The 144,179-nt window shown below is 34.5% G+C and overlaps 6 protein-coding genes and 1 non-coding gene across 10 annotated transcripts; 4 read left to right on the top strand and 3 right to left on the bottom strand.

Annotated features, from left to right (window-relative positions):
* Nucleotides 1-81,382: 81,382 nt before the first annotated feature.
* On the top strand, nt 81,383-84,973 carry LOC141671950 (uncharacterized). 4 transcript variants are annotated; one of them, XR_012555313.1, is made up of 3 exons: nt 81,383-82,003; nt 82,924-84,132; nt 84,617-84,973. XR_012555313.1 is itself a non-coding variant. In XM_074478413.1 (2 exons), the coding sequence occupies exons 1-2, from the start codon at nt 81,896-81,898 to the stop codon at nt 84,022-84,024; spliced, it is 1,209 nt and encodes a 402-aa protein (XP_074334514.1). In that variant the 5' UTR covers nt 81,383-81,895; the 3' UTR covers nt 84,025-84,973. The 4 variants fall into 4 exon arrangements, 2 of the variants coding, with proteins under 2 accessions (XP_074334514.1, XP_074334529.1); XR_012555310.1 differs by having other exon boundaries at nt 82,924-84,196; XM_074478413.1 differs by having other exon boundaries at nt 82,924-84,973.
* Nucleotides 84,974-86,514: 1,541 nt separating this feature from the next.
* Nucleotides 86,515-87,213, top strand: LOC141671941 (uncharacterized). The gene has a single exon (XM_074478400.1). The coding sequence runs from the start codon at nt 86,547-86,549 to the stop codon at nt 87,045-87,047; it is 501 nt and encodes a 166-aa protein (XP_074334501.1). The 5' UTR covers nt 86,515-86,546; the 3' UTR covers nt 87,048-87,213.
* A 1,634-nt stretch (nt 87,214-88,847) lies between these two features.
* On the bottom strand, nt 88,848-93,521 carry LOC141711980 (uncharacterized). The gene is made up of 15 exons (XM_074514726.1): nt 93,481-93,521; nt 93,177-93,245; nt 92,743-92,860; nt 92,532-92,588; nt 91,726-91,830; nt 91,324-91,407; nt 90,978-91,093; nt 90,785-90,886; nt 90,591-90,704; nt 90,417-90,473; nt 90,270-90,336; nt 90,107-90,160; nt 89,921-89,995; nt 89,737-89,775; nt 88,848-89,589 (listed from the first exon to the last, which is right to left on the bottom strand). Exons 1-15 carry the CDS (start codon nt 93,519-93,521, stop codon nt 89,443-89,445), a joined length of 1,245 nt encoding a protein of 414 aa, XP_074370827.1. The 3' UTR covers nt 88,848-89,442.
* A 13,900-nt stretch (nt 93,522-107,421) lies between these two features.
* LOC141671935 (chloroplast sensor kinase, chloroplastic) lies at nt 107,422-114,399 on the bottom strand. The gene is given in 10 exon segments (XM_074478388.1): nt 107,422-108,029; nt 108,032-108,089; nt 108,544-108,817; nt 109,099-109,301; nt 111,764-111,856; nt 111,965-112,033; nt 112,113-112,178; nt 112,586-112,879; nt 112,991-113,155; nt 113,905-114,399. Coding segments are annotated over 10 exon segments (1,791 nt in total). The 5' UTR covers nt 114,307-114,399; the 3' UTR covers nt 107,422-107,862.
* Nucleotides 114,400-116,652: 2,253 nt separating this feature from the next.
* On the top strand, nt 116,653-119,941 carry LOC141671926 (putative protein phosphatase 2C 14). Its single transcript, XM_074478376.1, has 5 exons — nt 116,653-117,124; nt 117,856-118,026; nt 118,295-118,465; nt 118,556-118,735; nt 118,919-119,941. Exons 1-5 carry the CDS (start codon nt 116,816-116,818, stop codon nt 119,762-119,764), a joined length of 1,677 nt encoding a protein of 558 aa, XP_074334477.1. The 5' UTR covers nt 116,653-116,815; the 3' UTR covers nt 119,765-119,941.
* A 484-nt stretch (nt 119,942-120,425) lies between these two features.
* On the top strand, nt 120,426-120,498 carry TRNAR-ACG (transfer RNA arginine (anticodon ACG)). Its single transcript has one exon. It is a non-coding gene; the product is annotated as a tRNA-Arg (tRNA).
* Nucleotides 120,499-120,548: 50 nt separating this feature from the next.
* LOC141671919 (GDSL esterase/lipase At5g14450-like) lies at nt 120,549-125,529 on the bottom strand. The gene is made up of 5 exons (XM_074478366.1): nt 124,917-125,529; nt 122,234-122,443; nt 121,699-121,871; nt 121,236-121,506; nt 120,549-121,000 (listed from the first exon to the last, which is right to left on the bottom strand). Exons 1-5 carry the CDS (start codon nt 125,227-125,229, stop codon nt 120,753-120,755), a joined length of 1,215 nt encoding a protein of 404 aa, XP_074334467.1. The 5' UTR covers nt 125,230-125,529; the 3' UTR covers nt 120,549-120,752.
* Between the last annotated feature and the right edge of the window lie 18,650 nt (nt 125,530-144,179).

Genomic DNA, 144,179 nt, shown 5'->3' with positions numbered 1-144,179 from the left:
TTGCAACTGCTCCTTCAATTCTTGCAACTCAAGTGGTGCCATTCGATAAGGCGCCTTAGAAATAGGCTCGGCACCTGGAACAAGTTCAATAGTAAACTCCACCTCTCTATGTGGTGGCAAACCTGGTAGCTCATCAGGGAACACATCTTCATACTCCCTCACAACTGGATAATCCTCGATGCGAGGTTCATCCTTCGAAGTATCCTTCACGAAAGCAAGGTAGTCATCACAGCCCTTAGACAACAATTTACTCGCCTTTAGAGTAGAAATTAACTTAACATCCCCCTTCGGCTGAGACCCTTGGTATACAAATTCTGGTTTATCTGCATCCCCAAAGATCACCCTTTTTCCTTGACAATCAATTGTGGCACGATGTTCACTCAACCAATCCATACCCAAGATAACATCAAAGTCATGCATCTCCATCGGAAGCAAGTTAACCTTATAATTTCTATCTCCAACAGCTATCGGACACTCTCGATACACATCAGAAATAACAACAGAATTCCCCATCGGGGTAGAAATAGACATATGAGGATATAATAATGAAGGTGCAACGTCAAGATGACGAACAAACGATAAAGACACAACAGAATGGGTCGAACCAGTATCAAATAATACATAAGCATCACGTCTACCAACAAGAAGTGTTCCTGAAACGGTACCTGAATTAGCTGATGCCTGATTTGCCATCAATGCAAACACTCTGGCTGTAGGATTCTGCTGACTTCCACTGCCACTACCACCGCCAGCTCCTCCTTCACCAAGGTTGCGTGACACTGTGCAATCCTTTGCCCTATTGGACATGCTACCACACAAGAAACAAGCCCCAGTCTGTCTGTAACAAGATCTACCTGGATGATATCCACCACATGTAGCACAAGAAGCCACTCGAATCATATTGGGGTTTCCCCCATATACTGAGTAACGGCTCTGCCCCTGCTGACGATTCTGCCACTGCCTAGGCTGCTTCTGTCGCTGAAACTGCTGATTCTGATTCTGACCTACATACTGATTCCGGCCGTGGAATGACTGACCACCCCTATTCTGATTTTGTCCGCGCCACTGTCCCTGCTGACCATTCTGACCTCCATACCATTGTCTACCCTATGCAAAACCCTGATCATCCCTAGTCCTCTTACTACCATTGTTAGACCCGAAAGTCCTGAAATCTATGCGCTCCTTCTCAACATCCTTTGCTGCATCAGCCGCCTCTGCCACATTATCAAATTTAAAAGAAATTATGGAACCCCTCAGATGAGACTTCAACCCCCATTTAAATTTATCAGACTGCTGCGTAGCAGTCCCTGCAACTGTCCCAGCAAATCCAGCCAACCTTATAAACCTCGCCATATAATCAGTAATGCTCTCATCCTGGTGCTGCATAATAGAATGAAACTCCCTCAAATAAGCCTCCCTATCAGCATTAGAGAAGTACTGCTCATAGAATACTTCCTTGAATCCCTGCCATTCCAAAGCCTCTGCATATTGCTCCCCTTTAGTAGCTTTCACTCCTCTCCACCACCTTTGAGCATCCCCCTCCAACTTATACACAGCTAACCTGACCTTCTGAATCTCATCACAACCCAGTGCATCAAAAATCTTCTCGAGATGAACAATCCAATTTTCAGCATCAATGGGAGTCGGTGCTGCACTAAAAGAGTCTGGTTTCTGCTTCACAAACCTCTCCAACCATACAAACGGCTCCAGCTAATTGCCCTGACCATTCTGATTCTGATTCCCATTGCCATTCTGATTTCGGTGTCCATTTTAATTTCCCTCTCCATTCTGATTTCCTTCTCCATTCTGATTTCCCTCTCCATTCTGATTTCCTTCTCCATTCTGATTTCCCTCTCCATTCTGATTTCCTTGGTTTGCCAAAGCCTGTTGTACAGCCTGAGCCACTGCTTGCCCTATCATCTCAGTAAGCTGAGCGGGGTCAATATGAAAAGGATCACGTCTAGGAGGCATCTACAATATAAGATAACGAACGAATGAAGATTACGAGAATAAATATGATGAAGCAATTACAAACAGATTTCAAAATGATGAAGCAGAATGAAACGATAAAGAGCATAATGAAACGAAATTAAATGGAATACCCATCCTATCGTCTACCCAAACTCACAGGTCAACCTAAGTAGGCTTTCTACAAGAAAGAACCTAAGCTCTGATGCCATCTCTGTAACACCCCTTTTTTATAATAAAAGGGAGATATTACTTAAAATACAAAAAACCTGCAAACAGAGCACTAATATATTTCTAACAATAACTTAACAAACTAAAATCTCCAAAATAATATTAAATCTCCAAAATGTCTAAACCAATAATATCGATTCTGAATTCTCCAAATAAATAATTAAGTCTAAATACTGATAAAGTCTGAAATATTAATCAATAAAAAGGGTAGCTCTCCATCGCACAGTCCCAGATCCCCCTAAGCACCTGCCAGAAAAAGAATACGGCATGAGCCAAACGCCCAGTACGGATTTGGAATACAATTTATAAAATAAAGAGATCAGAAATAAATAATCAACAATTTATAATAAAAGAACAATTTTAAAAATAAGTAAGGCTGAAGCAACGAGGGGTTAGGATATTTCATACCGAGATCAGAACAGATACAAATACACACATCATAGGGTACCTAATGTGTGCAACAGAATGGATAACGTGTACGGCATATACAACGTCACCATAACTCAAATCACAAATCAAACTCTGGGTGCACCCACGTATCCTGAACAAATATCAAATGCGCAAAAGCTCCTCCCAAGAGCTGACAGAAGGATACGCCGTGACCAATCACACTGTCACGGAAGTGTCATGTCACTGGTGCCGTAATGACATGGCTCTAGTACCCCTACAGCTGGTTAACTCGGTATACCCTAAATCACACTAAGGGTTCAAAATAAAATATTCTCGCAAAAATTAAAATCACCTGAGACAAGTAATTCAGATTTTCAAGACAGAGGGTGTCATAAATAATTTTTGAAAACTGCATAAACAGATATTTAAGATTTTTCAAATCATTTTTAAAACAATTTTCGAAGTTGAAACGGTCAAAGCAAATATCAACGGAACAAATAGAAAGTAGAACGGAACGAATCAAACAAATATAACGAGGAAAGAGAGTAGCGCTAAATAAAAAGGGGACAGAATCCGTACCACGAATATCGCCACTAAAACACTAACTAAATCTGCAATTAAGTCGCTAAATTCCCGGCCCACGATATAAATACAAAATTATAATTTGAGATTAATATATAAAATTAATAATCATTTATTAATTATTACTACCTATAATTTATTTATATATATATATATATATTTTTAAACCCACTGATTGGTCTCGGTGGACTTTGCTACAGACTACTATGGCCACGGTTTTTATACATGCTACATAACCAGGTTGATCTAAGTAAAGTGGAGTGCATATATTATTTTACTAGTCTACAGGGCAGATGACCATGCTATTAAAATAATATATATACTAACACATACACCTCTGAACACATGACTGCCATGAATTCAGAAGTCATGTACTACCAACTAATACATGATATTTTAATAAGAAATTCAACAAAGTCAAAACAAAAACAAAGGTAAGAAATTAAAGTATACTTGAGTCACCAAATAACCTCTATTTTGTCAAACATGAACATATACAACCTAACACAGAAATATATTCATATTTCAAATATATAGTAAACTAGCCTAGTTTTAACCATTCAAAATATATTTATAATTTAAATATTCAAGATACAGATAAAGTAGTAAAAACAAGGTATAAGATAGTATATATAACTGCACAGCATACTTGTATCTAAATGATGTTAGGGAAGCTTAGAAATTGTACCAAAAACAGAAAAGCAAAAATATTTTTATATGGAGTAAACAAGAATATTACCATAAAAATTTTAATAACAATATTGCTAAAATAAAGGCACAAATCCAATTACATAGTTAACCAATTAAAACATTAACTTAAATAAATAATAAAATATGTAATCATACAATTTAATTCTCATTCAACTAATCCAAATAGTTAACTAGCGACGTGGCATCTAGTTAGAAATCAAAATTATTAGGATGCAGTAGCTAGCTATTATATATAATCAGTTCTCACGTTTACTACTAACAATTTGTATATGTACTCGACCAGTCTAATCAACTGAAATTTCTAAAGTTACCAGATGCTAACTTCCAATTAATGTCTTATGGACATAAAGTTGTCATACATAGATAAATACATGAGCACCTATAAGCAAACACTCGGATAAATCACGTGAAAACCTTTGAATTTTGCGGCTCTATTTCTCGTTCCCGTCTCTCTCCACAGCCTCGTGGTACTAGGGTTTTGATACTAATAATGCGTGTTGTTTAGATTTTTCAGCTATATATAAATCTTTTGATATAACTCCTTTTCCTAATCTAATTGTTATTAACTCAAAAATAAATTCTTTTAGAATTATTATTCTAACTTAAATCAAATTCTTCAATTATTATTATTATTATTATTAAAATATCTTAAATTCCAATATATTACAGAATTTCAATAATTGAATTAATGTAGACGAAGAAAAACACGATATGAGTTGGAAATTCATTGACAGGGCCATGTATGTGCGTGTGTTTGTGGTTACGGGGGGAATCCCTATCTTTATGTGCCCACTATTTGCGTATCTTGCTTTTGATAATAACCAGTGTTGAATGTTTTGTAAGTATTATCTAGGGTGCACGCATGGACAGATGCATCCAAATAGATAGATCAATTTCACTCACACATGCATGCACAAGTGCATTATATATCGTAAAGAAGGTGGATATTTTGATGCTATAGATATTGTTTCCCTGTGATTTGGAGGCTTTCATATTGCTATTATTCATTTCACAATTCATTATAGCTTTTGGGTCCTCTTCATATTTGGCATTAACTAGCAATTGCTCATGACAAGTCACTCTCTCCTTTAAATTCCTGTTTTCTGTCACAACACACACTCAGACCAAGTTTTCTTAATTTGCATGGACATGTCTTTATATCTAACTTATTATCTAACTAAGAGGGGGAATATGTATGAATTGTAAAAAGACCCACCCGGCCGGTTACACTACTGCATGACATGAGGATATACTCTAGCTGGGAGATACATAAACACAGCAGACACGTCAAGTAACTGGTTTGCGTGAATTGAAGAGCGGTTGTCGATGGACATGGACTGGACAAACAAAAACAACGAGTGCCCAGCCAGCTGATATTGTACTACTACAGTAGTACTAGCTAGTTCATGTTTTTTTCGCTAAATTTGGCTAGTTCATGTTCATCACTACTAACTACTTATATTACATGTAAGTTGATTTCATAAATCAAACACTGCCACTCTTCGTCCTCTAAATTCTTTCCACTTTCATGTTCGTGCAATGAGTACGTATAATTTGTTTCAAACAAGACCACACATGGCAATACCAACAATCAATCAGTGTTATAAAAATTGGTACCCGGTGAAAATACCGAGAAATGATTACTGTGAGTACTAGGCTAAAAATTGAAATAAAATAAAATTATAATTTTTAATTTTGAATTTTGTTTAACGTAAAATATATTATAAATGACATGCAAGATAATTAATTATGTTTACAAGTATCTCGAAATAGTACTTGATATAAAACCAGTGTTGTAAAAAGCGCAAATCGGACCTAAGCGGTGAGGTCACCTTCTAGCGCTTAAGAGCTAAAACGGACGCTTAAACGGTTTTAAAAGCGAGTCATTAATCGGATTATAAGTAAATAAATATATGTATATATATTAAAAATACTGAATATTTTTTTGAATAAGGAGATAACATCCACATATTATAATAAACTAATAAAATGATATTTCACAAAATCATAATTAACTAAAAAAATACAAGTAATATTTAAAAATATCAAATTACACCTCTTTAAAAAATATTATTTTTCTTTTCGTAATTATTTTTTAATCCCCATTTAATTTGGTCAAAAACCGCTTAAACAGTCAAAATCCGCTTAATTCCGCTTAAAGACGCTTAAACCCGCTTAAATTTTACTAAACGCTTAACTACCCGATTTTGCACTAATTCAGACGCTTTTACCTCCGATTACGCTTAAGCCCCCGCATAAGCGTCCGCTTAATGCGCTTTTCACAACACTGTATAAAACTCAAAAATTTTAAATTACCGATAACTTTTAATTTAGTATATTTTTAACTTATAATTTTATAAATAATATGCGACATATTTTTTTTTCATTTTGGCTAGCCATTTAAAATCATTTTAAATATTAAAAAGTTTTTTTTGTTAGAAACAACTACCCACGTATTAGTTTTTTTCTTTGAATTATTACTCATTTTTTCAAATTTTTTATTCTAAAACCAGATTTTTTACGAGTAATCTGAATTTTGTCCGATATACCAAAACCGGATCGAAAATGAATCACTACATAAAAATAAGGTTAAATACAACTGATTTAAATTCGACCGGTGTTAATTCGACCTCATCCGGTCGAATCCTTTAGACACGGCTAAATTCGACCAGCCTCGGTCGAATTCAAATGGTCGTATTTACAACTATGTTAGATATATTTGATAATGTCATGGCTAATATGTGTTATGTTTAGCTTTCAGATCTTACGTGAACAGGATAAATCAGTACTTAACTGTTGATCAGTACTTATACTGGAAGTCAGGACTTAAGGATATCAGTACTTATATTATCAGGAGATAATCATCAGAAGATAGATATCAGAACTTAAGTGCTGAAGGACAATCAGATAAGGAAAGTAGCTGATTAAAGGAAAGAAGATCGAGATAAACATAAGAAGAGATATGCATGAAGAAGGAATTCCGTGAAGAATGGAATACTTGGAAGAAAAGATATCTGATTGATATATTTTAGGAAACAGAATTATATTCCATATCAATTAGCGATTATCTTGTAACTGTGTAGTATATAAACACAGACTTAGGGATTACACTATAAGTGTTATCATTATTAGAAAAGATTATTCATTGTAACCCTTGCAGCTCTCGTGATATTTGTTCATCACTGAGAGGTAACAGTTCCATACTGTAACAGAGTTTATTGTTTCAATAAAGTTTGTTTTCTGTTACTTAAGTTCTTAAAGTTCGATTTGAGTGTACTATACACTGTATTCACCCCCTCTACAGTGTGTGTGTGACCTAACAATTGGTATCAGAGCCTATCTGTTAACATACATACAGTTAAAGATCCAAACACAATCATGTCGGACACAGAAACTCCAACTAAGCCTACCACAACTGAGGAACCACCAAAGACACAAATTCAGAGTCGGTATGAGACCATCAGAGTCCCCATACTGAGACCATCTGAATATCACATATGGAAGGTAAGGATGACCATGTTCCTGGAAGCAACAGATCCAGAATACCTTGATAGAATCAAGGAAGGTCCTCACAAACCAACCAAACTCGTTGTTGTAGTTGCAGGTGAAGCAGCAAAGATCGTACCAAAGGAGAAGAGTGATTATACTGCTGAGGACATAGCATCAATTGCTAAGGATGCTAAGGTACGACACTTACTGCATAGTGCCATTGATAATGTAATGTCAAACAGGGTAATCAACTGCAAGACTGCTAAGGAGATATGGGATGCTCTGGAAACAAGGTGTCAGGGAACTGACACAATTAAGAAGAACAGGAAGACAATACTCACTCAAGAGTATGAATAGTTTGACTCAAAGACTAATGAGTCATTGAATGATTTATATGATAGATTTGTCAAACTTTTGAATGATTTGTCATTGGTTGATAAAGAGTATGATCTTGAAGATTCAAACCTTAAGTTCCTGTTAGCTCTTCCTGAATGCTGGGATTTGAAGGCAACGACAATAAGAGACAACTACAATCTTGATGAAACAACTCTTGACGAAATTTATGGAATGCTCAAGACTCATGAGCTGGAGATGGAACAAAGAAGCAAGAGGAAAGGAGGAAAGTCAAGGACAGTTGCTCTTAAGGCTGAAGAAGAATTCCCCAAAGCAGCTTCCTCAAAGAAAGACAAGGGTAAAGCTCTTTTCATAAAGTCTGATACTGAGTCATCAAGTTCTGAGAGTGATGATGACTCAGATTCTGAAAGCTTGCCTGAGACTGATGCTGATGAGGAGATGATGAAGCTGTGTGCTCTTATGGTGAAAGGAATCACAAAGATTGCATACAGGAAGTTCAGGAAGGGAAAGAAGTTTTCCAGGAAAAGCATAAGTTCTGATAAGAAGAATTTCAGAAGATCTGAAGGCAGAGGAGGAAAGTCTGACAGAGGAGATTACACCAATGTTAAATGCTATAACTGTGGTGAGAAAGGCCACATATCTCCTGACTGCAAGAAGGTAAAGGGTGACAAAGGCAAGGCTCTTGTCACAAAGCAGAAAAGCTGGACAGACACCTCAGATTCTGAAAATGAGGAGAACTATGCATTGATGGCAAATGCTGATAAAGAAAGTGCTGAGAACAGTTCTGAAGCTGCTGAAACAAAGGTACCTCAGACTACTTATGCTTTTCATACTGATGATATTAACGAGTTGAGAAGATATCTTAAAACCATGTGTGTTAGCTATAGAGATCAAACTTTAACATGTGAAAGATTAACTTCTGAAAATCTTGCATTTAAGAAAAGGAATGATTTCTTAGAAAAAGAGTTAGTCATGTTCCATCAAACTCAGAAGGATAGAGATGATGCTTTTTATGTTAGGAATGAAGTGCTAAAATTAAATGAATCTCTAAAAACTGAGTTAGAAAAGGAAAGAGAGATTATCAGGACTTGGACTAACTCTGGCAAAACAACTCAAAATTTGCTAAGTAGTGGAAACTGGAAAGAGGGCTTAGGTTATGGAGAAGATAAGAATGATAAAGGAACTGAAGAAATTAAGCCTGTTGTTAAGCAAAAGCCAAAGTTTAAACCTGTTAAGTTTGTAACTGTAAAGTCTGAAAATGAGAAATCAGAAGTGAAAGAGGAATTAACTTCTGACAAACTAAAACAGGAAAAGACAGTTGAAGTGAACATAGGCTTAATGACAAAGAAGCAGCTTAAGCATAAGCTGAAAGATGTCAAGAATGCAAACAAGGTAAAATCACCTAGGAAAAATAGGAATGGAAAGGAAGGTGTGAATAAAAGCAATGATTATAAACCTGTTCCTGATGCTCCTAGGAAAACATGTCATAACTGTGGAAGTTCTAACCATCTGGCTTCTTTTTGCAGGAAAAATAAGAATATTAACTCCTTACCTTCAAAATCAGGAGTTAAGAGTCAGTCTGTTAGATACAAACCACAAAATCCTTGTTTTCATTGTGGTAGTTTATGGCATTCCATTTATACTTGTAAGGAATATCATAGTTTGTACTATGATTATTATCAAATAAAACCTTCTTTGAAGAAAGTTTCCATTGTTCCTTCTAGTATAAATTCTGATTCAAAGTCTGATAGTGTAAGTTCTGATAAGAAAAATGTTAACATAAACTCTGATGCTAAATCCGCTGCAAATGTTAACAAACTTAATAAGGCCAAAGGATCCAAGCAAGTCCGGGTCCTTAAAACTAATAATTAGTGGTCTTTGTGATTGCAGGGCAACAGGAAAAATATTCTAGTTCTGGACAGTGGATGTTCAGGACATATGACTGGAAATAAGACCCTGCTATCAGACTTTGTGGAGAAAGCTGGCCCAAGTGTTTCTTATGGAGATGGCAACATTGGAAAAACATTGGGATATGGCAATATCAATCTTGGAAATGTCATAATTAAACAAGTAGCTCTGGTCTCAGGACTTAAACACAACCTACTGAGTATAAGTCAAATCTGTGACAGAGGTTATCATGTTGATTTCTTTGAAGAACACTGTGAAATTGTGAGTAAATCTAAAGGCAAAGTTGTTCTGAAAGGATACAGACGTGGTAACATTTATGAAGCTAAGCTTTCAACAAGTACTGATGGTTCTGCAATCTGTCTGTTAAGTAGAGCATCAATTGAAGAAAGCTAGAATTGGCATAAGAAACTCTCTCATTTAAATTTTAACAATATAAATGAACTGGTCAAGAAAGATCTTGTGAGAGGATTGCCAAACACAGTATTTGCTCCTGATGGTCTTTGTGATTCATGTCAGAAAGCCAAACAAAGAAAATCTTCATTCAAGAGCAAGACTGAATCATCAATTCTTGAGCCTTATCATCTTATACATGTTGATCTATTTGGTCCAGTAAATGTCATGTCTATTGCAAGGAAGAAGTATGCGTTGGTCATAGTGGATGAGTTCACCAGATACACATGGGTGTATTTCTTGCACACAAAAAGTGAAACTGCATCTATCCTGATTGATCATGTCAAACAGCTGGATAAAATGGTCAAAGATTATGTGAAAATCTTAAGAAGTGATAATGGCACTGAGTTCAAGAATTTGATAATGGAAGAGTTCTGCAAAAGCCATGGAATAAAGCAGGAATTTTCTGCTCCTGGAAATCCACAGCAAAATGGAGTTGTTGAAAGGAAGAATAGAACTCTCATTGAAGTTGCACGTACAATGCTTGAAGAAGCAAAGCTTCCAACCTATTTCTGGGCTGAAGCTGTGCAGACTGCTTGTTTTACCCAAAATGCAACACTCATTAACAAGCATGGAAAAACACCATATGAGATGGTGAAGAAAAAGAAGTCAAATCTGAAATATTTTCATGTATTTGGATGCAAGTGTTTTGTTCTCAAGACTCATCCTGAACAGCTATCAAAGTTTGATCTAAAAGTTGATGAAGGAATCTTTGTTGGATATCCACTTTCCACAAAAGCCTTCAGAGTCTATAATTTGAGAACAAAAGTGGTCATGGAATCTATCAATGTCTCTTTTGATGACAAGAAAATCACAGGTCTTAAAGATTTCATTGACCATGATCAGCTGAGATTTGAAAATGAAGACTCATATTCTGATACTGAAAATCCTGACAGTCTAAGTCCTGATACTGTAAACTTTGATGGATTAAACTCTGATGTTATTGAAATTGTGGTGACTACGTTAAAGGAAGATGCACCTATGCAGGGGGAGCATACTCAAGATTCTACCACATCTCAAGAAACATCAGAACATGCATCTGGCTCTTCAAGTTCTGATTCGTCAAGTTCTGATAAGCCAAGTTCTGATAGTGCTGAAAATCTAAATACTGAAGAATCCAACTCAGAGAGCATAGTTTCAGGGGGAGCATCAGAAAATGAAAATGAAGATAGCATGGATCATGGGGAGCATCCAGTTCTTGAGAAAACCTTCCATCTGCAAGGAAGTGGACAAAATCACATACACCTAATTTGATAATTGGAAATCCTGATGCAGGTGTCAGAACTAGAACAGGTACTTCAAATGAGTGTCTTTACAATTCTTTTCTCTCTCAGACTGAGCCAAAGAAAGTGGAAGAAGCTCTTCAAGATGCTGATTGGGTGCAAGCAATGCAGGAAGAGTTGAATGAATTTGAAAGAAACAAAGTCTGGACCCTAGTGCCAAGACCAAAGAATAGATCTGTTGTTGGTACAAAGTGGGTATTCAGAAACAAAACTGACAGTGATGGCATAATTACAAGGAATAAGGCAAGGCTGGTTACAAAAGGATATTCTCAACAGGAGGGAATTGATTATGATGAAACATTTGCACCAGTTGCTAGGTTAGAAGCCATAAGGATATTTTTGGCTTATGCTGCTCACAAAAAGTTTACTGTCTTTCAAATGGATGTGAAAAGTGCTTTTCTCAATGGAGAATTGGAGGAAGAGGTATATGTTGAACAACCTCCAGGTTTTGTAGATACCAAACATCCAGATTATGTCTACAGGCTTGATAAATCACTTTATGGACTTAAGCAAGCTCCTAGTGCATGGTATGGGACTTTAGCTCAGTTTCTTCTGAAAAGTGGATTCAACAGAGGGACAATAGACAAAACACTGTTCTATCTCAACCATGGAAAGGACTTACTTCTGGTCCAGATTTATGTTGATGATATCATTTTTGGATCTACAAATGACAAACTTTGCAAGAAGTTTTCCAAACTAATGCAGTCAAGATTTCAGATGAGTATGATGGGGGAACTTAGCTATTTTCTGGGCCTTCAAGTCAAGCAGAATGAGGAAGGCACTTTTATTTGTCAAACCAAGTACACCAGAAACTTGCTAAAGAAATTTGGAATGCAAGATTGTTCAAGTGCATCCACTCCAATGGCCACTGCGACAAAACTGGATAAGGATACCGGTAAATCAGTAGATATTACTGACTACAGAGGTATGATTGACTCTCTACTCTATCTAACTGCTAGTAGACCTGATATCATGTATGCTACCTGTCTTTGTGCAAGATTTCAAGCAGATCCAAGAGAACCTCACTTAACAGCTGTAAAAAGAATCTTTAAGTATCTTAAAGGAATAGCTGCTCTGGGACTATGGTATCCTAGAGAATCAGATTTTAAACTAATAGGTTACTCAGATGCAGATTTTGCAGGTTACAAAATTGACAGGAAAAGCACAAGTGGAAGCTGCCAATTTCTTGGAGGCAGATTGGTTTCTTGGTACAGCAAGAAACAAAAGTCAATTTCCACATCAACTGCAGAAGTAGAGTATATTGTTGCAGGAAGCTGTTGTGCACAGATTCTTTGGATGAAGAATCAGTTACTGGATTATGGGTTAACATATTTCAAAATCCCTATTTACTGTGATAATCAAAGTGCTATTGCTATGACAGGTAATCCAGTTCAACACTCAATGACAAAGCACATCAACATCAGGTACCACTTCATCAGGGAACATATGGATGAAGGTACAGTGGAATTGCATTTTGTTCCCACAGATCAACAATTAGCAGATATCTTCACAAAACCATTATGTGAAGCTACTTTTACAAGATTGGTAAATGAACTTGGAATGGTTTCAGGTTCTTTCTCTAAATCTGCTTAGACTTGTTCTGTGTTATCAGACTTTATGCTCAGTATTTACAGAATTAATCTCATTATATATTCTGTGCTTAATTGATAAATGTCTTTAAGTACTGACTGTTGTCTGATATATGTTTCTAAACTCTGATAAGCGATATGTTTGTTCTAGTACCTATTCAATCCTATGAGGATAACTGTGCTAGATACTGACCTAGTAGTCTTCAATAAACAAATGATTCCATGGAAGAAGTAATTATTTCAGTGGAAATCTTACGACACTAGCAAATTCTGATGATTGAGCTTAGTTAAGTTTACTTTGTTTATCTTATTACTAAGTCACAAATTAGAATAATGCTACTCATCTGTTAAGTTCTGATACTAGTAAAACTGCTGAATGTACTAAGTGCTGATAAATCTCACTTATCAAAAGAAAAAGCAAAAAGATCAAAGCATAAAATCAGGTACTCCTTTGAGATCTAGAGTAAAAATATGGAAGGGACGACCCAAGTGCATTGCTGGTATTAAGTAAATATGCATTAGAAAAGCAAAATATTTTCTTGGTGACTTTTCACACTCTATGATTACTGGAGAAATACTCTGAAAATAGCATAAATTCTGATAAACAGTCGTGACTCACTTACACTGAGAAGCCACTGTAAAATAGAATTGCAAAAGATGCATAAAATTAGCACAAAACAGTTGAGATGGACTCAAGCATGAACTCATTCATCAGTAGGTTTCAGGACAATGACAGATCTTTAGCAAAATTTTAGTTATGCCTTATTTCTAAGATGTACTAAAGTGAATCAGACTTTACTCTTTGTTTGTTTTTAGCTTAATGCACACACTAATCACTCCATCTGAATGATGAAAATTTCTGTGGTGGTCTATGTTATTTTAGATAAACAGTCATTGTGTCATTATTACACAAATTCTGAGGACAAGTTCTAAGTTACACGTTCTGATGATTAAGTTCTGACGTCCATAACTCAGAACTTGTATGAGTATTTACTAAGATGGGCATTCCTTTTTCGAGTTAAGAAATTATGTTCTGATGACTGTTAAGTTCTGGTATAGGTCTAAGTTCTGATTTCTCAGTCTAATCCTTTACTTGGCTTATCTGTGAATAAAATTTGATAACAGTCTCAGTTCGAATTAGAACATGTTGAAGTGGAAGATTAATAGTCACTATGATTAGGATTAATGGTATTTGTACTTGAACAGTCCACTGTCTCTTGTGTCTTGTGCGGTCTAGACCATGATTCCTCTTTCCAATGACTGTTATTCTTTTTCAAAGTCTAGGGAGACGAGGTAGAATTAATTCTACCTGTCAGCATTAAATATCTTTGCGTCTCTTGGCATTCTCTTGCCTATATAAGCAACCACTTCACATCAGTCTTTTCATCACATTCTTCTCACACACTTATCCTCCTTCTTCTGTAAAAAACATAATGGTTTGATACAACATGTTTTTAAACAATCAAACCTTCACTATGGAGCTAAGTTGTGCCGAGTGGTAGCAGGAGTGGCATGTAACAGCCATTCCTGAGGAGATCTGGGATTCTGTCCCACAGGAGGTGCTGACTCACCTTCTATTCTTCTATATGGATTACCATCGCCATCTGGAGCGATTGGAGGAGGAACGGCGGGAAGCTATCCGTCAGCAAGAGCGAATCATACGACTCGCCATCTTGTTCGTCGAAGATAGGAAGAGGAAGATGACTTAATCTTGTCTTCTTCCTGTTCTTCTTCATCCTCAGCTTTGTCAGGCTTCTTAGCTAGGACTAAAGCTGTTGATGTTAGGATTAGGAGCTTAGGGAAAATCTTGTATAAGTATTGATGTAATTTTCATTTCATAAATGTATTGTCTTGATATATTAATGAAAGTTATTTTTACTTCAAGATTTTGTCTCTGAGTTATTTCATCTTGTGTTGATAAATCCTGATTGATGTTCTGATGACCATATATATTGTGTTTCATATTAAGTTCTGATTCTTTTCAGCACTTACTCCTTTAATTTATCTTGGTCATTTTCATGTGATGTATTTTCAGAATATCAATGATACAGTGAAAAATAATTCAATAAGTACTAATGGTTTAAATTTTGAATTAAAACTGTTTCTCTTGATTAATGGAACGGTTTTTCCTTGAAACAAGGCAACTGGGTAAGTAATGATTCCTATTTTCTCGAGCCCAGTAACTGACCGTTATTACTGCATGTCTGACAGGTGTCCAACGGTAATATTTTTTTCAGAGTATAAGTACAACAGAGAGAAGATTTCTTTAATCTTTTATTTTCTTTATACTTTATCTCTCTCCTTACTTTTACTCTCTTTCTCCTTCTTTCTCACGTTGGTTTTTCATACAGACATTATCTCAAACACCTAACAGACATACTTGAATCTCGATATTTTTTCACATGGCACCAAAGGATTTAATCATTGATGGAGCAAAGTTTGTTCCAAACAACTATGCTGCAATTCTTAATCATACTGAAGCTCCATCTGAATTGCACTTTGTGCAAGATCTTCTTGCACATAGTGAGGTTGGGTACGCCTTAACTCAGCCTGAATTATTTTCAAGTCAACAAGTTCTGAGGTTCTGGAGGACTGGAGTTTTTGATGATGGTGGTAACCGTGGAACTCCCAGTATTATCTTCCAAGTGGGTGATTCATCCTTTGTAGTCACTCCTGGTACAGTACGCAGGGCTTTACATCTTCCAGAAGATTGTACTTTCTCAATTCCAGAGGACTCAGCCCTTCGGGAGTTAATGGCTGAATTGGGATATGAAAAGAGTCTGACGAAACTTGGACAGTTGAAACGGGCTAATATCAGAAGAGAATGGAGTTTCTTCTTTGATTGCATCACCAAAGCTTTTGGGAACAAATGTTCAAATTTTGATGCTATCCCAATTCTGAGTCAGCACATAGGGTATGCTATTATCCATCAAACTCATTTTGATTTTGCAACTGGAATAATTGGTTTTATTGGGGATAGGATGACAGAGGATCGAGATGTTGTTTATTTTGCTAGATTCTGTCAACTTATTTACACTTACTGTACTGATGAACCTCATTTAGTCATCACTCAAACCCCACCTTTTAAGGTTGCAAAACGATACTTTAATGACCTGGTAAATGCTGATACTAAGAAGAAAGTGATTAGACCATTACAGATTCCTAAGTCTGTAAAACAGATCCTGGTAAATGCTGATCCTGATACTTATAGATCTGTTTACTCTGATGTCCAACCACCTCCAACCACCCAAAATCCATCAACCTCAGTACCTACCTCTCATTCTACTCAACCTACCCTCAGAACTTATCTCAAATCCTATCTCTCCACTTCACAGACTGCTCAACCTTCTTCTTCAGCACCTACTGTGAAGCCTACATCCTCTAAGCCAAAGAGAACAAAGACTGTTCCTCAAACACCTCAAAAGAGGAGGAGAATTACTTTGCGAGATGAATCAGATTCTGAGGATCAGATTCCTTCTTCAGAACCTGTGGTATATGAAGCTGAGAAAGCAACTTCTCAGAAGGATTCTGCAATTGGGGGTTCTAGGCTTCTCAAGAGGCTTAGACGAATGGTAGTTCCTGAAACTCCCAAGGAATCCAAATCAACAAGGAAGTACAAGAAACAGAGGGCACAAAGGCCAGTTTCAGATGATGAGGAGGAAGCAGCTAAGGAAGGGGATCAGGAATCTCTGATCTCACAAGACAAGGAATTTGCTCCAGTCACTTCTTCTCCATCAACTCCATCTCAGGATGCTGTATCTGACAAGGCTAACTCACCATCTGTGTCTCTTGTTGATCCAGGCACAAGTGCTGAAATTGATATTCAGAACCTGGTTGTGCCTGAAATACTTTTCTTAGAAGCTCCAACAGCAAATAATCCTTCCACAACACCTATTACTGATGTTGTTCAAACTCCAGAGTTATCAACAACACCTTCTCTGCATCAAGATGCTGATGATCAGATTTTAGGTGAACATCAGAATATGGCTGTTGATCAGAACTTAGTATCAGATCAGCAATTAGAGGATTCTGAAGCCTCCATTGCTACTCACACTGTTGTCTTATCAGAAGATACTGATTCTTTAAGTTCTGATGCTGCAAATGTTGGAGATACTGGTGAAGCTGCTCCAACTGTCGATGCTGATAAAGCAGGTCCTTCAGGACATACTCCACCACCGACTCTTCCTAAGTCTGAACTGGTAAAGGAGTTTGTTATCAGGGATGCACCAGTGCCTTGGAGTGAAACTCCTGCAGGTCAGGAGTGGACTAAGGAATGGAACTCAGTTTCATGTGTTCCAAATGCTTTACATCTTGCTGAGCACTTGACTAAAGCTGATGAAATGTTAAATTCTGATGATTTTAAAACCCAGCTTAGAGTCACTGCATTGAGTACTAAACATCTACAAGGTCTTCATTCAACTACTCATGCAGAGCTATACAAGATTCAGGAGAACTTTATCAAACAGGAACAAGTTTGGAAAATTGATAAGAAAAAGTTCTTTCAACCTACCATTGACAGGATTGCTTATATTGAGAAAACTCAAGAGAAACAACAAGCTCAGATTGATCAAATTCTGACAAATCAAGCTTCTCAGCAATCGCAACTTACTGAAATCCAGACCTCAGTGGAACTACTTATCTCTCTTTTACTACCTGCTGATGCCAAAAAGGGGGAGAAGGTAATTAAGTCCAAATACAAAATCAACAAGACACTGCAAGGAAAGGATGATGGAAAAGATGACCAAGGAAACTCTGGAATGGGTAGTGGTCATAGTCAAGGTAGAAGGTTTACATCAAGACAAGCTAGTCACAGAACAAGTTCTGATACTGAGAAAAGAATAAGTTCTGCTGCTGGTAAAAGGATAAGTTCTGATGAACTTCTAGATCTTGATGAGGAAATGTCAAGACAGTTATTTCTTCAAGAAAATCCAGGAATGGACTTGGAAAGTTTAAAGGAAGAAGAAGCCAGACTTAAATCAGAGAAAGTCATATCTATATCTGAAGCTTCTGGTAAAAAGTCACTTCCAAAGCTTAAAGGCATTGTGATCAAAGAAATGACACATACTGAAGCAACATTGGCTAGATCACAACCACAGATAGATCCAAGATCCAAGGGTAAAGAAAAGGTTGGTGAACCTATCAAGGCTTATGTACCTCCTGAGGAAGAAGAAATTACTGATGGAAAAGATGATCTTGCTCTGACTTCAAGAAAAGTTCTTAAAACAACCTCTGACATGGCTCAAGTTGTTCAGAGTCAAGAAATTGTAAGTTCTGATATTCAGAAGAAGCAAGTAACCTCTGACAGAGCTCAAGTTAACTTGATATCAGAAAATAGATCAAAGACACTCCTACCAGGATTCACTAAAGCAAAACAGACTCAATCTTTGAAGACTACTGCAAGTGGTTTTGAAGCAAGAGTAGTTACTGGAAAGGAAGCTAGAGATAAAACTGGATTGGGAAGTGCTGATGAAAGAAGAGTACACAACACTACCAATGATCCAACTTCCTTGAGTGAACCAGGTATTGGAGCAACTCTTGAGAGATTGAATCAACTGGAATCTGTACAGATGGTTTACCATACCTACTTGAAAGAATACATCATGTTGTATTTCATGACAGATAGTAGGGTTTATCATATAAGACAAAATGTCATTCCTTTGAAGTATTTTGAAGAATTGGAGCATGTACTTTTCTTACTTCAAGTGGATGACAGAATAACAGAGACTGCTGCAAACTACTTAAAAGAACAGATTCAGAGACAGAAAAGGCTTTATTCTGTTAAGTATGACAGCATATATGTTCCAAAGTACAGAGATCACAATGGTGATATTGTTGATATGAAGCCTAATACTGCACAGATCAGAACGTATCTTGGTATTAAGGGACTTGAATTCAATCTTGAGTCTGACAAAGCTTATGTCATAAGACTAGATCAGGAGTTGAGAAAAGCAAAGATTAATGATCTCAGAGCTGCAATCTTTCAAACTGGTGAAGATACTGCAGAGCTTAAAGATGTTAAAAGGAGAATGATTGATGAACTAAGATATGCTGAGAAATGTTTGTTGAAGAACTATCTCAGAACAACTCCTGACATCAGAGAGATCAGAAAATGAAGAAGCCAAGTCGAAGATCTACAACTGCTTAAATTCTGATATTTATACAGATTGAAGTTGTTATCAGAAGTTGAATTTGGTAAAAACTTTAAGGACTGTAAGTTGTAGTTATCTAGTCTATTTCTCATGCATTTGTACTTAATGTTTTTGACATCATCAAATATCTGTTAAACTTGTATATTTTATTAATTTACAAGTTGGGGGAGATTGTTAGATATATTTGATAATGTCATGGCTAATATGTGTTATGTTTAGCTTTCAGATCTTACGTGAACAGGATAAATCAGTATTTAACTGTTGATCAGTACTTATACTGGAAGTCAGGACTTAAGGATATCAGTACTTATATTATCAGGAGATAATCATCAGAAGATAGATATCAGAACTTAAGTGCTGAAGGACAATCAGATAAGGAAAGTAGCTGATTAAAGGAAAGAAGATCGAGATAAACATAAGAAGAGATATGCATGAAGAAGGAATTCCGTGAAGAATGGAATACTTGGAAGAAAAGATATCTGATTGATATATTTTAGGAAGCAGAATTATATTCCATATCAATTAGCGATTATCTTGTAACTGTGTAGTATATAAACACAGACATAGGGTTTACACTATAAGTGTTATCATTATTAGAAAAGATTATTCATTGTAACCCTTACAGCTCTCGTGATATTTGTTCATCACTGAGAGGTAACAGTTCCATACTGTAACAGAGTTTATTGTTTCAATAAAGTTTGTTTTATGTTACTTAAGTTCTTAAAGTTCGATTTGAGTGTACCATACACTGTATTCACCCCCTCTACAGTGTGTGTGACCTAACAAACTAATTTTAGCCAAAAATGGTCGAAATTAAAACAGTCGAAATTAAAACGGTCGAATTTAACCCCTAAATTCAACCAAAAAAAAATTCGGTCAAATTTAGCCCCAATAAAAATTGGAGGGAATTTTCCCGCAAAGTAATTTATTTGGGGCTCCTAAATTCAACCGATTTCGGTCAAATTTTTAACTTAAATTTGCGGGAAATTTTTAAAATTTTTAAAATAAAAGTGAGAGAAAATGGAACTCGATTGTATTTAGAATTTTACAGAATTTTAATTTTTTATAAAAAAAATTATTTAAATGTTAGTGAATATTTTGAAATTATGAATATGGGAGAAAATAAAAGTTATCCAAATAAAAAAAATTAGTTCTTGAAAAAATAAATTATGCGCTTTAAGAATTTTCAAATTTCTTTATTTGTTAAAAAAATAAAATTGATGTTAGTTAGTTACACTAGTCAAATTGATGTTTGACTTTTAAAATGACAAACCAAATAAAATTATTTTGATCTGAAACTTTTGTTGTAACACTAATATATATATCTATTGACATCCATACGGTTGGATCGATGAAAAATATTTTTTAAAAAATTAAAACACCAATTCAGGACTAAACACTATGTAGTTACACTAGTCAAATTGTTGTTTGACTGTTAAAATGGCAAACTAAATAAAATTATTTTGACCTGAAACTTTGGTTATATCACTAATATATTTATTTATTGACATCCATACGGTTGGATCGATGAAAAATATTTTTAAAAAAATCGAAACACCAATTCAGGATTAAACACTATGTAGTTGTACTAGTCAAATTGATGTTTGACTGTTAAAATGACAAACCAAATAAAATTATTTTAATCTGAAACTTTTGTTGTAATACTAATATATATATCTATTGACATACATACGGTTGGATCGATGAAAAATATTTTTAAAAAAATCAAAACACCAATTCAAGACTAAACATTATGTAGTTGTACTAGTCAAATTGATGTTTGACTGTTAAAATGGTAAATCAAATAAAATTATTTTGATCTGAAACTTTTGTTGTAACACTAATATATATATCTACTGACATTCATACAGTTGGATCGATGAAAAATATTTTTAAAAAAATTTAAACACCAATTCAGGACTAAACACTATGTAGTTGCACTAGTCAAATTGATGTTTGACTGTTAAAATGGCAAACTAAATAAAATTATTTTGACCTGAAACTCTGGTTATATCACTAATATATCTATTTATTAACATCCATACGGTTGGATCGATGAAAAATATTTTAAAAAAAATTGAAACACCAATTCAGGACTAAACACTATGTAATTGTACTAGTCAAATTGATATTTGACTGTTAAAATGGCAAACCGAATAAAATTATTTTGATCTGAAACTTTTGTTGTAACACTAATATATATATCTATTGACATCCATACAGTTGGATCGATGAAAAATATTTTTTAAAAAATCAAAACACCAATTCAAGACTAAACACTATGTAGTTGTACCAGTCAAATTGATGTTTGACTGTTAAAATGACAAACCAAATAAAATTATTTTGATCTGAAACTTTTGTTGTAACACTAATATAATAAACTCAATACTAATACCTTCCAACAATTATATTGACTTGATGAGAACATTTGGCACACACATTATGGTCCTTGGCACAAGCTACAAACACAAACATTAAAAAATTCAATTACGCCTTAACTCAATACTATAAAAATAGAAGCACAATGATCAATTTGAAGTAAAAAAAGGAGGAGCATACCAGTACATAAATTATGATAAGCCTGACGAACAACACGTTTGGAACATTTTTGACTAGAAATCAAAAAATAAAAAACAGAGAAATTAACACCCTTTTTGCATAAAAGAAAATAAATAAAATATAATAAAGATGAGGGGGTACCATTTAGCGGATTGGGATGTGTATTTTTTATATTTACGCTTCCATTCAATTTGATCTTTATAACGTGGGCGCACGCCGGTAATCTCAGAGTAAGGATGATGACAAAAAAAAAAGAAAAAGAATGATGAAAAAAATTTAAGTATGAAAACTACAGGGTATAATAAACTCAATTATGACGTATAATCTTGAGCAACTATTTTTTGACTATATTGTGCATGCAAATTGGATTAAAGGAAAAGTCTCATATTTTATTTCTCAAAATCCAAGACATTATTCTTAACTATAATGTTTAGTATAAGTACATGCTTGTCCTCCAGGTTCTTCTCAGGCTCCTCTTATTCCTTCACACATCTCATTATTCCTTCGCACATCTCTTCTCCGCTCATTCATAATAGAAAGGAAAAGCATTATGCAAAATTTTCTTTTAATATCACAAGACGCTGTCAAGATTTTAAATAGCAGTTATCTTAATATTTATTTTGAGGAGTTTGTTAAACCTAACTTGGATTGGAACTTCATGTTATTGATGATTTTTGTGTCAAGGACATTCCGGAGATGACCATAAATATTGACATTCTTATTTTTTTTAACCTGATTACCAAACTTAACAAAAAGAGATATAAGAATGAAGCAACAATTTATATTATCGGGGTTGACAGGTTGACTGCATTGAGTTATTATGACTACGTTAATCAAAATTGTGGATGCTGAAGAACTGGATTGGCCAAACACAAATGCTTAAGTCAGCTAGAGATGTTTTAAAACCTTTTTTCCTCTTTAGGTTGGCAATATTATCTTATGTTCGAGTTTTAATGTCTCGGTTGAACTCTCAGTCTTGACCTTGTTTCTAACTGTATTTCTTGCTCATAAAAAACGAGTGGGCAGAAGGAGAAAAAATGACAAAAATAGTCAATTTTTAAAAAATTGAACTAAAATAGTCATTCTGAAAAAAGTGTCCAATTTTAGACGATTGAATCCAATGCCAGTTGGTTATCGCAATTTATATAAGATACTTCGCGAATAGTCTCCATGCACAGTTGGATATCTCAGTTGAGTATCCCATCTGTTAAAATTGGCCAACATTTCAGAAATTTGTCATTTTTGTTAATTTTATATAAAAATAGACTACATTTGTCCTTCATGTGTGCCGTCACTATCAAAACATTTTTTATACTCTTTATTGTTTTTTGCTTTCTTTTATTTTAACTTTGCAAACTGAAAATGAAATAAGCATAAATTTAGATTCCTATAAATTATTTTTAGTTTTTAGTGTGGAAACTAACTTGTTATTCACCTTCTCCATGACACTACATGAATGAATAAAATGCATTTTATATATTTTAATTCTAATGCAATAGTTGTTATTAAAATTTGTGAGGGACAAATCTCTACTGTTTTTTATACTAATAAAATTTATTTTTTTAATTTTTCGGATGTGAAAATATAAATTTAATATTTAATCAATGTTGGATCATGTTGCTACAAATCAATAATTCAAGAGTTTAATAGTAAGAAATCAAATAGAACAAAAAAAAATTCAAATACCGCATTATGATTATAGCAAATAGTATATTTCACCTACTAATATTTATATGTTGTTGTCCATGTAAAATTCTTACATGTTTATATTTTTAATGGAGTAAAATATTAATGTATTTTTAAAATTAATGTATGCGATAATTAATATTTGATTGAGCTTTACCATTTAAATTCACAAGCTTGCCATAAGATTTTTTTTGGAAGCATTTATTTAATCTTTTCAAATTGTAGAAATTAAGTTCCCATTCTAGAATTTGAGAAAATAATATTTTTTTAAAAAATTTATATGTAAGTTTATTTGTGACATATATTATTTCTTTTCTTACTAAATTTTGTTATTACTTAATAATTTAGGGAAGGAAATGTGGTGTAATATTAAGATATAGGACTATTTTATTGCAAATTGTAATCTCAGGATAGGAAAACATAGTGAGATAAATTTCATGATTCTTATTCTCAATAAAATAGATATTTTTAATGTAATAAGATGTGGAATACATCAACAAATATAAAATATAAAAAGGGTTCCAAATAAGCCTCAAATTTAACTTATATAATGTCAAACCTTGCTAACTTTACATTTTTTCTTTTGATGGTAAATACGTTAGCATAAAATATAAAATTTATATAAAAATATTTTTTTAATAAGCGACACTACTTATATATGGACTGATATTGTAATTTTGGTGTTGAAATACGCTTAATATTGCTACAGGCTAATAGTAAAACATAAAGATCATTCTTAACCACGTATGGATATTTTATTTTTAATTTGTACATATTTTAAAATTAAAAATATTTGCTATTCAAAATATCCATCTCCGTGATTTGAAAATAAATGTGATAATAAAATTTAACTTAGTATTGTATATGAAAGAAAATTCCGGTGTCGAGCACTCGAGATTTTCTACATTTTAACCTCTCTTTTTTAATTAAACAATTAAATTGTTTTTTTTAATTTAATGAGTTAACTGTAACTATTATTTTTAGTGATTCTCGAATTTTTGTTAAAACTATATTTATATATTTTTAACTTATATTTTACCAGTATATGGTAATATGATATATCGATTTATGCATTTTAGCTAATATTATAAATTTGAAATTTAAATTTAATAATACTTTTCCAAATTAATTTTTCATATTAGCAGAGAGATTTTCATGTGCCCCATATTACTATTTTTTTAAAATAGGGTAAAATATTAAAATATTTTGGTATGAGTGATTTTAAAGAATAAAATGTCATTTTGACTCCTCAAAAAATGTCATTTTGAAGAGAGGAAAGGGTTTTCTGGAGTTTATTTTGCTTTAAACTTTAAAGCATGCCAAAAGCTATCATTTGGCTTAGGGATGAGCGCGATGCGGGCGGTGCGGCTTTTTCCTCAAACCGCAAACCAAACCGCACATGCGGTTTGATCAAATTTCCAAACCGTAACCGCATCGCGTATCCTCAAAAACCGCATAAACCGCACCATAAAAATGGGGTGTGGTATGGTGCGGTTTACTGCGGTTTATAAGTTACAAGTTCGAAATTTTAAAATAAATACAAAACTTAAATTTAATTAAATTTCCGAATAATATAACAAAGTCGCCAATATTTTTCAATAATATAAATTATAAATTATAAATTCCACACTGTAAAGTTTAACGTAGAAGCTTGACTCGGCAATTAAATGAGTTCACTATTAAATAGGTGGTTTTGTACCATGTGTTTTATTATTTTTGAAAAAACACATATAGGATGATCAGCACACAAGCACTCCTAATATGTTAAATATGTTAAATGGGATTAGACTTAATAAATGGAATCATGAAATATAAGTATTATATATATATATTAAATATTGCGGTGCGGTGCGGTTTGAACCGCATTTCAGAAATTTAAAATCACAACCCGCACCGCACTGCGCAGTTTATTAAAAATTCAAACCACAACCGTATAACGAAAATTTAAAACCGCGTTTTGCGGTGCGGATTGGCGCGGGCGGTTTTTCCGGTTTGTACGGTTTTTTGCTCGCCCCTACTTTGGCCTGCTAAAACCCGAAACTGAACTCAACAATGTTCAACTGTTTTATATTTTATCCCCAAAAATTAGCGTAAAATGTTTTCTAAAACAATACCTGTGTGATATTAAAAACATATACATGGACCTTGACAAAAAGTACAACATACGTATGGCTCATAAAGACATCAATCATTAGTGTTATTTCCAAATATGGGCCTAATCCAGTTAGTAATTAGGCCTATTATTATTACTTGAACACCAATGACAATTTTGGGTTGCATCTTATTCAACTAAGCAAATTGCAGGTGCAACTTGTCGAAATTTAAAATACGACTCCTAAGCTGTCGATTAATCTCAATTTATTGATTAACCCCTAATTGATATCTAAATTGATAAGTTTTGATCACTGATTTTTAACCATGCTCGTAGCCTCGTAAGTCGGACTTCATTTTTATTTTTTTATGCTAAGCAATTCGAACTTAATTTGATTATTATATAATCACATAATTTATTTTTATCATATAAATATTATATGCATAATTTCTAATTTCAAAATAGTCTTTACACTTTGATCATATTATAGAACGTACATTCTATCGTCATTTCAACCCCAATTTATGTACATAGTAGTGTTAGATGTCCAAAATTAGGTATAAAAAATAGTTTTAAAATGGTATAATATGGATGATGTGTTATTTTGAACTATTTTAATTGGTGATTTTGATGAGATTAATATGAATGTATGGGAAATCCATATTATGAATTACCAATATGGATTATAGACAAGACATGAAGTAACATTTTTAAACTATTTTAAGATCCAATTTTAGATACTTAGCATTTCTATAATTCATAATATCACGTTCAATTGTCCAATTTAATACGTTGAACGCATCACAAAATGATTAGACACTAACACAAAAATTAAGCAATATAAACGAAATTAGATTGGACCTTTTACGAGATTAAATTATTATTTGAAATCGGATCACGCAATGTTACTAAATAAATTTTGTTGCTCGTGATATTTCAGCTTGATTAATGTTTGTCGAACAGAAAAGCGTCATCTAAAAGCATTCATATCCCATCCCATATCCCCAATACCTATAATTTAGGAAATTTATCTCAAATATTATTCTTATATCCGGTTTCTCATTTTAGGAAAAATTTTAAGGACAAACATTTGAGTCCTCATATTTTGGGGACTTATTTTTCATTCCCCATTTTATATTTTATACAAGTTTAAGGGTAGATTTGGAGTAAGAAATAATAAAATAATAGTTATTGGTTGAAGTTGTGAAAAGAGGTGGGAGAAATAATTAATAAAAAAAAATATATAAATGGGGATTGAGATGTAGGAAATTTTTTGAAGGTAAATAAAATATGAGAATTTTTTTAAGGACTCACTGTTTATTGTATATTTTTAGGGATAAGGATAAAAATTTCATTATGAATGCTCTAAGCAGTATGAATAGGGATAGCCAGTTTAAACTTAAGGATTTAGACAAAATAAAATTATATCTAACCAACAAGGAAAAAACATGGTCTTGTATGTACACCCATCACACTTCACACCATAAAAATCCAAAACTAGAATTTGGGTCGGTACAGCTCAATATCTACCAAAAAACGCCCCCCTCATTTTCTTCTTAGTTCTTACCCAATAATACAATCCAAAAATACAACCTTTCACATTAATTATCATCTTAACTAATAAGAACTCCCCTAGATTAGTAATCAAATCTAAATTTTACGGTTAAAGACGTTACATTACAATCACTCCTCCGCGTTTATTCTTTAATCTACGGTGTTTAGAGACAGGCCACATACACCTAGCATGCTGGCACCACGTGATTTTTCTACGCGAACGCTTAGCCATCTTTATTTTGCAAAAAACAATGGTATAACCCCGCTTTGAAATAAAAAAATACATAAAGTTCTCCATCCTAGAAAAATAACACACGTAGTATTAATGTAACATATTATTTGATCATACAAGTCATATCCCCAGGAGTGGCCGGAGTAATTCTAAGGTTAGGGGGAAATTTATACGTGGCATTAAGACTCTCTATCCTACCATCAAGTTCATGAAACATATTACCGCGATTATAAGAATCTAGATCAGACAACGAGGGATATTCATCCCCTCTAGAATTTATCATGTCTATGAGGGAAGTATAAGGACATTGGATATGGATAGCAGTACCTCTTTTAGATGAATTCATTTTTTCCAGGCGAGCAAGATCACGAACCGCCATTAGAGTTCTTAGGATGAAGGCTTGAAATGCAGAAAAAGGAGGAAGGAAGTGGACTAACGGTGGAGCTGCGGCTGAAGAACTCGCCGGAAATCACATTTCCTAAGGAAGAACTAGAGAGATTTTTGAGAGGATTTGAGAAGTGAGAAGTGAAATGAGGATTCTCACTTCTCACATCACTTATATAGCCGAAAATTCAGGAAAGTGAATCGACTAAAGCCCATCCCATAGAGGCAATGCCCAATCTAAGAAAGCCCAATAAAAAGGAAACTTCAGGGGCATTTTAGAAAGAGAAAAGGAAACTGAAACGTCAAAAATCGACCATAATTTCAATTAAAATAATCGATCAGAGTCCTGATTGATGGTGAATGAAACCCTGGTCGAATTTTTATTCGATTAAAGGGGTAAAAAATCACTTAATTGGATCAGAGTCCTGATCGAAAAAGATAAAATTCTGATCGAATTTTCATTCGATTAGAGAGATAGAAATTCCCTTAATTCGATCAGAGTCCTGATCGATAAAGAGAATAATTCTGATCGAATTTCAGATAGACCACAGTTTCAAAAGCAAGTCCAAATCGATCAGGATCCTGATTAAATCGATCAGGAATCCTGGTCGATTTTCCCTTAGATCTCAGTGTCAAAAATAAGTCTAAGTCGATCAGAATCCTGATCAAATCGATCAGGATTCCTGGTCGATTTTACCTAATCTTGATCAAATCGATCAGGATTCCTGGTCGATTTTACCTTAGAACACAACAACAAAAATCCAAGTTAATTCGATCAGGATCCTGATCGATTTCGATCAAAAATCCTGATCGAAACCTTGTCGACTAGGATGGCAAGTTAGCTGATAAATCGATCAAGATCCTGATCGATTTCGATCAGGAATGCTGGTCAATTTTGCATGTTTCCTGGTCGATTTTGCATATTTTCTGGTCGATTTAAACCAGAAAATTAAGGAAAAATTCCAGAAAATAGGGAAAATTCCAGAAAATTAGGAAACAATTCCTGTAAATTAGAAAAAATACCAGAAAATTCCTAAATAATGGGAATAAGGTAAATAAAGTGATAGGGAGATTCCAAAACAACCCTGAAGCCACGTGCAAGGCAAATCATTGTAAATGTGTAGGTCGCTCCACACTTTACGCAAAAATGATACCCTGTAAGGGAACAAATGAACTTAACTTCTGCGAAACCTTTTATGGTTTCCCAGAAGTTGGGGGGGAAATGATATGGAGTAAAGTAAACCCTCATTACGTCATTAATGTTGCATTTATTACATTTGACTTGGGTTACGAATAAAGGCCCATTAAAGAAGGCCATATGTATGACATTAGGCCCAAGAAGGTCAACACATTAATCAGGCCTGATGGGACAAAGAAAGCCCAATAACCCTGAATATTAATTAATTTCATTATTAATTAATAATGGATAAATCAACTGATAAATACAGTCCAAATGAAAACACAATTCCTTGGAGATTGGCCTCCAATAAATCTCATGGGATAAGGAATCAGTTTCCTACTTCCTAGGACTCCAAAGTCCATTCTAATTCAGAGACTTGCTCACCAAGTCTCCCAACTCTAATCCAATTCAAGGACTCCCAACATCTATATAAGGGGACTCATCCCACAAATCAGAACTACATTTTTTGACTTGATCCTTGACAATCAGCAAGGTACGTAGGCATCTTGTTAAGGAAGATCGAGTCACGAGACACAAGAGCAGTCAAATCGAGTCTCGAAACTCACGAACCCTAGTAGTAAATACAGTAATTAATACACCCTAGTTTTGTATCCATAACATGTTTAAAAAATATTTTTATTTTATAAATTAAAAAAAGATTATTGGATGAACACTAAGTAAAAAGAAAATAAAATTTACAAAGAATAGAAGTCAGAGTTGTGTTAAAAACAAAGTTGATAGTGAATAGAAATCAACTTATGTCAGGTAAGTACCAAAATTTGATACTTTGGTACTTTTAGCACCAAATTATACATGATTTCGCTTATTAATAAAGAGTATAGATTCGGAATTTTGAATGAATTTCAGGTTATCAGATGGGTTATAAATGTATTAACATGATCAATATATTTTGCAGAAAAATCTTCAGACATAATGCAAAACTGCAAATCCTAAAGATTATCCTCAAGTACCTTGAAATTAAAATAATTTATCATACATTACATTCTATGGAATTTTTTTACATCTCCTTTTTTTGACGAATTTTACATCTCATTTAATTATGAAATTCCACCTTTTTGTTTGTATTTATAACATTTTAATTTATTTCAATGGTTAAGGAAGATTGGTATTATAAATAAAATAAATTGTTACAAAAATGATAAGAATATTTAACAATATATTTCTTATGACTAAACTACCATAAAAACAAAATTTCTGAGATTAAGGAGTTGTTTGTCTATCAACTTATAATGATCAAGGGTCTTGATTTGTTATGGATAAAAAAAACTAAAGTGTATTCAATGATAGGTTTCGTGATATTCAAGACACTATTTGACTACTCTCGTGTTTCGTGACTCAGTCTGCCTTCACAAGATGTCTACGCACATTGTTGTATGCTAAGGATCAAGTCAAAAAATGTAGTTCTTGGATTGTGGGGGTGAGACCCCTTACATAGGCATGGGTTGCCTTTGAATTGGATTAGGGTTAGAAGACTTGGTGGACAAGTCTCAGATTTAGAGTGGACTTTGGAATCCTATAATGCAGGAAATTGATTCCTTATCCCATGGGGTTTCTTGGAGGTCAATCTCCAAGGAATTGTCCCTACTTGGATTTCACTTATCAGCTGACTTTACCCATATTAATTAATTTTCAGGGTCTCGGGATTTTAAAATGGGTTTTATTGACAACCTAAACCGGGCATAATTAATGCGATATTAGTTACGCAATCAGGGTTTATTTTACTCCCTATCATTGGCCCCCAACTTCTGGGAAATCGTACAAGATTTCGCTAAAGTTAAGTTCATTTATTCCCTTACGGGGTATCATTTTTTAACATAAAGTGTGGAGCAATCTACACTTGTACAATGATTTGCCTTATCCGAGGCTTCAAGATATTTTTAGGAATTTTATAATTTTCCATGCCAGTTTTCTTACCTTATCATTATTTTTAGGAATTGTCTGGTACTTTCTATGATTTTTCCTTACTTTTTCAGGAATATTTTGCCCAAAAATATTTTTTTCAAAATTATCTTATAATTTTCCTGAATTTTTTGGGATTTTACCTTATTTTTCATAATAATTTCGACCAGGGTTCATAGCTTGATCGACCAGGATCCAGCTCGATATCGACCATGATTTTGGTCGACATTTCGCTAGTGTAGCCACTCTGGTCGAGTTGCAAATTGACTAGGATCCTGCTCGAAATTGACCAGGATTCTTGTATATCTTTGGCTTGTTTGCTTATCCCCGTCTAGAAATAATTCGACGAGAGTTCTGCCCTGAATTGACTAGGATTCTGGTCGAATTTTGGGCTTTTTGTCCACCCTTGTCGAGTGAACATTCGACGAGAGTTTTGCCCTAAATCGACCAGGACTTTGGTCGACATTTGGGCTTTTTGTCCACCCTTGTTGAGTGAACATTCGACGAGAGTTCTGCCCTAAATCGACCAAGACTCTGGTCGATCTTTGGGCTTTTTCACTATCCATGTCGAATAAAAATTCGACCAGGATTTCTACCTTAATCGATCAGGACTCTGATCGATCTTTAGTCTTTTTCACCATCCATGTCGAATGAAAATTCGACCAGGATTTCTCCTTTAATCGATATGGACTCTGGTCGATCTTTAGTCTTTTTCACCATCCATGTCGAATAAAAATTCGACCAGGATCTCTCTCTTAACCAATCATGACTCTGATCGATCTTTAGTCTTTTTCATCATCCATGTCGAATAAAAATTCGACCAAGATGTAAGTCATATGTCAGAGACCTATTTGTATATTCGAGGATTCAACTCAACTCAAATAAGAATGTAATAAGTAAATAGTGGATCGATCGTCAGAGAGATCTCGCAAAGTAATATCTGTCAATGGATTCAGAAACAAGGTTCATCTACAGACTTGAGGAATTAATTCACTGGAAGAAGTTCAAGAAATTGATCATGCCTCAGTGATATAAATCAAGAGTGTGGATTTAATCAAGTGACAGAGATCTCGTCAGAGTATCATTAATTACAAGGATTTAATCTGAAGAAAATCAAAGTATCAAAGTCAAGACATGAAGAAACGTCACGGAAGTTAGTCACTCATGAACCAGACAGTACATCGAGTGTCAACATTGAAGTGGTGGAATTGATTCATAATTGACTGTGATTATCAGAAGATTTTCAGAAGAATGGTTGCTGCTCAAGATTAGTATTAATTCTCTATTGATTAATTAAGTCATATAATTTAATTAAGAAAATAAATTAAATCTGCAAAGATTAATTTATTTATTAATTGAATTAATTGATTAATTAATTCTGAATTAATAGTAAGATTTTTCAGAATTGTTTTTTGAATTAAAATCAGTTTAAATCAGCAAGACAATTGAAAATAAACTAGCATGACAATCTGGATTGTCATACCGATTGTCATGCCAAGTCATTTCAATTGTCATACCGAAAGTTACACTGGGAGGAGGATTGTCTTGCCAGTTCATTCTGATTGTCTTGCTAGTTCAAACAATAGTTTCACCGAAAGTCTTGCTAGCTCAATGGATTGTCTTGCTGAGCTAAAAGGATTGTCTTGCCAACAAATCAGGTGGTTGTTTTATTATTTAAACAACAGAAGCAACAGAAGTCATTCATTCATCCAAAAAACAGTTCAAGAACAAAGAAAAGCAGAAGTTGAAAAATATATCATCTCTTCTCTGCTAAAATCAAGATCACAATTTCTAGCTAGTAAAGTTAAATCCAAACCACTAGAAATCATTATCTTGTTCTTGTGTAACTATCTAGCGGATCAAAATCCCTAGAACTTAATCTCAAATCGCGTTTAGCATTTGATTCTAATTATTGCAAAAATAGAAAAAGTTCATGTCGAATTTATTCTAAATTTGTGATAATTAATTTGAGATTAATTCCTTGTAATTGATACAGTTGTTGTAACACCTTTCAAGTTTAATAATATTTTTATTTAACTTGAATTTTGTTTCACATTTTGTATTCCGCATTTAATTCGATTATTCGGTACTGTTTGTATTCAACCCCCCCTTCTACAAACACATTGGGACCTAACACAAGATCTCTCCCTTAATCGATCAGGACTCTGATCGATCTTTAAGGTTTATTTTTGTTTCGTTTGTCCTTTGAACTTCTAGAATGTTCCAAGGTCTTCCAGCTTATGGGCTTCCCTTGTTGGGCCTCTCCTTATTGGGATTTTTTGTCGATTCATCTCCCCTTTGTTGCTATATAAGGGTAGAGGCAGTGGGATTCCTCATTTCACTCTCACTCAAAAAATTTCTCTCAACTCTCTCTTTACTAAGGCGATTTTCGGTGCTCCTTTCCACCGTTGCTCCATCATCTTCAACCTTTTTCTGCATTTTAAGCCTCCTTCCCAAGCACTTCAATGCGGATCGCGACCTTACTAGGCTGGCCAAGATGAACACTTCCAAACGAGGTACCCTCATTCAAATCCGTTCTTCGTATACATCTTTAATTGACATGATTAACACTACGGGGGATGAATATCCTTCACTTGCTGAGTTAGATTCTTATAACCACGACAACACCTTTCATGAACTATACGGTATAATAGCTAGTTATAATACTTTGTATAAACTTCCTCCTTACCTTAAGATTACTCCAGCCACCCCGGGTGATAGAACTTGCACCTGGGAAGGGGACACTATTTTTATTTATCGGGGAGCCCTAGTTGCTGGCCTTAGGTTCCCCTTTCACAAATTTATCCCCCGCCTCCTTGCGGATGTCCAAATAAATCCATGTCAACTCCCTCCAAATGTGTGGAGGAATATTCTTTGTTTTATGGTTTTATGTCTTAGAAATAACTTCCCCCTCTCAGTTTCCCTTTCTAGGAAAATATTTCAATTCTATAACAGTCATTTAACCCAACCGGGCTGAGTTTTATCCGCCAAAGGCCCAGGTGTCCACACATTTTTTATGGTAACTCCATTGTCGAAAACAACCCAAAATGGAGAGATGAGTTCGTTAGGTTAACTTGGGTTGGAAGTGATTGGGCCAATTTATTTTGTAGGCCCTTTTGCAAGGTAGTCGGTAGCCCAACTAGTAAAGGCTAACCTATAAGGAGGAGGCCTCTTATCAAGCCCTTACTGCGAATAACGGCCAAACAGATACTTGTACTCTTTTAGAGGAGTTTTCTTTGAAGCAAGTTGGTTTTTCTCAGGCCACTGATAAGGGTAACTTTCCCTGTATTTTCTTCATTTTTTGTACTCTGTTATATCTTAATCACTCATGGGTTTCAATATTTATTTTTCAGCTTGCGAGGCCATTAATAACATTAACAGGCCCTAGGAAGGCGAATCGGGCCGCCAAAAGAGGGCTGAACTCAACAAGGATCCAAGGGGCAAACCTGACGGGCCTTCATTTTTAAAGCCTCATGTTCCTGAGGTTTCCCTAAAAGATGACATGGATCCCCCAATCAAGGGGCATGCTTACAGGCCCAACTTGGGCTTTAGAAGAAGTGATATGGTGGTTGGGTCCACCAAACACGCGAAGGACTGGTATTTCCACTCTATCACTACACATAAATTGTTACGAGGAGTGATATTGAGTCAATTGAGAACTTGGGTTCTTAGGCCCAAGCTTCGGTAAACCTTATCTCCTTTTCTTTCTCCTTTATATTTTCTTTTTTGTGGTTGCCCTTTACTGAATTCTCCTCTTTCTTCTGTAGAGCAATGCCTACTTCCAGGCTGCACTTCACCAGGCCAAGTCCTGGAAAGGTAACTCTAATGAGTTTGAGAAAGAGATGAACAAATGGAAGGAGAGGGCTGAGACTCTTGATTATAAGCTGAAGAACAAGGGCGAGGAGTTGTCCAAGGCCCATGCTGAGCTGGTTAAGCTTCAGAGTGATAAGGAGACTCTCATCGATGAGTATATGGACTCTCAGAAATTTAAGGAATTAATGGAGATTCATGATGAGGGTCTCTATCCCATTCAGTTCACGCAAGGATGGGATGCTGCGATGAAGGCAGTGATGGAGAAGCATCATGGCTTAATAGAGGCCAAGGATTTTATCAGCCCTGAGCAGCCAGAGACTGAAGATAGTTTGGACGCTCTCTTTTACTCTCCCATGCAGGAAGATCGCATCCTTGACCCTAGCACTACTTCTCCTCCATCCACTCCAGCAAAACATGCAGAGACTTCAGCTGATGCAGATGAAGGGGGCTACGAGGGGAGGGGGATAAGGATGACTCTACCAGGGATGAGTAGAGCTTTTACTTAGCCTTTCATGGCTTTATGTATTATCTTGTTGTATTTTAAACTTAATACCCTTCGGGGTTTATTTATGTTACTTTCCTCGCTTTATTTGCTTGCTTTACATAGCCTTCCCTTTAAAAATTTTAAATACTTTTGTATTTTTAGGGAGATTGATTAGCAACCTGAATCACACAGTTCTAAGAGTCATGCATTGAATAATGGAAACTAAACTGAAAAATAGACTGATATGAGAGACTTGCAAATGCTGCCCAAGGCATTCCTAGAATAGAAGAATTTCTAAATTTCTCTTTCGTTTATTATTAATTACTCTGTCCATCAAAATATAAATTTTGCTAAGTAAACAGAGCATTAATATAACTTGATACTTCAAAGTTTAAAATAACTTCAACTCAAGAATATAACATGGTTTTTCAAAGTTTAAAATAACTTCAACTCAAGAATATAACTTGGTTTTTCAAAACCTTATATAAGATGGGTTCGACCCTGACAGTAACAAGCTAAAATACAAATCCTATTAAAACTGAGATATAAAATCCTAAACAAGCAAAGTTTTATGGTACTTTTGAACCTCGTTACTACTTTTATAAGTACGAACTATATGTAATAAATCTTCAGGTTCTGAGCATGCCAAGTCCTAGGTACTTCTTCTTCGTCCATAGTTTCCAATTTGTAAGATCCTCTTCCTTGAACGCTCTTAAACTTGTATGGCCCTTCCCAATTTGAGGCGAGCTTTAATTTTTGCCCTACTCCAGAGGCTTCCACCTTCCTTAGGACCAGATCTCCTTGCTTAAAGAATCTCTCTTTCACCATCAGGTTGTAGTAAAAAGAAGCTTTCTTTTGATATTCCACAATCTTTGCATGTGCTTCATCCCCCGCTTTATCTATTAAATCCAAGGCTAACCTTTGGACTTCCTCATTGTCTTCAGCATTATATGCTTGGATCCTTGGGGACGAATATGATATCTTTACTGGAACAACTGCTTCTGCCCAAAGTATTGCTCCCGTCATGACTCTACATGTGGTCATGTAAGCCCAAAGTATTGGAAGTATTTCATCCACCCAACTATTCCTAGACTTCTCAATCCTCTTCTTTAATCCATCTAAAATAACCCGATTCACAACCTATGCCTGCCCGTTGGCTTGAGGGTGAGCAACAGAAGTGAATCGCAGCTCGATTTCATTCTCTTTACAATATTTTTTTGAACTCTTCGTTATTAAACTGTGTTCCATTATCGGTCACTAAGATTCGGGGAATCCCATATTTGCACATGTTATTTTCCCACAGAAATTGGGCAACTTGTTTAGTTGTAATCTTGACCAAAGGCTTGGCTTCGAGTAAAAAATTAATTGCTACAATCAAGAACTTACTTTGAGCAGTAGCCATCCGGAAAGGCCCAAGAATATCCATTCCTCATATAGAAAACGGGATTGGGAATTTTATGTAAATAAGCATTTTGGGAGGCTGCCTTATTGCAGGGGCATGTGTCTGACAGCAATTACATATCTTCACATATTCTTGGGCATCAGCCATTATTTCTGGCCAATAGAAACCTAAACGGGTAATTTTGTTGGCTAAAGCCCTTACCCCTAAGTGTTGGCCACATATACCCTCATGTACTTCCTCCAAAGCAAGTCGAGCCTCATCCGGCCTGAGACATCTTAAATAAGGAATCACGAAAGACCTTTTATAGAGAATCCCATTAATTAAATAATATCCTAGGGCTCATACATATAACTTTCTTGCTTCCACCTTATCACTAGGAATCCATCCAGTTTGTAGATGAGCCTTAATAAGATCTATGCATGACCCTCAAAGCCCTATGGGGGAAACTAGCTTGATGTCTATGCTCCGTGTTTTCAAAACACAAAAGTACACGCTCCCAGAGCTTTCTTCTATTTCTGACGAGGCAAATTTGGATAATGCATCGGCCTTAGCATTTTATTCTCTTGGAATATGCTCAACATGGCATTCATCGAACTGATTTATCATGGCTCTTACTAAGATACATACTTCACCATGGTTGCATCCCTTGCTTCGCACTCTCACTTGACCTGGGATACCACAAGTTTTGAGTCCCAACAAACTTTCAAGTTTTTAACTCTCAATGTCCCTGCTAGGCCAAGGCCAAATATTAGAGCTTCATACTCAGCTTCATTATTTGTAGTTTGAAAATCTAACTTCGTAGCATATTCAATCAAGAATCTATCGCGGCTTTGTAAAACTAACCCTACTCCACTCGAATTTATTTTTGATGCTCCATCAAAATAGAGAACCCATAATTCCTTATCCTTGTTTTGTCCTCCTTCATTATCCTCTTTTCCCTCCATGCCCTGAGGTTCAGTATCTTCCCACCCCCCGACTTATGGTTAGGGGTGGTACATTCAACCACGAAGTCAGCCAATGCCTGGGCTTTTATTATCGTTCGTGGCTTATACTTTATGTTGAATTCTCCCAGCTCTTTGGCCCATTTAATCAGCCTCCCACTGGATTTAGGACTATGTATAATGTTTCTTAAAGGTTGATTTGTTAGTACCTCAATCTTATGAGCTTGGAAGTAAGGACGCAACTTCCTTAAGGCCATCACCAAGGCTAAAACAAACTTTTCAATGGTCGAATAATTCAACTCAGCCCCATGTAGGATTTTACTGACATAATATATAGGTTTCTGGACTTTAAGTTCCTCCTTAACAAACACCGCACTCAAGGAATTTTCTGAAACGGCCAGATATAAGTATAAAGTTTCATTAAGAATTGGTTTGGCCAATAGCGGTGCTTGAACTATATATTTCTTCAGTTCGTCAAATGCCACATGGTTTTCTTCTGTCCATGCAAAATCTTTCACCTTTTTCAAAGCCTTGAAGAAGGGAAAACACTTGTCGCCGGACTTAGATATGAATCGTCCCAAAGCTGCAACTCTTCTATTGAGTTTCTGCACATCCTTTACGAAATGTGGAGGTTTCATGTCTAAAAATGGCCTTTATCTTGTCCGGATTGGCCTCAATTCCCCTTTTGGAGACCATCAATCCTAGAAATTTCCCCGATACCACTCCGAAAGCACACTTTGCAGGATTTAACATCATTTTGTGGTAGCTCAGGACCTCAAAAGCTTCCCTCAAGTGGGTTATGTGATCAGTATTCACAAGACTCTTGACTAACATGTCATCTACATATACTTCCATAGTTTTTCCAATAAGATCTTTAAAAATCTTATTCACCAACCTCTAATAGGTGGCTCCTGCATTCTTGAGACCAAATGCCATAACAAGGTAACAAAAAACTCCAGAGTCAGTGATGAATGATACCTTTGGGATGTCATCCTTATGCATCTTGATCTGATTGTAGCCACTAAATCCATCCATAAAGCTTAACATCTCATGATCCGCAGTTGCATCTATCAGAGTGTCTATCCTTGGCAGCTGGAAACAATCCTTTGGGCATGCATCATTTAGATCAGTGAAATCCACACACATTCTTCATTTTTCATTAGCCTTATTTACCATTACAGGATTTGCTAGCCATTCAGGAAATTGTATCTCTTCAATAAAACCAGCCTCTAAGAGCTTCTCCATTTCTTGCTTGATGGCTTTCTACCTTTCAGGGGAAAAACTCTTTTTCTTCTGCTTCACGGTCTTCCGATTAGGGTCCACGTTCAACTTATGAGTGATCAATTTCGGGTTTATGTTGGGCATATCTGCTGCCGACCACGCAAATACACCATTATTCTCTTGCAAAAATTTTACTAGCTTCCCTCTAAGGTGTTCATCCAATGATGCTCCAACGAAAGTGAAAGAATATCTTCGATATATTATTTATTTTGGTATTTTTACGATTAAACATAAAATTAAGAACACATAGATCCTCTCCATAAGGACATGAATTTAATTGATCTAATTCAAAGTCAAAAAGTCAAACTAGCAAAATCATGTCTTTTAAACAGATAAAAGAGATATTCCATTCTTGCAAAATATGAAAACTATATCTTTATGGAATATATCTCTAAGGCAATATGATCAAAGAAGAAACATCAAGATATGATATTTCTTAGATCTGTGTTGCAACAGGAATATAGCAACAAGCTCGAATAAGGAATATTGCAGAAATATTCTTTAGAGGTCTCGTGCTATATCAAAAATATTTAACTCTTCACTCCAAAATATATCTCTACATATATCAAAAGAGTTTTTATTTAAAGTTTATTAATATTCAAGGTTGGAATATTAATATCCAGTTCTGCAACTAATTATGAATACTTACAATAATTTTCTCCCGTTTCGTAAAATCAGCATTTCTCGGAGAAAATTATTCAAAAATACTCAAACATATTTTCTTTCATCCAAATATATTTATATATTAGGAAATATATTTTAAGTATTTATCCAAGTCAAAACTTTGGTCAAAAGATCCATCTCCTTTATTTCAAGACCAACGATATTTTTATTCGGAAGAAATGTTGATAGAACAGTTTCATTTTTAGATAAAATACTTACACATGCTAGAATGACTTTAAATTTGTTATGTATCATTTAAATGGTATTTTATAAGTATGGTAAAAATTTCGTAGCATTCAGAGAATTTTTGTCCCGACACGAAAATCGAGGCAGTTGGTCCCACAGTTGACCACGTTTGACCTAGTTACCTTTGACTAAAGTTGACCAAAACTTGCAGAACATCATTTTATCATATTTAGGTAATTATCATATTTTTTATGATATTTATTTAAGAGTTTTTGGGGTGGTCATAATTAATGGTGCTTAATCCTTAATTAAAGTAATTAAAGAATGATTAAAAGAAAAGGAAAATATATATTTAATATATATATATCAGCTGAGATTTTAATGAATACTAGCTTGTGCTTCCTTCCCACTTTCAAATAAACACAACCTAGTTGCCATGTCAGCAATCCATGTGATACACTCCATCCACCATTCATTATTTCTCAAATCTCAACCATTCAATCCACCCAACTTCTCCTATAAATAAACCCCCACCCCAACCCATTTTCTTATAGCTAAAGAGCCACAAAGTTGATGGGATTTTTTCAAGAAGTGCTTCTCTTCATCTCTTTCAAATTCTATACACACACTTCTTCTCAAAAACCTTCTCTCTCTTCTATATACTTACATATATACAAGGTTTTTGAAACTCAAGCTTAGCTTCACCCAACCAAGATTTATCCCACCAAATGAGCTCATCCACTACCACTTTCCGGCCTCCCGAAGAGCTGCCCAAGTTCGACCAAAGTGCCAAAATCCGGCCGAACCTCCGGCGAACTTTTCCGACCGTTTTTCAAAAGTGGTTAGTTTTGGCTTCTTATTTGAGTTCTTTTTATTTGAGCTTTGTACTTAATTTCTCTACTTCATCTTAAGCTCTAATACAAGATCTCTTATAAATAAAGTTCTCAAGAGAACTAAGATTCGAACTCAGAATTCGAATAAGTACTTGATCTTCACATAAATCATCTCAAAAAGAAGATCTATAAACAAAAGTACTTTATCTCCAAAGGGGAGATTATATTTGACCCAAGTTCACGAGTTAGCCAATTGTTTTTATTATTGGATGTTGGCTAACATTATTCGTGCACATAAAATATTACGAAGTAAAGTTTTAATCCCTTCTAACATCTCTAGTGTTTCGGGGGATTATAACTCGATCTATAAACACTTCATAATTTGTCAAATATCAAAATGGATTAAGTTCACGAGTTAGCCAATTACTTGCACTTTATTTAATTGGATCTTGGCTAACCATTTCGTGCCCATAAATTATTACGAAGTAAAGTTTTAATCCCTTCTAACATCTTTAGTGTTCCGGGGGATTATAACTCGATCTATAAACACATCGTAATCATCCGTTAAAATTAAGGACGAATCAAATCCACGAGTTAGCCAATTAATTTACGCTATTTAATTGGATCTTGGCTAACACATATCGTGTATATAAATAATTACGAGTCATATCGTATAAGCCCCTTCTAACATCTTTCAGTGTTCCGTGGGGTTATACTACGATATCTATAAAATACTCGTAATTATTCGTCCAAACTTCGAAAGCACAATCTTAAGCCAATTACTTGCACTTATTTAATTGGATCTTGTCTAAGACTCATAAATCTTATAAACGTTCTTGAAGTTAAAAGAGTATACTTTGACCTTATAATCGTCAATATACAAGTATACCTTAAACCTTAAGTTGATATACTTAAAGGTAAAATTACAACTCTGAGGTTGTAATTAAAGTATTCTTCGATCCATAAATACTTAATCGAAAGAAGAAGAATACTAAAGAAGTCATAAGCCATAAGTGCTTAATATAAAAAGGGACTTCTCGTATTACTCCACAACTTTATTAAATCTATAAAGGAGTAAATATAAATATACTTGGCCATATTGTATTATTCTAAGTCAAGTATAACTAATTAGTTTTAATATTCTTATTTGGATATTATACTACTTGTGGGCTAGTACAGTAACGTACTAGTTCAAAACAAATCTTTTCCTACTTGTTTTGTTTCGTGAATTGTCTTATTGGTTTTAAAGTGAGGTGAAGTGACGTGAGGTGATTCTCGTTTTAAGACCCAAGTCCTAGACGTACTAACAGGGAGTTAGTAGTCTTCGCACCGTGAAGAAGAGGAAAGACCCAAGACCGGATCACTAAGATCCAAGACCGGCAAAAGCTAAGGAAGCCAAGTCCACACAAAGGCTCTACAATAACTTTGAAGAAATAGCGGGGAGTTATTGTCTAAGATAAGTTTTGTAGGTAATATATTTATTTTGAGGTGGTGACCCTTGTGTTACGCACCAAGATAAATACTTGTAAAGGGTGTAAAGGCTTCTCCGCCTACTAAAGGAGCGAGTTTATTATAAGGGAAAATCCTGAGTCCGGGAGAGGAGCTCGGGGACTGGAGTAGGGGTGAGCAAATCTATTAGAGGTTGCGTCATCGCGAACCAGGATAAAATCACCGTGTGGTATTTTCTTTCCTTGCACTTTATTTTCCGCACATATAAACTGCATAACCACTCGGTAAAGTTTTAAAAAGGGATAAAATATTTTTAAAATGCCACAACAATTTTTAAATTGGTAATTAAGCTATTCAACCCCCCTTCTAGCTTAAAATAGCCCTCTTACGGGACCTTACAATTGGTATCAGAGCGGTGCTTTTTAACGTGTTTGTTAAGTGATTTGCAGATTTACAGGCACAACAAAAAGTGATCCGGAATGGCGTATATTAATCCCGTTGGATGTGGTGAAGGTCTATCTAGCTCACGACCTCCTCTATTTGATGGCACCATCTTTGCAATATGGAAAATGAGGTTTCACATTTATGCTAGATCTCAAGGAGTCAAAGTTTGGATGGCTATCGAAGACGGTGTTCGCATTCCTACAAAAATTATCGATGACATCATCGTCGAAAAGAAGGATAGTGAATACAACTTAGAGGAATAATCCACAATGAATATAGCCGCAAAGGCGGAAATGGTTCTCACAAGTGCACTTGCAGAAAAAGAATATAAAAGAGTAAATAATTGCAAGTCGGCACAAGAAATATGGAACAAATTAGTGGTAACCTATGAAGAAACTACTGATATACAAGATTCTTGGATGGATACATTGATACAAGAATACGAGAACTTTAAACTCCAAGATGGAGAAAATATCATCGATATGGAAACTAGATTTACTCATATTATCGATGAGTTATCTCAACTTGGAAAGAATTATACTCAAAATGAAAAGAATAGAAGAGTGCTCAAATCTCTACCTCCTAGCTGGAAGGTTAAAGTAACTACTATAAAAGAGATGCACAACTTAAATGAGTATAAGATTGATAACCTATTCAGAAATCTTTGTGCTTACGAAGAAGATAATGTTCCGGAAAATATTGCTCCAAAGGTGGAGGATAAAAAAAATATGGCTCTAAAGGCCATATTAATTGATGAAGATGAAAATAACGAGGAGTTAAACGAGGAACTCCAAAATCTCGATGAGAGTGAAATTGCTCTACTCACGAGACAACTTCGTCGTGTGCTTCAAAGCAAAGCTCAAAGATACGAAAAAGGATTCCTAAAATCAAATAAACAACAAAGAGTTTTTAACACTAACAGAAGGCCAAATTACTCTCAAAATTATTCTTCCAACTATAAGAGTAATTATCCGTCAATGAGCTACAATAAAGGCAAAGGCAATCAAAATATAAATACCTATAGTAATGCCAATGCCTCTACAAACCATCATGTTTACACTCCTCCAAAACCTAAAGATCCATCTCCGGAGGAAACACAAGATGTGTGTTTCGAGTGTATACAATCCGATCATTATAAAAGAGAATGTCCTAAACTTTCAAAGGGACGAAGTCTCGTGGCCAAAAATGGTTGGGATCTAAGTGAAGATGAAGAAGCTCCGGAAGCTAGTGAAGAAGTGGTGAATCTATGCTTGATGGCTCTTGGAGAAGAAACTACATCTTGGGAAATCTCCTCTACAAATGAAGAGGTAACATCTAACTATGTCTCAATTAAATTATTATTGGATGAATCTAATTTATCACTTATGGACATGAATAAACATGATTTAATTGGATTTGTGGTAGAATATAAAAGTAAATACAAAGATGTTGATCAAAGGCTTCACTTAGTATGGTCCGAGAAAATGAAAATAGAAGAAATACATCATACTCAAAATAAAGAGTGTACTCGGATGATGGACTCAAGAGTCCAAGATGAAAAAGATCAAAACCATCTCATCAAGATTGAAGTAAATAAACTTTAAGAAAATATAATCAACCTTGAAACAGTGAATATATCATTAATTCTCAAAGGCGAAGAGATGGAACGTGAAAAGATACAATTGAATGATAATATTTGTAAGCTTCACGTTGATCTATTGAACTTAAAGATTCTAAATAAATCAAATGTTCAAGATATAGAAACATCTTATAAAAACAATCTTGATAAAGAAAATGAGCTATTAGAAACCAATGAGCTTAAAGGTAAAGCTCTAAGGCTAAAAGAAAAAAATTATAAACTCATAGCTCAAATTAAGGATCAAGAAAGAATCCTTAACAACAAGATTGATGCCTTAAAGAAAGAAAATGAAAATCTTGAAGAAGTCATTCAAAGATTTACAAAAGATGTCGGATCAAATGGTGCATACAAAAGCCTCATATAATTATGAAGGTTTGGGATATAATAAGAATTCTCCTCCTAAAGGAAATACTCGGAGATTTGTATCACCAATAAAGACTTCACCCGAATCACCATCTTATAAATGTTCTTATTGAAATAAAATGGGACATACCATTCAATATTGCAAATTCAAGAATGGTGAAATTAAGGGGAAGCATGTATGGATTCGCAAGAAATCATACAAGAAAGATGATAAACGTGTGCCTCATAAAAATATGGAATATAAGAATCCAAGGCAACAATGGTCTCATCAACCAACTATGTTTCAAACTAGAAACACACAATATCATGAAAATGGTAATGCATTTAGAAGGCAACAACCTCTTAGTAGAAATGCTTATGCTACTTACCATTCTAATAATAGATATAATGTTTATCATGCTCCACCAAAATTTCATGATAGCTCTAGGTATTATCAACCTCAAACTAGGCCTTATGCATCTAGAAATATTTATATGCCTAATGATGATTATACCATGCCTAGATTCTTTCATAAATCAAATGTTATATATGATGTACTAACCCCAGGACCCTCAAGACAAAGGGGTACCTATAAATTTAACTAATCATGTATGTAGGTTTGTCTTGCCGCGAAACAAGACATATGGTACCTTGATAGTGGATGTTCAAGACATATGATCGGTAATAAGTCACTTTTGAACAACATTAAAAAGGTTAGTGTGGGGAGCATAACATTTGGTGATAGTAGTAAAGGAAACATTGTCGGTATCGGAGATATCGGAAATGGGAAAGTTATAATTTTCGACGTTCAATTGGTCACCGGGTTAAGGTACAATCTTCTCTCCATCAGTCAATTATGCGACAATGATTACAAGGTAATTTTCTACACTACTCATTATTCTATATTAGATAAATTTGGAAAGTTGGTTCTCACTTGCCCTAGAAATAAAAAGGTTTATACATGTGACATGAGCAAGCAAGTGAACGTGTGCCTAATCACTATAAATGATGATCCATGGCTATGGCATCGAAGATTAGAACATGCCAACATGAAGTTGATTAAGAATATATCAACTAAAGACCATGTCCGAGGTATACCAAAACTAAACTATCATAAAGATCATACTTGTGAAGCTTGAGAAGTTGGTAAACAAATTAGAGCTTTTCACAAAGCAAAGTTTATGGTATCTACCTCGAGACCTCTCGAGCTACTACATATGGATCTTATTGGTCCGGTTCCAATACAAAGTCTTGGAGGTTGCTCATATGCGTTGGTAGTTGTGGATGAATATTCACGATTCACATGGACTGAATTTCTCAAAGCCAAAAGTGATGCTTTTGAATCATTCTCATCTTTATGTAAAAAGATTCAAAATTAACAAAATAAAACCATAGTCTAGATAATGACTGATCATGGTAAAGGATTTGAGAATTCAAGTTTCACCAACTTTTGTGATGAACATGGCATCACATATAATTTTTCCGCTCCATACACTCCTCAATCCAACGGAGTAGTTGAACGGAAAAATAGAACACTCTAAGAAATGGCAAGTACAATGCTAAATGAATATCGTCGACCTAAATATTTTTGGGCCGAGGCTATGTCAACCGCTTGCCATATTCTTAATCGGGTTTTGCTATGACATATAAAACAAAACACTCCTTATGAGTTATATTTTGGCAAAACTCCGAAACTAAGCTACTTTCGAGTATTCGGAAGCAAGTGCTTCATATTAAATTCAAAAGAGTACCTTACAAAGTTTGATCCTAAATCAAACGAAGGTATATTTCTTGGATACTCAAACAATGGTAAAGCTTATCGAGTGTTTAACCTCAAATCGCTTGTGGTGGAAGAATCTATGAATGTTGCTTTTGATGAAAGTAAACCACCGGCGAAATATAAAGATCTTGTTGACCAAGAAAATATTGAACAAGATGATATTGAAAAGGTTATTCGACAATTCGAAAATATGGATCTCGAAACTCCCGTACATAAAAATCCATTAGAATTGGATGAAAAGGAAGATGAACTTCCTCAAGCAATTCCCACTATAAAAAGTCATCCTTTAGATAATGTGCTTGGAGACTTAAGGAAGGGAGTTCAAACACGGTCACAAGTTCAAAACGTTGTGAATCATCTTAGTTTTCTATCTCAAATAGAACCTAAGACCGCGAAAGAGGCTTTATTAGACGAGGATTGGATTTCTGCTATGCAAGATGAATTGCTCTAATTTACTCATAGTAAAGTGTTGGAACTTGTCCCTAAGCCTCATGATACTTCCATAATTGGCACAAAATGGGTATTTCAAAATAAATTAGATGAGAATGGAACGGTAGTTCGAAATAAAGCAAGATTAGTTGCACAAGGATATACCTAAATGGAAGGTATAGACTTTGATGAAACATATGCACCGGTAGCAAGAATTAGCAAGAATTGAATCAATTCGAATGTTATTGGCTTATGTTTGTCATAAAAATTTCAAAGTCTATCAAATGGATGTGAAATCTGCATTCTTAAACGGGATTTTGGAAGAGGAAGTATATGTGAAACAACCTCCCGGGTTTGAAGATGCAACATATCCTGATTATGTCTATAAATTATATAAAGCTCTATATGGCTTAAAACAAGCCCCAAGAGCATGGTACGAAAGGTTGAGCAAGCTCCTACTAGACAATAAATTTAAGATGGGAACGGCCGATAAAACCTTATTTATGAGGCAAGAAAAAGATTATATATTGCTCGTACAAATATATGTAGATGACATCATTTTTGGATCAATAAATGATGCACTATATAAAGAATTATCTGAAAATATGAGTAAAGAATTCGAGATGAGTATGATGGGAGAATTAAACTTCTTTTTGGGATTGCAAATAAGGCAATCTGATGAAGGCATGCATATCTCTCAATCCAAGTATTGTAAAGAGATGTTGAAAAAATTCGAAATGGATAACGCCAAACCTATCTCTACTCCTATGTCTACATCCGATAAATTAACGGAAGATCCAAAAGGAATTCCCGTAGACACAAAGAAATATCGAGGGATGATCAGTAGCTTGCTCTATATAACTGCAAGTCGTCCCGATATTTAATATAGTGTTTGTAAGTGTGCTAGGTTTCAAGTAGCATCGAAAGAATCTCATTTATCCGCGGTAAAAAGGATATTGAGATATCTTAAAGAAACCACTGATGTTGGTCTTTGGTATCCAAAAGGAATATCATTTGACTTAGTATGTTTTTCTGATTCGGACTATGCCGGGCATTTAGTCAACAGAAAAAGTACTAGTGGTACTTGTCAGTTTCTCGGTGGATGTTTAGTTTTTTGGTTTTCAAGGAAACAAAATTATGTATCCATCTCAACAACCGAGGCTGAGTATATAGCAGCTGCGAAGTGTTGTGCTTAAATTCTGTGGATGAAGCAAACACTAGCTGACTATAATATAAAATTTGATGTGATAATACGAGTGCTATTGATCTTAGCAAGAATCCCGTATTACATTCTAGATCTAAACATATAGATGTGAGACATCATTTTTTACGTGATCATGTCAATAAAGGCGATATAAAAATGACTCATATTGATACTGAGATCAATCTCACTGACATATTCACAAAACCATTAAATTCCGAAAGATTCACTAAACTCCGCTTGGATTTAGGAATGTTGGAATTTATGAAATAATGGTTTATATAAAGAACAGTTGAGAATTATAAAGAAGTCTCAACGATAAGGATATTCTCCCGATCAAGTTATTAAGTTTATCGGAAACTCAGATTTGTCAATAAAGAAATTATTGATCGGGTTAAGATAACTTAAATAGCACAGATTAACCGGGAAAATAAACTTAATCGAGTGAATATTTATTATTCCATGAGATTTATAAATATTTAGAAGACTTTCCTATATAAACTGATTGTTATTTTCAGTTATTTATAGATATATTCCTATATATATATTTATTTATTTATTTTGTTCTTAAAAATATATATATATATATATATATCTAGTCTCATTTTCTTAGATATTTCTATAAATATATGTTATTTAAGTATATATATATTTATGTGATATTTATATATATTTAAATATTTAAAAAAAATATTATGATGAATATATAATAATCCATCTGTATTCATTTTCTTTTATCCGGCCCAAATCAAATATATATCTATCCCAGATATATTTTAAAAAAGATTATCTATTTATGTTCAAATCAGCCCAGATTTTTTATAACAAGGCCCAACCCATTTATTTACAAACCCAATTTCTATTAAACACCTTATAATCCTGGTCGTTCATCACTAACCCTAGTGAATCATAGCCGTCCATCCCATAAAATATATAAACGATACACTGTTTGTACAGTGCACGTTATCAGTTTAGCTCTTAACTCTAATCTCTAAACTCTCTCTCGCCTCTCTTATTCTCTCCGCCTCTTTCGAAGAACCCTAGATTGATTTCTTTGTTTTTCTCTTCGATTCTCGATGAAATTCATCAGATATTATACTTATATTTCATTATTCGTAGTTAGGAACATACGATTAATGTATAATCGTGATTGGGTTGGTAAAATCAAATCGATTTTCGGTGATAAAAATCGACGATTTGCATATAAATCGAACGAGAAACATCAAATCGGACATTAAACTGATTAATATATATATATATATATTTATCTACAGTTTTGGTTGATCAATTCTGTGAAGCCTTAACATTTTTTTAGTTTCACAACAGGAGAAGACCAAATCGATTCAAAATCGATTCGGAGAAGAAGATACAAAGATGCATGCGGCTTGAATCGACGGATTGGATGTTGACTCAGTCCACGACTGAGTCAACCAGGTAAGACCTATGAGTCAGGCCAGTCTCTAGGCTCAGGTGATTTCTTTTATTATTATTTCAGTCATATTCAAGTGAATTTGTGGTGAAGGGAACTTGACTTGAGTTGAATCGAACCTTATCTGATTAATTTTTATATTTGTGAGATGAATGTTCTGTGATATGTGTTTAAAGAAGCTGAGATTTGATTCTACTCTATGGCTGATCGAATTAAAAGTATGAAGTTCGGATTATTCTTGTAGAGGTTGTTATCTGTTGGACTTGTGATTGTTGGATTCATGAGTATCTGTTGAATTAAAGTTAATCTGGTGAAATTATGATTATCTATGGATAAATGTTTATCTGGTAGATTTGTGATTAACTGTGAATTTATGATTATCAGTTGGATTAAAGTTAATTTGGTGAAATTATGATTATCTGTTGGATTTATGTTAATCTGGTGAATTTGTGATTATCTGTTGGATTAATGTTAATCTGGTAGATTTGTGATTAACTTTGAATTTGTGATTGACTGTTGGCTTGAAGATTACCTGTTAGCTGTGTTGTTTAGCCAATAAATTTTGTTAATCTAAAATGTATCTTAATGGTTGTTTGAAGTAAGAAATTAGTGTATTTCATGAATTCTTATCTGTCTAAATTACCTAGATATAAATCCTGTTGGATTAAGTTTTTAACACAACTGTCTATACTTGTGATCTAATTATCTAATTGAGCTTTGCAAAATAACCATTATATATACCTGTGCTCTGAGTACCTGATTAACCTTTGCAGAACTACATGTATATGTGCTAGTGATCTGTGTGTTATTAAAGAATATTACTTGAGTTCTTGACTCGGCTTATATACATTATTTTTCAAATAGTACTTTAAAAAGTAATATGTCTTGGATTAATAAATCTCAGTTCTGTCTTAACAGTTCTCTACTAGCATTTTCTTTTAAAAAAACAGACTCTTGCTTTCATTCTCTGTCAAGAACCAAATGTATAATCAAGATTAAAACATTGAACCTGGTCTGTTATCTCTTTAAATGATGAACTCTGTGTAAAATAGACCCTGAATATGCTAATACTTGATTCTCTTGGTTACTTGGTTAAATTGAACTACTTACATGTAAATTATAATTATCTGTGATCATACTGCTTAGCATTAGTCTATTCTTAATCTACCTAATTAATCTAAGACTATTGAAATGTTAAGTCTGTTTAAATGTGTGACCAAATAAATGTGCAAGTTGTCCTGATTGCAGTCTTAAGCTGAATACATTGAATCTGGATAAGAAATATCTTATTGTCTCCAATCTCTACTTGTCTAATTGATAAGTGTACCTAGTCTGTGCATCATGTTTGCTTGAATATATATAATCTGTGGACTTATAGTGCAACACTGTTTACTATTCTGTGTTTGTTTGTGCTTAAGCAGTTATAAGAAATCAGATAAAGTATATTGTAGACTGGTTTGTGTAATAAAAATAAAATAATACACTCACACACCATCCCTCACAGTAAGACCTGGCAGGGGAGCCTTGAGCATCCCTGTATCTGGATCACTGTTGTGATTAATGGCCACTAAGAACAAATAGGTGACATTTATTTTAACTTACTGCATTTAAAGTATTATATCTGATATAAATGATCTGAGTGTTGTATTGCATTGAATGCTTAATGAATTAAATGAAAAACTGATTATGTATGCCATGTTCTGTGTTTAATGTGCATGATATTCCCTTGGTTGCATCTCATTAATAACATAGTTTCTTGAGAAATAAATGTAACATATTTTATTTCTTAAATGCTCCTGCACTGAAAGTACAGTCCCTGTGTAATAGAGTAAGCTATGATATCAAATTTATGTCACACAGTTTCCAAAACTTGTACATATGTACTGTGCTATTTTCTAAAGTTGACACAAAGACAAAGAAATTATACATTCTTTATTCTCTGCTGTACTAATCCATGCATCTGTGTATGTGTGCTGCATTACATCACTCATTCATATGCATCATCCTAGTATCTATTCATAAAGAACTTGGACTTTTATGTAACACAGCCATGCATGCATTAAAAGTTTTTCACTGTTCATGAATAGTAAACAATTTCTAAAAATCTTAATTTTAAAATCTTTTCTCTTTGCATATGTGTTAAATGGTTATATATATGCATATCTTGTATGTTGCATTCACACACACACACACTAGTTGCATAAACTCCACTTCACTTGCAACATGAACCCATATGCTAACCCTTTTTACCCTAAACCAAGACCACTGATTGAAAACCCATATTTTCTTGAAGATATGGAGAAAAATTAGTTTCACCATCACAAAACATCTGCTTTCAAAATTGTTCAAACCTCACAACCTAAACACTATCACAACAGACACTTCCCTCCAAGACAATTCAGAAAGGGATACAAGAACCATACCATCCCTTTCTATCAAAGCAGAAAATATCAAAACCTTAAATCTCCTAATCCTAGACCTCATAAACCTTTACAAGCCAAAGTTTACACCAGAAATGCCAATCTAAGACAAAATCCAAACACCTCTATGAACACACCAACGCCCCCTCCACCAAAACTGTCAAACCCTTCAAACTCCAAAAAGTTTCTTGAACTTGTCAAAATTGTCCAACCTGGCACTTGTGTTGATGTGAAGGGTGAAGTAGAGTTCATAATTAGAAGGGCTAGGTGGGATGGTCTCATGTATAACTTAGGTAAGCACTACTGCACACACCTCATGGGAGAGTTCTATTGTAACATGAATATCATAAAAGGGGTAGATGGCATACTGCATTTCACTACATCAGTCAACAAAAAGGTCATTTGTGTTGATAAAAAAAGCATTAATAGGGCACTGCATTTACCTTTGCATCTGTGTAAGTTGCCTTGTGAGGATATCTTCTCTCTGTTTATTTTTAACAAATCTGAATTTAAACTAATGCTTGGCACTTTTTGTAAATCTGACATTCCTGATGGTCTCTGTGATGTTAATTGTGGTATTCATTTCAAACACTTCATTGGCACATATCAGCATCTTGCTCTAATCATTAGGGCAAATGTTATGCCAAAACCAAATTAAAGTAAGTACTTTGATTTCTTTGATATGAAAATTATGTATCTTGTATGCACAAACAAAATCCATTTCAGCATATCTTATGTTATCTTCTAAACATGATCAATGCACATCTTGTAGATTATATGCCTTATGGTATGCTAATCTCATCTTTCTTTGCACTTTGCAACATTAACATGCCTGAAGCATTTTCTAATCTGGCTGATTCTCAAATCACTAATGAACACATTAGGCCACAAGTGCCCCTGATGCACTGTGAGCCTCAAGAGGCAACTCCCACAGTTATTCCTCAATTTATTAGAGAGGAAGATGTGTTTCTGTCTAAGTTTGAGTCTGTCAAAATCATGTTTCATGAACTAAAACTTGAACTTAAGAGAGTTAAGGAAGAAAATAATGAGATTAAAGAAAAAGTAGGAGAGTTAGAGTGTCTCACTGCCTCTTGCAAACATAGGATTGCATATTTAGAGCATTTGGCTGCATCTACTCTAGGAACTCCTTGCATGAATGATCATGACATTGTCTCTTCCTTTCAGGTCCCCATGAATGATAACACTTCTATGATACATGAGTTAGAAGAGGTTAATGTGGGTTCTAAAGGTCAACTGATTGATAATTTTCCTGATTTGGTTCATATCTGTGATGCTGCTGGAAATGTGATTGGTTAACTTACTTGATTCTGCTATGTGATGAAGTCTGCTCTGTGATGTTGTGCTGGTACTTGCTGTTATGTACCTATTTTGCTATTATCTGATGTATTTGTAACTTATCAGACTTTGTGTTGGTTGTTGTTTGTAATCTTGAATTGTTTAACTTTGTTGGATTTGATGGAGTGTATGCACTCCTTAGGCTTTGTAATCTCTTAACACAGGTGCAGAATTTTGTTCTATTTAATCAGTGAACCACAATGATTGATATGAACACTTTTGTTCTATGTAATATACTCTGCATTCTGTTACCTCTGGTGTTGCATACTCTATCATTATTATACTACAAGTTTACTCTTATAACTCCCTAACCATTCTATGCAGGATCAAAGTCAAATCTGATTTTAAACATTTCTATATTTTCTGGTATTTAGTTTGTGAAATCTGTTTCTCGTGCAGGATTTAAGATCTGATATATAATCACTTGTATTCAAACAATAAACCACATTAATTAAAAAGTACAATCCTGTTCTTGCAGATACCCCAGTACTTTATTCTAATACAGCTAACAGTTATGTAAATTGTTGGCAATTACTTTCTATGTCAAACTAATTTGCAGGAAATATACATCTCTGAGAATCTACCAATATATAGAAATTGACAAAGTCCAGTACAATGCATTCTAGGAAAGCTCATGTTAAAGGTATAAAAGGTGAGAAGAACATTATCCTTTATATATTTTATCTATACTATTCACACTACTCAATGCACAAACCATCCCAGTTACCATGCTAAAGGTATGTGCACCTTGTTCTCAATTTCATTATTAGCCTGAAGTGTTAAGTATAGTCTCTGGTTAGTCAATCAGTCATACTAGATTGGAATAGTTGGCCAGCTTTGTAAAATCTGTGCTTAGCTACTGTTGTTAAATTGGATCCATTCAAGACAGAATTGTAGTTTGTATTAGACCTTGTTAAATGTAATGTCATCAACTAGTCTGTATTAGATCTCAAACTGTATAAACTGTTACTTAGACCTAAAAATAGACAAAGATTGTATTAGTATTAGATTTTGTACCAAAAGACTAGATTATACTAGTGACAGTTCTTGTAATTTGTGATTGCAGAATTATGTATTCTATATTGTAAAACACTAAGGCCTTGTTCTTATGCATCAAGATATACTCCAGACTGAAATTGGCTTAGTACAAGTTGTCTAAAGTTACTTGCAATCTGTTAAAATGAAATGAACTTGCTAAATCTTAATTAACTGATCTTTAAATATAAGTTCAAACAGGCGGCTAAATCACACGATCATGAAATTATTCTTATAAAAACTGTTTTGACTACAATATTTGGTAATCAAATTGAAAAGGGATCAACTACTAATAGATATAATTAGTATTGGCTATTAAACATTACACCATATCTTTTAAATCAGACCATGCATGCTTAAAACAGTTCTTCTATTTTGATTTGCTAAACTGACTATATCTCAACAGTATTACACCAACTGTTTTCTTTCAATACATGCAAAAACAGATCAACAATATATTGCATCTAATTCCTACTTGATCAAAATATATGTACTTGACTAGATCTATGATCAAATTGCCATGCTTAACTAGTCAATACTTTTAGGTACAACTCTTCCTCATAAAAATACACTCTTTTTGGCATATACCAAACAAAAGGGGAAGAAAAATTATGATCAATTTGAACAAGTATAAGAGATTTGGACCCCTAATTTCCAATTTTTAGAAAATTGCTATCTTTTTTATATAAAAGGATCTATCTGTGCTTCTATTATTATATGATACATCTAACAAAGTATTTTGCAGGATCTCAAGAAAGAGATTTAATCTCTAAGTACATAAATGCTTTATGTGCAAAATATTTTTTCAAAAATTCATGCATACACCAAGGGGAAGCACACACTATTAATTTTATGTTTGTTTGGCAAATACCAAAAAAGGGAAAGATTGAAAGGATATCTTCGATATATTATTTATTTTGGTATTTATATGATTAAACATAAAATTAAGAACATCCTCTCCATTAGGACATGAATTTAATTGATCCAAATCGAAGTCAAAAAGTCAAACTAGCAAAATCATGTATTTTAAACAGATAAAAGAAATAATCCATTCTTGCAAAATATCAAAACTATATATTTATGGAATATATCTCTAAGGCAATATGATCAAAGAAGAAACATCAAGATATGATATTTTTTAGATATGTGTTGCAACAGGAATATAGCAACAAGCTCGAATAAGGAATATTGCAAAAATATTCTTTAGTGGTCTCGTGCTATATCAAAAATATTTAACTCTTCACTCCAAAATAAATATCTACATATATCAAAAGAGTTTTTATTCAAAGTTTATTAATATTCATGGTTGGAATATTAATATCCAGTTCTGCAACTCATTTATGAATACTTACAGTAATTTTCTCCCGTTTCGTAAAATCAGCATTTCTCGGAGAAAATTATTCAAAAATACTCAAACACATTTTCTTTCATCCAAATATATTTTATATATTAGGAAATATATTTTAAGTATTTATACAAGTCAAAACTTTGTCAAAAGATCCATCTCCTTTATTTCAAGACCAACGATATTTTTATTCGGAAGAAAGGCTGACATAACAGTTTCATTTTTAGATAAAATACTTCCACATGCTAGAATGACTTGAAATTTGGTATAGATAATTTAAATGGTATTTTATAAGTATGGTAAAAATTTTGTAGTATTCAGAGAATTTTTGTCCGGGCACAAAAATCGAGGCAGTTGGTCCCACAGTTGACCATGTTTGACCTAGTTACCATTGACTAAAGTTGACCAAAACTTTCAGGACATAATTTTATAATATTTAGGTAATTATAATATTTTTTATGATATTTATTTAAGAGTTTTTGGGGTGGTCATAATTAATGGTGTTTAATCCTTAATTAAAGTAATTAAAGAATGATTAAAAGAAAAGGAAAATATATATTTAATATATATATATATCAGCTGAGATTTGAATGAATACTAGATTGTGCTTCCTTCCCACTTGCAAAGAAACACAACCTACTTGTCATGTCATCAATCTATGTGATACACTCCATCCACCATTCATTCCTTCTCAAATCTCAACCATTCAATCCACCCAACTTCTCCTATAAATAAACCCCCACCCCAACCCATTTTCTTAAAGCTAAAGAGCCACAAAGTTGTTGGGATTTTTTCAAGAAGTGTTTCTCTTCATCTCTTTCAAATTCTATACACACACTTCTTCTCAAAAACCTTCTCTCTCTTCTATATACTTACATATATACAAGGTTTTTGAAACCCAAGCTTAGCTTCACCCAACCAAGCTTTATCCCACCAAGTGAGCTCATAAACTACCACTTTCCGGCCTCCCGAAGGGCTGCCCAAGTTCGACCAAAGTGCCAAAATCCGGCCGAACCTCCGGCGAATTTTTCCGGCAAACTTTTTCGTCCGTTTTTCAAAAGTGGTTAGTTTTAGCTTCTTATTTGAGTTCTTTTTATTTGAGCTTTGTACTTAATTTCTCTACTTCATCTTAAGCTCTAATACAAGATCTCTTATAAACAAAGTTCTCAAGAGAACTCAGATTCGAACTCGGAATTCGAATAAGTACTTGATCTTCACATAAATCATCTCAAAAAGAAGATCTATAAACAAAAGTACTTTATCTCCAAAGGGGAGATTATATTTGACCCAAGTTCATGAGTTAGCCAATTATTTTTATTATTGGATCTTGGCTAACATTATTCGTGCACATAAAATATTACGAAGTAAAGTTTTAATCCCTTCTAACATCTCTAGTGTTCCGGGGGATTATAACTCGATCTATAAAAACTTCATAATTTATCAAATATCAAAACGGATTAAGTTCACGAGTTAGCCAATTACTTGCACTTTATTTAATTGGATCTTGGCTAACCATTTTGTGCACATAAATTATTACGAAGCAAAGTTTTAATCCCTTATAACATCTTTAGTGTTCCGGGGGATTATAACTCGATCTATAAACACTTCCTAATCATCCGTTAAAATTAAGGACGAATCAAATCCACGAGTTAGCCAATTAATTTACGCTATTTAATTGGATCTTGGCTAACACATATCGTGTATCTTGGCTAACACTTTATTAAATAGCGTACATCAAATGTATATCTTTTCCTACTTGTTTTGTTTCGTGGATTGTCTTATTAGTTTTGTAGTGAGGTGAAGTGACGTGAGGTGATTCTCGTTGTAAGACCCAAGTCCTAGACGTACTAACGGGGAGTTAGTAGTCTTCGCACTGTGAAGAAGAGGAAAGACCCAAGACCGGATCACTAAGATCCAAGACCGGCAAAAGCTAAGGAAGCCATGTCCACACAAAGGCTCTACAACAACTTTGAAGAAATAGCGAGGAGTTATTGTCTAAGATAAGTTGTGTAGGTAATACATTTATTTTGAGGTGGTGACCCTTGTGTTACGCACCAAGATAAATACTTGTAAAGGGTGTAAAGGCTTCTCCGCCTACTAAAGGAGCGAGTTTATTATAAGGGAAAATCCCGAGTCAGGGAGAAGAGCTCGAGGACTGGAGTAGGGGTGAGCGAATCTATTAGAGGTTGCGCCATCGCGAACCAGAATAAAATCACCGTGTGGTATTTTCTTTCCTTGCACTTTATTTTCCGCACATATAAACTGCATAACCACTCGGTAAAGTTTTAAAAAAGGATAAAATATTTTTAAAATGCCACAACAATTTTTAAATTGGTAATTAAGCTATTCAACCTCCCTTCTAGCTTAAAATAGCCCTCTTACGGGACCTTACAAAAAGTTACTTTTTCGGGGTCTTCGAGAGCCAAAGGAATAAAGATTAAATCTTTCGCTGGCTTTCCTCGTTTCTCATCATTCTCACAGATATCCAGGTTTTCAATAGGTAGGACCTGACCCCCTACTCCATCTGTCCTCAGCGAGGCTACATAACAGCTTCTGGCCATCTTCTGCTCTCCCCTTTCTTCTCCTATTCCGTTTCTAGTTGGAAACTTGATCACAAAATGGTAGGATGAGGGGACTGCCTTGAAGGCATGTATTCATGTTCTTTCCATGATTGCATTGTAAGTGGATCCATCCTTTACCACCACAAAGTTCAATATCTGTGTTGCTTGCCTTGGTTCCTGACCCATAGTCAAAGGCAGCTTAATTGTTCCTTTCACGGGGCACTCGACTCCAGCGAAATCATATATCGGCATATCATTTGGGGTTAATTGAGAATAATTGTAACCCATCCTTATGAAGGTATCATAGAGTAAGATGTACACCGATGCTCCATTGTCTACAAGGACTCTTTTCACCGGATTGTTCCCAATTATGGGTGTTATGACTAGGGGATCATCATGAGGAAACTTGACCCCTTCCAAGTCGAAATCATCAAATACCATTGCTACTCATGTCCTAGCCCTTTTCGGAGCTTCCCCCACTATGTGCATGACTTCTCTAACATAAGCGTTCCTTGAGTTCTTAGACGATCCAGCAGTAGTAGGTACTCCAAAGATCGTGTTTATCACTGGCCCTCGGGGTTGAGGGTTTCGCCTTTGATCATCCTGATCTCTCCTATGATCATCAAAGTTCATTCTTACATTATTGGGTTTCTCTACGTCTTCAGTATACTTACTCAATCTCTCTTTTCGGATTAGGAATTCGATTTCATCCTTTAGTTGTCGGCACTCATCAGTGTCATGACAAGCGTCCTTGTGGCATCTACAATATTTACTTTTATCCAGCTTTGCAGGACCAGCCTTCAGGGGTTTATTTCAAGAAACATCCTTATCTTTCTCAATTTCAATCAAGATCTAGCTCCTAGGAACATTCAGCCTAGCATATTCGGTAAACTTTTGTCAAGCCCCTCCCTTATTCGGAGTTGAGTCAACATCTTTCTCAACTCTGGGATACTTGTCCTTGGCTTTGTATTCTAGATCAGTATTTTGCTTCTTGTCACCAGCGGGCTCGTTATTCATCACCGTCTTCTTCATACTTTCCTCCACCTTGATATACTTCCCGGCCCTATCTTGGAGCTATAACATGCTTTCAGGGGGCGCTTAGCTAAGGACATCTTGAATAACTCATCTCTAGTTCCCTGCTGCAGTGCTATCATAGCTACCTTGTCGTCAAGATTTGGGATGAAATAATTCAGATAGTCTCTTAGGGACTTCTTTGCTCCTTGCACAAATGCTGAACTTTTCTCATGTACTCTACCACTGATGAATTTCTTAATGAAATCTTCACTTAAATCTCTGAAGGACCAAATTGAGTTCGGAGGCAAACGACTGTATCACCTTTGAGCCATCCCTGATAAGGTTTGGGTAAAAGCTCGATATTTAATTACATCATTCACGGACTGTAGCAATAGTGCATTAGAGAATGTCCTAACATGATTAGCGGGATCTCCAGTACCAACATATGCTTTGATGGTGGGCATCTTAAACTTCCTTGAGATGTGGGCATTCATTATCTCTTCAGTGAATGGTGGAGTTGGATCATCAGGATCTCCTAGGGGCATAAGATTACTTGGATTAGCCCTTGGGGCAACATCGCTTCTTGGTATTGGACCATCCAGGTCTATGATTGGAGGATGATCTCTCCACATAAGAGCAAGTGGGGGTCTTGGGGTCAGGTGCGTCTTTGGGTCGCGCTTCAGCCTTTGGATCTCAACTTCATGAGCCCTGATCCTCTCCTGTACATTTGGGAATTCATCCCTTGAGTGCTTCTAGGGTGCTGGTTAGTATCAGGTATCGGCTCTTTACCATCACGCCTCCTTCTCGGAGCAACATCGTCATCCAATGATTCAGAGTCTCTATCAATATAAGGTCCAAAAAATTCCTGATCCTCCAGAATAGGAGCCAAGCCACGTATATATTGGGGCGTCCGCCCTTGTGCTTCACTCCGATTAGAGTGTCCACTTTCTCCAACCTCGGGGTATAGGGGCATCCCGTAAGGGGGTTAGTGGCCATGATCATTGAGTACTCATACCCAACGGGTCGAGAATTCACAGATGCATGTAGCTCCTGAAATTGAGGACTCGTCCCTTGAGGAGCCGGGGGATTCGTCCCTTGTGGTTGAGTCTCAGTTGCTCCTACCAGGGTTCCCCCTTGGGTGGAGGCATAGGTTGAGTGTTGGGGTATCTCTACCACTGATGAGATTGTTTGGGTCGTCCCAACCGGTGTTCCTTTAGGGGCGTTGTTTCTGCTCCATGTTTTCACCATGGTTGTTCTTTTGCTTTCCCACATGCAGCGCCAAATATTATGGATAAAAAATTAAAGTTTATTCAATGCTAGGGTTCGTGAACTTCAAGGCTCTATTTGACTGCTCTCGTGTTTCGTGACTCAATCTGCCTTCACAAGATATCTACTTACCTCGCTGTATGCTATGAATCTTCCTGATTTGTGGGGTGAGACCCCTTATATAGGAATATGTTGCCTTTGAATTGGATTAGGGTTAGGAGACTTGTTGGACAAGTCTCAGATTTAGAGTGGAATTTGGAGCCCTATAATGCGGGAAATTGATTCCTTCTCCCATGGGGTTTCTTGGAGGTCAATTTCCAAGGAATTGTATCCCTATTTGGATTTCACTTATCAACTGACTCTACCCATATTAATTAATTACGAAATTAATTAAGTCAAAAATGTGCTTTATTGACAGCCCAAACCGGGCATAATTAATACGATATTAATTACGCAACCAGTGTTTATTTTACTCCCTCTCATGATTAATATTTATATATTTTCATTTCTATTTTATATAATTTATTAAAATTCTATATATATAATTAAATATTAAACAATGAGTATAGATAATAATATAAATGTTTGTTATTAGTGAGATTCGAACTTGAAAACTTATATGCATCATAATAAATAATAATATAAATATTTGTTTTTAACGGGATTCGAACATGAGAACTTGTATGTATTTTCATAAGTAATAATATAAATGTTCGTTGTTGACGAGATTCAAACCTAAAACTTGTGGAGTGTATTTTTTATAAATAAATATTTATTTAAAAATAAACATTTATATTATTATTTATAATGATACATATAAATTTTCATGTTCGAATCTCACCAACAACAAATATTTACATTATTATTTGTAATTATTATTTAATATTTAATTTTTATATATATAATTCTAATAAATTATATATAATAGAAATGAAAATATATAAATATATAAATCATCACGGGGTGATGACATCGAATAGAGATTTTGGAGATGGTGAATTATAGAAGTAGATTATTATATTATTTTTTATATTTTTGACGTACTATCCAAGTGCTTATTTTTTATAATAATATATTTTATAATTTATTTAGTATTATTCCTAAGTTCTTTTTTTACAAAATATTTTATTTAATAGTACTAGCTTACGGCCCGTGCGATGCACGGGTCTTGGTTAATATTCAGTCTGATCCAAAACTAAAAAATAAACTGATCCAAATCTAAATTCAATTATTTACTTTTATACATGGGATACTCTTATGGAAACCAAATATTAGAATAGAAACTAGAAATCAAAAAAAAAATCCGAAATTACTTCGAAATATAACACATATGATATGCAAATCGATCGTTGAGAGATAAAGAAAAATACAGTGAAGTCGAATTTAATAAAAAAAACTTACCGTTTGAAGGGAAAAATCAAATTAAAAGCGGAGTAGAAAAGCTGAGATTGTGTGTGTGAAGATGCAGCTTAGTTGGGTGTGATGCTTTCAGGGGGCTATTAAATTAGATTGATCTAATGACTAAGATTAGTTTATAGTTTCTATTTTAAATTTAGTTTCTATTTGATCATTTACACACACACACACATACACACACACACATATATATAGCATTGTTCAAATAGAAACAGTCTTATAATAGAAACTAGTATAATCCTTTTTAACTAGAATGGCCCCGCCCACTAAAAAAATAAACGCTTGATATACATACAGTAACAGTAACACCATCTTCATCTTTGATCACCATCTTCATCTTCCATCACAACCAGTCAATCAAACCCATCATTTCCAATTTACCTTCGTCATCATCTCCGATCTAGTTTCGTCTGCCACCATGACCTAAAACTAAACTTTCTGATCCATCTTCAATCACTTTTTATATTACATAAATCACTAATTTGTATAATATAAAATGATGAGATGATTGGAGTTGAATGTATAGGCCGCAAATTTGTTGACGAGTGAAATTTTGTACAATTACTGTGAAATATGAGGGAGAGATGTATGAAATATAAAATTATTGACAATTGTAAATGTTAGGTCACACACACTATAGAAGGGGGTTGAATACAGTGTCTAGTACAATCAAATCGAATTAAGAACACAAGTATGAAACACAGAATAATCTTATTAAAGAAACAGTGACAATGGAATCGTTCTCTCTCAGTGATGAACAAAATATCACGAGAGCTGTTAGGGTTACAATGAATAATATCCTCGATTAAGATAACACTTATAGTGTAAACCCTATGCTGTGTTTATATAGACACACGGTTATAAGATAATCTTCTAATTGATATCGAACATAAGTATGCATCCTAAAATATATCAACTAGTTATCTTTTCTTCCAAGTATTCTATTCTTCATAGAATTCTTCTCCATGCATATCTCTTCTTGTGTTTGCCTTAATCTTCTTTCCTTCAACAAGTCGTCTTCCTCATCTGAATGTCTTCTTAAGTCCTGATATTATCTCCTGATAAATATCTTCTGATAACTTAAGTTCTGATAACTTAAGTTCTAATATCTTAAGTTCTGACTTCAGTATAAGTACTGATTTCCAGTTAAGTCCTGATTTGTCCTGTTAGTTAAGATCTAAAAACTAAACACAAATCATTATTAGACATGACATCATAAATATATCTAACAATATCCCCCAACTTGAATATTAGCATGATATACAAGTTCAATAGATATTTGATGATGTCAAAAACATTAAGTACAAATGCATATGAGAATTTGACTAAGTAACTACAACTCACAGTCTTTATAGCTTTTACCATCCTTAAAGTCTGATATCAGCTTTAACCTGTATAACCTTTAGAATTTATCAGTTGTAGTTCTTGACTTGGCTTCAGTATGTAATCTCTTTAATATCAGGAGTTGTTCTGAGATAATTCTTCAACAGACTTCTCTCAGCATATTCAAGTTCATTCTTCATCCTCCTTTTTGCATCTTTAAGTTCAAATGTATCTTCACCTGTTTGGAAGATAGCAGCCCTGGGATCATTTATTTTTGCTTTCCTTATATCCTGATCCAGTCTGATGAAATAGGCTTTATCAGACTCTAGATTGAATTCAAGACCTTTAATACCAAGAAATGTAGTGATGATTTTGGCAGTATTAGGCTTCATCTCAACTATATCACCATTGTGAGCTCTGTACTTAGGATAGTATGATCTGTCAGACTTTATAGAGTAAAGTTTCTTCTGCCTTTGAATATCAGATTTTAAGTAACTGGCAGCACCATCTGTTGATCTGTTTTTCACTTGAAGTAGAAATAACACATGTTGCAATTCTTCAAAATACTTCAAACGAATAGCATTCTTTCTAATCTGGAATACCCTCCCATTTGTCATGAAATATAGCATGATATCTTCTTTCAATACAGAGTGATAAACCATTTGTACAGACTCCAGTTGATTCAATCTTTCAAGAGTTGTTCCCATTCCTGGTTCACTTAAGGAAGTTGGATCAGAGGTAGTATTATTTACTCTCTTTTCTTTAGAACTACCCAATCCTGATTTGTCTCTAGCTTCCTTTCCTCTATTAACTCTTGCTTCAAAACCACTTGATTTAGTCTTCAAAAGTTGAGTAGATTGTTGAGCTTTAGTAAACCCAGGTAGTAGAATTTTTGAAGGTTTAACATGAGCAGTGTCAGAGGTTTCCTTTTCTTTATCTTCTGATATCAAGCCAACTTGAGCTCTGTCAGAGCTTGCTTGCTTCATTTTCATATCAGAATTTACTAAGTCCTGATCTTGAACAATATGAGCTATGTCAAAGGTTGTTTGAATATTCTTCTTCTTCAAAATCAGACTAGTATCTTCATCAGATTTTGCTTCCAGATCCATTATCGGCATATAAACCTTTACAGGCTCATCAACTTTTGCTTTGCCCTTGAATCTTGGATCCACCTCTACTTGTGTTTTGGATTTGGATTCAGATTTGGTTGCCTCAGAGTTTGTCTTCTCTTTAATCACAATGCCCTTAAGCTTTGGAGGTTTATTTGCAGTAATAGAAGCTTTAGACTTGAATTTGTCATTTTCTGCTTTAAGTTTAGCTTCTTCTTTCTTCAGACTTTCAAAGTTCATTCCTGGATTGTCTTTTAGAAATAGTCTTTTTGAAATTTCTTCATCCAGCTTCTGCAACTTGGGGTCTTGATAGTAGACTGATGTTTCCTTCCCCTTAAGCTTTAGTGTCTGCATAAACTTCTGTGATTCTTGACTTTCACCCTGTATCAGAACATCAGGCTTAGTCAGAACTTGCTTATCAGAACTTATTCTTCTATCAGCATCAGAACTTGATTTCTGTGTAGAAGTTCCTGCTTTCCTGAATGAAGAGCTTTTGCCTTGACCATGACCTTTACCCCTTTCAGAGTTTCCCTGGTCATCATTTCCATCATCCTTTTTCTTCAATGCTAATTCAGATTTGCATTTGGACTTAATCACTTTCTCCCCCCTTTTTGGCATCATCAGGTAATAGGAGAGAGAGAAGTAATTCCACTGAAGATTGGATTTCATTTAGTTGAACTTGTTGAGAAGCTTGATTCTTCAGTACTTCAGCAATCTGAGCTTGCTGTTTCTCCTGAGCTTTCTCAATATACCCAATGCGGTCAAAGGCTGGTTTAAAAAACCTGTTCTTTTCCAATTTGACATTCATATCTTGCTGAATCAGAGTTTCTTGAATTTTGTTCACCTTGGCTTTTGTGATTGAGTGTTGACCTTGAAGGTGCCTTGTACTCAATGCAGTAACTCTGAGCTGTGCTTTGAAGTCATCATTCATTAGCATCTCATCAGCTTTAGCCAGGTGCTCAGCAAGAATTTTTTCAGTAGGAACAAAATCAACTTTGTTCCACTCCTTTATCCATTCTTTTCCTCTTGGAGTTTCACTCCAAGGTACTGGTGCATCCCCTCTCATAAACTTTTTAATCAAATCAGCTTTATTAACTGCTGGTAGAGGTGCATGTCCTGAAGGACCAGCTGCATCAGTATTTTCATTTATAGCAGCTTCACCAGTATTTTCAACATTTACAACATCAGAACTTACAGAGCCTGCAGAATCAGTTTCCTCTGATAAAATGATAGTGTGTGAGGCTATAGAAGTTTCAAAATCATCCTCTAAGTTCTGATCAACATCCAAATTCTGATGCTCACCTAATATCTGATCTTCTTCATCTGGATTCAGAAGAGGTATTGTTGGAATATCTGCATTCATATCAGCATCTAAAATTGATATTGTTGGTGGTGTTTGCTGAAGAATGGTTGGAGCTTCTAAGTACAGAACCTCAGGCACAACCAAGTTATGAATATCTATTTCAACACTTGTACCTGGGTCTTCAGCATGTACTTGTTCAATGATAGGAGACACAGGAAGTGTAGGCACTCTGTCTTGAGTAGTGTCTTGAATTGGTGACAGTGGTGGTGTAGATTCAGTGGCTTCAGCAAATTCTGGTTGTGTAGAAGGAAGAGATTCAATCATAATTGGCTCCTTTGAGATCAGAGATTCTTGATCCCCTTCCTTAGCTGCTACTTCCACATCCTCTGAATCTGACTCAACTGTGTCCCTGTTAGCTCTTTGTTTCTTCCATGTCTTCAAGGGTGGAGAGACTTTGGGAGCTTTGTCATCAGAATTTATCTTTCTAAGCCTTTTGAGTGGCCTAGAACTCCCAGTTTCTTGAACTTTCTGAGAAGAGACCTTCTCAGCTACTTTTGTAACAGGTTCTGATATTTGAACCTGTGCCTCATCTTCTGATTCATCTCTCAGAATTATCCTCCTTCTTTTCTGTTGTGTCTGAGGTACAGTCTTTGTCCTCTTTGATTTATAAGAAGAAGGCTTCAAGGCTTCACAGTAGGTGCTGATGGTTGAGTGGCATGATCTGATGTTTGTGGTTGTTGAGTGACAGGAGTAGGTACTGATGGTTATTGTGTGTTGGTGGGTTGGACATCAGGATATATCAATGAATAGGTAGCAGCATCAGCATTTACCAGAGCTTGCTTTACTGAAAAAGGGATCTGTAAAGGTCTCAAAACTCCCTTCTTGTTGTCAGCAGTGAAAAGATCAATAAAAGCTCTTTTCGCTAACCTAAAAGGTTCTATGAGTTCACCTGCTAGTTTTGGTTCATCTTCTGTACAGTAATTATAAATTAACTGACAGAACCTAGAAAAGTAAACTACATTCCTGTCCTCTTTCATTCTATCTCCTATAAAACATAACACAGTCTTTGCATAATCAAAATGAGACTGGTTTAGGAGTGCATACCCAATTTGTTGTGTCAGAATAGGAATGGCATCAAAATTTGAGCATTTATTGGCAAACGTCTTCGTGATGCAATCGAAGAAGAAGCTCCATTCCTTTCGAATATATGGGCGTTTGAGTTGACCCAACTTAGCCAAACTCCATTCATACCCAAGATTGGCCATCATTTGTTGTAGCAAGGGCTCCTCCAGAGCAGAACTGAATTGACAGGATTCAGTTAGGTGTAGAGCTTTATGAACTGCTCCAGGAGTAACAACATACTCAACCTCATTTACTGTAAATACAATGCTTGGAGTCCCATGCTTACCACCATCATCATAATGTCCAGTACGCCAGAATGTTAGAACTTGAGTTCCAGATATACCGGATGGTTGTGTCAAAGCGAACCCAATTTCACTATGAGATAAGAAATCCTGAATAAAATAAAATTTCGAAGGAGCTTCACTCTTAGTGAGAATGGTATCATAGTTGTTGGGGACGAACTTTGCTCCATCAAAAATTATATCCTTGGGTGCCATTGAAAATAGATGAGAAGTTATAATGCCTGAAAAATGTTTGATAAAATGTCTGTATTATAAACCGTCAGAATCTATGAGAGAGTAAGAAAAAGAGAGAGAGTAAATAGAATAGAAATGTAAATAAAAGATTTGAAAATCTTTTATCTCTTTTACTTAGACACCCCACGTGACAACAGTTATGCAGAAGTGGAACAGACGTTACACCTGTCAGGCATGCAGCAGTTAAAACAAAAGTTAATGGGCACGGGAAATTAGTAATGATTACTATGCACATTCAGTTTTTTTTTAAAAAAACTGTTCCCACGAAACAAATGATTATGACTGCTTTATCTCACGTAATCCAATATTCTGATAAAATATAACCGTTCAAGTATTGACTTAAAAATAAATCAAGTAAATAAATACTGCCACGTAAGCATCAGAACTTGATTATTATCAGAATTTAAAAGTCATCAGAATATGGCTTCTTAACCCAAAAAGTGAATGTTTATTTCTGTAATTCTTCACATAAATACTGATATAGTTTCCTCAGAACTTAATCATTAGAACTTGTCCTCAGAATTTATGCAACTGACACTTAAACTGTTCATCTAAAACAACATTGATCACCACAGTAATTTTCATCATTCATATGGAGTGTAAGTGTGTGCATTAAGCTAAATATCAGACAAAGAGTAAAGTCTGATTCACTTCAGTACATCTTAGAAATAAGGCATAACTAAGAACGTTGCTCAAAATCTGTCATTAGTCTGAAGTCTACTATAGAATGAGTTCATGCATGAGTCTACCTCAACTGTTTTGTGCTCATTTTATGCATCTTTTGAAATTTCTTTTTACAGTGGCTTCTCAGTGTAAGTGAGTCACGACTGCTTATCAGAATTTATGCTGTTATCATAGTATTTCTCCAGTAATCAGAGAATGTGAAAAGTCACCAAGAAAATTTTATTTTGCTTTTCTAATGCATATTACTTAATATCAACAATACACTTGGGTCTTCCCTTCCACATATATTTTTCTCTAGACCTCAAAGGAGTACCTGATATTTATTTCTTTTCTTTTTCTTTTTCTTTTGATAAGTGAGGCTTATCAACACTTAGTACATCCATAAGATTTACCAACATCAGAACTTAACAGATAAGAAGCACTATTCTAGTTTATGACTTAGTAATAAGATACACAAAGTAAACCTAACCAAGCTCAATATCAGAATTTGCTCGTGTTAAAAGATTTCCACATAAACAGTTACTTCAAACATGGGATCTTTAGTATATTAAAGACTAATAGGTCAACATCTAGCACAATTATCCTCATTGGATTGAATAGTCATAGAAACATTCATATCACTATAGGAGTTTAGACATTCACATCAGACAACAATCAGCACTTAAGGAAATTTCAATTTAAGCACATATTACATAAAGATAGTAATATATGTAAATACTGATCATAAAGTCTGATGTATCAGAACATAAACTAAACAGATTTAGAGAAAAAACCTGAAACCATTCCAAGTTCATTTATCAATCTTGTAAAAGTAGCTTCACACAGTGGTTTTGTGAAGATATCTGCTAGTTGTTGATCTGTTGGAACAAAATACAATTCCACTGTACCTTCCATCACATGTTCCCTTATAAAATGGTACCTTATGCTGATGTGCTTTGTCATTGAGTGTTGAACTGGATTACCTGTCATAGCAATAGCACTTTGATTATCACAGTAAATAGGGATTTTAGAAAATTCTAACCCATAATCCAGTAGCTGATTCTTCATCCAAAGAATCCGTGCACAACAGCTTCCTGCAATAATGTACTATGCCTCTGCAGTTGATGTGGAAATTGACTTTTGTTTCTTGTTAAACCAAGAAACCAATCTGCCTCCAAGAAATTGGCAGCTTCCACTTGTGCTTTTCCTGTCAATTTTGCACCCTGCAAAATCTGCATCTGAGTAACCTATTAGCTTAAAGTCTGATTCCCTAGGATACCACAATCCCAGATTAGCTGTACCCTTAAGGTACTTGAAAATTCTTTTCACAGCTGTTAAGTGAGGTTCTCTTGGATCTGCTTGAAATCTTGCACAAAGACAGGTAGCATACATGATATCAGGTCTACTTGCAGTTAGATAGAGTAATGAGCCAATCATACCTCTGTAATCAGTAATATCTACTGATGTACCAGTATCCTTATCTAATTTTGTTGCAATGGCCATATGAGTGGATGCACTTGAACAATCTTGCATTCCAAATTTCTTCAACAAATTTCTGGTGTACTTAGATTAACAAATAAAAGTTCCTTCTTCATTCTGCTTGATTTGAAGGCCCAGAAAATAGCTAAGTTCTCTCATCATACTCATTTGATATCTTGACTACATTAGCTTGGCAAACCTTTTACAAAGTCTGTCATTTGTAGAACCAAAAATGATATCATCAACATATATCTGCACCAAAAGTAAGTCCTTTCCATGGTTGAGATAGAATAAAGTTTTATCAATAGTGCCTCTGTTAAATCCACTTTCCAGAAGAAACTGAGCTAATGTCTCATACCATGCTCTTGGAGTTTGCTTAAGGCCATAAAGTGCTTTATCAAGTCTGTAGACATGATTAGGAAATTTTGAATCTACAAAACCTGGAGGTTGTTCAACATATACTTTTTCTTCCAATTCTCTATTAAGAAAAGCACTTTTTACATCCATTTAAAAGATTGTAAACTTTTTGTGAGCAGCATAAGCCAAAAATATCCTTATGGCTTACAATCTAGCAACTGGTGCAAATGTTTCATCATAATCAATTCCCTCCTGTTGAGAATATCCTTTTGCAACCAGTCTTGATTTATTCCTTGTAATTATTCCAGCACTATCAGTTTTGTTTCTGAACACCCATTTGGTACCAACAACTGATTTGTCCTTTGGTCTTGGCACTAGGGTCCAGACTTTATTTCTTTCAAATTCATTTAACTCTTCCTGCATTGCTTGTACCCAATCAGCATCTTGAAGAGCTTTTTCCACTTTACTTTAGTTCAGCCTGAGAAAGAAAAGAGTGATAGAGACATTCATTTGATGTTGCTGTTCTAGTTCTTATACCTGCTTCAGGATCTCCAATAATCAAGTCTGGTGTATGTGCTTTAGTCAACTTCCTTGCAGATGGAAGATTATCTCTAGAACTGGATGCTCCTCCATGATCCATGCTGTCTCGATCAACATTTTCTGACGCTCCCCCTGAAATTATGCTCTCTGAGTTGGATCCTTCGGAATTTGAGTTTCCAGAATTATCAGAATTTGGCCCATCAGAACTTGATGAATCAGAACGTGAAGAGCCTGTTATAGGTTCTGATGCTTCTTGAGATGTGGTTGGATCTTTAATATGCCCCCCTTGTACAGGTACATTTTCCTTTGGCGTAGTTACCACAGTTTCAATAACATCAGAGTTTAACCCATCAGAGTTTGCAGTATCAGGATTTAAACTATCAGAATTTACAGAATCAGAATTTAAAACTTCATTCTCAAATCTCAGCTGATCATGATCATTGAAATTTTCAAGTTCAGTAATCTTCTTATCATCAAAAGAGACATTGATAGATTCCATGACAACCCTTGTTCTTAAATTGTAGACTCTGAAGGCTTTTGTGGAAAGTGGATATCCAACAAAAATCCATTCATCAACTTTTAGATCAAATTTGGATAACTGTTCAGGATGAGTTCTAAGAACAAAACACTTGCATCCAAATACATGAAAATACTTTAGATTTGGCTTCTTTTTCTTCACCATCTCATACGGTGTCTTTCCATGCTTGTTAATAAGTGTTGTATTCTGAGTAAAATAAGCAGTCTGCACAGCTTCAGCCCAAAAGTAGGTTGGTAACTTTGCTTCATCAAGCATAGTTCGTGCAACTTCAATAAGAGTTCTTTCTTTCTTTCAACAACTCCATTTTGCTGTGGAGTTCCAGGAGCAGAAAATTACTGCTTTATTCCATGGTCTTTGCAGAACTCTTTAATGATCAAATTCTTGAACTCGGTGTCATGATCACTTCTTATGATTTTCACAGAGTCTTTGACCATTTTATCCAGTTGTTTGACATGATCAATCAAGTTAGATGCAGTTTCACTTTTTGTGTGCAAGAAATACACCCATGTGTATCTGGTAAACTCATCTACTATGACCATATCGTATTTCTTCTTTGCAATTGACATGACATTCACTGGACCAAATAGATCAACATGTAGTAGGTGATAAGGCTCAAGAATTAAAGATTCAGCCTTGCTCTTAAATGAGGATTTTCTTTGTTTTACCTTTTGACATGAATCACAAAGGCCATCAGGAGCAAATACTGATTTTGGCAGTCCTCTCACAAGATCTTTCTTGACTAGTTCATTTATATTGTTGAAATTTAAATGAGAGAGTTTCTTGTCCCAATCCCAGCTTTCTTCAATTAATGCTCTACTTAACAGACAGATTGCAGAACCATCAGTACTTGTTGAAAGTTTGGCTTCATAAATGTTACTATGCCTGTATCCCTTTAGAACAACTTTGCCTGTAGATTTGCTTACAACTTCATAGTGTTCTTCAAAGAAATCCACATGATAACCTCTGTCACAGATTTGACTAACACTCAGCAGATTGTGTTTAAGTCCTGAGACTAGAGCTACTTTAGCAATGATGACATTCCCAAGATTGATATTGCCATATTCCAGAGTTTTTCCCATATTGCCATCTCCATAAGAAACATATGGGCCAGCTTTCTCCACAAAGTCTGATAGCAGGGCTTTATTTCCAGTCATATGTCCTGAACATCCATTGTCCAGAACTAGGATGTTTTTCCTGTTGCCCTGCAATCACAAAGACCACTAATGATTAGTTTTAAGGACCCAGACTTGCTTGGATCCTTTGGCCTTATTAAGTTTGTTAACATTTACAGCGGATTTAACATCAGAGTTTATGTTAATTTTTTTCTTATCAGCATTTACAGTATCAGACTTTGCATCAGAACTTACACTAGAAGGAACAATGCTAACTTTCTTTAAAGAAGGTTTTATTTGATAATAATCATAGTACAAACTATGATATTCCTTACAAGTATAAATGGAATGCCATAAACTACCACAATGAAAACAAGGATTTTGTGGCTTAAACCTAACAGACTGACTCTTAACTCCTGACTTAGAAGGTAAGGAGTTTATGTTCTTATTCTTCCTGCAAAAAGAAGCCAGATGGTTAGAATTTCCACAGTTATAACATTTCTTTCTAGGAGCATTAGGAACATGCTTATAATTATTTCTTTTATCCACACCTTCCTTTCCATTGCTATTTTTCCTAGGTGGTTTTACCTTGTTTACATCCTTAATCTCTTTCAGCTTATACTTAAGCTGCTTCTTTGTCATTAAGCCTATGTTAACTTCAATTGTCTTATCATGTTTCAATTTGTCAGAAGTTGACTCTGCCTTAACTTTTGTCTCAGTATCTTTCATCTTTTCAGAATCAGACTTTACAGATTTAGCTACAAATTTAACAGGATTTTGAAGGGTTTTTAGCACATAAACGCAGCGAAAACGCAAATTTAAATCTTAAAAAAAACGAAACCCTCCGCAGGATCCATGCGAAAATAATATTTAATTCGTAGTTCGGTATGTTTACCTTAAGAAGCTTTACGTTAATGGAAAGATGGAGGTCTTTAATGGCGATCCAAAAACGATGAACGGAGATCCTTAGCAGCTGTTCCTCAAGTGTAAAGCACTCCACCGGTATCCACCAAGAAAACGATGTAATGAAGGAGGAGGAGATGGAGAGAATTAGGGTTTTGTAAATCTTTTTGGTTGAGACAAAAATAGGGTCTATAATAGTTTATTTATAGGCAAAATTTTCAGCTGAAAATTTTCCCATAAAATATTATTATTATTAATCCTTTATTATTCTCACTAATAATTAAAACACCTTTTAATTATTAATCCTTTTTCTAAACTCTTTAGAAATAATTCTCTCACTTGATTTAATTTCCAAAAATTAAATTCTTAATTAATAATATTAAGAACCTATTCTTAATTAATTTATAATCAATTAAATCTCATTTAATCAATTATTAAATTTGCCAATTAATTATTTATTTCATAAATAAATAATTATCAACCATTATTAATTAATTCCTCCACCATTAAATCATTCTCTTTTATAGTGTGACCCTGTAGGTTCAATATTAAGCCGGTAGTAGAAATAAATAATAATAAAATTATTTTATCATTATTTATATAAATTCTCTAATTCATTAAATATGATTAATTAATTAATCATATTTATTCTACATCGTGAGAGATACTTCTCAGCATATCGCGACTATCCGGATAATATGAATTCACTACTTAGAATACCAAGAACCTATTCAGTGAGTAGTTACTGTACAATTAATTCCTTCTACCCTGCAATGTCACGATTAAATACAAGGCATGGAACTTGTGTCAAGCCTATCTTATTTAATCATTTGCTTTCCCATTCACTATGCTTAGTTCTATTTAATGTAAATTAGAAACTCATTTCTAATTTCATTTACTCTGGCCAGAGATTCCTGAACTAACATAAGTGGATCAGCATTGAACATCCTCTTCCTACACTGGAAGGGGTAGATCCTTTATTGATCATACACTATCTTTGTGTACAAATTCCTATACCCAGTAGAGCCCTTATAATTATCCCTTGAGACTAAGAACTAAACCAAAGCATAGTTCAGTGTACACAAGATGACTATGATGACCTCACGTCTAAGGATACTTGTACAACTATCACTATGTGAACAATTGTTGACACATGAGTGAACTTTATCAGTTGTTCAGCTGTGTGAGTCATGTTCAATGAACTTATTCTATAATAAGCACCTACATACTAGCTATAGTGTCACCACACAAATGTCTATGAGAACAGACATCCTTCATAATGAAGCAAGCATAGTATGTACCGATCTTTGCGGATTATTAATTATCAGTTAGTAATCCTACGACCAGGAACTATTTAAGTTTAGAGTTACCATATTTTAAGTCTCATTATTATGATCTCATCACAATCCATAAAAAGCTTTACTCTAAACTGTGGTATATCTTATTTAAACATTTAAATAGATAGAGCCCGCAATAAAAAACAAAACAAGTCTTTTATTAATATCAATGAAATCAAAACAGATTACATAAAAGTTATTCATAAATCCTCATACATGATTGGACTTAGGACATATCTCTTTCGGATTTAACTTTGGATTAGTAGTCTGTATAACAATAATTGGCTTAATTTGTTCAGTTCATGTTTCAGTTTTATCATCTCCATAACCTAAGCCCTATTTCCAGTTTCCACTACTTAATAAATTCTGAGTTGTTCTGCCAGAGTTAGTCCAAGTCCTGATAATCTCTCTTTCCTTTTCTAACTCAGTTTTTAGAGATTGATTCAATTTTAACACTTCATCTCTAACATAAAAAGCATCATCTCTTTCTTTCTGAGTTTGATGGAACATAACTAACTCTTTTTCTAAATAGTCATTCCTTTTCTTAAAAGCCAGATTTTCAGAAGTTAACCTATCACAAGTTAAAGTCTGATCTCTATAACTAATGAATATAGTTTTAAGATAAGATCTCAACTCAGTTATATCATCAGTATGAAAAGCATAAGTTGTTTGAGGTACCTTTAACTCAGCAGCATCAGAACTGCTATCAGCATTTGCCATCAAGGCATAGTTCTCCTCATGTTCAGAATCTGAAGTGTTTGTCCAGCTTTTCTTCTTTGTGACAAGTGTCTTACTTTTGTCACTTTTTCCTTTCTTGCAATCAGGAGATATGTGGCCTTTCTCACCACAATTGTAGAATTTAACATTTGAGTAATCTCATATGTCAGACTTTCCAGCTTTGCCTTCAGATTTTCTGAATCCCTTCTTATCAGAACTTCCACTTTTCCTGGAAAACTTCTTTCCCCTTCTGAATTTCCTGTAGGCTATCTTTGTGATGCCCTTCACCATAAGAGCACACAATCTCATCATCTCTTCATCAGCATCCATCTCAGATAGATTTTCAGTTTCTGAATCCTCATCATCATCATCAGAACTTGATGAATCTGAATCAGACTTTGTGATGAGAGCCTTTTTTTACCTTTCTTTGAGACAACCACTTTGGGGAATTCCTCCTCAGCCTTAAGAGCGACTGTTCTTGACTTTCTCTCATGCCTCTTGCTTCTTTGATCCATCTCAATTTCATGAGTCTTGAGCATACCATAAATTTCATCAAGAGTTGTTTCATCAAGAGCATAGTTGTCTCTTATAGTAGTTGCCTTCAAATCCCAACTTTCAGGAAGAGCTAAAAGGAATTTAAGATTAGTATCTTCAAGATCATATTCCTTATCCACCAGTGACAGGTCATTCAAGAGTATGACAAATTTGTCATATAAACCAGTTAATGACTCATCAGGTTTTGAGTCAAAGTGCTCATACTCTTGAGTGAGTATAGTCATCCTGTTCTTCTTAATTGAATCAGTTCCCTGGCATCTTGTCTCCAAGGCATCCCATATCTCATTTGCAGTCTTGCAGTTAATTACCCTATTTGACATGACATTATCAATGACACTATGCAGCAAATGTCTTAACTTTGCATAATTGGCAATAGATGAGATATCTTCAGTTGTATACTCACTTTTCTCCTTTGGTACAGTCTGTGCTGGCTGATCTGCAACTACAACAAAAAACTTGGTTGGCTTATGTGGTCATTCATTAATTCTGTCAAGTTATTCTGGATCTATAGCTTCCAGAAACATAGTCATCCTCACTTTCCATATGGGATACTCAGAAGGTTTCAATATGGGAACCCTAATAGTCTCATATCGATTATGGATTTGAGTCTTTGGAGTTTTTTCAGTTTTAGTGGGCTTGGTTGGAGTTTGTTCTTCTTCAGACATGATTGTTTTGGATCTTTACTGTATATGTGTTAACAGATTGCTCTGATACCACTTGTTAGGTCACACACACTATAGAAGGGGGTTGAATACAGTGTCTATTACAATCAAATCGAACTAAGAACACAAGTATGAAACACAGAATAATCTTATTAAAGAAACAATATTACAATGAAACCGTTCTCTCTCAGTGATGAACAAAATATCACGAGAGCTTCTAGGGTTACAATGAATAATATCCTCGATTAAGATAACACTTATGGTGTAAATCCTATGATGTGTTTATATAGACACACGGTTACAAGATAATCTTCTAATTGATATCGAACATAAGTCTGCATCCTAAAATATATCAACTAGTTATCTTTTCTTCCAAGTATTCTATTCTTCATAGAATTCTTCTCCATGCATATCTCTTCTTGTGTTTGCCTTAATCTTCTTTCCTTCAATCAGTCATCTTCCTCATCTGAATGTCTTCTTAAGTCCTGATATTATCTCCTGATAAATATCTTCTGATAACTTAAGTTCTGATAACTTAAGTTCTGATATCTTAAGTTCTGACTTCAGTATAAGTACTGATTTCCAGTTAAGTCCTGATTTGTCCTGTTAGTTAAGATCTGACAAAACACAAATCATTATTAGACATGACATCACAAATATATCTAACAGTAAACAACAACCATTAATTCCAATAAAACTCATCAGATCTGAAATTTGAACATGACATATGAACACAAATACCGAAATTTATGAAATAATTCACCAGATTCATACTTTAATCACTAAATCGTACGACGACAGTCACTAATTTGTATAACACAAATAACCAACATGTATTATAAAGATTACCGAACAGTATACACGAGATACATACATGAGCATATATTTTCTACATAAATTGATGATATCGTTAATCTTGTTGGACAGAGAAGTTAGTGATCTACTGCAATTGGAGATATATTTAATTTACTAAGAAGGAGAAGTGAAGGAGGTGAGTGAGTGGATTTAAACGGAGATGAAGAATGGATGATGGGAGAAATATGTGAAAAGTTGGGGAGAGAGATACAAGAGTGGACCACTTGTAGGGGCGAGCCTGTGTAAAATTGGAATGTAAACATGTTATTTATTAATGGTTTCTAATTTTTATTTTAAGATTGGTTTCTATTTGATCATGAGCATATATATATATGGAAATGGTTAAATAAAAATCAACGTTATTCTAAAAACTAGAAACCAATGATAACCACTAATTTTATAGCTTGAAATAAATCTCCACCACACAAATTTTATCCAACCCCTTCTCTCTCTCCCTTCAATTTCAACTGTCACTCTCTCTTGTACATCTATATGTAAATAATTTTCTATCCATTGTTAATTTAATTTTTTCCATTAATTTTCAAACTTTTTTTAAAATCCGACTTCACTATATTTTTCTCCATCTCCCATGAATCAATTTGCATACCATATTTTGCTATATTCTGACGATAAATCACTATTTATACTTAACAGAAATACTAAACCGGAATTACTATAATTTCAGAACTTTCTAAATTTTAGTAATTCTCGTAAGCATAATTAGTGATTTATCGCCTTTCTCCTACCAAATCTTTCTCCCATACCACACATTTCTCTTGATGTCCCATCTCTTCCCTCCATCATACACCATTAATTTCCTACTACACATTTTTCCTTCTACACCAATTGGAACACTTCCTCCCCCACTCATTCTTAATAAATTAATTATACTCCTACTACAGTAAATCATCACTAACTTCTCCGACCAACAAGATTAACGATTTTTATCGATTTATGTCGTAAAAATATGTTTGTATTTATCTGTCTCGTATATAACATTTGGTGATTTTTATGATACAAATTGGTGATTTGTGTGATATAAATCAGTGATCGTCGCCATACGATTTAGTGATTGAATAATAGATCTGGTGATTTATTTCATACGTATTAGTATCTATATTCATATATCATGTTCAAATTTCAGATCTGGTATTTTTATTGGAAATAAGTGGTTGTTATTGGTGATCGTTCAATGATTTTATATTTCATTAATATATATATATCCCCTTTTTACCGTATTCGTTCAATAGACCCTAAGCACCAACACCATTGTCATGTATTTTCAACTTTGATCATCATCATCATTTTCTGTTAAACAAGCTAGTGATTTATATAATATAAACAATGATTGAAGGTAGGTGATTATAGAAATCGAAGAATTTAATGGTAGGTAGAGATGACAGGCGGAGATAGATCGGATAGGGTGGTGGGTTGAGGTAGATCGGAGATGGTGGTTTATTAGTTGTAATGGAGAATAGAGAAGGTGATAGAGAAACAACGTTTGTGTATGTGATGATCGAAGTGAGTTGGGCTGTTAAAGTGCTGGGCCATTAGTTAATTAGGCTAGTTTCTAGTTTTTATTTTAAGGCTTTTAAGATATATATATATATATCTTAAATTATCATGTTTAAAAATTAAATATTTACCTATGGCGATTCAAATTAATAGATAATAACATGATGTAATAAAAGAGATCTAACACTAAATATAAAAATAGCACATGTAACTGAAAGTGTTTGTCCTAAATCCAATCATGTATGATGAGTTAGGAAGAACTTTCTTGTATTCTTATTTGATTTCATTGAAATTAATAAAAGACTTTTTATGTTTTTATTATGGGATTTATCTATTTAAAGTGTTTTAAATAAGATGCTCCATAGTTTAGAGTAAAACTTCTAGAATTATAATGAGATTATAATAGTGAGATCTAGAAGATGATAACTCTAGACTTAAACAGTTCCTGATCATAGGATAACTAATCGGATGTTAGTGGATCCGCAAAGATTGGTACATACTATGCTTGCTCCCTTCAGGAGGATGTCTGTTCTCATAGGCATTTGTGTGGTGACACTATAGCTAGTATGTAGGTGCTTATTAGGGAATAAGTTCACTGAACATGACTCGATAAGTTGAACAACTAATGGAGATTACTCACGTGTCAATAGTTATTCACTGAGTGATAGTTGTACAAGTGTCCTTAGACTTGAGATTGTTAAAGGTATCTTATATATAATGAACTGTGTTTTGGTTTAGTCCTTAGTCTCAAGGACATCCATTAGGTCTATTCTGGGCATAGGGGTTTGTGTATAGAGATAGTTAACATCAATAGAGGATCTACCCCTTCCAGTATAGGAAGAGAATATCCTATGTTATTCTTAGTATGTGAGTTCTGGAATCTCTGGCCAGAGTGTATGAAATTAGAAAGGAGTTTCTAATTTGCATTAATATGAACTTTGCATTATGAATAAGAAATCATATGATTAAATTTGATAGGCCTGACACGAGATCCATGCCTTGTATTTAATCGGGATATTATAAGGGTAGAAGAAATTCATTGTACGGTAACTAGTCACTGACAGGTTCTTGGTATTCTAAGCAGTGGATTCATATTATCCGGATAGTCGCGATATGTTGAGAAGCATCACTCACGATGTAGAATAAATATAATTAATCAGTTAATTATATTTAGTGAATTTTATTATTCATGTAAATAATTAATAAAAGTTTATTATTATTTATTTCTACTACCGGCATAATATTGAACCTACAGGGTCACACCATAAAAGAATATTTTCTTTGATGAAATAATGAGAGAGAGAATTATTTTCTAAATAGTTTAGAAAAAGAAATAATGATTAAAATAGTTTTAATTATTATTAAAGTATTTTATAAAGATAAAATGTGGGGGTTAATATTTATATATATAAAGATATATTATAAAACCCTAGGAGAGCCCTATAAATAGATGAGATGGCTCATTCTATTCACATACTTGGTTTTGTGAAAACCCTAGCCTCCATCTTCCCCCTCTCTCTCTCTCTCCCAAAAACTCCATTTTTATAAAAGCTTGATTTTATAAAAAGCTTCATCGAAGAAGATCATTCTTGGTGGATACCGGTAGAGCGCTTCACACACTGAGGAGCAACTGCTAGCAACCATAATCATAAAGCTTCGATTTTCAAGGTATGGTTACGATTCCTCCGTTCCCTTTTATTTATACGTTTTTCTATATGTGCAATACATGGTTTTTACGGAATAATTGTTATATCACGCTTCCGCTCATCCGTAAATTCCTTCAGTAACTACATAAGTAACAATTCAAAATCAGCGCGAAACCCTACCCCACACACTCTCTTTCTCTCCGTTGAATAGCTGTCTCAAAAATTTTCTAAGGGGCTTTCATCGATTTTATTGGTGAAAAGCCCCGATCGTTTATTTCTTATTCATTTTTCTTGATTAAATTTTCATTTTTCTCTAACAAGTTCCCAATTTATTTGAGTTTTGTTTGATTCTCTCCTTAATCGTTAGAGTTTGGTTTTTGTTTTAATTTTTCTTGTTGTTCATCATATCCGGGATTGCAGATGCGGGATTTTCATGATTATGATTTAGTGATAATGGTTTTTATGGTGAAGTATCTGTGGTCGATTACTCAAAAAAATAATTGGAGAATTATAACATATACACCTTTTCAAAAAATCGCTTGATTGCCTGTCCAAGAAGAAGGATTCAACGACGATATTATGCGTTTGTTCAATTTCAATTATACGTGTAGATATCGTATGACTTTTTATTATTAAGTTGTTTTGCTTTAAAAAAAAGCTCAACACAATAGTCTAAGATATTATTTGTACTTCACATAATAAAGAGTTGGTATTCATACATTTGAAAATTAACATTTAGTTTAACAATTATAACATGTAGAATGAGTACGATCGGATAATTCACGTAATTATGATTTTATCTTTTGTTGTCTGAGGGCCTTGTATTCGATTCTCTCTGAACAAACATTTCTTAAAACAAATATTTATTGTAAGATTATAAGTTATATTTGTCTAAAAAATAACAAAAAAAATAATATGTATAATTATTTTCACTGTTTTATACAAATTATAATTTTACAAGTGTACAAATTAAATCTGTCTTTATCAGCAATCCTGAAAAATAACATGTATAATTATTTTCCGTTTTTTATACAAATTAAAATTTTTTCTAAGTACAAATCAAGCCCGTCTTTGTCCGTCCAATCCAATTTTTTTTCTCCGGTCCAGTCTTGGAGACCTAATATAACTTGTGGTAACTTGTCGATCCCTAGTCCTTAAAATTAGACGTGCTTTAAATGAATTATATACCGAATATATAATATATATTTAATTGATTACTATAAATATAATTATACTTTAAATGAAACATACCGGATATATAATATATTCAGTTCGTTACGCCAAACATAATTACTAATTATATTCATTATTCTAAAAATCTCCGATTAATCCCCGATTAATTTTTAAAAAATATTTGGCCGATCTATTTTTTGAAATCCGATTAATATTTATAAATTATTTTTGAATTATATATTTCATAATAAATAAGGTAAATATATTAAATATAATTAAAATATATAAATATATCCGATTTTTGTTCCGATTAATCCCTCCTATTAATTCCCGATTTTCCGATTAATCCCTAATCGGTACCTAAATCGATTAGTACCGATTACCGATTTTTACGACCTATATTAGGCTAAATTAACATATTTTTAATTTTATTTTTCAGAAAAAAATACACTAGACTAGAGGAGAAAATGAGAAAGAAGTGGGGCAAAAGACTGAGAGAGAGGAGAGAGGAGAGAGGAGAGAGAGGGCTTCCTCTTCATGTTAATTTTGTTAATCTCTTCTAAAACTGTCTTCTTGTCTGTCTGCCACCCATTATCACATACTCTCTAGACCACACCCCCCTCTTTTATTCATCCCCCTACTTTCATTCTTTTATTCTTTTTCTTCTCCTTTCTTTCCCACCCTACTCTCCCCCCTTTATTTATTTTTTCTTAACTTGCTCATCTCACTATATTTTTCTTATCTACTTTGCACGATTTTTTTTAGGGCTTTCTATCCTTTAGGTGCTTATTTTTCTCAACATTATCTGTTTTTATTCAAAATAGATAAGTTTCCTGAAACCTAAATATTTTCTTGATATTTGCTTTTTATTTTTGTGGTTTGATTTTTGAGTCAACTTTTGGGTTGATTTTGAGTTGATTTGTGAGTCAACATTAAAGACAGAGACAGAGTTCCTGACAAAAAAACATTAAAGAGAGAGAGAGAGAGAGAGAGAGAGAGAGAGAGGGAGGGAGGGAGGGAGGGAGGGAGGGATGTGGAGCTTTACGAGATTTTGTGAGAAAGTGTATATGATGGTGGAAGGAGGATCTGATTATTGTTCTAAGAAGTCTGATGATATATGTGGAAATGCTTCTGATGAGGTAAAGATTAAATCTTTGTTATAAAGATTCAATTTTTATGTTAAAGATTCAATCTTTTTGAGATTTATATGCATATAGATCTAATTGTTATGTGTTTACATTGCTGGGATTTGATTGTTTTCGACAATGCTTGATTTTTTCATTTGGGGGTGTCTGTACTTTGTTTAGTTTCTGTAAAACTGCATGAAATTTGAATGTAAAAAGGCATGGTCTATGTCATTTGTTTTTTTTCATTGACCAAGTCAAGAAATTTGAATTCTGAAAGCTTTGCTGAAAGGGACTTTTATTTTTGTAGTCCTATAAAATGTATTTATTTTTTTACATTAATTCTTGATCATGTACATCACACCCTCAATTTTGCTCTTAATTTTAGATATTTTTTTGACTAAGTCAAGAAATTGGCGATGGAGATAGTATTTCTCAAATGGACTGATTTTTTTAGTAAAGCAAAGTGCATATATTGCAGAAGTTGATTCTTGATCATGTAGACACATGTATGTATCTATTTTATATCTATATTTTTTATGCTCCAATTTCTGGTTGCATCAATGGCATGCAATTATAGAGGCCTATATATGCTGTAATGTAGTCCAATAGGATCTTTATACTCTCTTTTTTTCTTTGATAGTAATATATAATTGTGCTTATAAGATGCCTTGTGTTTTAGCTTTTAGGTAAAGTTCCAATTAGCATACTTCTGGTGTTGTGCTTAGGCATGATGTTTAGAGGTCTGCATTATTGTAATGACTTTAGACAGTTCTTTCAAGTTGCCTCTTCCTTTTTCATGGCCTGCTTTCAACAAGTTGAACTTTGTGCTCGTTAGTTTTTTTTTTGACAGGTTGTGCTCGTTAGTTGGATGTTACTTATTTGTTCTTTTTCTTTACCAAGTATCCTAAAGTTAGTTTGTTCATTAAATGCAGGAATCAGGACGTATGTTGAGCATGACGAGAATACGTTGTATTATGCGTGGACTGGATTTAAAAATGTATGTCTTCCTGTTAGTGTTGATACCGACATGTGTCTTTGGTTTATATTTGCACGGTCAGAAAGTATCATACTTTTTCCGGCCATTATGGGAATCTCCCCCTAAACCTTTTCGAGAGATTCCCCATTATTATCATGAGAATGTGACAATGAAGAATCTGTGTAAACTTCATGGCTGGGGCACCCGTGAGTTCCCTAGACGAGTATTTGATGCAGTGCTATTCAGTAATGAGGTCGATCTGCTTACTGTCAGGTGGAAAGAATTGCATCCTTACATAACAGAATTTGTGCTTCTCGAGTCAAATTCTACTTTTACGGGATTGCCGAAGCCGTTAGACTTTTCCAGTCATAGAGATCGGTTTCAGTTTGTTGAATCGCGATTGACTTATGGCCAAATTCCCGGAAGGCATAAACCAGGAGAAAACCCATTCGTTGAGGAAGCGTATCAGCGGCTAGCACTTGATTACCTTCTTAGGAAAGCAGGTATTCAGGATGATGACTTGTTAATAATGTCAGATGTTGATGAGATACCAAGCAGACACACCATCAATTTATTGAGGTGGTGTGATGACATACCACCAATCCTTCATCTTCGGTTGAAAAATTACCTGTATTCTTTCGAGTTTCTACTGGATAATAATAGCTGGAGAGCTTCAATTCATAGATATCGGATGGGAAAGACTAGATACGCACATTATCGCCAGTCTGATGACATATTGGCCGATGCTGGCTGGCATTGCAGCTTTTGCTTCCGACGTATTAGTGAGTTTATATTTAAGATGAAAGCATACAGTCATCATGATAGAGTGAGGTTCTCCAAATTTTTGAACCCTAAAAGAGTTCAGGCGGTAATCTGCAGAGGTGCCGACCTATTTGATATGTTACCTGAGGAGTATACTTTTAAGGATATCATTGGAAAAATGGGTCCCATACCTCATTCTTACTCCGCGGTTCATCTTCCAGCATATCTTTTGGAAAATGCTGACAAGTATAAGTTTCTTTTGCCTGGGAATTGTGTACGAGAAGATGGTGGCTGATTGATTACCCCTTATGGTAGTTTTGGTGTCCAGTTTTTGTGTAAAGTTGGAGATTCAGCTAACAGGAATGCCAGAGGTTTTTGTTCGATCAACAGATGACTGCAATATGTTAGTTCACACTACATTTCTGTCGTAAATTCATATAAATCATTCTTTCGGAAACATTTGGAAGGTTAGTTGAGTCTATAAATTTCTAGAGTGATATTTGTATATAACATATCATTAAGAGAGTTGGTTATTATTTACGTAGAAGTTAGCATACACGTTTACTTAATGCTGGAGCTTGTGATTATTGGAATAGTTAAATTGCTTATGGTGTGATTGTGCTGGTAGAGACCCTCCCCCCAACTTAAGTTCCAACCCAAAAGAATATACCCTTAAACCACTGTCAGTATATCGGCAGTGAAATTTAGAGTACCTGTATGATTGATATATGAGGGCAGGCGCCAGCTAGCATACATGGACAGATAGAGATATGATGCATTTTATAGAGTTAGAGAAATGTGAATATAAACATGTGAATGATTAAGCATGTATGGCCTGCACACACCCATTGTTAAAAGACTTGAATATGTGTATCATTGAATTGTAGGCATGTTCTGTTGACACTCTTCTGCCACATGTACAACGATATGGTCTAGTCATTGGTTAGGCTTGCGGATATTCCTCTTCCTTGGTTATCAGAGGTCGATGGTTCGAGGCTCAGTGTAGAGGCAAATGTGTGTGGTTTTACTTTTATTTATTTTTATAATTGACCTTCCAGAAAAAAGCTCTTCAGCCAACCAGTCCATAATCCCAGTTGTGCTAGACATATTTTTCTTGGGCAGAAGGAAGCTAACAGAGTCCAGATTTATTTAGGAAGAAAAGGGCTTGAAGTTTGGTCATTTTTACTTTTACTTAACATTGTAAGTTTTACACAAGATGATAATAGAATATTGTATTATTATTAGTACTAGTATAAAATAATGCAAAGTTAAAGTGGGGGCTTATGGGTTGATGATGATGCTGGATAACTTGGCCCCCATCACCTCTCTGGCATGGCTTGTTATTCTATGTCCTGAGATGGCGTAAAACATGTGCATGTGTTCCTGTGTTGTTTTCTGTTTATAACTTTCTATTTTGACACATCAGAATGTTTGTATGATCAGCAGTAACATACACTATCAATATTCAAGTGCTTGGTATGCTTCACACGAACTCGAAAAATAGAATTTCAGAAAAAATTAACTTATCTTTGTATTCTCAGTAAAACGGTATATTAATTTTAAAAATTTAAATGAACCTTTCATGTTCGAATTGACAAGAAAGTTGGTAACAGGACAACAACATTGGTTCTCTATTTTGTATAAACGGAGACGTTCATTTTTTTCAAAGACAGAGCGGGCCTATTATGAAGTTCCGGGATCTGGTCTTGTGCAAATAACACAAGATTCATGGTGCACATGTGACATGCCTCTTTAAAGCAAGTCACAAGATATGAAAAGAAGAAACTGAATTATACATGAGTTTAAGTATCTGCAAGCGGTGCTATATGTCAAATGGGATATGCACAGGCAAGCCATCTTCTTATATATCAAGACGGAGAAGCTTGACAGTGTCAGAATCTTGAATATTTCGAGTTTTTGAAATGTTGTATATACTAGAGCTGTATTTTTTATCAGGTTCTAAATCCGTATGTATTGCTCATGATTTTAACTGCACATCTGAACATCTCCGAACCTGGACTTGTTCTACTAACATTTAGTCCATCACTATCAACTTACAAACACGATATACATGTTAATCTCTTTTCCTAACCTCTCAAGTTTTCGAAGAGTTGTGAGCATAACAATCAGGCATGACCATGAGGGTTCTGGAAGAATCGGTAATGTAAGAATCAGAAATGATCCACACATCTACCTCCTTAAAATTTTCCGGAGTTTTAAAACTTTATTAAGAGATCTAAGCAGACTAGCGAGGCAGAGGAGAGGGCGACTGAATGATTCTGAGATAAAAACTTGTGATAGTATAGGATAATATACAGCTTAGGTGAAAATTAAGTAGACTAATACTTATCTTCGTATACATCATCACCAATCCCGCTCATTTGATTTGTGGTTTTATGTAGTTCTGGATATTAAACCATATATCACAAGTTTTAACGTATGTTGTAGATTTAACTACACTCTGCAAACAATTAACTTCGACTCGTAATTTAAAATTTTAAGGTAACATCGATGGTTATTTATTAATTGTACTGGATTAATGTTATGGATTCCCCAGAGTAATCTTCACTTGGGACGGATATGCCGTGGCCTACTGGCCTTGGAAGATAAATATTATAGATTATCTGCAAGATGGGGATAAAGTTTTTAGGATCTTCTGATCCGAAAAGAAAAGAATATGATTGAACACCGTCAGTAGTGCAACTTTCCGTCCATGATCAGACAGGTATGAGATGCTGCATATCTAGTTAGAATCATCAGGTAACACTATAAATAGCACTCAGTATCACCAAGAGAAATGCAAGCTCAACAGACAAAATGGTTCTACAATCAGAGATGTTTCCTGGTGGCTACAAGCAACAGAGCTACTCACATGATGGATACTCCTCCTCGGGCTATGGCCACGGCCATGGTCAGAGCATGCATATGGGACCTACTCCATCATTCAGCTCTTCTCATATGATGCAATCTGGTGGACATGGTCCACACAGCCACACTAGCACTGATTTTTACAGCAGTGGCTCAAACGGGCATATGTCATCTGGTTTTTCCCATGGCAGTGGTATGAGCCATGGAATGCCAACGGGCGGCTATGGCAATTCTTACCATGGAGCTAGCGGCAACTTCAGCCATGGAATGCCCACTGGCAGCTATGGAAGCTCTTACCATGGGGCAACACACGGCCCCATGGGAACAAAGATCGAGTCACTGAAGCATGACTATAACAATTATGGTCACTCAAGCATGCTCCATAACCCTATGCATGGAGGTTACCAGTCAGCTGAGTGGAAACTCAAGTCGATTGAAGACGACGACTAGAGATGCCGTGATACTAATGCATCAGAAGCATGCAGACTTTAATTACTTGGCAATGTCTCCAATTTCCCCACATATATAATTTGTGGTTGTTATATAACTAAGAATGTATTTCCAGCATAACCTACTGCTTAAATAATTTTTAATAACATATACGGGAGTTGTGTAACTTGTGTTTGATATTTGTCATGGTTAAAACAATTTGGAAACTTAGATTTCTCCCTGGAAAATCATCTTTAAAGCTTAAAAAAATTATTACAGATAAGGAGAACAAAGAAGAAAATGATAATAAAGCTCGTATAAAAGATAAGCAGCCTAGCTTTGGGCATGACAGCCTTGACTGAATTGTAACCGCGACAACCATTATTGTGCAGAGCATTGCCTGCTCTTCATGTGGGATGCAGTTTGATTTAAGTTCAACATCTATGTTGATTAAAACTGAAAGAATTTATAAATTTTGGGTAATTCATAGAGTTACTCATTATTTTCCTCAAAGCTGAAGCCTTATCAACTGTTGCTTGATTCCCTACAAGTCTACATACGAGGATAAACTATCCATCACATTTCTTCAGGAAGTCCGAATCTTAAATATTCAGATGAAACCACGACATCGTCAGATTCATAAATCACATTCTGCAGATTTCTTTCCTCAAGTTCTTGGAGTCTAATCACCGCATCCTCTAATTTATCTTGTAGTCCCCAAAAATGAAATAAGCAAATTAAAAATTATTTCTGAATATTTGACTAATCGCCTGAAATCATTCATTTAACTTCTAAAACCAGTGCACACAGAAAGTTGTAATTCATCCGTGTGTTAATTTATAATCCAGTTGCTTAGGTTATAAGCAAGGAATATTAACTTCAATTCTTACGCCAGAATCTCTTACAACTTCTTCCTTCTAGGCATGTTCTTCTATATGCCACAGCGAATCTTTGACGACTGACGAGATAGAAGCTGATTAAATCAACAAAGACAGAAGTCCAAAGCCCTATCAAGCAACTTTTATGGACCTATATTTCTTTAAAATAGTTTGAATACTATATATTAATTTAAAAGAGATATTGGTCATTATTAATGTGCCCGGTTAACAAAATCGGAACCTAATTGAACTAGCAATTTAGTGGGGGTGAAATGGGGACCCCATTCCCTCTAAGAGGATAAATCAAACCCATCGTATGCCTTGGCATTCATTCTATTCCCATTCCCCTAATCCCCATTCCCATATCTTTCAATTCCATTCTCGATTCTCATTCCTATGATGCATCCAAACGCCCCTAAATAAGTCATTTATGGTTGAGACAGATGTTAGCACATGAATACTTCTAATGAGTTTAAAGACTTGATGTTTTGTTCGAATTAAACATTCTTCTGAAGCACCAGAGTTGTGTCAAATATGAGTTAGGTATTTTTCTGGTGGAAAGAACTAGAAATGTCAGGCGCCATGGCTGCCTCAAAAAAGCTAAACTAAATTCTCTTCGTTTTCAATCACTTGCATTCGACGTTCCTATCATGAAAACTACCTAATCATGGTACTATATATATGTGCATATGCACATCAACAAAAATCAAATATCAAAGCTTTCATTACATAAACTTAAAGATCCTGATTTGTCATCATTATAACTGTTCCTAAAACACTTAAAGATGAAGTTCATCACCTTAAGCCATGACTACAAGCACAAGCTGCAACACAAATACAATAGCCACCAGAAACCGGAAAATGCACAGATGCCACACAAACTGGTTGATACTCCTCCATATTCAAGCATTTACGTAACTTCTCACGGATTTGAGGCGCCTGCTAGAAGGAATCTACTGCTAAATTATGAACGTGCAAATCGCGAAGAAGCTCATTATGATGTAAATATCGAAGATAACATTGATGCTGAGGCTGAGGACTATATCAAGCTCAAGCATAAGATCTTTCAACGTGGCGACTCCTATTGGAACAGTGAAAGATGAAGTCAAATGCTTGAAGTTCATTGGCATGCATTACTATGCAAAGCCAACCAGCTGGATTACATTGTGTCTAACTAAATAAGATATTTCAAACTTCTTTCAGTCCCCTCTCTAAATTTTAATAGTGCTACGAAATAATGTGTAGAAGGTAATTTGTAATTTTGTATATTGCTTATTTATTTACCTCCAGCTGGGATTTGTACATTGTTTATTTGTAACCTTCACATTTGTTTCTTATCAATCTTCTGAGCTTGATGTGTGATTAATTGGTTTAATTTCCCCTATAATCTTACTTACCTCTCTAATAATAAAGGATTAGAGAAAGACAATGTTGTGAATACATTGTTGGACTGTAGTTCGAACAATAATAAAGGAAATTACCCTTACAAGGAAATTATTACAGTAACGGAACTATTCAATAATAGAAAATTAAATATGTTAACAGTTCATGCTCAAACTTCTGTTAAAATTGGTGTGATGGGGAATATTGGAAGGATCAATGCCAATAGATTTGTAATAATCTCTTTCTGCATCTTTAAACCGCCTTCCAAACATTATCCATTCTTGTTGACTCCTCTTCCTCACCTGCAACCTCAGTTGCTGCAACCAAAGAATGATGAAGGTAATGTTCATAAAGTTATGATTTGATACAAGACTTTCATTAGTACAGCCTATAACATATTTATAGAACACCAGAATATTGTAAGAAATATATAATATGGCAAAGCATACCCCTTGTTTCTGTGGTTGTGTCCCATCATCAGCTTGCCCCTACCAAAAGCAAAATGGTGAAACATTACATTCTGATATCCGTTAGGTCTATCATACAGGATGTAAAATACAGAGAAATGTGTCAATGCGTCTGTGTTTATGCGTATGCATGCATGTGTGGAAAATGCTTGCTGGTGCACTATACATGATCACCAAGTGATGGAATGCCTTGATGGACAATCCACTGTGCATCTACGACTCCAATCTTCTCGTAAGCAGGCTATACAGAAAAAACAGATTCAGAGGGATTAAACTCTATCACATTACAAAATCAAATGCATCCACTCTTAAAATAAACACCGAAAAGAAGTATATGGTAATCGGAGCTGACCTCAACACAATGTTGGAGGGCCAAATCAAGACCCCATCCGTGGACCAAGTCATTCTACAAGGCCATAACAAAGAGAGTAACTATAAGAAATCAAGGCTGAATGGGAAGATGTAGGACCTGGGACATTATCAAAGTTAAGTGCATTATGAACTATAGTTGATACCTGAATCAAATGCCACACACATCGCCATGCATCTCTCGAAAATACAGGAGCCATGATTTCTACAAACCTGCAATCAGAACAGGGAGTGAGTATACCAGAAGACTTCAAAGTCCTAAAACATTAACTTGTGAAGCAACCATGTCATACGCTGCACAGGGAGGCAAATGAGGATCTTTGCAACATTCTGGTATCTCCTCTGCTTTCCTAAAGAAATACGTTCAAAAGCAACACAAAAGAGAAATAAATCACAGTCAATTTAGTAAATTTTCCTCATTAAAGGATAACCGGTGGCTGTTCTTGTAGAATTTCCATCATCCTTACTTGTGAACTTCACTGCCTTTCATTCTTCTTGTCATTCTCCAAGCTTGTCCTTTTTGAGGGTTTAAACCAGGCTGTGAAATCTCCAAACCATGTTTTTTGACAAGTTTAATGTATCTGGAAAAAGCAAGTAATCAGGCGAGCTTGTTGAATTTGAGCCGTTCCATAAATTTTAACTTTTTGCTATTAATACTTACTCCTCCGCATCAAAATTTTCAACACCAAGATCCTCATCCCAGATAAATATGTAGTCATAAGATGCAACAATGTCAGGATGAAGAAATCTTTTTGCATACCACCTTGGACAAAAGTCATCATAGTATATAAGCATGACATAAATACCTTGACAAACTGCAAAAAGAAGGAAGAATCACCCTAATAGTTACTCACCACTTCGTTTGTTTCTGGGCACTTACATGGATCGCCTTCTTTGACCATTCATATTCATCCCATTCACTTGCTCGATTATCATAATGAAACAAAAGAATTGTGAAGTTTTCTGAAAACTGCAACACAAACATTCTCAGAGAGAGGCAAAGGCCACATACATTCCTAGCATTGTAGCCTAGTATACACGCTTAAGAGGTCGCGGGTTCAAACCTCTAAGGAGGCAGGGTTTATGTGTATTTAAACTTCAGTAATTGACCATTAAAAAACAAGGCCAAAGATACAAAAATAATAGGCCATTTTTATTTTATTCCAACTTCCATGAGAACATAGTGAGGGAGGGGCTGACCTTCTTTATTGCAGCATCAATATTATGCCTCTGATTATAACCAACTGTAAAAGTCACAAGATACTTTGGCGTAATAGTTAGGTCCTGCAAACGAAAGATTAATCAATATTTCATGCATTATCAGATAGTATCATGTTCGGCAATTCCACTTTTGAGGTTCCCAAATGATAACAATAATTACAGAATTTACAGAAGTAATCACTCCTTTTAAGGAGGCAGGGGTCTATGTAGTATCTTTTTACATCACCTAATAGTTTTCTGCCAATGTAATCCTATTAATATATTTAGTTCACTTAGTCAGAATGTCAACTACTTGTCAGGTGTAGAAAGATAATAAGTTTAAACTTGTGACCATAATGTATATGGTAAATAGATAATAAACATAATGATACAGATAATTACCTCACTGGGTTTACCATACATTCTTCGAAGACAAAGGTCTGAATGCGGAACAACAATGCCTGGCACTAATCTTTCTGCACCTCGCGGATTTGATGGAACCCATATCTGCGTAAGTTCAGTAGGGAATAGGGATACAAACATGAGCTATGAGTTTTTGTATTAAAAGAATAGTTGTACATATTAGACAATTACACCAGATTGAGAAAAACAAAGTTGCATACACATTAGTGACTTATACTTTTTCTTTGCCAGGATATAGGTCAATTTTTGGAGGAGAAGCTGACTTTAGCTCAGTTCCATGTCCATATTTAAACAGACTTTCAGAAGTTTAGGTTTAGTGCATGTAGGCAACATTTGAAAAACCAGAACATATACACGTTCTATCGTGATTACCTTCAAATTTAACGCTAATTCAATGAATCATTACTGGTAAGGGCCTGCATATGAAATGAACTCTAGTTTCCATTCTCCGTTTTCTTTCAAATGCACAAGTCTAATCATGTATGATGGTTCACTTTATGAAACACTCCCAGAAAACCAAGAAATTAATAAGATGCATAAGAAACTATATATATTTTAAATAGTTGATGTCTATATCAAAGCAAGATAATGACCATAATATATTCAAATTAATTAATTGCAGAAAGGGTGGTAAACTCTTGTCCGAAACAATGCAAGAAACATATTTGGTTATTTGTTACCAACGAATATCAAAATTTAATATCATTTTATCATATATAGGAATAAATTATGAATCAATGTAAAAAAGAACCACAATGTACTCATTATCATAACACAAGGTGTACCTTCCAGGTATCATTGACGTCTTGAGCTGTTTTTATGGTTGAAAAAATAGGAGACATCTGTCCATTGAAGAGCTGAAATTATTCTAAGAGTTCAAGGAATTGCAGCACACATGCTCCTATCGAGGCTTCTGGTGAGTATCTACGAGGACTAGGCTATAATACAGGGGGGACTCTGCAGGGAAGAAAATCAATTAAAGACAATTCTACATACCTTAGACCAAAGTGTAGGATACGATACTCCTATCAGGAAGCCAGAAACAATTCCAACCAATGCTATCAGAATTAGCCTGATCATGTTCTCATTTCGCTTTTTACAAGAAGTGTTGCGCCTGAGAAAAGTTATAGTTTGCATGATTAGTCGTATGTATACAAGTCAGTGTCGAAGCAACGGGAGGCTGACCCAGAATTCAGCCCCGGCTGGCTTAGAAACTTGGTAGAAATTCTATATAACAAAATACCAGTACAAAAAACAATCCCGCAGGTTTCAACCGATGTCTAATGTGTAATTTTTATTCTACTTTTTCTAGTAGTGCTGGTTTGCCTTCAAAACTTAGGAATAAATACTTTGGACCGCAAAGGTTTTTAAATCCTAGTTCCATAACAATTAATGTCATTCAGACAACATTTGTAAACTAAGCTGCAAACCTGTGAGAAAAGTGCTCCAATGAATGTCGAGTCTTTGAATGCTTCATCTGCAACTTGGAAAAGGCTGCTCTGTAATGTTCAATAAGTTGCAAATAAACAAACCAGAAAATTTAAACAGTTGAAGAAGTAACACAGATAATGAAAATTCGAAATAGATTATACAAATGAAAAGGTGCAAGAATATTATTTTTCGATTGTCAGGAGAATATTATATTTTTTAAATAAGCGAAATACAAGAGATTTAGAATCTGTTCACGAATGGAGTATCACGTATGTATGACAACATTTTAATTAGTACACGTACAAAAACAGGGGCTCTGTACATGTAAACGTATCATTGGTCATAGATAAGTTTCCAAATTTAGAACAAAGGAATTATGGTAATTATGGTAAAGTACTAAAGTTGGATATTAAAGTATTTCAGATATCATATTTAATATTAAGAATAATTTTCGAAGAAAAGATTTATATTTAGGCAAATCTGAAAATGGAAAAGTATATTCGATACAGGATTATTATGATTATTTACGAATACCTATAGGTTATTTGTCTTACTTTATTAAGGTTTATTATATTCTCTTTTTTAATAAATCTATTCCAATAATGAATTTCTTGGAATTGTTCTTATACTTGCATTGTAAATGTATAGGTATAACCGTATAAGTATAATTACTTTCTAAATGTTGCCTATAACCATTGGACTTGTACTTCCTTCCATATATGATTAGTGTGCACATCAGTGTTGTAGTGTATTGTACTGTGATCTGCTAAATGTTTCATTAGCGAACTAGTCAATCTGACTAGAGAAAGTGATGAATTTTAGGAACAAATGCTTTTCAAAAGTAGAGGCACATGCACACACTAATTTGCACCAACAAAGAATGCAATATGTAGATCACAGATGTATATTGATGCCTAGATGAAAATTAGATAATGTCTCTAGAATACTCTAGAACAACCTCTTGACTTTCTAAAGTCATAACTCTTGACTTTTGACTTTTCAAGTACATGTATTTGGCCTTTGGATTTCTCTACCTATGTTCATGTATTTGGCCTTTGGATTTCTCTACCTATGTTCTAGTGAGCCTATAAATTGGACTCAATTCTCATCTTGTAAGACACTTGAATGAATACAATATTCTCTTATTAATCTCTCTCTTTCTCACATATCTATAATATAGTTATCATAATATATTTCTAACACGTTATCAGCACGATTTGCTTATAAAATAAGGAGATCAATTTTACTTAAGTGTTGAAAGGAGATCATCAAAGTGTAAATAGGTGTTGGAAATTCAAGAAGAAGAAGGATTCTACGTTATTTCAGTTTGTCCACCAGGTAAGTACACTATTTTTAGTTTACTTTGCTTCGGTTGCAAATGGATGATCTTTATGTGTTTGTTATGTGCCTGATTCTTTTATATTTTGTATCTGATTCATTATTCATTGGAATTTATTGAGTTTATACTCGTTGTAAAGACTTTTTGATTATCTACAATCTTTCTTCTTTGCGTTTTTCCAAAATCTGCTTATAAGTATGTCAAAATCTGCATTTTGTGTAATCTGATTGTATGATTTAGGATGATATGCAGTGACTTCTAAAATTCATATTAAATTGAATATTAGTTCAAATATTATAAGCCATACCATTCTGAAAATCGCTTTTCGATATCTACCTTTTGTCTTTACATTCCATTACCATATAATGCGATTTCGATGTCTTAAATATCAAAATACTATCATAATTAGGAGCTGATTCTGATTCCACAGTCCACAAATATCTGTTTTCGGAATTCGTTACTTGTTCATTTTAAACGAGCCTTACCATTCTGGAAAGGTCCCGGAATTTTCTACATTTTGTGTTTTTTTATAATTTTTCAGATAAAATCATCTTCATAGAGTAAATTGGTATTCTTTGAAACTGATCAGATTTGACTTTATTATAATTAACCATTTTATACAGTAGATTGCATTCAATGTACCACTAGATTGAATTCAATGCATCATCATCATGTTATATTATCATGGGTTTTTAAATATTAATGCATATGTGTTTTTCTTGCATATTTTTAAATATTGACCGAATGTGCTTATTATAAAAGTGTTAACGAAGCATATTACTGTGCGGAGAGAATATTACTGATACGGATATGATGGAAAAAACTTATAACGTGAAAAAGGTTTTACAAAATATTCAGATTTGATCTCAAATCCAAAATTACCCTATTTTCAAGCATGATAAATCTAATCCCGACCAGAAGTTGGAGAAAAACATTGATAAAAGAAAGGAGATTGTTGAAAATGAATGTTACAGATGTGGAATGAAAGGCCATTGGTCACGTACCTGCCGTACGCCAAAACACCTAGCTGATCTTTATCAAAGCGTCCATGAAGGACAAAGGCAAGAATGTTGAAGCAAATTTAGTTTTCAAAGATAATGAACATGCAGACAATCTCCTAACAATGACTTATTTGGATACCGCTGATTTTTATAAGACTCCTGATGGCATCACTACCCTAGATGATAAACAAAATGCTTGATGTACTTATTTGCTTTATTTTACATTCGCATGTATATGATTGTATCTCTTTATGATTATCCTTACTAATTATATATTTATCTGTTATTGAAGCAATATGGAAATTTTATATTCTCGCATTGGGCATATAACAAAAGAGGGAGATATTTGTCTTGTAGATAGCGCAACGACTCACACTATACTTAAAAATAAAAAATATTTCACCTCTTTAAATAAATATGAAGGCAATATATGCACAATTTCCGGGAGTATAAAATTGATCGAAGGCTCCGGAAGAGCTACTATATTACTACCCGAAGGAACAAAATTTATTATAAATGATGCGTTGTTCTCCCCAAAGTCACAAAGAAATTTATTAAGTTTCAAAGATATTCGCAGAAATGGATATCACGTTGAAACGGTGAATAAAGGGGATAAAGAATTTCTTTATATTACAAGTATCACTTCGGGTAGCAAATGTGTTATAGAAGAATTGCCAGCCTTTTCTTCCGGAATATACTATACCAATATTCGAAATATTGAGGTAAATGCCACAGTAAACCAGAAGTTTACTAACAAAAATAATTTTGTTATATGGCATGATCGGCTAGGGCATCCTGGATCAATTATGATGCAAAAAATTATTGAGAATTCACATGGGCATCCATTGAAAAACCAGAAGATTTTTCAATGTAATGAATTCTCTTGTGCTGCTTGTTCTCAAGGAAAATTGATTATCAGACCCTCCTTAGCAAAAATTGGAACAGAATCTCCTAAATTTTTAGAAAGAATACAGGGTGATATATGTGGGCCCATTCACCCATCATGTGGACCATTTAAATATTTCATGATATTAATCGATGCATCAACAAGGTGGTCACATGTGTGCTTATTGTCATCTCGTAACCTGGCGTTTGCGAGACTACTTGCGCAAATAATCCGATTAAGGGCACAATTTCCGGATTATAATATTGGAACAATTCGATTGGATAATGCCGGAGAATTCACATCAAAAGCTTTTAATGAATTTTGTGCATCAATTGGGATACGTGTTGAACATCATGTAGCTCATGTTCATACACAAAATGGTCTTGCAGAATCATTTATTAAAAGACTTCAATTGATTGCTAGACCATTAATTATGAAAACAAACCTCCCAGTTACAGTCTGGGGACATGCCATTTTACATGCGGCAGCACTTATACGCATCAGACCTACAAGCTATCACAAATTCTCTCCCTTGCAATTGGCCTCCGGAAGAGAGCCTAATATTTTCCATCTTAGAACATTTGGGTGTGCTGTATATGTCCCAATTGCCCCACCACAACGCTCAAAGATGGGTCCTCAAAGAAAATTGGGAATATATGTTGGTTATGAATCTCCCTCAATAATTAAATATCTTGAACCAATGACAGGTGATTTATTTACAGCAAGATTTGCAGACTGTCATTTTGATGAAAATGTTTTTCCAAAATTAGGGGGAGAGCTTAAAATTTTCCCTAAATCAGGGGGAGAAAATAAGCAGCTGGAGAAAGAAATTACATGGAATGCACCAACATTGAACATTTTTGATCCTCGTACAAACCAATGTGAATTAGAAGTTCAAAGACTAATCCATTTACAAGGCATAACAAATCAATTTCCTGATGCATTTAATGATATCAATAGAGTGACTAAGTCGCACATACCAGCTGCAAATTTTCCTTCAAAAATTGAAGTCCCTGAAGGACAAATTATCAAGACAAATGAGTCAAGACCTCGCATGAAGCGAGGTAGACCAATCGGTTCCAAAGATAAAAATCCTCGGAAAAGAAAAGGAGCAAAATATGATGATGCCCAAATAGATGAAATAAAATCTCAAGGAGAGACCCCAGAAGAGACCCGTGACATGAATAACCAAACCCCAAAAGAGGACCAGGTACCTGAAAATGTTGAAATATAAGAGATCTCTATAAATTATGTTGTCACGGGAAAGAAATGGAACCGAAATAACATCATCATCGATGAAAATTTTGCATATAACGTAGCACTTGATATAATAATGGAAGACGAGGATCTTGAACCAAAATCTGTCGAAGAATGTCGTCGTAGGGAATATTGGCCAAAATGGAAAGAAGCAATTGAAAAGGAATTGAGCTCACTTAACAAGCATGAAGTTTTTGGACCTGTAGTCCGAAACCCTAAAGGGACTAAACCCATTGGTTATAAATGGGTATTTGTGCGAAAAAGAAACGATAAAAATGAAATTGTGAGATATAAAGCACGTTTAGTTGCTCAAGGATTTTCACAAAGACCAGGCATAGATTATGAGGAAACATATTCCCCTGTAATGGATGCTAGAACTTTTCGTTATCTTATTAGCCTGACAGTTATTGAAAAATTAGAAATGCGATTAATGGATGTTGTGACAGCATACTTGTATGGTTCCCTTGAGAAAGATATTATAATGAGGATTCCTGAAGGATTTCGAATGCCTGAAGCATCTAAATTATACTCTCGTGATCTTTATTCTATTAAGTTACAAAGATCCATATATGGATTAAAGCAATCTGGTCAAATGTGGTATAAGAGGTTAAGCGAATATTTACTAAGAGAAAATTACAAGAATGACCCTATTTGTCCATGTATTTTTATAAAGAAAACAGAATCTTCATTTTCTATAGTGGCTGTGTATGTTGATGATTTGAATATCATCGAAACTCCTGAAGAGCTCCAGAAAACAGTTGATTACTTAAAAGCAGAATTTGAAATGAAAGATCTTGGGAGAACAAATCTTTGCCTTGGATTACAAATTGAACATCTTCCAAATGGAATTTTTGTGCATCAATCATCATACACAGAAAAGATCTTGAAACGGTTTTACATGGACAAATCACATCCATTTAACTCTCCAATGGTTGTTCGATCACATGATAAGAAAAAGGACGTGTTCCGACCAAAGGAGGAAAATGAAGAGATACTCGGTCCTGAAGTACCCTATCTCAGTGCTATAGGCGCGCTTATGTATCTTGCTAATAATACACGACCCGATATAGCATTTTCTGTGAATCTATTAGCAAGACACGGTAATGCCCCAACTCGGAGGCATTGGTATGGTGTTAAACATATTTTTCGGTACCTTCGAGGCACAACTGATATGGGTTTATTTTATTCTAATAAATCCAAAGCAGTGCTAACGGGTTATGCAGATGCAGGATATTTATCTGATCCAGATAAAGCTCGATCACAGACAGGTTATTTGTTCACTTATGGGGATACAACCATCTCATGGCGATCTGTAAAACAATCTCTTCTAATCATGCAGAGATTCTTGCAATCCATGAAGCTAGTCGAAAATGTGTCTGGTTGAGATCAATATGTCAGCACATTCGAGAGTCATGTGGCATGCATCATGACATGACACCAACAGTAATGTTCGAAGATAATGCAGCATGCATCGAGCAGCTAAAGAAAGGTTATATCAAAGGCGATAATACTAAACATAACTCGCCCAAGTTTTTCTTCACACATGACCTTCAAGAAAATGGAGAAATTGAAGTCCAACAGATACGCTCAAGAAACAACCTTGTGTTAGTGTATACTGAAAATATTTATTTGAAGTATGTACATTTATTTCTGGCCAGTTTATTTGAGAATCATTTGAATGTTTACATGTTGTCTAATATTATATATTGTGAACAATCTAGTATCAAATGGGATACATAATATTAGATTGTTAAATACGGTTATATAATATAATAAGGTTCACAGCACATGTGGTGTTGGACAATCCACTGGTATGCCTGTAGTATTATTTAGATTAGTTTATATTGACTAATAAATAATACTAGTATACTTTGTGTATATTGAACATGATCAAATTTAGAATTGTTCCCTTAATACTGATTAAGAAGGAGAACTAAGATTCTATGTTATTATTAATGCTTAGGTTCTTAATCCGGAAATAGTAATTGACACGTGTATATTATTTACATGCTTTGATTTATATATGAAATCATTCTTTTGAATTATATCATTATATTTTGGGTGATGGAATTATATACATGGTGGATATTATTTATTGAAGGAATCCATGTCCTGATAATATTCGGGTTAATGATGTCCCCTTGAAAGCTCAAAAAGATTTAATTATGTGAAACCCTGCAGGTGGAATTTATTCTGGCATAATTAAATAAAGGTTGAGTGGATGATCAAGGATAAAAGATATTAATTTAATAAATTATCAGTAATTTATTTAATTAATGGACATATGATATTTTAAACATGGGGAATTTAATAAGCAAATAAATTTGGAACCGAATTAATTAAATTACGGTATTAGAAAATGTAGTGCAAATATTAATTCTTTAGTGGATTGAATTAATATTTAATTACATTGGGCTAGGCTCAAGATGTAATTAGAAGGCCCAACCTAATTATCCATGTTCCCTATTGTAGCCTATATATATTCTTATTCTCTTCTTGCTTGGAATTGTGTGAAAACATATTGTAGCCACCAAGGAGCAAGAAGAGAGGATAACTTAAGAAGACGGAGGCCACACTTCGCTCAAGAGAATTTGGGAATACAATAGAAGAGCATGGAATCAACCATTAACAAGGTAATCCTCTTTTCGTAATCTTTATCGTAAAACGTAGTAACACCCTAAGTCCGTGGTTCCCAATAATTGGTATCAGAGCCTGGTAATGGGTTCTACGTTTTATGATATAATGTCCATGTCGTAATTATATATGCGTGTATATAGTGTTTTGCTTGTATTGGTTTTGATGCAGGTTGTTAATCCACTATTATGACCATGTATATTTTAATTATGTGTTTGGATCCCACGTGGTTTAATCGTGGTTAATTTTTGTTTTGGTTTCCACGTGGTTTAATCGTGGTTGTAATTTACACGAGGGTTGATCGTGTTAGAATAGATTTTACAAAATTAGTTTTGTATTAGATCTATTTTTTTTGTAATTATTCCGGGTATTTTGTAATAGTTATGTGCGATCGGAAATCAATTCCGGTAGTTTTTTGTTCCGCTGTGCAATTACAAGGGGCTGCTGTTGATGTTTGGATCGAACAAACTCAAAACAAAACTCACAGAAAAGAAACAGGCGCGCGCGCGCTGCGGCCGCTGCGGCAGCTGGGGCTGCTGGGCCTGCTGGGACTGCTGGGGCTGCTGGGACTGCTAGGGCTGCTGGGGCTGCTGGGGGCGTCGGGGCGCGCTTGGGGCAGATTTTTTTTTAGAGCTGGATTTTTTTTCAAGGGCCATAATAGTGACAAATTTATTTTAATTTTTTCCATTAAATTTTAATTATTGCTTTAATTTATTGATTATGTGTATCGTTAATTATGTGTGTAATTCTTTTAAAATTGCATGTTTAACTTAATTAGGACGACATGGACATAAATTTTATTTATTGCTTTAATTAAATGTTATATGTTGCTAAAATTATGTGTGTATTTTGAATGCATGATTAGACATAATTATAACAACATAGGGCCCCGTTTAATTTTAAAATTCCTCAATTTTAATAAAAAAAATTCTAAGTGGGAGAGGGAATTAATATGAAATTAAATCTCATGGTCTCCATTATTGGTTGTAGGTAATTTAACATAAAGACGAATATAAATTATATATACGTCACCCATCGTGGCATGTAATTTATGGTGTCTAGAATGTTATAGAAATTACTAGAACAAACTTCTTAAATTAATAAATTTTGAAAGGATAAATACGGATTTTCTTTATTTCTGATTTGGGGCGATTTTGTCAAAAACGGGTTCATCGAACTTGTAAGGCTGTGGGTTTTAAGCGAGACCGATGTGACTCCTCCACTACCTGGAAATCAAACCATTGATGAATATTGAATTGAAGTATTCTATTCAAGACAAAATTACGAATATTGGAAGGTATACACGCCACCCATCGTGGCGTACCAAGTTCCATAGATTTCGAATAATTTAAGATTTGATGATGGTATACACTTAGCTATGAAAAATAATATAGTTCACCCCAACGTGGCATATTGTTTAGTAATAGGACCGAAGTAACATTTAAACAAAATTAGGTGATATACATGTCACACATCGTGGCGTACCAGAAGCTTATGGTGTTTAGATGTTAGTGCATTAAATTTTAATAATTTAGATCTTAATAATTAATGCACCCTTATTTATGTGATGTTTTTATGCATGATTCTCAGGATAAAATGGGCTTTAATCCACTATTCACCATACTTAAGGATAACAAACTTACCGGACCTAACTATATTGAATGGAAACGAAATTTGGACATTGTGTTGACTGCTGAGGAGTACAAGTTTTGCACTTATGAACCCAAGCCTGAACAGCCTGTTGCTGATGCTCCTGAAGATGAGAAAGAGTATTATAAACGGTGGATTAAGGCTGATGAGATGTCGCGATGTTACATTCTGGCAGCAATGTCGGGTGTTTTGCGGCATCAGCATCAGTCTATGGCCATTGCTTCGGATATGCTCTTTAATCTCAAGGAACTTTTTGGAGATCAGAATAGGGCTGCTAGGCAAGTAGCCATGAAGGCTTTAATGAACACTCAGATGGCTGAAGGCACACCTGTAAGGGATCATGTTTTCAAGATGATGTCGCATCTGAATGAGATAGAGATCCTTGGTGCTGAACTTGACGGGGAAACCCAGATTGACATTATCCTTATGAGCTTGTCCAAGAGTTTTGAGCAGTTCCGCTTGAATTACAACATGAACAAGAGGCAGTATAGTCTCGCGGAACTGCTGACAGAACTTCAGGCAGCTGAAGGATTATTTCGGCAGAGTGTTCAAGTGTATGTGGCTGAGAAAGGTTCTTCCTCTAAGCCGAAAGGTATTAAGAAGAAGAAAAAGGCTCAGACACAGAAAGCTGTGAAGGCAGTGTGAGTTCAGGGTGGTGTGAAAAAGCCTAAGGGAAAGTACTTCAGATGTAAACAGTCAGGTGACTGGAAACAGGATTGTCCTCTTCCTAAGAAGACAAACAATACCGGTATGTCTCTTTCTCTAGTTACAGAAACATTTATAGTGGCTATATCTACGAGCACTTGGTGTATAGATACATGAGCCACTGATCATGTTTGTAATTCTATGCAGGGGTTCCAGCTATCCAGAATGCTTAGAGATGGTGAGATATACGTGTTCATAGGAGATGCTACGAAAGTAGCAGTAGTTGCAGTAGGAGTTATTCATTTATCTTTTGGTTCTAATAGGATTTTGGTTTTGAACAATTGTCTTTATGTACCTTCTTTTAGAAGGAATTTAATTTCGGTATCTAAACTTGCTTTGGATGGTTATAATATTTGTTTGGATCGTAATGTTTCTATTATGATGAATAAACGAATTATATGTTCTGGTACATTGCAAGACAATTTGTATATAATTAATCCTAGTCAACCTGCACTGCAACTGCAATTTAGGGAATTGAACAACACATCTTCTAACTCTACTAAAAGAAAGGAACCTTCTAGTTTGAACCAAACATATCTTTGGCACTTGAGATTAGGTCATATTAACTTGAGGAGGATTCAAAGACTGGTAGTAGACGGGCCTTTAAGCTCATTGGCAGTGGAGCCATTTCCAGTTTGTGAATCCTGCTTGGAAGGTAAAATGACTAATAGGCCTTTCAAGGCAAAGGGGAATAGAGCCAAACAAGTATTAGAATTGGTTCACTCTGATTTATGTGGACCCATGAATATCCAAGCAAGAGGTGGTTATGAATATTTCGTCACTTTCATTGATGGTTATTCAAGATATGGGTACGTTTATTTGTTGCGCCGTAAGTCTGAGTGCTTTGATAAGTTCAAAGAGTACAAAGCTAAAACGGAGAAGCGACTTAATAAAAGTATCAAGTCACTACGATCAGATCGTGGTGACGAATACTTGCTTGGAGAATTTAGGAAATATTTATCAGAAAATGGGATAGAATCCCAGTTAACTGCACCAGGCACACCCCAGCAGAACGGTGTAGCAGAGAGAAGGAACCAGACTCTTTTAGAGAGTGTTAGATCGATGATGAGTTATTCGGATTTACCCAAGTCATTTTGGGGACATGCCTTAGAGACAGCAGCTTATCTTCTGAACTTAGTACCTTCTAAGTCGGTTCCTAAAACCCCCTTAGAATTGTGGACCGGGGATAAACCGAGTCTAAGACATATTCGAATATGGGGTTGTCCAGCACATGTGCTGAACAAGAACGCGTCTAAGTTAGAATCTCGTACAGAAGTAAAGTTGTTTGTAGGCTACCCCATGGGAACGAAAGGATATTTATTTTATAGTCAGAAGAATCGGGATGTCATTGTTAGCACCAATGCAAGATTCTTGGAGGAGGACTATATAATGAATCACAAACCCATGAGTAGTGTCGTTTTAGAGGAACTAGTGGGAGGGACAAATAATACCCATGAAGCTGTAGTACAAGTAGAACAACCACAACATAATGTACAACCTGTCACTAATACCGCACCGGTGCCTCATCGTAGTGGGAGGGTTGTTCAACAGCCTGATAGATTCATGTTTTTGGGAGAGTCTTCAGACTTGGTCCCTGGTGAACATGATGATGATCCCCGTACATATGAAGAGGCAGTACAAGACAAAGATGCAGATCTTTGGAAAAAGGCGATAGAATCTGAGATAGAATCAATGTATTCTAATCAGGTCTGGGAGCTCGTGGAACCACCCAAAGGTATAAAACCTATTGGATGTAAGTGGATCTACAAGAAAAAGAGGGGATTAGATAAAAAGGTGAAAGCCTGGAAAGCAAGACTTGTTGCGAAAGGGTATACTCAGAAAGAAGGTATCGATTATGAGGAAACCTTTTCACCGGTAGTCATGCTTAAGTCAATCCGTATTCTTTTATCTATAGCAGCTCATCTCGATTATGAGATTTGGCAAATGGATGTCAAGACAGCTTTTCTTAATGGAAGTCTTGAAGAAACCATCTATATGCAGCAACCAAAAGGATTCATTAAGGAAGGCCAAGAGCATCTGGTATGTAAGCTTAAGAGGTCTATTTATGGACTTAAACAAGCTTCTAGAGACTGGAATATTCGTTTTGATCAGGCAGTCCAGTCATATGGATTTGATCAAAGTCCAAGCGAATCGTGCGTGTATAAGAGAAGTGAAGGTAATGCAGTGGTTTTTCTAGTACTATATGTAGATGATATTTTACTCATTGGAAACAATGTTGAGATGTTGTCATCAGTAAAGGCATGGTTGTTCAAACAATTTGACATGAAGGACTTAGGTGAAGCGGCATACATCCTTGGGATCAAAGTTATAAGGGATCGCAAGAAAATGATGTTGGCTTTATCTCAAGAGCCCTACATTGATGAAGTATTAGCTCGTTTTAACATGCAGAACTCCAAGAAAGGTTTTTTACCTTTTAAGCATGGAGTTGCTCTATCTAAGAAGCAGTGTCCTTCGACACCTAAGGATATAGAGAGCATGAAAGCAGTTCCTTATGCTTCAGCATGTGAAAGCTTAATGTATGCTATGTTATGTACGAGGCCTGACATCTGCTTTGCTGTAGGCATGGTTAGTAGATATCAGTCGAACCCAGGTCAGGAACATTGGAGTGCAGTAAAAACTATACTCAAGTACCTGAGAAGGACTAAGGAGTATATGTTAATTTACAAGGCCTCATATCTATTTCCTTTGGGATATACTGATTCAGATTTCCAATCAGATAGGGATAAGAGGAAATCAACCTCGGGATATGTTTTACTTTGGGAGGTGGAGCCGTTATATGGAGGAGTGTAAAGCAGAAATGCATTGCAGACTCCACCATGGAGGCCGAGTACGTGGCGGCCTCTGAGGCTGCCAAGGAGGCTGTATGGTTCAGGAACTTCCTTTTGGACTTAGATGTGGTACCTAATTTGCCTAGGAGCTTGACGGTGTATTGTGATAACACTGGTGCTGTGGCAAATTCAAAGGAACCGCGAGACCACAAAGCAGCTAAACATATTGAACGTAAGTATCATCTCATACGAGGAATCGTAAAGCGAGGGGATATAGTTGTGGCTCACATATCATCAGAAGACAACCGAACAGATCCTTTCACAAAGAGCTTGCCAATCAAGGTTTTTGACAAGCATGTGGAAGCGATAGGAGTCAGATGGATGGACACATAGATTTTTATGTAATAGTGGATTAAATAAACACTGATGTACACATAGAATATTTTGAGTATAAGTGGGAGATTGTTAGTGTATACTGAAAATATTTATTTGAAGAATGTACATTTATTTCTGGCCAGTTTATTTGAGAATCATTTGAATGTTTACATGTTGTCTAATATTATATATTGTGAACAATCTAGTATCAAATGGGATACAGAATATTAGATTGTTAAATACGGTTATATAATATAATAAGGTTCACAACACAGGTGGTGTTGGACAATCCACTGGTATGGCTGTAGTATTATTTAGATTAGTTTATATTGACTAATAAATAATACTAGTATACTTTGTGTATATTGAATAAGATCAAATTTAGAATTGTTCTCTTAATACTGATTAAGAAGAAGAACTAAGATTCTATGTTATTATTAATGCTTAGGTTCTTAATCCGGAAATAGTAATTGACACGTGTATATTATTTACATGCTTTGATTTATATATGAAATAATTCTTTTGAATTATATCATTATATTTTGGGTGATGGAATTATATACATGGTGGATATTATTTATTGAAGTAATCCATGTCCTGATAATATTCGGGTTAATGATGTCCCCTTGAAAGCTCAAAAAGATTTAATTATGTGAAATCCTGCAGGTGGAATTTATTCTGGCATAATTAAATAAAGGTTGAGTGGATGATCAAGGATAAAAGATATTAATTAAATAAATTATCAGTAATTTATTTAATTAATGGACATATGATATTTTAAACATGGGGAATTTAATAAGCAAATAATATTGGAACCGAATTAATTAAATTACGGTATTAGGAAAGGTAGTGCAAATATTAATTTTTTAGTGGATTGAATTAATATTTAATTACATTGCGCTAGGCTCAAGATGTAATTAGGAGGCCCAACCTAATTATCCATGGTCCCTATTGTAGCCTATATATATTCTTATTCTTTTCTTTCTTGGAATTGTGTGAAAACATATTGTAGCCACCAAGGAGCAAGAAGAGAGGATAACTTGAGAAGACGGAGGCCACACTTCGCTCAAGAGAATTTGGGAATACAATAGAAGATCGTGGAATCAACCATTAACAAGGTAATCCTCTTTTCGTAATCTTTATCGTAAAACGTAGTAACACCCTAAGTCCGTGGTTCCCAACACCTTGCAGATCTATTCACGAAGTCGCTACCCCCATCAGTTTTTGAAAGCTTAGTACATAAGATTGGCATGCGTCGACTTAAGGACTTGAAATAAACTTTTCAAAATCGATGTACTCTTTTTCCTTTACTAGGATTTTTTTTCCCAATGGGTTTTTTCCTAAAAAGGTTTTAACGAGACACGATTATTGAAAATTGGACATCCAAGGGGGAGTGTTAGAATATGGATGTCTCTAGAATACTCTAGAACAACCTCTTGACTTTCTATAGTCATAACTCTTGACTCTTGGCTTTTCAAGTACATGTATTTGGCCTTTGGATTTCTCTACCTATGTTCTACTGAGCCTATAAATAGGACTCAAGTCTCATCTTGTAAGACACTTGAATGAATACAATATTCTCTTCTTAATCTCTCTCTTTCTCACATATCTATAATATAGTTATCATAATATATTTCTAACAATATCAACTGTATTTACAAGTATCCTATGATATTACACAAGTACACAAGACCGCCAAGAATAAAACATGACGGGTCGCATGGAAGCAGAGGGTAACAATCTAGTCTCTATCAGAGTCCACTAACAAATTTACAACCCCAAGCTTTATGAGACTACTCGACTATACTGATACATACAAGTGATTCAATCTATGATATAGCTGTATAGGTCAAGCAGATGACTGACTAAAATCATATGTGTGACCGCGGAGTTTCTATATTCATGACGGCCATTAGCTGCAACCTAGAACAGTAGCTTGTGTGAACAGAAGTGGTGAGAAACTCTTCAGATCATTAGGCAAAAAATGCTTACTGGATTAACCGCATTGCTGTAATTCTTCGTTATGCCCCCTGACCAGGACCATCTATACTAGGTGAATTTGAAAAAGTAGGAAGCCATAGTTCTATACGAGTTCCTCCTACTCCAAGCGAAGCATCCATTGTCCGGGGTGAGATGACACGAATAACACAGCCATAACTTTCCAGGATCTCTCGAGCAACAGTTAACCCAGCAACAAAATTCCATGTCATGTTGTCCTCTACCATATCTTCAGACAAGAGATCTGATCCGAAGGGTGTGAGTGAGTGCATCTGTGTCTGCAGACAGAAGGGAGATTTAACAGGCCACTACTTTGAGGAATCAAGGAAGACAGACTTAAGTTGCAAACACTTCGTCAAAGAAGTATTATAAGGCTATGTTATGATTACTGTTCCATGTTATCAGTTAATGGAGAGTTTGCACTAATAAGAGGTAAAACACATGCATACAGTTTAAATTTCTCATTGTATGATCAACATCTAGTTTTTTTGGAATGGAACTGACATTGTCACAGAACAATATGTGCAAGTACCTAAATTTTCAAAAAATAAGAAGCAAGTGCCATTGCTGATATTATAGTAACTGGAGGAATTTTATGTGCTGATATACTTTAGTTGTACGAAATCAGGACCATATATTGCTTTCAATATAGATAAAAATAAAATAATTACCATATATACTGCATGATGTGTTTTAAGTTTTAGCAGACACAAGCAAGAAAGAAGTATATACCATGTAGTGCATATCAGGCCCATCATCATCGATTATCACAAGAGCACCACCTGCTGGGGCTCCCGTGGAAACTATTTCAACTTTTCCTCCAACGTGTGTACGCAGTAAAGCACCCTCAATTAAATTGCTGAAAGCCTGGCGCAAAGCAAGTTCCTCAACAGCAATTTGGGTAGATTGTTCAAGTTCATATAGTTCTACAGAGCGTTGCTGCTTATGAGCCAAAGGCTTTAAGGCCCCAACCAAATCTGCTAGAACATCTGAAATATTGCATGGTCTTCTAACACAAAGTTATACAAAACTTCAAGATTGACAAACAGAATGATAAAATATTTAACAGCATATGCACTATAAAAATTCTTAAGAACACTGATGGCAAAGTGAAAATGGAGAATATTACAACTACAATTGCACCATTTAAACCATGAGACTCCTGCAAGAAATATCTTGGATTGTGCATCTTTAAGTGTTCGCTTAGTTTACATAAAGCTCCAAATAAAAATCTCGATTTCATTTAACCAGGTTCCAGGAAAGAATTCATAACTAGAAAACCCGTACCTTATGCCCTGTTGTTGTAGAGGTGCAAGAGCTAAAGGTGGCATGGGCATTTCTAGATCTTTCGAAGAGAAGATATAATGTGGTCCCCCAGATTCTTGCCCTCTGCTGCTAGAAGTTTCTTTTGAATGCTGTGGCCTGGTAGGGGTATTATTTGAAGTATTCATTTTCATCAAAGTTTCTTCGTTGTACCTCATTATATTAGCCTGAGAAAAGAAAGAAGCTAAAAACTGGGTATTAACAAACTCTTTTGGTCCTCTAGCAAAAAAATCATTCCATAAACCAGATAGGTCCCCCAAGAAAAAGTGTAATAGTGTTACTATGTCAAAAACACATGAAGTTGATCTAAGACAAGACCACTTGGAGATCTATACTCAGATGGATTACGACACATTTATGTAGCATCGGATTCATATGCTGGGAATGAAAGAAATGAACAATTATAATATATATGACATTAATTGCACTTAATTTGCTGATTTGAGTTGACTTGGCCATACCACCCATATGATTATAATATAAACAAATTTATATTTACAAGCAATATTTTTTAATATTTTGAACATATAAGTTATTTAAATGGTTGAAAGATCCAAAAGAAAAGGTTGGAAAAAGTATTGAAGATTGCTATGGTGTTGATTATAGGCCCAAGTGTCTTAACATTAGCAAAGGTGAAGGCCCAGGGTCACCTTGTCAAGATCAGGTAAATTACTAAATGAAAAAAGAGACAATGCCCTGGATTGTACTTTTTAGTCCTAGGGCTACCTTTTTTCTTCTTCTTTTTTCCGAGGACTATAATCCCGTACTATTTATAGTCATTTATAGTCATTTTTATCTTATTTTATCCTTTAAAATAATTCTACAGAATATCTGTGGTCACATTTTCAATTTGGAGGGACTGTATAAGATCACATTCAATTAGGTGTCCCGTGAAATGAACTATAGTGATTAAATTTTAGTCCATAAATTAAGATAAAGATAAATATAGTAGAAAAATCAGAGCAAATAGGCTAATACTCTCGTAATTACTAATCCATGAAATAACCATATCTAAGGGGCAATAGTTACAATGACCTATGAGGCTATGACTGACTTTCACCAAAAATCATGACTAATATATTATAATCCGTATTGGCCAAAACTATCTCCGACCCAACTTCAAAAGTGTACTTTTACACTTTTTAATGTGAAAACCCAACTTCTATCCAACTTAAAAGTTTACACCATATTCACATTTTGGCATGACACTAAAATCTACACCACTTCTAGAATTAAAAAAAAAATTCAATCATATCGTTGTATTCCTAAAACTAAAACATTTACACTCCTTTTGTATCCAAACAACTTCGTCGCTTATGTAGTTTAAACAACAATATAGTCATTTCAGTGTAAGAAAAATTCTTCTTGTGTATACTTTTGGTATAGATGGGCTGAAGAGTGTAACTTTAACACTTTTGTGATGTTGCTTTAAGTGTGGGTCACAAATGACGATTAGTTGGTATCACAAACGCAGAATATAGGCCAATACGCAGTCTACGTCAAACATGGGTCTCAATAGTCAATACTACCAAGTATGTGGTCCAATATATAATTGGGACTCGTGGGATTTCAAACAATTTCATAATGACAAAAGACCTCGTGAAGTGCTATTGTCTGTAAAAAAATATGTTGGGTTTGACAATATACTACCCAAATTATGTCAGTTATTTAAAAAACTCTCATTTCTCATGTAAACCCCAATTCTATGCTTCGCATCAAGCACTAACTATTTTTACAGAAGAATGTGACTATCTAAAAGATAGTGAATCTTATTTTTCAATGACATTCAACAAACATCGGAAACTAGGCGGAATAGAAGTGAAACATGTTGCAGGGCTCATTCCCTCGATCCTAAATACTACAGCGAAGAATAGTTACAAAGTAAAGATTGAATAGTTCCTTGAGTTGTACCAAATAAAGACTATGGAATTTCTCTAAATAGACCAGTTTTCTCTAAACATGTTGCATGGCTCATTCCCTCAATCCTAAATACTATGAGTTTTTTCTCTAAATAAAGACTATGAGATTTCCCTAAATAAGCTAACGATACCTACCGGAGCCTCCTTGAGTTTTTGATTTTAGAGTTCGAAATATCTGACATTCCGATTCATGTCGGATCCTTTGGTGCAAGAGTGAGCATCACTGCGAATCATTGTCCCTTAATACTAAGACTACTAGTCCCTCGCCCATTTTTTGAACACACATGTGATTGGACTATTTCAAGGATGATTATCCTATCAATGGCTTAAACTACTTAACAAATATTTCATGCACAAAGAGAAAAACAATCACTATATGTCATCCCCATAGTAGGTGCATATTTATTTTTTTTGTTTTCGATTTAGATAACTGAAAGACACGGGTTATCTTTTGTATAGCAGAAGATATCATTGTCACTCAGAAAGTGATACACATTTATTATGCACATTCTAAACCTTGCTCTAGATCATTGCATAATCTATGATTATTATGCATTTGAGCAATTTTTTAATATAGATACAAACAACTCCAAAAGTTAAAATATACAATTATATAATATAATAATATGAATTTTTAAGAACCCTAAAAAATAAGTTTATCAGTAAGTAAAGCAATGGAAGGAGGATTAATGACAAAGAAGGAGAATGACCTTTGTGAGGTAAACAGCATCTTGAAGTTGCTGAAGAGTATCTTTTAAAAGATCACCTTGCACCAAAATGTCTTCAGCAATATCATATGATATCTATCCAAAAGAAAATCAACTTGTCATCATCAGTACATACAAAGGATTCTAAGTCTATAGACGCTGAAATTTGATAAGAAATACATGGGATATGGAGTAAGTTACAACCTCACTCCTCTTCACCTGAACTGATAACATTTTACTCAATGTCCGAATGCTAGACAGAGGACCTCGGATCTGAGTAAAGAAAATAAATACATCATAATAATATTCCACATAACACAATGTTATGCAGTACAAAAAAATATCTTTTTACCTGTTCAACTAAATTGCTCATCCTAACATTATTTTGCCATGTTGATTGCTGGAGTAGCATTGCTTTCTGTATAAAGAAATTAAAATCAGCTACAATCCAAATAATTAAATCTTGCCTAACAAGAAAATAGCCATCTTTGTTAATTCATGTATTAGAGCAAGATAGTTTATGCTCACCAAAACTTCAAATTTTAAAATATATTGCATTCAGTGGTAATAAGTATTTTATACACAATTATTATTTAATTTTAATGAACGATTAAATATTTAAATGTTTAAAGATTGCACTATAAGATAGATTTAGCAAGCGTTTGCAATAATAAAGTCAGTACGCAAGTAGAATAAGTAGTGCTTTAAATGCACCATGTCTTGCTTGATTTAGTAGTTCAGGTTGTGAATATGAACAAAAAGCTAGTGCAAATATAAAATAAATTATAACTAAATCCAGCAGAAGTATTACAAATTTAAAAGTACCTGATCCATAACATATGCCATAGCTAGCGAGCACGAAATATTAATAGCATTTAATTTCTGGTCGGCAGTAAATAGATAACTTTCTGTAGGACTCTCCTTGAAAGTTTCGATTCCCCATGACTGCGGATCCGTATATGGGGGCAAAGCATAAGATTCTTCAGGTAATGGGTAATGTTTTCCCTGTCCTCTGTTTTCATGTTCTCTTTTCGGGAGCTCTGCAACTAAAAAACCTACAACAAAAGGATGCTTGACCATAGGGAAGACGACTGATCGAAAATCTGGGACAAATTGTGCCTACAATTTACATTAATATTCATCCTAAATTAAATAAAGAATAATCAAAAAATTAAGATCGATTATAGATGGCTCAACAGACTCATATATTATATAGAACATTGAGTAAACCTTTCTGTTAGACAGAGAAGCTTCTGCTGCTCTTAAGCCTGTAGGAACACTAAAATTAGCAATTAATATAATTATATCAGCTGCATCATTCTGACCCGGGAAACAATGAACTCGGCGTAGCTCTAGCTGGTCCATAACATAACTACCAGCTGGTCTTACATAGACCTGAAGTTTAGCAAGAGCACTCCAATATTAATTTAGGAAAAAAAAAGAGTACTCCAATATTAGTCAAGAACTCGAGATAAGCAAATATAGGGTCTCTCTACTTCTCACTCACTTATAAGTTAATTATCAAGTACAAGTCCAAATTAACTTATAGGATGTTTGTCACATAACGACTTATGACTAAAACTTACTTTACTTCTAAGCTAAAACTTAATAATGCAGATTTGAGATAATTAAGTCACTAAATTTAAGTTTGTACTTGACTTGGCTTGACTAATATTAACATTACCACCGCCTTATATATTTTTTCTCGATTTTGGTAATGTACAGTTCTCAAACACATTAGATTAGATTTCAAGTACACGAGCAGGGGTAAGAATAAAACTCAAAACCTCATTTAGCACCAGGAGTAATTTAGGCACACTTGAACCACTATTGATTATAATTTTTTTTAACATCACCGTACATAAATTCTAGTTATTATGTTCATTCATAATTTAAAAGTTACAATTTGACAATTGAACTATTTATAGTAACATAGACTTGCAGAGAGTTGAGTAATAGTATATCAATAAAGTATTCAATCCACTATATCACATTAAATAAGCCTCAACTTAATTATCATAAACAAGCATTCGACTCCACTCACGATCCTAAATTACATAGCAAAAATGTGTACTAATTCAATACACACCCCAACAACATCATCTAATCACAAGAACCGAAGGCTCGAAAAACAGAAAACTAACCGAAAGAACAGCATCAGGATGCACAATTCTCCGAAACAAATCCAATTGCTGAACACAAAGCCTCATAAAATCAGAACTAGGAAGCATAATCTCCACACCTCCAACTCTATTCCCCTTCCTCTCACTCCTCTGCATAAACTCAACAGGCGAATTGGAGGCTTTTCGAATAGCCGACGCAACGGAGGCAGCAGAGGAAGCCAAATCTCCATACTTAAAAGCCTCATCATCTTCATTAACAACAGGTTTAGGGTTAAGAGAGGAGTAATTGTTAATACTGTGGAGTGAAGAGGCCGCGGAAATAGCGGAGCAGCGCTTGGGGGGTTTTTTAGGGAGAGAGGCGAGGGAAGTGTGGGAGGGAGAGTTAGTTAGGTAGTTATAACAGATTAGTGAACAAGATGCCATGGTCCTTTTTTTTATTTTGTTTGCCGCCGGTTGGGGCTTGTTTTAAGTGGTATTGAAATTGGACTGACGATATGTGTGTGAGATCAGAAATGATCCAGCACCGGTGATACCAATAATTTCAAACACTTTTCCTATTTATATCCCCCTTCCAAAATATTACTGTAATATTTTATTTATTTATTTATTATTATTATTATTATTATTATTATTATATTGTTACTAAATACTAATTCAACTTATTAATGGTTTTGTTATAATTTTTATCATTGTTTTCAAATTGTAACAAACCAGATCTAATGATAAATGGTAAAATTTACAAGTCTATTTTAATTTTGAGATAATATAATGATAAAAAAATTATTTCTTTTCATCTCATGTTTTGAATTGATACAAGTCATATGAACATATATATATATAGGGCTACTACAATAAAAACTCATTTAGAATAAAAATTAGAAACCAAATAATTTTTTTCAAAAATTACTTCAAAATATAACACATATGTTATGCAAATCGATCGTTGAGAGATGTAGAAAAATACAGTGAAATCGGATTTAAAAAAAAACTTACGGTTCAAATTAAAAATGGAAGAGAAAAGCTGAAATTGGGTCTGAGAGGGTGAAGAGTGGTAGGGTGGGATAATTTAGGGACCATTAGATTAGTTTAGTCTAAGAGCAAGTTCAATAACTCCCTTAAACATGCTCTTAAATTCAAATATAAGGAAGATGACATAAAATTGCACTCGAAGAGTATCTTAGTGGTTACTTATATCACTAAAACACTTCTCTCATACCTCATCTTTAAGGAATCACAGGTCATTCCTTATATCATTTTTATCAATAAAAAAAATGATTTCTCTCTCTTTTTTTAGTTCTTTTCTCTCTTTTTCTTTCATATCTCATTCAAATTTATTATTATTATAATAATAAGAATTGAAGATAAGAAACATTGTTGGAGTTGAAATTCAAAATCATGTCTTAAATCACTAAGAGTTAATTTTTTATAATATTTATAAGAAATCTATTAAGAGACTGTTGGACTTGCTCTAATGACTTAGTTCTAAATTTCTATTTTAATTTTAATTTGTATCCAATCATTCCCTTATATATATATTTAATTATTCATAAAAAGAAATAATCGAGATCATATGAAAACGAGCGAATGAAATCATTACACTATATTTTTAAGCAATTAATAAAGGGAAATGAAAATAAGTAACTCATTTCCTTTCTTAATTTTTGTTCTATAAAAAATGTCCTTATATTCCACCTTTGTTAATTTTAAATCCAATATTTCTCAAATCTCAATCACCCTTACTCATATTTAGTATATATTTATTTAGACTGACATTAGTTGTAAACTTATAATTTAGTATGTTCTATAACATTGGTTCCCGTGATTTACAGACTATTATGAGAGTCTTAAGGTTTACCCATTACGCAACACAAGGATAACGGCGGCAGGTTCTCTATAAAGAGGAAAAAAGAAAAAAAAATCGGTTAGAGTGACATGAATCATAATTAGTCCTTAAAATTATCTTGTAGTGATTAATTAGATATTAAGTGTTTAATTAGAATGATTAATTGAATATATTTTAATTAAAATAATATTTAATTTTTAAGCATAATATATCAGTTTAAGAAGAATATGCAATGATCAATCTAATACTAAAATTAATTCGACAGAATATCTTATAACGATTAATCGGATAATTAATCGATACAATCCGTAATTTTTAGAACCATGGCAGAGAATAAGTTTTTTGACACTGGGTACTTTTTATCTTTCCTAACATTAGTATTTTTCGCAGTATCACTACAAGAAAACGCTATAGCTGTAACTCGAGAAGGACAGCTCGTTAACTCGTCCAAATTAAACTCATTTAAGTGGTTTAGACTCGGTACATTCAATTCCGGTTTAATTAAACGGTTAGGTTGACTCAACTTATGAAAACAAACGAGTGAAGTTTGAGCAAAGACTTAAAAACATTTAAGTGTAAAATTAAATGCATTTACTTACCCGATTCGTTAAAACATACTCGTTTAGCTAAACGAGTCGACTCAACCCGACATTTAATATTAAACGAGTTGAGTTCAGGTAGAAGTTTAAACAAAATTAATTAAACGAGTCGGTTTAGCTCCAATAAATTTAATTCAACTCGAATTATGCAAGCTCAAAATTCGGCTCATCCAGCCTGAATTACAGCCCTACCAAACGACCAGGTATTCGTTAATTTATCTTTCTTTTTTAAATTAATAAAACAGAATATCTTTCTTTTTAAAAACACTAATAATAGGAGTAGTGCTATTTCAACTCAATTGACCTTCCCAGAAATCTCCAACGGTCTTTCCCAGCCATATTCGAACAATACGTTTTATTTTTCTGCTCTGAAATCTTCTCGTTCCACTCCTTTTGACTAACACCTCGTCATAGCCGTTGGAGCCCATCTTTACATCCCACATTATATAAACACACACATTCTCCTGGGAAACTTTCAAGAAAATCAAGAATGTCATTAACCATGAAAAACATCGACACATCTTCTTTTACACCTAAAAACTCTTCATTTTCATTAAATGGGTCGTTAAATTCTTCTTCTTTTAAGCGAAAGAGGCCTCTTATGATTGAAATTCCCACTGTTTTGACTGAAATTCAGGTGGATTCCGCCAAGAAAAGGGTGAGTTCAGCTGCAAATTGTTGCGGTGATGATGGGATTGTTTGTTCTAGTGGATTTGGTTTCGGGGTTTTCGCCGTAAAAGGCAAGAAAAAGACTATGGAAGATGCTCATACTATTGTTTCTTGCCCCATTGCCAAGAAGGTATTTCATGTTTAAATTTCGATATATTAATATCCCACTGTAAATTGAGCCTATCTTTTTTTGGGTGATAATAATAGGAACAATGTACTTTTGATCGAAAAAATGACAAAAATAGCAGATTTTTGAAAAAAATTAACAAATATAGAGGCCAATTTTGGCCGATTGAATACTCCATGTCAGTTGGGTATCCCAATTTGTATAAGATACTCCACTGGTAGTTGGTTATTTCATATATGGGATACTGCACTGCCAGTTGGGTATCTTATATAAAGTGGATACTCCACTGACAATTGGGTACCTCATCGGCCAAATTTGGCCAACTTTTCAGAAATTGGTTATTTTTGTCAATTTTGTGTAAAAATAGGCTAAATTTGTCCTTTACCCCTTTTGATCTTGGTAAATTAATATTTCACGATAAATTAATGCTCTATTTTTTGCGTGATAATAATATCAGTAATGTATTTTTGATCTCATAAATTACTTTCTAAATTCAGCGGTTTCTAGATTAATAATTTGTAGAGGCTTAATTGTATATTTATACGTGTTTGTTAGCTTAAGGACTATAGATTGTTGGTTGGCATTATGGTAATTTATAGACATGTGACCCTAATTTGTAGTACTGTGATCGGTGATTTATCGCTGGTTTGTGGTTTAGATGTTTTGTAGTGGTACGTGATTATGTATTTATGGGAAAGAATTTATAGTGATCAGTTGGTTTATTGAATGTGTAGGGGTTCTTTGGGGTTTATGATGGACATGGAGGAAGTAAGGCTGCACAATTTGTAGCAGAAAAGTTGCATGGTAACATTAAGGACATGTTGGAGAAATTTTCGGAGAATGGAGAAAAAGAAGAAGCTGTTAAACAAGGGTATTTGAAAACGGATCAGGATTTCCTTAAGCAGGTCATTATGCTTATTTTGACATCTTTACTTTGTTATTATGGTATTGAGGTATTCTGTATCGGTGTCTATCCATATTTTATTTGTGTCTTGCTAAAACTAATGATATTACCTTCTAATTGTGCTAAGATATATGTTCCTTTTAGAATCTACTTACGGTTTCAATTTTTCAAAAATATATTTACAGTTTATATAATCATAGTTCATGATCACATTTGATCATATTTAGATTGTCGGAAATGGTTGAATTGTTGAGGGGAGATTTTTGCAGGGCGTTAGTAGTGGTGCTTGTTGTGTGACTGCCTTGGTAGATGGAGAAAAGCTTATAGTCTCAAATGTAGGCGACTGCAGAGCTGTTCTTTGTCGAGATGGCACGGCTGAAGCCATTACAAAAGATCATAGAGCATCTGAGGAGTGTGAAAGGAAAAGAATAGAGGATAAGGTAGCAACCTGATTTGAATGTAGCTATATTGTGAAAATTTGTAGTATTGGTTGTGAGATTTTAATTTCTTATCTTGATATTGTAATTTAGGGAGGATTTGTGGAGATGCACAGGGGAGCTTGGAGAGTTCATGGAGTACTATCCGTCTCCAGAAGTGTTGGAGATGCTCACTTGAAGAATTGGGTGCTAGCTGAGCCTGATACGAAAATCTTACATTTGACTTCGGATATGGAATATCTTGTATTAGCTTCTGATGGGCTGTGGGAACAGGTATGGAAATATGAGAACATTTATAGATTGCAAGCAACTTTGCTCATAAGAATATCTAATGATTAAACATGTTTCCTGATTGGTTAGTATAATTTTATTGTTTTCTTAGGAGTTTTTACAGTCATTAGGTGTGTGTCTTTTGCACTTCCGTCCCCTTAAACTTTAATATGACTTATTGTTTAGGTTGCGAATCAAGAAGCCATTGATATTGTTCTTCGGACATGTTCTGTTGAAAGGAAACTTGGTGCATGTGTAGAGACTGTGAATGTGAATGCCGATGAATATAACTGCATAAGTACAAGTACTTCGCCAAAGTTACGCAGACTCTCACTAATCAAGAAAAATGCAAGGTTGGGAAATTCACCCACCTACAGGAGGAGAATCAGTTGCTACAAGAAAAATGATGATTTTGGTTGTGAAAATGAAAGCCCTGCATCTAAGGCTCGAATGATATCACTACTTAACCATATGAAGATGAAACCTCAGATGCCAAGTCAAGAGCAGACCATCAATCATTGGAGGGAAATTGCAAATGATTTTGGTTGTGAAAATGAAAGTCCTCCATCCAAGGCTCAAAGGATATCACTGGCAAACCAAATCAAGAGGAGACCTCAGATGTCATGTCAAGAAATTAGCATTAACCAGTGGAAGAAAAATGCGAATGATATTGGTAGTGATATTGAATTTTCTCCATCTATGGCTTTAAAGCCCTTATTGGCTAACCAAACAAACTTGAAACTTGGGGGACAAAGTCAGGAAAATAGCATATATCAGCGTCAGGTAAATGTAAACGAGTTTGCTAGTGAAGATGAAAACCTGCCTCCCAAATCTCAAGAGATTTCACCTGTAAACCAAATGAAGATACAACCTCAGGCACCAAGTCAGCGACATAGCATCAATAAGAAGGAACTAACTTCTGGGGGACTCGTAGCTGCTTGCAAAGAGCTTGCGAATCTTGCACTGAGTAGGGGTAGTTTAGATGACATTACTGTAATGATTATTGATCTGCATCGTCTTAGACTAATGTGACATAGTTGCATTACTTTTGAAGGCACCAGTATAAAACTACATACATTGCGCAAGAATGCAGACTATTATTTTCATAATTGTTGAAAAAAATTCAGCTTTTATGCCTCGCTGATGTGAAATTTAGTTTTATCCGCTTAAGGAAGATTCTCTGCAAATAAAAATACAGGATTTTTCAAATCTCTAAACATGTTAGATTACTGCTAAAGGAATATCCTTTGTAGAAATCATACCAGTTTCTTCATGAAAACCGAGCAACTGTTGAGTGGATTGACACAGCTAACTTGCACTGTGATTGGAAACCAGTCCAGAACCCACTTTGAGCAGTTATATTCCAAGTATATACAGTTATAAAAGAATATAACTTATTATGGATTTTTGTCAATGCAAAGGAAAGGTATCATCCAAAGAAATTTGTAAGTGGTACTCAAGGATGACATTGTAAACTGGCTCAAAAGATTTTTACATTTTCAGTTACATGTTAGTTTGTAAGCCGCAGTGAGATGATAAGATCATTTTGTTAGTATCTGAAGAAGAGAACACGTGATCCCTGATTTACACAAATATAAATAAGCTTTACGGCAAAAGAAATTAACAGCACTAATAAACTCATACTGTGGAAACTCTTTTATATAATACTAGAACATGATCCTTTTACACAAGTGACTCCGTGGCCCAATGGATAAGGCGCTGGTCTACGAAACCAGAGATTCTGGGTTCGATCCCCAGCGGAGTCGCTTTTTATTTTCTTTTGGTTAATCAGTATAAAAATTGGTATTTTCTTGGCCAACTTTAGCTACTCGTATAAAGATTAGTTTACATAATGGATAGCACAAGTTTTTTGTCATAAGATGTGGGAGAAAATCAGTATATTTCCCCCAAATCAAAAAGTTATATCTATAAGAAATGTGTAAGATGTAACCAAAAATGAAAAAAAATCATTTGTTAAGAAATGATGTATACAAGTTCAAAGCTGATCTGTTACAATGGATTAAAAAGGTTTGTGACATGCCTCCCTGATGGCTATCGGAGGATCAGAGAATGACCCATCTAGAATATGATCAGCCACCAGTTTGTTTGCAGCTTCAGAATAATGTATACCATCCCAGCTAAGGTATTCCTCAGGTTTTCTGCAAGAAGTTCCGTATAATTTAGTGCCATTTACTAAAGATTTTCGCCCACACCTAGCACGATAGTCTCCATAATGCCCGCAGCAATAACCAAGAGGACTGCTGAAATCTGAACAAAAATCAGGGTGTAACTTGATTAATACTTGGACCAAAGTAGTTTGCAGTACGATTGTTAATATTATTACTGAAGTTCAAATAGGAAATGACGACTTCCGGTGCAAAGTATATGTGTTCTAGTATCAATCTATGGTAATTTACCGGAAAATACAATGAAAATAGTACAGTTTCTAACACTCATATCATTTCTTATAGTTGTATAAGCATAATGACATTATAGAGCTTACCATGTTTCCTTGCTTCGCTGATTAGAGAATACTTGACAGAGTAAATGTCAACATAAGTGATAAATACATTGTTGAGTTGTGTCCTTAGCTCGATGATTCTGTCCTTGAGTTGCTTATTGAATTCTTGTGCTAAATCGTTGTAAGACTTCACACAGCCATTTTGGTCAGAATTTCCTGCTTTTGGTGGATAGTTGACAACAAAAAAGGGCAAGCACCCTATCGGTCCTGTATTATGGATCCAAAATGTCCTTGCTCCCAGTTGGTGCAGATTCTGAAAATATCCAAGCACATTATTAAGTCATGCCATAATAACTTCTGCAGGTGATTGATATTAATAAACAATGCACTTTGAACCTCGAGCTTCCCTGCTCAGTTGATCCAACTAGACAATCTTGTTTAGATGTTCACATAGCTATAGTATTGTACTATTGCCAGAAAAGGATGATAGGTTATATACAAATACCTTAATGGCAAGAGAAAACTCATTAATGATATTTGGAATGTATTTTTCAACTTCTTCTTCTCTCATTGATGTAATGCCAGCATGAAGATCATTCTGTCCAGTGTCCATCGTGTACAGGGCATTCGAGAAGTCCTCAGGTCTTGGAAGACCATCTTTAATGTGAGAGTTTTTTGCTGAAAATCCATTGTGGATAGAACATGAGTATAAAAGGTTCACAAGCTAGTGGCTGTTTGCAGAAAAGCCATCACAATATAATACCCCCTCGACCCTCAGTCAACAATAGTCTCTTTAAGGTTGTTCATTTGTAACATCGACTGCAAAATTGTTACAATCATAAATTGGATACGTGTTTGTCAAAATATATATAACAAATTTTCCACTTGCAATGTGTAAAGTATCCTTATACTAATATGTATATGACTCATAGTTAGGCAATTCAGAATAAAATTTAACACAATAAAGATGGCAATATGGGATTGTTTTGCTGAATGTAGATTGAGAGAAAGATTTATAATATCTTCATATCACAACCAACCTTCTGTATATAGCTCAGCAGTCCTTCCTTTAAATTGTTCAAACTGCAGAAGCTGTACATTGAGCGAGAGAGGGTTGACATGCCCCTTTAATATTTCAGAATCAGCTGGCTGAATGGTAGAACCACTAGCAGCAAAATTTGCTCCATGTCGAAAATTTGTTCCAATAGAATCCAGATATGCACTTAAATACGGTAGTCCTAACTTTTCAGCTGCATTTAATTGAAACATACCACAATCAAATTTCACATGTGGGGCTGTGTTAGGACCTGTCCAGGCCCGCTCTTTGGATATATATATAAAAAGAAACGAATTCTTTTATCGATAAACACACGCACACACAACTAGGTGGTATTCGAGAGACCACCCACTCTCCACAAACACACATAAGTCAATCTTATTTCTTCATTTCCCAAACATATAAATGGCTTCCCTATTTATAACCTCAACCTCTACTCACAATCCCTAAATTAAAGCTAAAATATTATTATTCCCACCAAATCCTCCCTTTGAAATCCATAACTGACTCACACACTAATTATTCAGATTTGTAACTGATTTAATAATTATCCTATTTATTATGTTTCCTAACATTACCGACCGCCCAAACTTGAACCTTGTCCTCAAGGTTCAAATGAGAAAATAGTTTCATTCTTTCTTTTTCCTTTTCTTTCTAATCGAGAACCCCTGGCTCTCCGCCAATAATTTTCTAAATTCCTCCCAGTTACAAGAAGGCCGTTGACATTCCCCGCAATAGTCCAAGAACAAAAGATCATTTCTCGAGTATACTACATAGTATACTACAGCCGACCAGACCTTCTTAGTTGGCGTTGAGAGGTTTACTAATTCAAAATAATTGTCAAAATAACTTTCAGCCTTCAACGACCCACCTTCAAGTTTTAAGCCTTCGAATATGACTATTTCAAGTATTTGTGATAAAGAGTCCATAGATGAGTTTGGAGGTGATGAGACATCAAACAAACAAGTCTCTTGTTCTTTGTTGTTGCCACTATTAGAATTTAACGGAGTCTGCCCTAAAACCTCCAATATTGGTGGTTGCTGACGAGCCCTTTCATCTTCTTGAAATTTTCCAAAATCAATTTTTTGAAAATCTGATTTAAGCTCTCTGTCATTCGCTTGTATTCCATTCAGATTCTCCTCAATTTCGTGGACTGACTTCTTGGCCTGTTCCAAGCCTTGCGAATCTTCACGAGCAGGCGGAGATGGTCCAGTAGTCTTGCGACTATAGCTGTCCATTTTTGTAAGTATGGCAACCATACCTTCTTTGAGGAAAGAAATGTCATTTTGAAACTTTTCAATATCCAACTTCAAAAATTTTGCTTGCATCTTTACAAAAAAAATTCCCTGGAAGTCGTCGATTCGATTTTCAACTTGTTTTGCACTTGTCGTTGCCCCAAGAACAGAGGTGCTCTGATACCACTGTTAGGACCTGTCCAGGCCCGCTCTTTGGATATATATATAAAAAGAAACGAATTCTTTTATCGATAAACACACGCACACACAACTAGGTGGTATTCGAGAGACCACCCACTCTCCACAAACACACATAAGTCAATCTTATTTCTTCATTTCCCAAACATATAAATGGCTTCCCTATTTATAACCTCAACCTCTACTCACAATCCCTAAATTAAAGCTAAAATATTATTATTCCCACCAAATCCTCCCTTTGAAATCCATAACTGACTCACACACTAATTATTCAGATTTGTAACTGATTTAATAATTATCCTATTTATTATGTTTCCTAACAGGCTGTCGAGGCAACATTACCGCATATTTTCCAGTCATAAAGCAAGATTATGCCCAGACATTCTTTTGGCCTAAATACATTAGGATGACTAAGCTACTTATTTCCATTTTCTTCTTTTCTAGGTTGCTTACGTTACAATATTACATAGTACCCATAGTAGATCATTACCACAAATCTACTGTAAGCTTTGTTTGGAACAGCTGTACTGTGAGAAAAAGTGTTGGCGGAAAAAGTGCTGTCAGGAAAATTAGATGATTGTTTGGTAATTTCTTTAATTTATGTATATTTTGAGATATAATATATAAAAATAATATTTTTGAGAAGGTTTGATGGTGAAATTGATAGTTACTTCATGCAAAAGCTGAAAATAGCTTTTTCCAAAAGCACAGAGGACATGTTTTTGCTAATAGCAGCTTTTAGACCAAAAACGCCTTTTCAGGCAGCAGCTTTTAGAATTTACCAAACACCTTTCTGACAGCTTTTGAGCAAAAAACTTTTGTAGCTGTCTATAACAGCAATACCAAACGGAGCCGTAATCTTGTTAAAACTTGCTAATTAGCACTTATTTGATATTTTTTTTCCAGATAATAAGAACAAGTATACATCGGGATCAACATATGCTAAGACCATGCCACAATTTGTCAGCATTACCAATATCAGAAAAAATCCACATCCAGCATTATAGTCTAAAAGTGCAGATAATGCAGATAGATGTTACTTATGTTGAATTAACAACGCATGAATTGAACAATGTGGGCACATAAATTAAAAAATATATCGAGAAATGATGTGCCAAAACGTCTACGCCTTACGCAACCAAAAAACTATATTGACATACAGTCAATATCACAAATTTTCGGGATCATATCATTACTCGCAAAGAAAATGTTAACCAATAATAATATCTTTACCTATAAAATCGATAACAAGACGACCATCACAGTACCGCCCAGCAGGTTTACGGAAAAAGGTCTGGCCATTAGGAAGAGAAAGCCGACCAAACGTAGCTGAAACAGCACCAGTATCGGAATTCGAATCACCAAAGTTATAAAATGCTGGAAACTGGCAACCACTAGACTGAGTCTGATCAAGATCCAATCTTTTTCGACTTCTTTGTCCATTCATAGATATAAAAATCAAGAATGTTGCTACTACAACAACCCCAAATGCTATAACCTGTCTTCGATATCTTGTAGTTGAGCTAATGCGTCTAATCCAATCCATGTTTCAGAAAAAGAACCAACTCAAAAAAGTTGTAGTTTTCTTTGAGGACTTATATCAAACAGTTTGAATGTATTGGTGGTGTCGGCGTGAGTTTTACTCGACTAAATTTGAAGTTACCGCTCCGAAGTTTTCAGTTGGAGCTGAGTTGAATGCAATTTGAATGACTGACTTATGTCCGTTCTGCCGTCTGCGTGTTGTGTATACTTGAAATCTTGAATTATCAATTTTTCAAACAATTAGTCATTTATCGTTTTTTTTGAAATAAATTAGTCGTTTATCGTTAAAATGGATTAACGGTCGTTGAGAATTGAGATAATAAGCATGTTCAAGTGGAAATTAGTTATTTCACATAAATGATTTATATTTGCATGTAAATTTATATTACAAATGCGCTTCTTTTTACAAATTTTTATTTAATTTTATAAGAAAATAATTATAGGCCATATTTGTTTCATAGTATTAAGTTGGGATATGATTATAATCCTTAAAATTTTTCAATCTCATGTTTGTTTTGTAAAAAAACAGTGAACGGTTATATATAATTCTTTAAATTATCTTATCTCATATTTGATTTGTTGAATTAGAGTATACAACTATAATCTCCTCGAATACTTAGTGATACTTGGTGGGAGAAGGTATTATTTTATCCCCTTTTACAAGTCATTTTTTAAAGAATTATAATTCTCTAATTGTAATCCCATGAAAAACAAACATACGATTAGAAAATTTAAAAGGCTATATATATATGGGTCCTTATCCACCATCTTACCATCTTAGTTGCATATGGTCTCCTTACAACCAACAAATCAGGACCGTTGAAACTGTAAACGGAAGGCTGGGATCCGCCACAGCCGCAATGTTTCATTGCGGTAGTCGCAATAATGAAACATTGCGGTTGTGGCCCACATCCCCATTTCCCTTTTTGCACTTTTTCTATATTAATTCATTTATCAATACTTTTTTATCTACATAAATATTAATTTAATAAGATATTATTCTTATATATTTATGATTAAAGACTGTATATTAAAAAATACTATAAAATATTTTTATAGTATTATTAAATATTATATTTAATATTTAATATTTTAAAAGTATTGAAACATTAAAATGAAAATAATATATTCAAATATTTAATAATAAATATTATAATAATAAATGAAAATATTTTGATATTTACTTATTTTAATTATTGTAACATTGTATGTTCCCGCAATGAAACATTGCGGTGGGTTGGTTGTCCATCCTCCCCAACTCACGTTGGCTCCTGATTGAACTTGTATATATATATATATATATGTGTGTGTGTGTTGCTTTATATTTACATTATGTAAAACAATTTTATCATATAATCACAAACTAAATTCATGTTAAATCTTATCAAATAACCACCAACTTATCATACATATTAATAGATTTCACATTATTTTTCTTTAAAAATAATGATGAAGATTTTTATATATGTTTTGCATTGAATATTTATTTGTTACAAGTAAATAGATCAACATGTTATTAAATATTAGTTATTTGTAATTAATATGAGTGATTAACTTTGATATGAAAGAATAATTATTTAATTAATTATTTGAATTTTAAAAAAAAATGTTTAGATAGAAGAAATATAATTTTATTTTCCGAGTTCATTAACAAGAGAGGCCTTAAACCGCCAAAAATCGCTAAATCAAATCGGATAAAATCGAACCAAATGATTTGATTTTATTAAATTACAAGGTTTGGGATGGTTCGAATGTTACAAAACCACAATTATTTGATTTGGTTCCGATTTAATATTTAACGTGAACCAGACCAAACCGTAACGCGATCACTACCATCCATTTGTCCGTCAAGTTTGTTATGTTTTTGTTATTTATATTAGTAGCTCACAACCCTTCGATTACATTGTGGCCAGGATATGAGCTGTTATTCTATCTTATGTTTAATTAATCACTAAGATATAAAGTCGCGCTACGTGCGGTATGAAAATTATTAAAAAATTATATTGATACTATAAATTAATATTTGTATGTTATATATTACATAATCATTAACATAATCATGCTTAAAGTGATAATACAAAAATTTTGTTATATATTTTTTATGTAATAATATACAGAAGAGATTATTGTAAAACGTTAAAATAGTCCAAAAATAATTGGCTTAAAATATTGATATCATGTTTTATTTTATATTAGCAATTATAATAATTAATATAAAATAAAATGTTGATTAAGTAATATTTATAAAAAAATCAAATAAAATGGTTGATGTCATGGATTGAAAACCAGGATATATTAATTGATGTATCTATTACTAAAGTTCGGGAGCTCAAAACCTTTAATGGCTGCTCTCGTGTTTCGTAACTTAACTCTGCTTTTACGAGATGCATACGTATCTCTGTGAGTTAAAGAATCAAGCCAGATAGTGAGACCCCTTATATAGGTGTTGGGAGTCCTTGAATTGGACTAGATCTAGGAGACTTGGTGAGCAAGTCTCAGAATTAGAATGGACTTTGGAGTCCTAGAAAGTAGGAAACTGATTTTTTATCCTATTAGGTCCCTTGGAGGCTAATTTACAAGAATTTATATCCTCGCTAGGACTCATCTTAACAGCTGATTTCTCCCTTATTTAATTAATTACGAAATTAATTAATATTCAGAATTTTGGGCTCTTTCTAATTGGGCTTCATTATTGGACCGTATCAAGTCTAATTAATTCAACCTTAATTATATTCATAAGCTAACTTTAGGCCCATATCATTCCCCCCCCAACTTTTGAGAAATTGTAAGAGATTTTGCAGAAGTTAAGTTCATTTGTTCCCTTACAGGGTATCGTTTTTACGTAAAGCGTGGAGCGACCTACACATTTACAACGATTTTCCTTGCACATGACTTCAGGGTTGTTTTAAAACTTCCCTATTATTTTCTTTACCTTATTCCTTCTTTTTTAGGAATTTTCTGGTATTTTTCAAGAATTTTCCCTTAATTTCTGGGATTTTTTCCTAATTTTCCAAAATAATTTGATACTCACATGTATTATTTCTTTAATATTTCAAGATTATTTTATCAAAAATTATTTTTGAAAATTATTTTCTAATTTTCCCTGATTTTCCGGGATTTTTCGCTTATTTTTCCCTTTTTTGGGAATTTTTAGCAATTTCCAGTATTTTTTTCCAACTTTCAGGAATTTTTCTGAAATTTTCTACCTTTTTTCGACCAGGATCCTAGTCGAAATTTCGTCCTGGATCCTCGTCGAAATTATGGCCAACACCTGATGCTTGGTCGAATGCATACGACCAGGATTTCGACCTGGATCCTAGTCGTTTTGACGACCTGGATCTTGGTCGAAATTCTGGTCAATTTTTGGCCCCAGTTCGAATATATTCGAATAGGATTCATGACCTCAACCTCGACCTAGATCCCGGTCTATTTAGACGAGTTGATTTTATTGGGACGCCCAAGATCTTGGTCGAAATATTGGTCATTTTTTGGCTCATGTTCGAATAAATTCGACCATGATTCACGACCTCATACGCGACCTCAATCCTGGTCTATTAGGTGGATGTTTTTCTTGCTCCTGTTCGAAAGATTTCGAATAGAATTCACGACCTCAACCTCGACCTAGATCCTGGTCTATTTAGATGAGTTGATTTTATTGCGCTTTCCCTAATCCAATTTGGATTTCGGCCTGGTCTTTTTCTAATTGGCACTCTAATTTGATCTTTTTCAAATTCAATTTAGATTTCGGCTTTGAATTGGGCCTCTCATGTTTTCAAACCCTCTTTGGATTTGGGCCTTGACTTGGGCCTTCAATATTTCCAAATCCTCTTTGGATTTGGGCCTTGAATTGGGCCTCTCTTATCCAAATCCTTTTTGGATTTTATGTTTCATTTAATTATTTTTAGAAATCTTTAAGAATTTTCAACTATACTCTGGAAAGTTCCGGAATGTGGGTTTTTTCTTTGGGCTTCCAACTTATTAGGCCTTTTTTGCCTTTTCAACTTCACCTCCTTTCATATATAAAGGAGTGAGTGGAGTTGTTCACTCCTGACTTCTTATTTCTAAATTCGCTTCCTCTCTTTTTCTCTCAAAAATCTTGGAGGCGTAAGGATAATTGTAGGTCGGAGTTTTAGTCCCTCGAAGCTTTCTTTCCAGCAAATCAGCCCTTTTTTCCAGCATTATTTTACGTATGACATATACTTTCTTTACTTTATTCATTTTTATGCACTCTTTACGTATAAAGTTTGTGTCTAAAAACTGTTTTCTTTTCCACTTCCTTAGATGGCGGATAAGAAATTAGCCCATTTGGCCAAGATGAACGTGGCAAAGAAGTCGAACGAGTTCCCCATCCGATCAAGGTATACTTTTTGATTGATATGAGCAATACTTGAGGGGACGAGTATCCATCCAACGCACATCTAGACGCGTTTGATTATGTCAGCATTTTTCGGGATCCAAAGGTGTTGGACAAAATGAAATCTTTCTTCAAGATCAAGGAGCCGTACAAGCTAGTTCTCGCGGGCCCTGCTGACAGGCCTTGCCACTGGAACAAGGACGCCTTATGTGTTTTTTGGGACACCTTGAGGGCAGGTATTAGACTTACTTTCCATCCTTTCATTCCAGTTTTACTAGCAGATGTGGGCATCAGCCCTTGCGAACTCCCTCTAAACTCTTGGAGGCTGATCCTTTGCTATTTGTTGCAATGCGTCAAGCACGACGTTCCTCCTTCGGTCGCCGTGTTCAGAAAGATATTTCAGTTCAAGAATAGCCCCGACAAGAATTTGGGGTGGGTTTCTTTGAACCAGCGCCCCACAATTCCCCACATAGTGAACGGGAAGTCCATCCCTGACAACAACTTGGGGTGGAAGAAAGAGTTTCTTTACGTCCACGGGGAAGGCGGTGACTGGGGGACTCTCTTTCGCTCGTCCTTTAGGCAAGCTGTTGACGACATCGTCTTGACTGAGAAGGAGACTAAGGCCTTCAACCTCCTTACCCAGGATAATGGGACATCATATTCCTGGGACCTCATTAGAGAGACAGTTCTTGTTGAACGCGGTCTTTCTCCTGTTTCTAAGCAAGGTATATTTCCTTCCTTTTAGTTGTATTTTGTTTTCCTTACCTGTTTACTATCTTTTCAATCCCTTTTCCTTTAATTTTTGCAGTGGCTGAGAGGATCGAAGAGGCTACCAAGCCTAAGGACCTGAAAACAACCAAGATGAAGCGCGTCGGAAAGGTCTTCAAGGACCCGCGCCTCGGGGATCGCTTCCCTTAGTTTCTACTTCAAATAAGAGACGGTGACGAAGAAGGCCCCAGCCAACCCCTGCGTACCAAACAGAAGCCAGGGGCCTTCTTTCAACCTGCCTAGGGAATTCGAGGAAAAGACACGATTGTTGGCAATACTAAACACGTCAAAGAATGGTCAATTCAATCTATTTCCCCGGTAGACTACCAAGATTTTGTCCTCCAATAATACTTGGAGGCTAACGAGCTTTTTGGTGCTCAGGCTCTAGCGACGGTATTATTACAGAAAAATCATCATTCAGTTTCATTATAAACTGCAGTAACTTCTGTTCTTGTTGTTTAGCTTGAATCCCTTGAGTCAATTGGCAGGTGCATTTATTGCAAGTGGAATATAGAGAGGTATTAGTGTCATTAAGTCTATCCTATATAATAGACATATATCCAAATCGTTCCTCCAAATCATCCCAAATCTCTTTCGCAGTATGCATAAACAACACACTCTTAGCTATGTTGTCATCGAGATTGAACAACAGCCATGAAATCGCCAAACTATTGCATCGTTCCTAGTGTTTATACTCAACAGTTGTAGGAAACAGTGCCACTATTGAACCATCCACAAAATCGATTTTATTATTTGCTGATAAAGTAAGCAGCATCGATCTTTTGCAGTTATGAAAACCATTGCCATTAACTTCACAGACACTAACTGAGAAGTACTAACATCTGATGGATGAATATAATATATTCTTGATCAGATCAACATTATTTTAATTACTCTGAGTCTAATTTTTATTTCCTTGATTGCGTGCATCCATATCTCAAGAAAACAATCGCAAACTTTCTAAATTTTTCACTATTCACGGATCGTACTTATTATCAAACACTTTGTGTGCATTAAATTTTATCCAGAAGAAATACGTTTTATAGTATGAAATGAAACATTTCCAGAAAATTCAACGACAAAAATCATATATCATCATTGTTCGAATCGTAATCATCATAATTGATGTGCGAAAAGAAGAAATCAACTACACAATTACTCAGAAAACCAATAAAATTCAGAACGCACGATTTATATGTATATATAATCAGTAGATATTCAGAGATGAACGAACAATACCTGATTAGAGAATCACCCATCGCCGATATGAAAACAATGATGAGAGATTAGTAACGATGAACAAAACACCGACGATGTAAAAGAAGAAGACGCAATTTGTAAATCTTTACGTAATCATGAAGATCATCACTGTGATTGCCATTAAAATGTGTTTCGTAAGCTTTGATACCATGATAATTTGTTAAATGCAAAGCAAGAAAAACAGGTCTTGAATTGAAGAAGAAAGGTTAGTTACAATGAGAGTTTACAACTGTTTATATACAGAGAATTTTGAAATAAGAAAATGGCGCGAAAACTAAAAACTAACTAACTTTGATATTACTAATTTTATTAAGCTGAGTTGTGTGCTGAGTTGACATATTATCAATAATTTTTAATAATAAAAAATATATTAAAGAGTTATTTTAAAAAGTATTGTTCGAGATGAGGACATATTAAATCATTAATAACCAATTAGTTTTATTATTTATAAATAGTGAATTAGAAGTCTGTTGGAGATGTTCTTAGCCTACTAAGCTATAACCATACACTAGGATTATAGTTTTTTCTAATTATTTTATTAAAAATTTATAATTATATATATATATCTATATATATATTAAAATTATTATATAATTGAAAAAATAAAATTTCTAAACTCTAATTTATGAATTATAGATCAATTTAAGTGAAAGAATTAAGAATTAAAGAACATTTATGATTTAAACCTCTAAAATCGTGAATATATGTATATATACATATATTCTTAGAAAAATAGTTTTCAAGATGAAGTTGTTTTCCGGCAAAAAAATGTAGCTTTGATCATATTTCTATTTTTTTATTCATTAAAATTATATATAATATAGATGAAAATATAAAAATATTAACGAAAAATTTAAGTTGGTAACGACTAAATTAATTATATAATACTAGTTGGTAACCCGTGTGAAGCACGGATCCGAAATTAAAAATAATAATATCACATTATTATTTGCATAAAATTGAAACTCATAATCCGTGTAAAATACAGATCTAAATATAATAGATAAAATGCTGTTAAAATATGTAATTAAAAAAATTGAAGTTAAATGTAACTCTAATATGTTATCTTACTAATACGATTATTTTAAAGTAAAGTAAAGTGACGCTTGGATGTTCAACAACAAATAAAATTTGAAGGAAAATAAAATTTACATAGAGTGTAAGTTAATTTTTGTCAATTGAGATTTTATTACATAATTTTTTAAAAATAGTTGTATAATTTTTTAGTGAGTACCAAGATTTGAGACCTAAATATGGTTTCGCTTATTAGTATAGATAGTTAATAGTTGATAGTTGATAGTTGATGACCCGAAACACGGGGTTGAGACTAAAAATATCGAATTAATATTTGTAGAGAATTATTCACAATCTGTGCGAAACACGAATTAAAATTAATATATTATTATCTAATATAAAATTAGTACTTGCAAAAAAGAGATCGAATCAGTTATGAAATTTTTCACTTTAATTCTAGTTTTGCATTGTTTTACTTGATATAGAAATCTAACATATTAGTTTTATTTTTGTGAAACGAATTGTATCTCTATCTTACGAACCAAATATTTGTTTTTTAGATAATTTAATATTAATTAATATTATTTGATACTTAATTATCGATAAAAATTAATTTACAAATTAAAAGTAAATAGATGTTATTAAACTTAATTTAATATTACTTAATATAATCTAAATACAACCCATAAATTTGTTATTGTTAAAATATGTTTTTTAATTTTAAGTAAATAAACGTTGTGATGGATAGTAAAAAATACGATCGTTAAATCAATAATTTTCAGTTTAAAAGTTAATAAATGTTAGTAAAGTTATTTGCTATTACTTAATTATTTTTAAAATTATATTATCCAATTTAAAAGTAAACTGACACTAGATTTGACACTAACTGATAGAAAATAAAGTTTACAGAGAATTAAAATCAATTCATGTTAATAGTTTACTTTGTAGTAAGTAGTTTTTCAAAATAAAAGTAAATATATATTATTTTACTTAATTTAACGTAACTTAATAAATTTTTAATATAATTTATAAATAAATAAAATTTACATAAAATATAAGGTAATTCGTGTTGGTAATTTACTAGGTAGTTTGCAAAGAAAATAAAATTTACAAAGAAGGGAAGTCGATTTGTTTTAATAACAAAATTTATAGAGAATAGAAAATTTGATACTTTGATATTTTGGTATTTTTACACCAAATTATATATGATGGTCTGACTTATTAATAAAGAATATAGATTCTGATTATTAGAGTTCAGTATGGAATTTTGGTTGGCTTTAGATTTTTCGTTTTCCGGGGACAGCAGCCGCACACAACTGAAGTGACACAAGCTGTATCCAATATATGCCCAAAGCATACTTTTCTCATCCACCATCGCTTGACGAAGCTGTAAGTAATATTATTAGTACTTTTGATGTCGAAAATTAGATGCTTAAGACTATTCAATACGGAGGATTGTAATATTGTTTTGAACTATTTTCAAGTGTTCTAAATTTTGAAACCTTATGTTTTATTATAATTTTTTATATTAATTTTGTATATTTAATAAACCGATCAAACCGATCCAAACCGAACCAAACCGAAGTATACAAATTGGTTTGGGTTACAAATTTAAACGGTTTGGATTGGTTTGAAATTTTGAAAACCCGAACTAATTGGGTTGGGTTGCTAAATTCTCCCAACCCGCCCAACCTGATCCGTGTACACCCCTAGTCCCATGTTCAACCCATCATAAATGTTGGCCTTTTAGGTCGTGTTTTTGTTAGACAGTCGTGGAGCCGGATTCAACTAAATTTTCAGATTCTTAAAAGCTTTTTTTTCTTGTTCCAGTTACATCGTTCAGGGTCCTACTATTTATGTTCATTTTCATTCCATATTTCCAATTTTATACTTCATTCCTCCCCTAAAGTTTGGTTTTACTTAATTTAAGGTTATAGAATATAAATATAAGATTCTGAAAATTGTATTTTTTTAAGAACTTGAGTTTTATTAAAGTGATGGGTTGCTTAAGAGTTTTGAATATTTTAAAGCTTTTATAAGTATAATATTGTTTAGGATAAAATGTTTTTATAGTAAAAATTTTGATTAAAAGAGAGTAGTTCTTACACAATTCATATGTTTGATGTTTTTATTTATAAAATTTAACAAAATAAGTTTTTGATGTATGCTATTCATCCCCTAAATCTAGCACAACAGGTAAATTGGTTTTCCGTACCTACATTTACAGTTCTAGCCATATGGTTGAGGCTGGGGTTTTACTACCCAAGATCCTATGTTCAATATGGTTTTACTACCCAAGATCCTATGTTCAATATGTACGGATTTAAGTGGGGTCATGACTACATCAATGTTGTGCTAATCATGTTCAGCATTAGTTGAGATGTGAGTAAACTAGCCCTAAAGAACTTAAGGTTGACTCTGAAACGTAGACCACGAGTTTGCCGTGCGCGTACCAAAATTTTCCAGATACTAAATATTTGGAATTTTCATGCATTCAAGGCCTTGTCTGAGTACCGGAAAAAGCTGTATTGTGTTTGTGATCATCAAAATTCCTGCAACGGTTTAAGAAGATGGTTGTGTTGGAAAATATGGGTATAAGTCCCATATTGTTAAGTCATATTTTTGAGTATTATGACTAAAAGATGTGTGAGATATGATAATATTCTCTTAATAATGGAAATTATTATTTTCCATTATAATTTGGCTCAAATATTATGGCATAAATTAATTTGATTTTGTTTCAGATTAATTGATATGGTGTATGTCTTGATATATTTAATCTGATTTTGTTTCAGATTATTTATGGAATAGAGTAGCTTGCAAGTATTACACCGATTCCATAATTAATGATATTTAATTATGGAAAAGAGTAGCGCACAAGTCTATCTACACCTATATAAACACCTCTAAGGCGTTAGGGTTAGACACACCAAAAACATATTCGCCTCTAAACACAAATATCTCTTTCTCGGTGATAGTTTCGTGCCCGTTCAAGCTCGCTGAAGGTGCTCGTTATCCGTAACGCCGCCGCTACCTCGTTTTATCCTGGGAGGCTATCGACTCGCACATACGGTGAGAGGCGAAATAGCTTTAAGGAGACAGTTTCAACTGGACTCGAGGATCTCTCTTCTGTTTATATCTTTTCTTCCTCCGTTTGATTTCGTTTACTCATGCACACACTTGTTTGATTATTTGTATTAATCGCAGATTGTTTTCACAATCTTAAAGCTATTTATTTTATATACATCTGTGACTGATACATCTGTATCTGCTTGTTTTGTTGAGTAACAGATCGATGGAGAACCAAACTGTGAACGATTCGATGAACATGACGGCTGATCCCAACGCACAGATCACTGGATCTGATGGGGTTCACCAGCAGCCGATTAACCCTAACGCACGGATCGTACGATCTGATGGGGGTCAAACGCCTGTTGGACATGTGCATTCGGGACATGTGCCTGTGGGACACACTGTCATTGGACAGTTTAGTGTTCCTCTTGGACAGATATCGACAGGATTCACTCCTCCGATCATACCTGCGGTGCCTACTGGTGTGCATACACCTGTAGTACAGACGCACGTACCATCTGTTCCACCCGTGGTGCCTGCTGCACCTGTTATGCCAACTGTGCCTGCTGCACATGCTGAAAAACCTGAGAAGTTCAACGGAACGAACTTCAAACGTTGGCAACAAAAGATGCACTTTTATCTGACCACGTTGCATATGGATCGCTTCCTTAAGGAAGAACCACTGTTGCTCACTGCTGAGAGTAACATGCAGACTGTGTATGCTGCTGATGCTTGGAAGCACTCCGACTACATCTGTCGGAACTATGTGTTAAATTGTTTGTCTGACTCGTTGTATAACGTATATAGCGCGAAGCCAACAGCTAAGGTCTTATGGGAGTCACTTGACCATAAGTATAAAACCGAGGACGCTGGGGCAAAGAAGTGGATTGTTGGCCGCTTTCTTGATTATAAGATGGCAGACTCTAAGACTGTGGTCAGTCAGGTGCATGAACTGCAGGTGATCATTCATGACATTCATGCTGAGGGAATGGTCATAAGTGAGTCTTTCCAAGTTGCTGCTGTTATTGAAAAGCTTCCACCTGGATGGAAAGATTTCAAGAACTACCTTAAGCACAAGCGAAAGGAGATGTCTATGGAGGATCTTATTGTTAGACTTCGTATTGAAGAAGACAACAGAGGGTCCGAGAAGAAAGTTAATGTTGCCACTGAGAAGGCAAACATGGTGGAGCATGCTCAAAGCTCCAAGCCCAAGAAGGCTAATTCTGGTAAAGGGGCAAAGCTGGCACCCAAGGGAGGAATTTCGAAGTCGAAATTTCAAGGGAAGTGCTACAACTGTGATAAAGTTGGTCATAGGTCTTCTGACTGCAAGAAGCCCAAGAAGCCCAACAAGAAGAAAGAAGCAAACATGGTAGAGAATATCTCCAAGGAGATGGGTGACATAGACCTCTGTGCTACGGTCTCTGAAGTGAACCTGGTCGGTTCTAATCCACGTGAATGGTGGATTGATACTGGTGCTACTAGGCATGTTTGCTCAGACAAGGCGGTTTTCTCTAGCCTCAAAGCTTCAGATGCTGGTGAGAAGCTCTACATGGGGAATTCAGCAACTTCTACCATTGAGGGTGAAGGCACGGTGATCCTGAAGATGACCTCTGGGAAGAATCTGACTTTGAAGAATGTACTTTATGTGCCTGATATTCGCAAGAACCTTGTGTCTGGTTCTCTGTTGAATAAGCATGGTTTTCGCATTGTAATAGAGTCAGATAAAGTTATTTTGTCTAAGAGTGGTATGTTTGTAGGCAAGGGTTATTTAACTGATGGGCTTTTTAAGCTCAATGTAATGTCCGTTAAGGACGATAATGAAATGAAGAATTCTTCTGCTTACTTGCTTGAGTCTCCTAATTTATGGCATGCTAGATTAGGACATGTAAATTATGACACTTTACGACATTTAAGTGCAAAAGAATACATACCTAAACTTACTATCGATCCAAAACATAAGTGTGAGACTTGTGTTGAGGCAAAATTAACGAGATCATCATTTAAACGTGTGGAAAGGAACACCAAAGTGCTAGACCTAATACATAGCGACATATGTGATTTAAAATTCGCTCCAACAAGAGGAGGAAACAAGTATTTTATTACATTCATTGATGATTGTACAAAATACTGCTATGTATATTTGTTGAAAAGCAAAGACGAAGCTATAGATAAATTTAAAATCTATAAGGAAGAAGTTGAGACACAACAAACTGAGAAAATCAAAACGATACGAAGTGATCGTGGAGGTGAATATGTTGAACCGTTTGGGGAATTCTGTTCACAACATGGTATAATCCATGAGGTCACTGCACCATACTCCCCTCAGTCAAATGGTGTGGCTGAAAGGAAGAATCACACTCTGAAAGAGATGATGAATGCGATGTTGTTAAGCTCTGGGCTCCCACAATCGATGTGGGGAGAAGCCATCTTAAGCGCAAATAATATTTTAAATATTACGATGCGCAAGAATAAGGATGTAAGTCCTTATGAAATGTGGAAGAAAAAGAAACCAAGTTACCAACACCTGAAAGTGTGGGGGTGCCTTGCAAAGGTACTGATCCCTACACCGAAGAAGGTGAAGATAGGTCCTAAGACTGTGGATTATGTCTTCATCGGATATCCTCCACACAGCACTGCATATCGGTTTCTTGTTCATAAATCCAAGATTCCTGATATTCAAAAGAATACCATTATGGAATCAAGGAATGCCTCATTTTTTGAGACGATGTTTCCCTGTAATCCAGGAAACCAACAACCTACGACGTCTAAACGATCTCATGAGTCTGTAGATTACGATAATGAGAGTGACGAAAGTGAAGACGAAAATGTGGGGGTAGTGAGAAGGAGCAAAAGACAACGAACGGAGAAATCCTATGGGTCTGATTTTATGACCTATTTGCTCGAAGAAGGTGACCCAAAAACTTATAAGGAGGCGGTTACCTCACCTGATGGGCCTATGTGGAAAGAGGCCATCAAGAATGAAGTTGATTCAATTATGCAAAATCATACTTGGGAATTAGTGGACTTGCCAACTGGTTGCAAACCATTAGGTAGCAAGTGGGTTTTCAAGAAGAAGTTGAAAACTGATGGCACTATTGATAAGTATAAGGCCAGACTTGTAATTAAAGGATACAAGCAACAAAAAGGCCTTGATTACTTTGATACATATTCTCCTGTAACGAGAATAACGTCCATAAGGATGATGTTTGCTATTGCCGCAATGCGTAATCTAACTGTACATCAAATGGATGTGAAAACAGCTTTCCTAAATGGAGACATAGATGAAGAAATCTATATGGAACAACCTGAAGGGTTTGTTGTCCCAGGACAAGAAAGGAAAGTGTGTAGATTGGTGAAATCATTGTATGGTTTGAAACAAGCGCCTATGAAATGGCATGAAAAATTTGATGAGGTCGTGTTGGCCAATGGTTTCAAAATCAATGAATGTGATAGCTGTGCCTATTACAAGGATAACGAGAACAGCTATATCAAGGAGAATGACAATGGCTATGTCATGATGACACTATATGTAGATGATCTACTTATTGCTGGAAGCAATGATAAAGTTATCAAATCTACAAAGGATATGTTGAAATCAAGGTTCGACATGAAAGATATGGGACTAGCAAATGTAATTCTGGGAATTCAAATTTCTAGAACATCAGAGGGTCTCGCATTAAGTCAACCACATTATGTTGACAAGATCCTTGAGAAGTTTCTTAAGGATGACTTTGAGAAAGCTAGGACACCTGTGGATATGACTTTGCACCTATCCAAGAACAAAGGTGTAGTTGTTTCCCAATTGGAATACTCGAGGATAATTGGTAGTCTGATGTACCTCATGAGTTGTACAAGACCAGACATTGCATACTCAATTAGCAAGTTGAGTAGGTTTACGAGTAATCCGGGAGCTGATCACTGGAAAGCGATTATAAGGGTACTAAGGTACTTGAGGGGAACTCGAGACTATGGACTGCACTATGGCAGATACCCAACAGTATTAGAAGGATATACTGACGCAAATTGGATATCTAGCAAGAAAGCACTTAAGTCTACGAGTGGCTATGTGTTTACATTAGCTGGAGCGGCAATATCATGGAAATCCTCAAAACAAACGGTGATAACTCATTCCACGATGGAAGCTGAGTTTGTGGCACTAGATAAATGCGCCGAAGAGGCTGAATATCTACGTCAGTTTCTGGAGGATATTCCAAGATGGCCAAAGCCTGTAACTGCAATAGGGATTCACTGTGATAGTCAATCCGCTATTGGCAGAGCACAGAGCACGATGTATAATGGAAAGTCTCGTCATATACGACGACGACACAGTTCCATTAGACAATTGATCTCAACCGGAATTATCACTATTGACTATATACCGTCAAAGGATAATATCGCGGATCCACTAACCAAAGGGTTATCAAGAGAAGTGGTTGAGAAATCATCGAGAGGGATGGGCCTTAAGCTTATTGCTTAACGGCATCATGGTGGACACCCAACCATTGCTGACTGGAGATCCCAAGAACTTGGTTCAATGGGACAACTAAATCATGATGACCAAATCACTGTGGGGGTAACCTCTGGCCTGTTCCTATGATGAGGAAACAGTGAGACCCGTAAGGTACGAGGTTAAGCTTTGAGCCTTTAATGATCTTTGATGAATACATGGAGCTCAGGAGTGAACGCATGGAATTCAGTTGAGTAAACGCGGGTTACTCTATAAGATAAAGATTACCTATGTGGGAGAGAAGTGGGGCCTATAACACCCTCCAAATCCGGGGTATAGATTTGGGGCATTATTAACAACAATTACCAACTATACCGGCACAAGCGGAATATTAATATAATAATTATCCCGAACTATCACTACTCAGGATCTTTTAAGGGTTGAGGTTGGAAACAAGAATCATGCACTACACTTTATTACAAACCCAACTAAATAAAAACCTGTCTCAAGAACTCTCTTTATTACAAAACTTTATTCTATCTACAGTTTCACTACGCAATCTTTTATTCAAACTACACAAAACTTTTATTCAACCCAACATCACTACTTATCCTGCTACACCTGATCTGGCAATTCAAAGCTCTCTTCGGGAATAGGAAGGAACACTCTTGGTATAAGAGGGTCCCGCTGCTTGACTCGCTTATTGACTATGCGGGTCCTGATGGGTTTCATTCTCTACCTTAACTGTAAAACAATAGGAGTGACAATAAAAGAAATGAGCCAAAATTGCTCAACAAGCCTGCAACAATTTATATATATATATTATAAAGAGAGAGAAATAAAGAGAAATAAATAAACCAATAAGCTGCTGGTTTGAACAACCATCTGTATCTGTATATGATAATAATTTGCCAATGATGGCGAGTGCCAAATGAACAAGACTGGAAACAAGAACCAACATATGCACTATAATCTGCTGATCAGTCAGAATATAGTGCGGATCTATACCCAACTGCATAGACCCAACCAACATAAGGAGTACTCAGGCAACTATGGTCTATTAATTAATGGTCTGGGAAAAACCCAGCCTTTATAGTAACCATCCAGTCCAAGGCTGAGCATCCGGAACAATCGGTATGCTATTGATATATCCCAACACCAGGATATACCAGAATATATGTAACAAGGGTAAAGGAATTGAAATGTGAACAGGGAATTCAATAAATTGGGTAAATCAAGAATTGAAATGAAACTGGAACAAGTAATAATAAATGGACAACAGTGTATATGAACAATGATTATCAAAGAGAATTGATATGGTAGAAAGGAAATATAAATCACTATTCTGAATTTAGAATAGGGGAAAAACTTGCCTTGCGCGTACTTAACCTGGTTTAACTTACTGCCTTCTGACCCTAGCTTGCTCTGCCTTGCTAACACTGAACAAATCATGGAAAGATAGGTGTTTAGATAATTTACTATATACGTGTATCTTGAATTGATATTACGCAACCTTATCAGTCTACCCATGCGTTTCTATCTGACTCGCATATATATATATATATATATTTACACAACACATTTATGCACATAATCACATATAACACGTAACACATAAAGCACATAATTAATTTCTAGATTTATAATTATTTTTAGAATCAATTCTAGGCTTATACCTGCATTACTAGTCTTATCTGATTTTATTATAATTTTTCGGGATTTATTCGGCTCAATTATATCCCTACTAGGACCTACGAACTATCAGTTATCAACAAACCACTCTTTTTCAGAATAAATTATAACTTACAACTATTTTTATTGGATTCGTCTCATTTTTCTGAGTCTAGGGGTCTTCGTTTCACTTAAATCGGACTAACGGTTGAATTGTTATGAATTAAACACTGATAATTCAATTTATTATTCAATATAGATAATTATTACAACCTTTTAAATCCTAAAATAATTTTTAAATAATTATTTAAGAAAAATCAAAGTCAAAAATAATTTTTTTATAATTTTTGGAGTTAAAATGAAGAAGTTACGATTTATTGAAAATTATGTGATTAATTATTGAAATAATTAATCACTTAATAAATAAATAACTAATAAATAATTAATAGATAATTATTTACTAATTTAAAATAATTAATCCCTAATTATTAGGATTAATCACATTTTATTATAATATTTATAACTTATCGATATTTATTCGATTAGATCGATTATTTACAAATAATCAATCGATTTTATTAACGGATACGCTATTTATCGAATATCTACTATGTGCTCGAATTATAATCTAACTCAACGATTAATTACTCGTATAAATACGAGCTACTCGCAATCCTCATATAATTATCGAACTTATTACATTATTACTGAAACTTATACGATTCGTTAATCAATTAATTATCGGTATTTAATTATACGATACAAATAATTACTACAATATTATTCGAATAACTATCGCTCGAATAATAATTCTCATTATCGAATCATTACTCGTAATAATAACTAATTATCGAATTATTAATCATATTATTTAATTATTTTTAATCCTTATTTATTAATTAATTACCTAATTATTAATTACCTAATTATTAATTAATTAGATAACTAATAAATAATTAGATAAATAATTAAATAATTAATTAAATAATTAAATTCGAATTTATAAATTAATAAAATAATTTAGAAATTAATAATACTATTTTTCAGAATTTAGAACTAATTTTTAATTAATTATTAGAATTTTTAAAATCTGATTTTGATTTACTAAAATATAAATAAATAATTAATAAATCAAAAACACAATTCAGGGAATTGGTTTCAGGTTTTGGGGATCAAACCCGGGTCGTTTCCGGGTTGCAAACCGGGTCGACCTCGGGTTATCGGGTCACGAAGAACAGCCGTCACCGTCCCAGAATCCGGCGACGGCGACGGGTTCCGGCGAGGCGAAAAACGAGCCTCCTGATCATCGTTTCTCCTCCTTTTTGACTCCGTTCGATTCCCTAGAGTTTCAGCCGTCGCCCCACAGCGTCACCACCATCAGAGAATCCCCCCTCCGCCATCTCCGACCACAAGTCGAAGTTCTCCGATGAACTTCATCGGAAAACCGAGTTCCTCCAAACGTTAACCAAATTTGACGAAACTGGTGTCAATCGACTCCAAAATCAACTATCTAAACGACTCTAACAACCAAAACATCAAACAACACACAGAAAATCAAACCCGAATCCGCGATTAAAACCCGAAAATAACAACTTTCAATTCGATCAATCAAACGTTAAAAAGAATCACATAATTGAAAACTACATATCATAAGCTTCAAAACGAATACTCACACGCTCGATTTGGACTCCGGAATCACGATCAAAATCGCCTTTGATCCTCCTGCTCTGTTCTTCACAAACCCTAACCCTAATTCCCTTTTCTGATTTTCTTTTTATTTTCTGATTTTTAAGTATAATTAACTGATTTAATTAATAGTAATTCAGGTATTTATATTTATGAAAATAATACCCCTAAGTAAAATTAAGGGTCTAATTACACTCCTAATAAAAATATTTGGTCCCAATTTTTATAATTTTTGGGTATTAATAATGAATTTTTTTTAAATATCCAATCAATACAAAATAAATACTAAAAATTCCCAAAAATTGTGAAAAATACAAAAATACAAAGAAAAACGATATATGATAATTTCATAATCATATAAAAATAAGAATGTGATTTTTGTGGGGTTTTTGGTACCCGAAGGGGTCCGGAAAAGTCGTTTTTCGCGAAAAAGATCAATTTGTAAAACGTCCGGGGGTTCAGAATAGCGATACGGTATAGGGCATTTTTGGCAAAATAGGGCCAATGATTTTGTTTGAAATACGGGCTTTTAAAACATAGTTTTGATCTGTACAGGTTTTGATATAATATATATAACTGACGATAGAACGCTCAATAAATATCCAAAACACGTTTGGATCAAAACAACCAACACATAACACATAGCAGTTAGGGTTCAACGACTTAACACATTTAATCACAT

This window comes from Apium graveolens, chromosome 1 (assembly GCF_009905375.1).
Source record: "Apium graveolens cultivar Ventura chromosome 1, ASM990537v1, whole genome shotgun sequence".
NCBI lineage: Eukaryota > Viridiplantae > Streptophyta > Magnoliopsida > Apiales > Apiaceae > Apium > Apium graveolens.
The sequence above is the reverse complement of the archived record's forward strand: the minus strand, read 5'-3'. Positions and strand labels throughout refer to the sequence as shown.

Coding starts and splice junctions, on each gene's coding strand:
- LOC141671926 (XM_074478376.1), top strand. CDS start 116,816: ATGTCATTAACCATGAAAAACATCGACACATCTTCTTTTACACCTAAA. Junction 117,125..117,855: donor CTTGCCCCATTGCCAAGAAG/GTATTTCATGTT, acceptor TTGAATGTGTAG/GGGTTCTTTGGGGTTTATGA. Junction 118,027..118,294: donor ATCAGGATTTCCTTAAGCAG/GTCATTATGCTT, acceptor AGATTTTTGCAG/GGCGTTAGTAGTGGTGCTTG.
- LOC141671941 (XM_074478400.1), top strand. CDS start 86,547: ATGGTTCTACAATCAGAGATGTTTCCTGGTGGCTACAAGCAACAGAGC.
- LOC141671919 (XM_074478366.1), bottom strand. CDS start 125,229: ATGGATTGGATTAGACGCATTAGCTCAACTACAAGATATCGAAGACAG. Junction 121,872..122,233: donor TGCTGAGCTATATACAGAAG/GTTGGTTGTGAT, acceptor ATGGATTTTCAG/CAAAAAACTCTCACATTAAA. Junction 121,001..121,235: donor CAGCGAAGCAAGGAAACATG/GTAAGCTCTATA, acceptor ATTTTTGTTCAG/ATTTCAGCAGTCCTCTTGGT.
- LOC141711980 (XM_074514726.1), bottom strand. CDS start 93,521: ATGACCAATGATACGTTTACATGTACAGAGCCCCTGTTTTT. Junction 90,474..90,590: donor AAAGGCAGTGAAGTTCACAA/GTAAGGATGATG, acceptor GTATTTCTTTAG/GAAAGCAGAGGAGATACCAG. Junction 90,337..90,416: donor CATTTGCCTCCCTGTGCAGC/GTATGACATGGT, acceptor TTCTGATTGCAG/GTTTGTAGAAATCATGGCTC.
- LOC141671950 (XM_074478413.1), top strand. CDS start 81,896: ATGTGGAGCTTTACGAGATTTTGTGAGAAAGTGTATATGATGGTGGAA. Junction 82,004..82,923: donor GTGGAAATGCTTCTGATGAG/GTAAAGATTAAA, acceptor CATTAAATGCAG/GAATCAGGACGTATGTTGAG.